The following is a 144,179-nucleotide window of genomic DNA, read 5'->3' as shown; positions in this document are numbered from 1 at the left end:
TCTCACCTCAACCCAATTCAACACTTGTGGGATCAGCTTGGGCGTGCTGTACATGTAATAGTGACCAACACAACCTCGTTGGCTGACCTGCAACGAATCCTGGTTGAGGAATGGAACGCCATCCCACAGCAACGTGTGACCAGGTTCTTGGGCGCTCCCCACATAATCAGCTGTGCTGCTCATCCCACAAATGCATGATCCTTACAAGTTGGACATCATTGCGAAGGTAAATAAACAGGCTTTCCAACGATGTAAAATACAATGCCAATTTCCCTTTTTTTCGTGATGCTCAGCACGACTTTCAACAACGTATTTTTTGTGTGTTTTCCTACAACATGTGACGCACGTGTCAATTTCCACTCCAGTCTTTTCAAACTAAAACTACTTAAGTTTAGGAATAGATCGACTTGGTTAGGCTTAGGCAACAAACTACTTAGTTAGGTTTAGGAAAAGATCGCGGTTTGAGTTGAAATAACACCGGAAGTGCTGTAACTTAAGTAAGGAAGTTATGTGACAAATAAATCAACGTTAATTTGTGGTTTCACATGGGACATGGACAGTGGTCTCCTGGGCGAAAGTCCTGGGATTTTTGACCCACCCATCCAGCCAGATATCCTCATACGCAGTGTTCGCTGCTCTCTATACTCCCCGGTACTTACCGATATATTCAATTTTGTGACTATTTCATTAACTGCTGTGCGACTGGGCTGGAGGATCAGTGCAGGAAGATTTATGTTAGTTTGAGCCATTTTAATGTGGGACCCACAGTAATGTTATGCATAGTAATGGACACTGGACACCCCCCATTCTCATTCTCGTGTATCTTATGTATTGTTTTTATTTTAATTTGACATATGTTTACGTGCACTAGCAGTTAATACTTTGGTAGGTTAATGTGTGGTTATAAGGAGTTACAGCCCGGACACACCAGGAACGTACCTGTTGTTTTTTATTTCGGTGTCCGTGTTAACAGGTTAGAGCAGCCACACTGCCTGCGCGACTCACGCGTGTCTCAGCTGACTCACACGCGTCTTCTAGAGAATAGAGGTCCCGCCTATTTTTTCACGCGTGCTGCGTGTCTCACAGCAGCAACAGATAGTGAAAGTGATCTATTGACTGTATATTAACATCATATCAGCAAGATTACTACAGTTTCGATGTCTATCTGTAGAATATGTTACGGAGATGAAAAAAAAGTAAAGACTTATTTTTAAATCAACACTTCCTGCTTTCATTTCAAGATAAAAGCCCTCAAGTGTTTTTTTCTGTGGACAGAATTCCTTCATTTGTTAACACAAGGCTTTTATTCTGAAATATGTGCCGGACAGTGTTCTAGAACATGCAGTGACTTGGAGAGCTCCATGAATGAATACAGTACGGAGTTTTAATTGTGGATTATTAATAGTATTTACAAATTACCACACACTTCTTAAGCTTTCTCGGTCTAATATAAATGTAAATGATATTTATAATGAAATGGTATATTGTGATTATTTTGTGATTATTTCTTGTGAAATGTAATTATTCATTAATATGTAATTTCACTTTGGCAATAATGTAACATGAACATTCATGCCAATAAAGCTTATTAGGGCCCGAGCACGAAAGTGCCAGGACCCCAACGGTGTCCTGGCACGAAGTGCAAGGAACCTATTGTTTTTCTGGGGATTATTATTATTATTATTAGGGCCCGAGCACGAAAGTGCCAGGACCCAACGGTGTCCTGGCACGAAGTGCAAGGAACCTATTGTTTTTGTCAGTATTATTCTTTTTCTGCTGCAAGAACACGTTTTTGACGACCTTAGCCATCCCTAAAACTCACCAGAATTGGAATATGCGTCAGAAGTGGCGAAAATTGCAATATTCTGTAGTGATTGGGCTCGGGTGCACCAGCGGGCTCGATAGCGCCCCCTATAGAAAGCAGGTTGCCAGAAAAAGTTACTTCGATCTTCACGAAATTTAAGTATGTCATTGCTCACATCTTCAATGGCACATTAAATATTTTTGAGATTTTTTCGGCCAACAGGAAGTCAGCCATGTTGGATTTCCTGCGTGATTTTAAAATTTACGAACACATTTTTGAGGACTTTAGGATGCACCAAATCTCATGAAACTTTACACGCACATTCAAACAGGTAATCCCTTTGATTCAGTGGTGAAATTTTGCTTGGGCGTGGCATGTTGGCTCTCTAGCGCCCCCTTATGTCCTTTTTGCCTTTGAACATCCATTTGTATACCTTGGCATACTCGTAGACGCATGAAATTTGGCAACATGATAGACACCTGTGAACTTTATGTAACTGTATAGCCATTAGGCTCAGTGTGTTTAGCCGGCTCTATAGCGCCCCCTAACGCGTTGAAATTTTAACTTTGTCAAAGTTGATCCGATATTCATGAAATTTGGTATGCATATCCCACTCATCATTTGAAACATATTCCTCATTGGGTTTCATTAGCCCCGCCCACCCAGAAGTCGGCCATATTGGATTTCATGTAATTTTTAGCGTTTTATAGGACGCGTACTTTAACGAACTCCTCCTACAGATTTAATCAGATCGAGTTGATATTTGGTCAGGACCATCTTAAGACCTTGAGGATGAAAAGTTATTAAAATCGTGAGTTTTCACTTAACGACCTGACCGTGGCGTGGCGGCCATTTTGAGCCATTCGCCATGAAATGGAAAAATTGATATCCGCGCTCCGGTTTCACCTACAAGTACAAAATTTGGTAGACAGATGTAAGATGTGGAGAGAAACAAAAAAGCCTCTTGGAGGTATGCCCAAAACTCAACAGGAAGTCAGCCATATTGAATTTTATGTGCGATTTTGCACATTTTTCGCCCATTTCTGGGGGTTTTTGTAGGCCGCGTACTTTAACGAACTCCTCCTACAGATTTGATCAGATCGACTTCAAATTTGGTCAGGACCATCTTAAGACCTTGAGGATGAAAAGTTATTAAAATGGTGAGTGTTCACTTAACGACCTGACCGTGGCGTGGCGGCCATTTTGAGCCATTCGCCATGAAATGGAAAAATTGATATCCGCGCTCCGGTTTCACCTACAAGTACAAAATTTGGTAGACAGATGAAAGATGTGGAGAGAAACAAAAAAGCCTCTTGGAGGTATGCCCAAAACTCAACAGGAAGTCAGCCATATTGAATTTTATGTGCGATTTTGCCCATTTTTCGCCCATTTCTGGGGGGTTTTGTAGGCCGCGTACTTTAACGAACTCCTCCCACAGATTTAATAAGATCGATTTGAAATTTGGTCAGGACCATCTTAAGACCTTGAGGATGAAAAGTTATCAAAATGGTGAGTTTTCACTTAACGACCTGACCGTGGCGTGGCGGCCAGTTTGAGCCATTCGCCATTAAACAGTAGGCTGTTGTAACTTGACTTTACCTAGTCCCATCTGCCCCAGATTTCTCAGGTATGATGGTGGTACAGTCTTGAGGACATGTACATGAAAAAATATACTCATAGCCCCGCCCCAAGATGTTAGCCCCGCCCCCTTTCATATCTCATGAACCGTTTATAGTAGAGTCTTGTGGGATGTGTCATATCACTCAGCAGAGAGTGGGTTAACCCTAACTCAACTGTACATAGTTCGATCTGCCCCAAATTTCTCAGGTATGATAAGGGTCCAGTCCTGATTATATGTAAATGCAAAAATATAGCCATAGCCACGCCCCCTACACATTAGCCCCGCCCCCTTTCATAACTCATGAACTGTTTGTCGTAGAGTCTTGTGGGAGGTGTCATATCACTCAGCAGAGAGTGCCTGTTTCATTGGTGAAGGTTATGCCCGCCCCCTACACATTAGCCACGCCCCCTTCATAACTCGTGAACTGCTTGTCGTAGAGCCTTGCGGCAGGCGTCGTGGCGCTCGTCAGAGTTTCGGCTTCACCGTGCCCGGCCGCGTCGGTCCGCGTCCCGCCAGCATCCCCGACGCGCAAGTAGGGGCGAGGGCCCGTTCATCGCTGCTTGCAGCTTTAATTAGGGCCCGAGCACGAAAGTGCCAGGACCCAATGGTGTCCTGGCACGAAGTGCAAGGAACCTATTGTTTTTGTCAGTATTATTCTTTTTCTGCTGCAAGAACGCGTTTTTGACGACCTTAGCCATCCCCAAAACTCACCAGAATTGGAATATGCGTCAGAAGTGGCGAAAATTGCAATATTCTGTAGTGATTGGGCTCGGGTGCACCAGCGGGCTCGATAGCGCCCCCTATAGAAAGCAGGTTGCCAGAAAAAGTTACTTCGATCTTCACGAAATTTAAGTATGTCATTGCTCACATCTTCAATGGCACATTAAATATTTTTGAGATTTTTTCGGCCAACAGGAAGTCAGCCATGTTGGATTTCCTGCGTGATTTTAAAATTTACGAACACATTTTTGAGGACTTTAGGATGCACCAAATCTCATGAAACTTTACACGCACATCCAAACAGGTAATCCCTTTGATTCAGTGGTGAAATTTTGCTTGGGCGTGGCATGTTGGCTCTCTAGCGCCCCCTTATGTCTTTCAGATTTTGAACATACCTTTAGGTACTCGAAAACTCATGAAATTTGGCAAAATGATAGACACCTGTGAACTTTATTTAAATGTATAGCCATTAGGCTCAGTGTGTTTAGCCGGCTCTATAGCGCCCCCTAACGTGTTGAAATTTGAACTTTGTCAAAGTTGATCCGATATTCATGAAATTTGGTATGCATATCCCACTCATCATTTGAAACATATTCCTCATTGGGTTTCATTAGCTCCGCCCACCCAGAAGTCGGCCATATTGGATTCCATGTCATTTTTAGCGTTTTATAGGCCGCGTACTTTAACGAACTCCTCCTACAGATTTAATCAGATCGAGTTGAGAGTTGACCTTGAGGATGAAAAGTTATTAAAATTGTGAGTTTTCACTTAACGACATGACCGTGGCGTGGCGGCCATTTTGAGCCATTCGCCATGAAACAGACAGTTATTGTAACTCAACTGTACACAGTCCGATCTGCCCCAAATCTCTCAGGTATGATGGCGGACCAGTACTGATGACATGTATATGAAAAACTATACTCATAGCCCCGCCCCAAGACGTTAGCCCCGCCCCCTTTCATATCTCATGAACCGTTTATAGTAGAGTATTGCGGGATGTGTCATATCACTCAGCAGAGAGTGGGTTAACCCTAACTCAACTGTACATAGTTCGATCTGCCCCAAATTTCTCAGGTATGATAAGGGTCCAGTCCTGATTATATGTAAATGCAAAAATATAGTCATAGCCACGGCCCCTACACATTAGCCCCGCCCCCTTTCATAACTCATGAACCGTTTGTCGTAGTCTTGTGGGAGGTGTCATATCACTCAGCAGAGAGTGCCTGTTTCATTGGTGAAGGTTATGCCCGCCCCCTACACATTAGCCCCGCCCCCTTTCATAACTCATGATCCGTTTGTCGTAGAGTCTTGTGGGAGGTGTTATATCATTCAGCAGAGAGTGCCTGTTAAGTTGGTGTTGTTATCCCCGCCCCCTACACATTAGCCACGCCCCCCTTCATAACTCGTGAACCGCTTGTCGTAGAGCCTTGCGGCAGGCGTCGTTGCGCTCGTCAGAGTTTCGGTTTCACGGTGCCCGGCCGCGTCGGTCGGCGTCCCGCCAGCATCCCCGACGCGCAAGGGGCGAGGGCCCGTTCATCGCTGCTTGCAGCTTTAATTAGGGCCCGAGCACGAAAGTGCCAGGACCCCAACGGTGTCCTGGCACGAAAGTGCGAGGAAACCTATTGTTTTTCTACAGATTATTAGGGCCCGAGCACGAAAGTGCCAGGACCCAACGGTGTCCTGGCACGAAGTGCAAGGAACCTATTGTTTTTGTCGGTATTATTAGGGCCCGAGCACGAAAGTGCCAGGACCCAATGGTGTCCTGGCACGAAGTGCAAGGAACCTATTGTTTTTGTCGGTATTATTATTCTTTTTCTGCTGGAATATCGCGTTTTTGGGACCTTAGCCATCCCCAAAAACTCACCAAAAGTGGAGTATGCGTCAGAACTGGTGGGAAATTCAATGTTCTGGAGTGACTGGGCTCGGGTTTCTCCAGGGGGCTCCATAGCGCCCCCTAACGTACGCAGTTTTTCCGAGAAAGTTTCTTCGATCTTCACGAAATTCAAGTATGTCATTGCTCATGCCCTCATACCTGGATTAAATGATTTTGAGATTTCTTCGGCCAACAGGAAGTCAGCCATGTTGGACTTCCTGCGTGATTTTAAAATTTACGAACGCATATTTGAAGACTTTAGGATGCACAAAAAATAATGAAACTTTACACGCACATCCAAACGAGTAATTACTTTATTTTAGTGGTGAAATTTTGCTTGGGCGTGGCATGTTGGCTCTCTAGCGCCCCCTTATGTCTTTCAGATTTTGAACATACCTTTAGGTACTCGAAAACTCATGAAATTTGGCAAAATGATAGACACCTGTGAACTTTATTTAAATGTATAGCCATTAGGCTCAGTGTGTTTAGCCGGCTCTATAGCGCCCCCTAACGCGTTGAAATTTGAACTTTGTCAAAGTTGATCCGATATTCATGAAATTTGGTATGCATATCCCACTCATCATTTGAAACATATTCCTCATTGGGTTTCATTAGCTCCGCCCACCCAGAAGTCGGCCATATTGGATTTTATGTACGATTTTCCCAATTTTCGCGTTTTATAGGCCATGTACTTTAACGAACTCCTCCTACAGATTTGATCAGATCGACTTGAAATTTGGTCAGGACCATCTGAAGACCTTGAGGATGAAAAGTTATTAAAATGGTGAGTGTTCACTTAACGAGCGGACCGTGGCGTGGCGGCCATTTTGAGCCATTCGCCATGAAACAGGCAGTTATTGTAACTCAACTGTACATAGTCCGATCTGCCCCAAATCTCTCAGGTATGATGGTGGTCCAGTACTGATGACATGTATATGAAAAAATATACTCATAGCCCCGCCCCAAGACGTTAGCCCTGCCCCCTTTCATATCTCATGAACCGTTTATAGTAGAGTCTTGTGGAATGTGTCATATCACTCAGCAGAGACTGGGTTAACCCTAACTCAACTGTACATAGTTCGATCTGCCCCAAATTTCTCAGGTATGATAAGGGTCCAGTCCTGATTATATGTAAATGCAAAAATATAGTCATAGCCACGCCCCCTACACAACTCATGAACCGTTTGTCGTAGAGTCTTGTGGGAGGTGTCATATCACTCAGCAGAGAGTGCCTGTTTCATTGGTGAAGGTTATCCCCGCCCCCTACACATTAACCCCGCCCCCTTTCATAACTCATGATCCGTTTGTTGTAGAGTCTTGTGGGAGGTGTTATATCACTCAGCAGAGAGTGCCTGTTTCATTGGTGAAGGTTATCCCCGCCCCCTACACATTAGCCCCGCCCCCTTTCATAACTCATGAACCGTTTATAGTAGAGCCTTGTGGGATGTGTCATATCACTCAGCAGAGAGTGCCTGTTTCATTGGTGAAGGTTATGCCCGCCCCCTACACATTAGCCACGCCCCCCTTCATAACTCGTGAACCGCTTGTCGTAGAGCCTTGCGGTAGGCGTCGTCGCGCTCGTCAGAGTTTCGGCTTCACGGTGCCCGGCCGCGTCGGTCGGCGTCCCGCCAGCATTCCCGATGTGCAAGTAGGGGCGAGGGCCCATTCATCGCTGCTTGCAGCTTTAATTTGAATTTGAATTTGAAATGAAATGGCCATTAAAAGGCAAACTCTATGTAGAAAGAAAGGGCTGACAGCAGCAGCTGCAGCAGCAGAAACGCAGCAGACACACAGCTGAAATGCAGCTGGTGTGAACATCCAACGCGTGAATCACGCAGCCACCACGCCACGCAGCCGCAACTGAGTTCAGCAGACATATGGGCAGTATGTAGCCATAGCAATGCTAACGTGCTGTGTTTCTGTGTTTCTGTGTTTCCAGAAAAGAAGTAAAGGATTCTATTTTTAAACTTATGCACTCCTGGAAGTCACTTTGTGTCCAAGTGTGCAACATTAACACAAAAATATAGACCTTTCTATAATAAAAGTTTCTTTTTAAATTCAGATGATGAGGCGACACCACACCACACCACAGTATGTCAGCCAGCATTTATGATTTTATTACATAAGTGTTTGGAAAATAAGTCGACCTTTTCTGCAATGACATATAAGTATTTCACATATTTTCCTCCAGCTTGCAAGTGAACCTGGGTTTCTGGGCTAGCGATGACGTCTGGAGTCATTTATTCACATACTGGAGGAGGTTTTTGAGGACAAAATTATTTATGTTTTTCAAATACTGCCAGAATAAATTCACAAATCTACACATTTCTAAAACTGCTTCTAAATGTGAAACAGTGAAATTAAGAAACATTCCCTCTTTCCCTCGTTTAGTCTGAGGAGAAAAGTACAGCAGGGGACACAGGGACATGTCAGATCAAATAAAAGCAGCATCAGAGCACAACATTGATTTGACAAACAAGACAGAGCCGGAGCCATTGATTAGAAAATCCACTATTAATGATTTTGCTCGGCACAGTACACAGTGTTATTGCTGCAGAATCACAAGACGAATCAAATCAGGCAAAAGCAAACACTGTTTGGTTTGAATGACTTTCGACGTCAATAAATGCATTAAAATATATATAAAATGATGAAATATCAGACTGATAGTTTGGTCGCAGCATCACTTACATGTTTGTGAGTGAAATAGGTGCAACGCTTCATACTGGGCGCTGTATGTAAATAGTGTAAATGCAGATAGTGCCGGTTTCCTGGTGTGTGATGTTGTGATGGGGGATGGAGAGAGGGCCAAGTGTGAAGGGGGGAGGAGGTGTGAAGGTGGTATCGGGGGTGGGGGTAAGAGGGCCGGTTGGAGAAGCTCATTCATCAAGTCATTACGGGAGGTGGCTCCTGTGGTATTTCAACCTGTCCATCAGTGGAGGAGGAGGATGGGGAGAGATTCCCAGAGGAGGACCGGAGCTCGGCCGTCCTTCCTCCATCTTTCTCCCTTTCCTTCGCTCCCTCCTCCCCCCTCTCTACATCTCTGCCCTGCTTCTCCTCTGACAGCTCACCTTCTGACTGCTATTACTCCCCCTTCTTCCTCTCCTCCATCACAGTCTTCCACTTTATCTGCCCCCTCTATTACATCTTCCATCTCTCTCGCTCACCGTCCTCCTTCCACATTCAGTACTTCCCTCACTCTCTTCCTTTTTACATTTCTCCCGGGAGGCCGCCCTTGACTCTCAGATGTCCCTCGCATGCCAAAAATTACTATTGACATTTCAATTCAGTATTTTTTTTCCCCTCTCGCTGCTCTCTGCTGATGCCTTATAGCAGGAGGACATTTACATGTCAATGGGCCAGACAAAAGAGAGGCAGAGTGTGCCCGCTCCCGTGTCCTTAACACAGTGGCTGTAACACTGTATTTGTGGCTTCTGCGCTGACGGAGAGGCCTTGTGTGCTGCATATCTTGATTACTAAATGGGTTATTAATATCTAAAGAGTTGAATTGGCCTACAAAGCCACATCACTTTGCCAAGGATGAAGCATTGTCAGCATTTTCTTGATGAATATTCATTTGTAGCACTGCAAAAATGTGTCATAATGTCACAATTAGCAAAACATCAATCATGTCATACCATTTGTGTAACTTTCCGAAACTGACCATTCAACATTCACACCCACTTCATGCAGAAATCGACCTGCTGTAGCAGGGTTTGAACACTCATAGCCCTCTTCAATGTTATCCCCATATTGAATGATTATTGCGTCTCCTCCGTCTTTATGGCGGCCGGCTTTTCACTTCACCTTCAAGTGGCCGTCCTGTACAGCTATAAACAAACCAGAGAAAAGTGCTAACAGTTCTTTCCTAGTAACCCATAACCTGGCCCTTAGCAGTGCCTAAGAGGGAACTGGGCAAATCAAAATTGTGAGAAAACAGTGTCAAAAATCTGCACCATAAAATAAAAAAAAGGTTCTGTATTTGTATCAATGTCTCGATTAATTATTGAGTCAAAATAAAAGATGTACCTTTGGGTGTTGGGGTCGTGGAGAAGGCCGAAAAGGTTTTCCTACTTCTTGGTTTGATTCTACATTGTGTGGCCCACACACAGAACAATTGCTTTCTTTTACAAATCTAAAATCTTCATCGAATAAAAATGCATCATACAAAGGGTAATAATTGACCTTCTTTGCAGTGTAATGGTGACTTATTGGGAAAAAGATTTTTGAAGCAGTACCGTGGTCGGACACTGGTGCTAAAATGGCATCAAGGACTGTCTCGCTGTAACTTATCCAGCAACCTGTTCTTTTCAACTCAGCAAATTTAGATGCTTGGTCAGTGCCCCTTGGTGTGGGAGGTTGGATGGGTCAAACAAACGCAGGTGTTTGGCCCAGGAGACGGCTGTTCATGTCCCGTGTGTAACCAAATCAACGTTGACTTATTTGACGGGAGTTTTGTTATGTAACTTCCATACTTTACTAACGGCAGTTATGTAACAAGTGTACTTATTTTACATAACAAACAAACTGATTTTAATCCCGATCTCGGAACCCGTCGGCTATCGGTCTGAAGACAGATAAACCTCTGGGGTCAAGGGACTATATTTCTGGGGTTCCGGTATAGCCGGCGGATATCGTATCTGGACATGTCTTCCTTCTCCATGCGCTGCTCAGTATTTACAGTCCGATTAGCAACTTGAGATGTGAGACTGGAGTTGAGGGTTGAGAGACGACGTGTACGACCGGATTGTTTCACAAGTAGCCAGATAGCTGAGACTGGTTCCCAGATTGCATTTCAGTTCCGCCTCTTTTGCTCTCCACACAGATGGTTTACATGCATTCAACCAAAACCTGCTCGAACATAATTGGCCAAACCACGATCATTTCCTAAACCTTACCAAGTGCTTTTGTTCCTTAATTAAACCTAAAAACGAAGGAAACATACACTGGAAGTTTATTTTGAGTGGAAACTGACCCACTGTTCCCGACACGTCCAAAACTGACGCTGGAGGGGAACCTAGAGTGCCATAGTTTGAATCGTAGGGCCACTGACAAAGCATTGGGATTTGATGGGTTGGTAGTGAGAATCTGTTGTATCCAGCTTTCTTATCACATTTATGCTTCGGCTGCGATTTCCTACAGGGATACCTCCGTCTCGGTCGTGGATTTGAGTGGACAGGTGGGATGTCAGAGAGGGATCATGATCAACCGTGTCGTAACACTGGTGATTTTTACTGGTTGGTCTTGGCATTTGCGGCCCTCCACAGGGACAGGGATCACGGTGTGGAGGGATTAAAACCTTCCAAATTGGAGAGAAGAAAGAAGTACATTTAGTTACATTTACAGCACGTACAATAAAAGACAAGAAATAAAAAACATAAAGCTGAATAAATCACGTCCAAATCCATCTTACGTGGGGGCACCATATGGGTTAAGACGGGGATTAAAGGTATTGATTTCTTGTTGAAGATGATGTTGGGGGTGGTGAGCCTTTAACAGGAGAGGGGTTGTTTTTCTTCTGGCCTCATGATGTGGGACTTCAATTGGTTCCATAGTGTCTTTAGCCTGAAATGGGTTGTGTTCATGTATGCAAGAATGTGTGTTTGCATGTTTCTGAGTATGCACGCACGCCTAATATTTCCCTCACAAGAAGGTTTTTCAGACATGCATCTTCATTTTTAAAGCCCTGTAATGTATCACCACCTGACTCCCGTGGCGCCGGTGCTCTTGCCTTCCTGTGATTATCTTAAAGGAGATGCATTGCATATGTAAATGTCCTGTTTTGGAGAGAGCTGGCTGCTGCTCAAGTGAAGAGAAAAAAAAAGCCCCTCAGCATTGATCTGCCCTTCTGCATTTAGTCTGGGTTAAGTGTTCAACTTCCATTTGGACCAAATTCATGCAGGGGTTTGTATAATTATGCCAGAGTCAATCCCCATTACTCCTTAGCACTATCGAGCAGCTGCTTACTTTAATAAAAACACATGTCAAATTCAGAGAGAAGAGCGTCTGCGTGTGTCTTTGTGTGTCTGTGTTTGCCAGCATGCGTGCATATTCTTGTGTTTTTGCACATAATTTGAATCAATACACACAGGAAGGAGGCATTAAATCAACTAACCAGTTGCAGGCAACAGAAGCAGCAAGCAGACCTCGTGCACCAAATGTTCTGTCAACTCCACAATCCTTTCAATCAGTGCAACAAACAACTCTTTCAACATTTGTCTCTTTCTCCCCCAGGACACGATTCCTCTTTTCTGTCTGCTTACTGGAGACCATCAATCTGTAGCCTCTCCCTGTTGCCCTTCTTTCATCATTTCAGTTTTTTTTCCTACCAATGAGAGCTTTCAAGCCTGACCTTTGTGCCCTTGGAAAGGACCGCTGCGGGTAACAAAGACCGCCAACCAATCAGAGAGGGGGGGGGGCCCGAGCGCTGGGCTTTCAAGTGAATTTTACATAGCGGCCAAACGGTGATACTACAACTTCCGTGTCCGTCTCGTGATGCCATTGGGCCCAAAAAGACTTTATCCCATAGACTTACATTGGGAAAGAGACGTATGTAACTCAGAGAAGGATTTTTTTTAGGTTAATCAACTTCCCAGTATGAACCCTAGAGTACCCCTTATTTAAATCATTCGGTCCTAAAAGTTGTAAAACGCACTAATAGCTGAATCCAGAGTTATTTCCCTTCCTCCGTTCATGTGAGTGAGACCCAGACCGAGGCTGGAGTGAGGACTGGGAGGAGGAGTTAAAGGAAACACTGCTACTACTCTTTGGACCCAATGGATGAGGAAGATCGTCAGATGATCCGGGCACCTTATCTCTCGGCAGTCGAGCCATTTTGGCTTCATGCTCCACTGAGCAGCTCTCATAGGAATGAACAGGAGCCTCCAACGCTGTATCCAGCTCTCTTAATACATCCATTAAATAAACCCTCCTAACTCTTACTGTGAAATCCATTTTATTTTGTAAACCATGCCATCTTCACCTTCTAGTAGATGTTACAATTGGCATACATTTGTTTGGACCTGCTGTCTCTTTGCTCTGGGTAGCAGCTTGCTAAATGTTGTTGTTTCAGCATACCAATACCATACCAATAAGTAGGCTATGTTCAAACAAAAGCCGTCACACATGGTTTCCATTTTGTAGTGTCCTGCATGTAAGTCAACAGCAAAACCTGAGTAGAGGATTGAAGGAATAGTTTGACATTTTGGAATAAAACATGTTTTCTTCCTGAGAGTTAGATGCCAAGATTGATATCTCTCTCATGTCTGCGCGGTCAATATGAAGTTACTGTCAGCAGCAGGTTTGGTTGCCTTTGGACAGAGCCAGGCTAGCTGCTTCCCCCTGTTTCCAGTCTTTGTGCTAAGCTAAGCTATTTGGCCGCTGGCTGTAGCTGTATTAGAGTGATGTTCATCTTCTCATTTAACTCTCGGAGAGAAAGGGAATAAACTGTGTGGGTGCAAAGCAGCAGGGGAATTGGACCTAAATGCAGATAGTCCAGGCAGACTGGAACAGTTGAGGGATTTATCTATAAACTGAAGGTGCATAAGCTGATAGGCAGGTACAGGTACAGTAAGGGTTCAGGTACAGATTGCTGGAAAGCCAAGCATGACACTACATTGACAATCTGGCAGACATTGAGTGGAAATGGGCTGGTTTCATACGGCATGGCTGATGAGGGGAAGTGGAAACGGGTGAGCATGTGGGACAGGTGGGACAGGTGGGAGAGTCTGAGGGCACCTGGTGGAAGGATGGAGAATGCAGGGACCTGGGGAGGTGTGAATGTGGCTGGAGACAGGGACTGACGGGCAGACTGAGGGAAATAAAACCAGGCAGACATTGTGACTCACTTGCAATGACTGAAATAAGGCTTTGAGACAATATTCTGTAGGAAACCCTGTAAGCAGCACAGTGCATACGCACGCAAAACGGCGTTTATGCTCAACGCGCTGTTCGTTGCAGTATTCTCCGAAACGCCAGAGGGCGTACAAACAGAATATTCTGTTGAGAAGCAAGAAGTCAACAATTGTTACGGACAAAATGCCATAAACCAAACTCCTCAAAGGGAATTGTAATATGTATATATATATATGTATTATAAAGAAACAAAGGATGGAAGGTTTAATATCCTGTAAACAATTTAATTTGGCTGGCTATATTTACTCAAATATAGATTTCAGATCTCCTGCTGTTAAATCATTTCCAAACTAATTGTCCGTCTTTCTAATTAATTATTTTACTTCTTAATTTAAGGTATTTTCTTTTATCTTATTGTGGTGGGCGCCTATTTACAAAAATTCAGAGGTGCACAGCCGAGCGCTGCGACAACTTGCGGAGGTTTTGCACTTTTTCAAGCTTGTATTATCTGACAACAAATGTCACACAAGATTTTTCTGTAATTATTTAATTAATTATTCAATCTTTTTCAAATGATCAAGAGATCTGTCATACTGTTTTATAAAACAACATCTATCTATCTAGTAATATAATGTCACCTGACATTCACAGTTTTACATTCAGTGAGTGGCAAAGGCTTTCGAGCAGTTATATAACCTTTCTTCTCTCTTGAAGGTGAAGAAGATTGTGATAACATCTAATGCGTAAAATAATAATTTGTCATTTTCATACTGTATATCATGTCATCTTGCAGCTGCCTACGGAACTGATTGAACAGCTGGTAAGCTGGCCTTTAGTTATTCACAAAGTAGTCAAGCAGCATTTGTCTGCACTCGTTCTTTAAAGGGACTGTTTGTAACTTCTTACACGTATAAATCAATCCTGGTCGGTGTCCCATGCGCGCTCGCGTGTGGCTACGCTGTTCAGACAAGACTCCAACACAAACTACAGTGAAGCACCAAAACCTCTTGGTTGTATCTAGTGAAGCCCGTCTGTTAAACAGTGTTGGCCGCGGTCGGAGGACGCGGGGGAGACCGTAGCTTTGGTCTCCAGGGCCGGAGTCTCTGCTGTACTCTGCTCCTCTGCTTGCCTTCACTCACACACCGCGCTCGTTCTCGCTCTTTCGCTCCACTCTCACATGCATGCGCACACACTCCACACTGCAGAAGAGTTAGTTTAGCTCTGAGAATATCTAGTGAATGTACAGTGGACGTTTGTGCAGAAATAACTGCTGCAGCTCCTCCAGACCAACAGAGGTTTCCCGTGTCTTGTGAAGTGACGGGGCTCCGCAGAGAGAAACGTTATCGTCTCCGACCAAAACTCCGTTGTCTCCCCTGTTCCCTCCGGCCGCGGTCGGGAGGCTGAGGCAGGAAAAGCCAACACTAGGATCAGCAGTGATTCATGGAGAGACCTTCGTCTGGTCAGCTAACATTACTGCCAAGCAGCTGAAATATAGAGTGATATTGTGCTTTTAGCTGACATGTGTCGCCTCACTGTGTTAAGCGATGCTCATTCATGTCTATGTAGAGCAAGCGCAAGCGCGAACGCTGACTTTCGTTGACTTAGCGGCCACAGGTGTCGCTGTTAACAAGACATTTCTGATTCTTACAAACAGTCCCTTTAAATATGTACACTGTGAATGAGGTAGAAAAGGTTTCTGATGAATATACCTGCTCTTCTAAAGGATTATGAAGTCCAGATCCGCTCTCTGGGTTTATGAGTTGTCGTATAAAGATGAGGAATTCTGATAAGGGACAGAAATTTTATGTGTTCATATTTCGGAGATTCTCTGGTGTAATATATGTGGCTGTCTGTGTGAGTGTCTCTGTGATTCTACTGATCCAGTGGAACAGAGAGTGAACACTACTGCTGACGATTTGGATGTTTTATACGTAGGCCAGGGAGTGTGCAGAGAGGCTGCTAGGTGCAGTAAATGCAGATGTCAGTGTCAGGGAGATCTTTGTGGACCCGTCCTTCCTCCCCGTCTGCCACTGGAGACACAACCAGTCACACTGAAGGTAAAGTGCAGAGCTGTCTGTCAAAGGTGTTCATCCTACTGCTCCTCCCCTGATCCCTCACTACGCTTTTGTTCATCAGAGGTTTGATGTCACTTTAAGAGGTTTAAACTGCAGATTAAGTCAAATGAAGATAAATAGGGCCCGTGTCCTACAGGAGAACAGTATTTGTCATTGTGTACTCGATAAATCAATCCCATCTGTCATCTTTTGGACTTTCTCGCCAGGAGACTTTAACTCTCTGAAGTCAGATTTCTGCAGCAAAAAAACAGACAAATTATTGGTTGTACACATTAATATGAGGGGTTCCTTCCCTTCCTTTTACAGGATTGATTTGAACGTGGAAGTTAGTAGACCAAGTAGAAAGAACAATTATCTCAGGGATGTGTAAAATATTGTGTCAGAACGGCAAACTTTTACATTTTGTTTGACATCAAAAGAATCGGACACTTCAAACAGAGATACCAAGAAAGTCCGCTGACAGAAAAATCATCATCTAGACAGAGAAACAGAAAACACAACTCACATTTTCAGGAGGTCAAATTCAATGCAGATGTAACCTTGAACTCTTCCTCTGGGGTCAGGAGGAGCTCCTACATCAGGAGAAAGAAGAGCAATTACTTTCCTTCCTCTTATCCATTTTTATTCTTCATAACCCAATCCCTTTTGTTTCATCAGGTTAGCTAGCTAAGGCTAATTAGTGAGTTGCATAGCAACAAGAACAATGATGAACACTCCTTCAGCCCTTTGAGTTCCTGCTCTCTCTGTTGCTATTGAATGAGCTCTGTCTCCCCATAACCCCGTGGCTCTATGAAATATGTGATGAATGTTGTCTGCATTCATATAGATCTACTGAATCTCTCTTCATCTATTTTATTCCTGACATCCTCTGCAGCGCCATAATTACTGGAGATTTAATTAGTCAAAGAACAAAGGCGACTTGACCTTCTCTGCCGGTTCAGGATACATCATACGGACAGTAAGCAGATGCTTGATATTTGCCACCAGCTTCCCTCAAATAAACTAACTAGCTTAAAGGAGCAGTGTGAAAGAGCTAGTGGCATCTAGTGGTGAGGTTGTAGATTGCAACCAACTGAAGACCCTCCACTCACTCACTTTCCGTGCACGTCAAAGAGCATACGGTGGCCTTCAGGTAACGTAAAAACCAACACGTTCTCACTCCCAACTCCGCAAATACCGACGCTTGGTCAGTGCCACTCGGCGTCAGACTATGACGCTCAGGGTTACCCTCTAGCGGCAGTTTTGGACGTGTCAGGGACGACATGTCAATATACGCTTGTTACATGAATAATGTCTTTTCAAAATAAAGTTCTATCTTCACAGGAAGTTTAGGGGCACTGACCAGTATTTGTTGCGAGTGAGAAGAGTCAGTGTTTGGTTTGTCTGTTCTAGGCTACTGTAGAAACCTGCCTGGTCTCACTAAATGGCGTATGAATGACACAGTAATTTGTAAATCATTTTGCATGCAATAACAACGCCTTTGTTGCTTTTGCCGTGTCATGTGTCATGTGTCATGTGTCATGTGTCATGTATACCCCATGTAGTTTGTGCTGACTACTATGCAAATGCATCCATGTGAACGTACTACGCTCAGAGCTAGTCACGTAGAATAAATAATGAGATTGCTTATGGTGGATGGGTCCAACAAACACAGGACTTTCAACCAGGAGACAGGTGTTCGTGTTCCAAAGTGTTGTTGAGTTATTTTAAATGTGTTTTCCATACTGTTATGTTGTTTATGTATGTATTTTTATTTATTTATTTTCTAAACATTATGTTTTGGCCGTTTTTCAGAGGACCTGCTCCCTATGTAGATATGAAGGGCTCATTTTAAGCTAAAAAAACACAACCATTCTTATTTTCAGGTGATTATACACTAATGAAAACATAGTTATTAATATTATATTCTCTTTCTGCTAATAGATCCCCCGAAATCCTTCACACTGGATTCTAGACCAAATACACAGATCAGATACCTGAACGCAAACTCACATCGGAGTTATTTATGCATGTTTACACCAGGAAAAGCAAGTTTCTTGCTCACCTCCGTTTGAGAGGAGACAGGGGATATCCTTGCTATCTCCCTCGCGCTCACAAAGACAGTAATTACCCAGAAGGCCATTCAATTAAAGGAGGCCGTGCACCTACATGGCTTGTCACAAAAAAAGAAAAGAAAAAAGAATCGTGGCTAATTAAATGATTCAAACGTGGACTCGAGGCCACAGCATGGAGACACAGAGGAGGGGAGACGCTCCGGGTGAACGCCAACCTTCAGCTGAATACTCTGATCAGCACCTGAGAGACACAACACACACAAAAAAACATTTAATAGACTTTTCAGACTTCTGCTCAGAAAACTGTGCTGTAAGTTTGATACCACCAACTTCGTGTGGCATATTCAAAAGGGCCAACAGTCCTGTGTGGGCTGCTGGTGGATGAATATGATCATGATAATAGTATAACATACACTACCTTTCAAAAGTTCTGAATCTCTTGCCACAGAAGCTTGATACAGTCCAATGGCTGAGAGGACTACTCTATATGTTCAGCCTGTTCCGATGTCCAGGGCGTTAAATACCAACACTTTGTCAAGCCCCTCGGCATCTGATACCAACACGAGGCACCCTTTGGCGTCGGTACATAGTGAACCCATCCGCGGCAGTATTAAACGCTAATAGAAAATGCTCCGGAAGTGTGGTGACGTGGTATAAAGACCTCAAGAACCCACACAGGACAGTGGGAGGGCTGGTGGATGGGTCAAACAAACACAGGGCTGTCATCCAGAAGACCGCTGTTCATGTCCCGTGTTGTGTTCACAACATTAAGTTTCACTTTCACTTTCAAAACAGCCGTGTGTCCCGTAGTCGGCAACTAACTGTCTGAGAAGTGAAGCCAATGCTGAAGTACCTGAAACCTGCATTCTTTCTACCAGCCAGCAGGGGACGACTCCTCTGGTTCTATAGAAGTCTGATTGTATAGATTCATTGTAAACATGAGTTTATGGTCTCAATCGCTAGCGGTGTACAAATGACATGAATGATTTTTCCTCCTGCTTGTATAGGTCTGTATCTAATGGTCATTCATTACAGTCAAGGTGAATTCCAGTTTGGACATCTTTGGCTTCTTTTATGAGCTCACACAGACAGGGAGAGGCGATATTTCATCTAGCTCCAACTCCAAACTAGATGAGCATAAAACAATGACTGCTGTGTCATTAGAACATTTTATCTAATTTGTTGCTGCTTTGTCGTTGAATTTGATTTCTCAAAATCAAAAATGTGTGCATGAGACAAGGTTTCTACTAAGCGTTTGGTTTTAACGTCTGTTAATGCTGTTGCATGCATCTTTCAAGTCCTGGTTTGCAGCATTTACGCTGTAAAGAGCTACTCAAGAAAAAACACTTCATTCACCTCATGGAGACTTCAAACACTTTCACACTCTGTGGTCAAACGTATTGAAATTCAGTGTGCGTGGTGGAGAATGGAGAGCGGCTGGATAAACAACTGTGACACAGAGGTTATCATACTCAATTAAGCCTCCATCGCCGAGATAGAAACAGATCTTTTGTCATGTGAAGGCAGAGGGGCCGAGGGCGAGGCGGCGTCTCATGTCGAGTGGCTGCTGTTAACTCCCAGGGCAAACACAATTGACACCGTGTGCCAACTATAACAGCTGTAGTGCGTCTGAGTGAGCCCGAGTGTGTGTGTGTCTGTGTGTGTGTGTGTGTGTGTGTGTGTGTGTGTGTGTGTGTGTGTGTGTGTGCCAGGGGTTTGCGTCATCGGGGTAAAGAAGAAACACTGGCGCCAACAGACTGTTTCACAGGACAGAAGGAGAAATTCCTCAGGATTAAAGGAAAAATCCTCTTCAGATACTCTGTCGCTGTTAGATCTCATCAATTTTTCATTTTGTTTGCTGCAAAGAAACGCTGTGGTGCCAGAAATGAGGTTGTGTTTACCTCGTTTGTGTGTGACTGAACTGCTGCTGTGTTACTCCAGATTCAATAAGAGCATTTTTCTGATAACGCCAAGATTACTGGTTAAAGAGTATATTGGGTTTGTTAAAATGCCTTGGAAGTCCTTGGAAGTTAGTCACTTTTGTTGTGTTTTGTTTTCCTTGTTTGGCCCTGAAATTCAGAAATAACTCAATATACAAGGAGAAATCTTATTGAACTCACCTTATTGAAACCAAAAACTCACAAATTACATTTTCATTTCTACTTTTTTGGTGTTGTCACTTTGCTTCTTTTCCCTTTTTTACTTCTAGTGCTTTCCTACATTTTCCAAAATGTCTTTAAGGAACCCTCAAAGACAGAAAGTGAAAATGTAGCTGTGGTGGAAGAAGTACTTCCTTAAGTACAATACTCCATAACAAGCATGTCTTGCATTTAAAATCTGACTTAAGTGAAAGTACAGAAGTAGACCAGTTGTACATAAAGCTAAGTAAAAAATAGTGCTGTCAATCAATTACAATTTTTAATCACTATTAATCGCATGATTGTCCATAATTAATCAGGATTAATCGCAAATCAATCACATTTTGTATCTGTTCTAAATTAACAGATATTGATCCAGAAACCCTCACAGGTACTGCATTTAGCATAAAAAATATGCTCCAATCATAACATGGCAAACTGCAGCCCAACAGGCAACAACAGCTGTCAGTGTGTCAGTGTGCTGACTTGACTATGACTTGCCCCAAACTGCATGTGATTATCATAAAGTGGGTATGTCTGTAAAGGGGAGACTCGTTGGTACCCATAGAACCCATTTACATTCACTGACCTGGAGGTCAGAGGTCAAGGGACACCTTTGAAAATGGACATGACAGTTTTTCCTCAACAAAATTTAGTGTAAGTTTTAAGCGTTATTTAACCTCCTTCATGACCAGCTAGTATGACATGGTTGGTACCGAGGGATTCATCAGGTTTTATAGTTTCATATGATGCCAGTAGTGTTAAAGAAAGTAGTGGCGTTAAAACAAATTTGCGTTAACGTGTTATTATCGCGTTAACTTTGACACCCCTAGAAAAAATTAAGAAATAAGAAGCATAAAATGGAAATACTTAGTACTGTATCTCAAAATTGTATTTAAAGGTACAGTGTGTAGGATTTAGTGGCATCTAATGGTGTGGTTGCAGATTGCAACCAACTGAGTACCCCTCCGCTCATTCTTCCCTTTCCAAGACTGACATAACCTCAGCCGTCGAGTGAAAACTGTGGTTACGCGGTTCTCCTCGCTCAGAGGACATCCATACCATAATAACACTACTTTAGGAGCGACAGAAGTCAGACGGCGGCTGGCGGTACCATGGTTTTGTACTCTGCGGCTCACGCTACCACACTTCTCATGTTGGAGAACTACGGTGGCCTTCAGGTAACAAAAACTCTAAAGCCTCTCTCTAGAGCCAGAGTTTGGTTTGTCCTTTCTGGGCTACTGTAGAAACATGGAGCAGCAACATGGAGGACTCTGTGAAGAGGACCCGCTCCCTATGTAGATATGAAGGACTCATTCTAAGATAATGAAAACACAACCATTCTTAGTTTCAGGTGATTATACACTAATGAAAACATAGTTATGAATATTATATTCCATTTCCACACTTGGCACATAATTGGGAGAAGTTTCAATTGGCAATCTGCAGCTTCACCTCTAGTTTTAGCCAAATTCTACACACTAAACCTTTAAGTACAGTATAGTACATGAGTAAGTGACGAGAATTTTTTCATTAAAGAAATAAAAGTCTGGGAATTCAGCAGTATTTATTTTCAGTTTTAAACATTTGGATGAAAAATAACTCCAATAAAAAAGTACTGGGAAGTCTTACAGTTTGTTTTGTGACTTTGAAGGAATTTTTGTACAATCTCTTCCCATGTTTCTCTGATTTTACCATAAGATTATCCCAAACACATGGCGAGCAGAACCAAAACCAGAACTGATTACCTTTAGCTGCACTAGACCGGACAGAAAAAACTGAATGTACCTCCGGCTCCATGGTTTATTCAGGCTGAGCTGCCTCAGCTGCATCAGGCTGGGGAACACTTGCTTTTCTTGAATCAACTTTTTTCCAACCCTCTCCCGGCACTGCAGCCCGGTTGACCCTCCCGGTGCTGCTGTTGGCATCCTGGGCTGTGGCTGCACGCTCCCAGCCAACGCTGCCATAATGCTCCCCCATATGGCAGCCAGCGTCTCCTGCTGAGAGACTCCTTCACTCCTATTAATACACACAGTGTAATAAAGGGCTCAATTGAATTAATCAGCTTGAAGACATTAATCAGACATTAATGAAGTATTGACCTCTGCACCGCACTGCTGTTCACGGTGTCTGCCTGCCTGTTTACGTCTAGCGTGGTATCGACCTGCTGCTCCACTTCCTGGAAGCTTTTTCCTCCACTGTTGAGAATCACCTGATTTTCACTAAATGGACATGAAAGCTGAAGCTGTTGCTGAGTTTTCTGTACGATGACCCACAAACAAAGAAACTCAGAAGAAAAAGACATTTTCAATGCAAATGTATGGATTCATTGTGAAACATGGTGTTCAGCATGAATTGTTGACCTTGGGCATAGTGGTTTGACAAAACGTTCTTAGCTCAAGGTCCACTTATTACTGTGGATTTTTACTAACATGAGATGCAGTTTAAAGCTCTAGTAAAAGCTGGTTAGTGGACCTTGAATTAAGATGAATCTTTGTTGAATGTGGAGCACCTGTTTCTGTGCAGCTTCCTCCAGTCACTAGTTTGTTATTTGTGCTTTTGATTAACCAGGATTCCTCATATATGTTGTCAGGTAGCCAACAAGTTTAGCTTTGTGATATTGTTTCAAAATGTTTTTAATTCAATTCAATTTATTTTTATATAGCGTCAAATCATAACAGAAGTTTTCTCGAGATGCTTTTTATATAGAGCAGGTCTACACCGTACTCTATAGTTTAGAGATCCAACAAGAGATCAGGCGAGAGCATTGCATTGGAATGCTCTGTGGCCAAGAAAAACTCCTCATTTAGCGGGTAGAAACCTAGAGCAGAACCGGCTCTGGGTGGGAGGCCATCTGCCACGACACGTTGGGTTGAGAGAGAGAGAGAGACAGAGAGAGAGACAGAGAGAGAGAGAGAGAGACAGGGACAGAGAGAGAGAGAGAGAGAGAGAGAGAGAGAGAGAGAGAGATAACCCAAGTGGTCAGAGCATTAACTGCAATTTTTAAGTCAGCAACTCTACTTTTCCTTTCACCACTAAATTTATAAGTACAACTCCATGTTTGTAACTCTAATCACCACCAACTCTGTTTCCAACAAAATGGCATTCCCATACAACTAAACTGCATTCTCAATTAAGTTTTGAGGGAAACGTATTTTCTCAGTTTTAAACACGTGGTTAATGTTGTAAATTAAAAAAAAAAACAAAAAAACACAACGAAACAAAAAAACACAACAAAATGAGTTGGTTAGGGTTGGTAAAAAAACATTTTTTGTCTTAAAATGACTGCGTTCGTCACGATATTAAGCTATGAACGTAAATTAAAATAAGTAACCGTTGACTTTTAGTTCCACATGGGACACGAACAGCATTCTCCTTGGGGAAAGTCCTGTGTTTGTTTGACCCATCCACCTCCTCAACCTCCTCCCTACACAGACTTTTGGATTATGATTAGAAACGGATTACGTCAAAATCAATAACTATCCTAACTAATCTGGGACTAAATACGTGTCCCTTGAAACATAATTCACAATGCAGCTTGGTTGTATGGGAACGTCATTTAGTGGTGAGGAGCCTCCTACACAGAGCACAACGTCTTGTCAATGAGGTGGAGGATGGAGAGAAGGGAGTGAACTCTGGATCAGCGGGGGTGTAAAGAGCGAATGAAGAGAATCCTAAGTCAATTTAAGACCAGGACAGACGCTGCTCAATCAATGGCGATCACCAGGAGCGGATTCTCCTCTGTAAAGTTTTGTCATTTCAAAAACTTTTAAAAAAGGTTTACTTTTTTTGATTGTTCTTTTCAACTCACAAATTCAGAGAGAAAATTGTGAAAAAAAGTGTCAAGTATTCAAAAAATCATAATCAACCTATTTGACAGTCAATTGGTCGTTTTTTGATCTGAGTCAAGTCAAAAAATCTAATTGCTCAAATTAGATGGGTAAAAATCAGGATGAAACCAAAATTTTGGATGAAAAAGTTGAACAGCAGTCAGTCCAACACGTTCTCATCCCAACTCGTCACATACTGTCGCTCTGTCAGACCCCTCGGTGTCACTCTTTTGGTCGCAGTCAACACATGCTTAATGTTGTGACTTAAACAAAAACACTTGCTTAGGTTTAGGCAACAAAGCCACTTAGTTAGGTTTAGGAAAAAAAACGACATGTTCGGGCTTAAAATGACTACAGTACGTTTTTACAGTGAAAATGTGACTGGACGTTGTGAACACGGGACTCGAACGATCAGCTGATTGCAAAGTGAAAGTGAAACGTATCACACGGGACACTAACAGCGGTCTCCTGGATGAAAGCCTCGTCTTTGTTGGACCCATCCACCTCCCCTCCATCCCGCCCCGTGTGTCTCTTTTGCTCTTTAAACTACGCCACTACAGCACTGTCTCTGAGCGTTGACTGTTGCCGTGGATGGGTTTACATTGTAGTTAATGGAAAACCCGGTGCATCTCCGACCGCTGCGAAAAGGTGCAAAGCGTCGGTATTTGACGCCGTGGGAATGAGGATGGGTTGGACAGTCAAACATCTGTTCTATCAGGTTACGTCAGTCATATGATCCAAGAAAGAGCAGTTCAGATGCGCGACTAACAACACCAGACACTCACATAGTAACGTACACTAACTCTGTACACTAACCGTGTTCCGTACTGATGACCTTTTTCACCGATCGCTGAATAAATACTTCCAGGTTGTGCATACAATTTATACGGGTGTCATCTTCAGTTCCCCCTCTTTCATTCAAGCAAGAGACCTCCACTCCATTTGTTAATGTGAGTGCGCACCGTGCGCCCATAGCACCCACAGCACCCACAGCACCCGGAGGGGAACCTCCAGTCCTGACTGCAGCTAGAGAGAAGAGATGACTAGAGCAGTGAAAATGTACTTTTAGACTTAATTTATGCTTCTCACAGTACTGTAGTCTGTATGAAATGATTGTTATGCTATCACAAGTTGTTACATATATTACCTTTTGTTGAATAAATGCTTTGAAATGGGCATTTTTAACATCAGTGGTGCGCACTGACTGCTTGGCACTGCAGCAGCAACTCTGTCAACACGGACGCTGTGTTATTTAATAAAAGGTCAATGAAGTTAACGTTTATTACATCAATTGAATATTTTGACATTTAAAATGTTAATTAATCCCAGTTTAAATCATGTTATGCGCTCTGTACGGAACACCGTTAAGCTTAATTATCTTCCGTACACAGACGGAGGCGTAACTTTTCCCCACTTTTTCTCAAAAATGATTGGTCCAAAAGACATCAGTCAAAGTTTATACTGTGTGATGGATATTCCCCCGGAGAATGAGCACACAAACAAGCTTGTCTGGCTCTTAACAACAGAGGAATGCTGGCGTGGCACTGAAGGGCGAAAAGTGTACGGAACACCGCTAGTCTACGCTAGATGGTGAATTTATAGATAGTGTAGATGCTTTTTAAAGTAAAATATTTGAATGATGTCGCAGAGGTGAATGTGAGGCAGCAGGGAAAGGAGCCACATGCAGATAGTCCAGGCAGACAATGAAAACATAAAGGCTTACTGGTATGGGCAGCAACAAGGCAGGGGTCCATGACAAACAGGGATGGAGCAGGGGAAGGATGCAGGCAAGTAGACAGGCAGCTACAGTTTCCAGGGTATCAGAGACTCAAAAGCAATGACAGGGCTTACGAGGAGAACGGAGAATAGGTGAGCAGGTGGACGGGGTGGGGGGGAATCAGGGGCATGTTCAATCTGAAATGGTGTGCACTGTTTTGCTACAGTTTCTGAGTAGAACGTCATGTTAAACGGTGTGAAACAGGCTTTGAGGTACGTTTTCTCTCGTTTAATATTTCCACCAATGGGCAGCGAGGTGTACATAAACCCCGCCGCGATAAAAAGGCCTAATACTCATAATCAAATAATTAGCTCATATAGTCTCCAAGGTAAGAAGTGGATTATCCTTCACCTGAAATGTTTGCCTTGTCATCCTGAAATGCAAGGCAAATGTTGGATCACTATAATTAGGAATGACAGTTTCCACATACACCTTCGATCGATTGGGATGTCCTCTGCTACTCTGCACAGCGAGGACAGTGTCTGTCACATCCAGTGTGTTTTGTAGCATTAAACATGTATTTAAACAGATTTCATCAGGCTCCGAAAATTCTTTGAAAAGAACGCAGAGTGGCCCTCTCAGGTGGCCCTCTCAGTTGAAAATAACTCATGACACATGACACACCAAAAGCAACAAAGGTGTACACCAGGTGTACACCAGATGACTTAGAAATTGCTGTGTCATTCATACGCCATTTGGTGAGACCGGGCAGGCAGTCAGGTGACTTGGACAGGTGGGAAAGTCTGAGTACACCTGGTGGAGAGGTAGAGAAATGGCAATGAACGGGGCTGGAGTGGAAACGTAGCGGGACTCTGGAGGGAGAGCTGGAGAGGAAGAATGTGACGAATGCTCTAAATTCAGTGGTATATAGATTTCAGTATTAATGATTCAGTAGTGATTAGATTTCACAAATCTAAAATGTCACGGCCTTTCTTCGCTTCTATATTCACGACATCACCTGCAACAGATTCACTGCGATGTGGCTGACAGCTCAGAGAAAACCAGTACGTTGTCCTTTGAGTTGAAGTAATTTGGTCACACTTACTAAAACTACTTCTGCATTACTTTCCTACCTCCAGTACTAAATTCACATGTTTATTATTGAACAATTTCTGTAGAATCTGGAACAATAAAAGCTGCATGTTTCCATCTAATTATGTCAGAACTAATTGACATATTAATGGTGCCCAGTATTTTATAATTTGTTTCCAATTAGAGGAGAAGCTACACTGACGTGTTCGATTGTGAAGGACTTTGATTGTCCGTTGAGCAACGTTCTTGATTGGTGAATAATGGAACAATGGTGGCCAACACCTGTAATCACGGTAATTTTCTAAACTCCACACAAACTAATCAATGAGGCGCTTACAAGAAAAGAGAGAGACAGGAGAGCGAAAATCAGGAAGGAGGTAAATTATATACCATTAGACAAACGTAGCTTTTGTCTGTTGTGGAGATGTAAAGAAACGGCGGAGGCACTAATCATCTCCCGTCATTCAGTCGATCCACTTGTGATAATCACGTATTGTTGCCGGGGTCGGAGGGTCACCTCTCTTCCAGTTCAATCAGCTCCTTTAAAGCTCTGGATGTAAAGAGAAACGACGGCATCAACCCACTCTGCAGGGGAAATAATTAACTTGAAAAATAATTAGGAAAGTTCAACAATTAGCCAATGAACTTTCAATTTAATTTGATCAAGTTTTACATTTGGAACTGACTAAATTAATGCCTGCCTGATTTGCATACGAACGGCGTATATTCACATTTCTGTCAGGAAATACTCAGTGTTTCTATTTTGATTTTATAAAAGTGCTCAGGAGCTTATTTATCTCCATTTCCAAATCTTGTCCTCAAGCAACCCCCAAATAATAAAAAATGTCACGTTGAAACATTGAGTGTAAAAAGATGTTAAATAAGGCCACATGGGGAAGATGAGCGCATGGAAAGCATGAGGCTGCATGACTCCCATTTAGAGAATTATTTCATACCAACTGCACTCGTGCCAAATGAGCTCCAGATTACAATAATACCACTGGCGGGCAATTAAGTCCATATAAACACTGCATGCAGAGAGCTGGCACCAGAGTAAGCCACACACACACACACACACACACACACACACACACACACACACACACACACACACACACACACGCTGATGTGGTGCTCAGACTCCATCAGCCTTCACCGTGTCTTGCCCCGTATCCATCAGCAGCAGACGAAGGCTAGCCTGACAAACACCCAACAGCAGCGGGATAATAAGCAGGATAATGTACAGCTAGCGGCTCATTGATGTGAAATAAACCCCTTCAGAGCGATGCAGGACCCTGTCTGGGCTTATTTCACAACAATGACCGACTTGCTGTACATTATTGCTTACTTGGCGGGGTTTTACAAATATTGTGAAAACAATATTACCAAACAAGCTGTCATTTTATGGTAAAAAACACAAATACAAATTTCAGTAAACTTCGATGTGTTCACTCACTCATACAGTATTATTTAATTTGAGAAATATTTGACTGATGTGAGTTGTATTCAATCTTTTGGGATAAGGGAGGACCTGCTGACCTTCATCATCATTGACATGGGAAGTTGTGTATTTAGTTGTCTGACTGCACTCTTTGTGGGTTGCTATAGCCTATGTATCTAACATTTTATGTAAGGGATAACGTACAGCGAGTCGGTCATTGTTGTGAAATAAACCCCGAGGGGTAATGCACTGCCCTGAAGGGGTTTAAATCACAACAATGACCCGCTAGCTGTACATTATCCCGCTTATTACACAGCTACTTACTGAAGAAATCAATAATTTGACACAAAAACGGTCCTCCAGAGTCCGACATCTGAACTGCAACCATAGCAACGGTCTGTTATACGTAGAAACGGTCTGTTATACATAGCAACAGTCTGTTATACATAGCAGCGGTCTGTTATACATATCAACGGTCTGTTATACATAGCAAAGAAATAACAGACCGTAGAATGCTGGGATTGACCAATCAGAATCGAGTATTCAACAAAGCCGTGTAATAACTGTGGTTATTTAATGTAGATATGAAGCTTTGTATTTTTCTGATGTGTTTTCTATTGTGCATGTGTGGTTTTACACAGGTTTCTGCAAGGTCACGATTGGGCTGTTTTTTATTGAATTGGGCTGGAAGCTGTCAATCTGATCTGGCAACACTGCAAACATTTAGCATTTAACGTTTACCTTGTTAGCATTCTAATTTTACTATGTAATATTTAAAATACAGTATTAGTATTCCAGTATGTTAAAGGAATTGATATACAAATGGTCCTTTTGTTGGTGAATTATGCCTTTCAGGTTAGTTTAGGTTACGTAACTAACATGCTAATCTGAACCAGGCAAGTTACATGAAAAAAATTTGATCAATTAGTCATTAAAGCTCATTATTCACTCATTGAAATAGTAGTTATACTCAGGGAATGAAATTAGCACCTGCCACCTGCCAAATACAGGGTAAATGTTGGCTGTGGCAGGTGAACATTTCTGGTCACCTGCCACCATGGCAGAGAGGTTTTCTTTATATTTATTTTTAAAAAGCAATTCTAAAGTTTAAATTAAATATATGGTAAGACTTTATTTTACAGGTCCACAAATGTCATGGTAATTAGGTAATAATTAGCAAGTGACCTATTTGACATTTCTTTGGAATTACTGCCAAATTACCCAAATATTTGCCTATAAATTGATTGAAAATTACTTTATTATAAACATTATTTAATAATTATATTCTGCTATTTCTCAACAGCTGGTAATTTACTTAATACATTTCCAGGAAAATAATACAAAATGAATTGATATGCTTTATTTCCATATCTGCTGGTAAATAGATAATAATTAGCAAATAACTTCTTTCATCTTCTATCATGACATTAATGACATCAGCTACCAGGTTACATTTGTGTTGACAATAAGTCACAATTGTGATCAGAAGTGTTTTCTGTTAGTTTTAGTTTTCCAGCTCCGATGAAGAGCAGCGCCTCAGGGCCCTATTTTAACGATTATATACTATTTTAGCATGCTGTGAGCTCAGAGCAGACAGCTGTTGATCAGAGGAGAAATGAACTCTCTGTAACGTTACTACCCGACCTCGTAGAGCGATTAAAAGACATTACAACGGGAATACTGGCAGCTACTTTGTTTTCTTGGGCTAAATAATACGTAAAAGTCTACTAAAGTCTAAGCTGCTAGGTCTAGCTTTTAATACAGACAACACAAGTTACACTCCAAGTCCAAAGTTCTGTGTAATCCATTTCTTCCTCCATACTTGATACAAATGATTTATCATTTTACTCTGTTTGTAGCTGTTGCCATAACTACATGATACTGTTATACACCTTGATATTATTAAATGACAGTATATGCTAACAGTGAATCTGTCATGTTTTACAGGTCATCTGAGTGACCTGATGCTCGGCCCTGAATCCACCAGACTCTCCTCAGTCTCTGTATCCATGGAGACCAGGATGACCACTGTGACCTGAGAACTCTTATTACCAGCTGACACAACTTCACTCTACAAGAAACCCTTTACACTGAAGGAGGACATGATCTGGACAGTTTACATACAAGTCATGGCTTTGCTACTTTTGGAATTATGTGTACCCAATTTATAATTCAGTGTTATTATTGTGAATAAAGATGTGTATTTTTAAGGAGGGTTTTGTCATTTTTAAATTTAAAATTTTGTGGTGTTAGATAAATATAACATGTTCTTTCACAAAGGCTTTATGTAATTACACTGTTTAAACAGGTGATATGAAAAATGTATTTGATGTTATGCATGTAGAAGAGTACAGGTAGTAAATAGTGACTGTAAGCAACACAACACATTTCTGTTTCACAGTCAAACTTTATTTGAGTAGACAGATGACAATGTTAATTATACACAGCATTTTGAATGTGAACAGATAACCTGCAGCTTTGACAAACATTTCACAGCAGAAATATGGCAATAGCTGTCTGACAGGTAAAATGGTTACTCTGAAACATAACATAATGTAAGTCCTCCCAGTAGCTGCTGATACTGTGGTTACTAAGTAGTTTTTATATAAGATCAGTAATTCCACCTTCAGTTATGTAGACAGAGACAGGATAAAGTCTATTTCAGCACGGTAAGCTCCGGTAAGTGTAACGTTAACCGGCCTGTAGTCATGGTAACACAGAGACAGCTCCTACAGTAAACAATATACCATTACTCTGATTACTTCACTACGTTTATCAGGTGTCTTTTACCAGAAATAATGAACTGACTACTGTTTCACATCTTCTATTTTCCACCCTGATGTTCACTGTGTTTACACACCATCTCATAGCGGTAGCATGTAGCTACATGCTAACGGGTTAGCTCTGTATCCCCCATCTGCTCACTGCTAATGTTTTCTCCTCCTCTGGGATGATTCTGTCGGTCATTTCTCACAGATGGATCTGTAAAGACAAACGTAAAACAGAGTGTGTGTTTACGGTTTACAGAGTTGATGCAGAACGTAAACACTGAGCTAACTAGCAGAGCTATAAATAGCATTATTTACCAGAGAGAAACCGTCAGGAAAACCTGGAGTCTGGACCGCAGATGTTGTTCATTTGTCGCTGATTTCGGATCAGATTCCTCCGGTAACGTGAGCAGGGTGAATTTTCTGGTTTATAAACTTTTAGGTAATTTATACGTGAAACTCTTCCTGGCTGCTTCTCTCTCTGTAGCTCACGGAGAGCTCTGGGGAGAAAGTGATGCTGTGTTGAGGACGTTTGATTGACAGCAGAGACCAGGAAACACTGACCAATCAGAGCAGACTGGGAGGAGACAGGCTCTGAATCAGAGTTTTTCAGACAGAGGGTGAAAGAGACTTCATGCAGGCAGACCGAGGCAGACAGTATGAGAAGAATAAAGGGTTTTTTGAACATTACAGCATGTAAACATGTTCTAGTACAATATTAAAATACATCTATGAACCTGGAAATGAGCATAATATGAGACCTTTAAGTAAAAGTACGAAAGTATTAGCATCAAAATTAATTTAAAGTACCAAAAGCAAAAGTACTCATTATGCAGAATGGCCCATATCAGAATGAAATATTACTGGATTATAATTATTGATGCATTAATATGTTTGTCACTTTAATGATGCGGCTGGTAAAGGTGGAGCTCATTTTCGTAGTTTAATCTCTCCTGCGTAGCTTAATCCATAATAATCCATAATCTGAATCTGCAAAGGAACTAAAGTTATCAAATATATGTAGTGGAGTAAAAAGTACGATATTTACTTCAAAAATAGAAAAAAAGGGAAAAAAGGTAAATACTGCAATATTTAGCATGCAATACAGAACAAGATTGTGACATATAGTTCAGGATGTAACATTTGGAATATTAGCTTGTTAGCTTATCAGTTAGCACGTAATGTTGACATCTAGCATGTTAACGTGCGCTGGTGGTGTGTTCAGAGGAAGATGTTTAGCATGTAGCATGTGATGGAGCACAGGGCTATAATAAAGGACTACAGTACATTAGTGTATGCTATATATTTTAAAAGGACTGCAGAGATATAACATGTGCAGCATTAAAGAGCCCGTATGCATTCACACCCACTCTAAGAGGTTGAAGGAACAGAGCGGAGCCGGAGCAGCCGTGTCTCCTCCTGCTCATCTGTGGCCTATGTTAATATGATTAGACTGGATTATGGTAATGTGCAGGGGGATCTGGTGGGTGTGGGGCGATGCTTTGCTGCTCTCGTTTCGGGGAATAGTTAATTGGTTGGGTTGCTTTGATGTTGTGGCGATGAGAGAGGGGGGTTGGTGGGAAAGGCTGGCAAAGGCGCCCCGCAACTCAAGCCCATTTTATTTTTGGCCTAAGAAGGATCTGTGCTGGCCAGTGTTGAAAAGGAATGAAACCTGATGAAAGCAGTGAGAAATGATGCAGATCTGGAGGCGAAACATTGTGAATATTCAGATGATAACAAGTAGAAGGAGAAACACAAGCCCCGTTCTTATTCTCTCCTGCTGAGTGAAGCATGTTGAGTCATCTGTTGATTGGAGTTTGGGATCTGTTAAAGCTTCTTTAAATTGTAGGGTGACTTCAGATAAATCGGGACAGCAGAAGAAAGCAGTGTTGTTCTCGGCCCTGAAAAGTGGGGGGGATGATGTGGTCAGGGGGATGATGTGGTCAGCATCGAACATGTAAGAGAAATGGCATAAGCTTCAGCTTGATTTTAATATATGGTTATAAAATTTGAATAACTAATATATTATAGATATAAATGATATGCAAACATGTATGATGTAATAGTGTTCCAAAATAAACATATTGTTTTGAAATTATGTTTAGATTTTTTTAAATTAGGACATTTTGGTTAGTCATGCTTTGTAAAAACGTACACCCTTAATTTCTTCCCATAAAGAAAGAGACCTTGAGAAATTCAGAAATGTATCATACGTTGGGTTATTTTTATAATTGACGACAAGAACGTGATCACAAGATAGAATTACAAAAACGGTCCCAATATAGCTGAATTCACCCTCCTGATAATGTTCAATTAATAATCGATTGACACATTTACTGCTGTTGAAAACGTCCTTCATATCTGCTCTTTAAGAAATGTTGATCCCCTTGTCAGGTGTGTTCTTGTTGACAGTACCAATGAAGTGAAAAGATGAGTTTCATACCATATTTATCTACTGTTAACGTCACTAGCTGATGCAGATTTAGTTTTGCAGTAGTTGATACAAACAAACAGCAGACTTCCACCACTAAGCCACCATTTCAGCTGCTCTTCTAACATCGTCAAATCATTTCAAATAAATCTCACAGCTGGAGAGGTCAACAGTGTGCAAAAAGTTTTACATGTTTTTTCCACAGTCACAGCGGGGAAAAGCTGCTGCTGTCTTTATCTTCATCTGTGGGTCAAGACTTTAAAGCATGTTGCTCTTCTGGCCTCGGCACAATCAGGACCAGCAGGTGTTCCGCCTGTAGAGGTAAAACACCTGCTGGGACATCGGGCTGTGCAGATGAGTATACATTTATTTACTTTAGACATAAGCATACAAATGGCTCTCATAAGTAGGCCAAGCGTGCTTACAGCGAGGTCCACTGCTCAGTCCAAACCATCAACATCAATATTTACATGACGTGCAAATGTTGCTAACGTCAAAAGAGTATCATGTAAATGTAGCGGTTATTTGAAGTCAAACTAATAATTTATTATTAAGAATTCATTATTTCTGTAGATTTACTGTTAATTCAGTTTAAAAAATAAAAATGGGATTAGATTTGGTGGAGGACATAATGACTTGCGTAGTACTTAACTCTGGACTCCATAGCCAAGACTTGAGACTGAAAACCAATTAACAAAACAGAAAACTGTTTCCTGTTTTGTTAATTGTTTTCCATCCTGTTCTGTGTGTTGCACCTCGGGGCCACCGTACAGGCAATACGACAGCATTTAAAAAGAAATCGTCTTTGGAGATCTTTAATACGCTCCGTTTTCCGTGATGAAAATAGAGTTAGTGTGAACTTGACTGAGACTCAAAGTTAGATTAATACATTCAGGACTAAATGGACTTGGAAGACTGGTCACATTTAAAGATTAAAAACCGACAGACAGAACTTGATAAGTAAAAATCTTGCAATTTTATTTGCATATAAAGGCAGCTAAATATATCACAGTAAACTGAAAGAGAGAACTAACATTTCCATGAAGAGGGATACAATCAGAGAAAGAGCGAGAGCGGAACAGAGCACGGAAAGAGCATTTACAGCGGCAAAGTTGAGACAACTATTGGCAACGTTTTTTTTGTGCTAGCAAGATTGCATTTACACTCAGTGCAAAATTAGAAAAAAAGAAAGCAATAAAACACAAATACTATCAGATTTACACTTTAAAGGACAACTTTACCAGGTTTAGGCAGGCGTGTTGTTGGGAACAACCAGCACCTGTTGGATTGTGACTCTGACACATTTTCCTCTCTCATCCAATATTAACGTCTACCCTACCGGGAGAGTCGATAGAAAAAACATGAAACAAACGTCTGATGGGAACATTAAAGAAACGGGTCAATTAAACCGGCGCATACAGAAAAAAATGCACCAGATTTTCTTTTTTTCGTCAAACACAACTTTTAGTACAGATGTTTTACAACATGAATATATAATATATATATATATATATTTTATACATACATTTTCCAAATTAGATCAGAAATCCATAGCGGGATGTTACAAAGTAAATTTTTGGGGCTGTAATTTGATAGCTTTCTGTCCCGGCGTTAGTCAGGTGTTGTTTTGCGTGGTAAATAAATAAGGACTTTTCTCTGAGCTTGCAGAGAGTGGGGCTCTAGCTGAGAACATTAAAGCTAGTTTAAGGCAGCGTCCCTGTCAGCCAATAAGAAAAGAGCAACTGACGAGAAAAAAAAAAGACCTAAACACAAAATATCAGATGATACAACATAAAACAATGGCATTCATTGTCCGGCCAATGCAAACCAAACATAAAGAAATTGTACAAATTCACAAAGCATTATTTATCTTACAGATCTGACCAATATTTATCAAGAGCAAGATTGTTTAACCACAAAATCCCTCTGAAAAAGGAGAATACCGGCACTCATAGCTCAGTTTTACATTCCCCACAAATTCATTTTGCATTGCATACTTATGTATAATTTAACACTTATTTTTCTTAATACAAACTTTCCAAATTAACGAAGACATGCAGATGTGACGGTACCACGTTACGGAAGGCCAACGAGGACAAGAGTGTAAATATTCCCCATGTTTGTTTTCCTGTGATCATGAAATTGTGATTTTTGTGATAAAAAAAAAAAATTAATAGCTTATGTCAGAAATGCCAAATAATATAAAGTATTTTCCTGTAACAAAACAAAAATATTGTTTGGCGACCTCAAGAAAATGAGCTTGCTATGATGAAAATAACTTAATGACGTCATGATCCAGAAAAGAAATGGTCTTAAATCATCGCCGAATAGTATAGAAGCAAAGAGACCAAACAGCTGCTGCCGCCATTTTGGACTTATATTTATAATATTTAATGTTCGACACAAGCCATTTCGGTAGAATATGACAACAGAATAGAAATAATATTGTTTGACTTTTGTATGGCACTTTTTAAGCGGACGTTTTACTGGCGTCTGGTCGTCGCTTTCAGTCCAAAATGGCGGAAGCGTAGCTCTGCTGCTGGGGGCTGATGTCGCAATGGAACGAATAATTGACTTTCCCTTCGTGGTGATATACGTTCTTTGTCACCGCTCTCCCTCTCTTCTATTTTGCACTAATGCAACGTATTTTGGAGGGATTATATCCCGGTTAGCATCTCTTCCCGTGGCTGTCAGGCGATTAACAGGAAGTGGAGCGCAACACTGAGTACCGCTGATATAAAAATGCTGAAATCAGGACGAAGTTTCTTCATGGATTATCTCACTTTGTGGAAGTTTATTTTCAGAGATTGAAAAAAAGGAGGAAAACGAGCCCTGATATCTGCAACTACGCTGACTGTGTGTAGAAAAACTGAAATCCGAGCAGGAAACCAGCATCGTTGGCACAATTAGAAAAAAACTAAAACACCGGTATTCTCCTTTAACCCTCCCAGACAACCCCCCCCACCCCCCCACCCCACGTCTCCAAATCTTCTCAAACTCAACAACAGCTTGGAGAAGACAAAAAGTTTGCAAAGAAACACAAAGATTTTTTTTTTTTTTTTTAACTTGACATATTTATAGAAAAAAAAGTAGTTTATCGTGGTCCCCCCCCCCCCCCCTCCCCCCCCCCCCGTCCTCGCCCCCCACCCCTCCCCGTCCTCTGGTCTCAGGAGCTGGAGGGGTTGGGCAGGTCAAACACGATGGGGGGGTTGGTGGGCTGAAAGCTGACGGTGCAGGTCGACGCGTTGATGAACGTCGTGTAGCCGTCTGTCATGATCCCGTAGCCTGAGGAGGAGGAGGAAACATTCAATCACCTCACAAAGTGAACCAGCAGAGAGGAACTTCCTCATAAACTATTCCACCAAATCTCTCATTTCTGCGCTCAATAGACCCGATTCCTTTCACTCACTTTAGCAATTTATACTCTCTACTTTAAAGTATCTTCCATGAATTTTAAAGTGTTCATTTATCACCTTTATTCCACTTTCTCGTCTCAACACATTCGCTTGGATTAAATACAATTACATTATTATTTAGGGGTGAATTATGTGCATATAATTTGGGTTTTGGCAATTAAACACAATGTCTTATTTTCTTTGACTTCCCTTAAAAGTGTTTTAAGGGATGAGAGATTTTTTGGATGTAATGACTTTAATGATTATGGGGAGTCAGATCTTAATCTGAAGCTCTTTATAGCTGAAGTCGGAGACACAATAATGCTATTAATGTTAAGAAATAAAGTAATTTGAATGTAGTAGGATTACTATAATAAGGGGAAAGAAATATGTTTATGCAACGCATGAATTAGTTATTTCAGGAACGCTAATTTTAGGTTATAATTTCTTTGAAGGAAGAACTCAGCAAAACTATTTTTTTTAGCCCAAAAAGACAGCAGGCTGTATGTTGTTCCTTTGTTGTTGAAAGATCCTTTTTCTACATGTGTACTCTCCAGACACCATTCCTCTATCGTACACTGATTTTCCACCGGGTCACCAGAATAAAGGAGGATATACAGTCAGTCAGTACAAAGCTAGACATAACGGTGGCCGGTGTCTGATATGGAGGACGGAACATGTTAAAATATAAAATAAATGAATAAATAAATAAATGACTCGATAAATGAATAAATATGTCATTAAATATATCAAAAATAATATCAAAAATAAATGTAGCCATTAATTAATTGATAAAATCTGACATAAATTATCTTTGTATTAATTCCCTTAATTATTTACTCTTCTGTTTCATTTTCCCTTTATTTATTTATTTTTAATCGTTTTTATTTTTATATTAATTTTTTATTCATTTATTTATTTTTGAATTTATCTTTTATTTATTTATATTTTTGCATTTATTTTGTATTCATTTATATATTTTTGCATTTATTATTTATTTATTTATATTTTTTGCATTTATGTTTTATTCATTTATATATATTTTTGCATTTATTATTTATTTATTTAGAATTTTGCATTTATTTTGTATTCATTTATATTTTTTTGCATTTATTTTTTATTTAATTTCTATTAACAATTAACTGTATGTATTTATTAATTTATTTCTTTATGCACGATTTTCCATTTGCATTTTGCACCCCTTATTTATTCCCCCAAATGTATTTATTTCTGTAATCATTTCTTTATGCATTTCTGCCTCATAATGCAAATGAGGGGGCTTCATTTATTTTGGATTTTGGCAGGTTTCGTCCTTCATAGTCTGACAACGCTACTCGCTGACCTAAAATAAAAACCTAAAGTCAGCAGAGGTCTGACTCCTCTGGATGTCAATATGAAGCCCAGACCCTCGTGACCTCTGACCCTGGTTTTTTACTGTCCTCATGTACCTTCATGTATGCCTCCGAAGGCATGAAGTTTGGGTCGCACCCTCTTCTGGACTGTGTTCAGCAGCTCCACACAGCCGACCCGCTGCAGCTCCTTAGGAACCCAGTCTCGGAAACCTACACAGATACAAACGTCACTTGTTTTAATATTCTCAGTTTCCTGGACAGTTCTGGGGAGGTTTATCAGTTTTATCAAGTGCCTCCATTACGCCTGACCGCTCATCAGCAGTGGATATACAGAGCTGAAACACATGGCCTTTACTACTTTAAATGAGGCTGCAGCAGAGAAAGCTCACTGAGCATCAATGAAGTCAAACAACACTCTTAACATAAGATAAGATATTCCATTATTAGTTGTAGTGACTTTAGTAACATGTTTTATTTCCTACAAAGAGTCATGTAGGTACAATGAAGTAAACTAACTGCAATAAGGTGTAGGGATGTCATGATACCAGAGATTGAGTAGTCAAAACAATACCAGTGAAATTCCATGATTCTCGATACCCAATCGATAACACGGTAAAAAACAAAACAAAAACAAAACACTTTGAGCTAGTGTTAGGAAGTTTTTCAGATTTTTTTGAAGATTAAATTAAATGACATTTGAACTTATCATGATAATGTTAGAATTTACCTTTGTTCAATACTCATTTTTACTGAATAGAGTTTGTCCTGCTGATTGCATCACAGATTAGTTGTTCACAATGTCGCTTTATCAGAGAAGAAATAGGGTGAGTCCCCTAGATGTGACTTCACTGCATGCTTTTTACATGCTGTTAGTATCAAGCCCCCGAACAACCAGTACCGTCACGTTTTCACAATTTTGGCATTGACTCGTTACCGAAGTATGGTTCTCGTGGCATCTGTATTAAAAGTGTCTTCATTACATTTTCACATGCACACAGACTGCACGCTCTGTTAACTATCACTTACAGTAAGTCCAGCGATTCCAATTTTGCTCATTGGATCTAGTTGTTATAAAATCCTGGCTCTGATTCTTATCATATGGTTTGAGTCAAAATATAAATATGACGTCACCCGTTGGTTTGTGGACTACGGTTTTGAATCCTCGAGTTCGGCATATTAGCGGTCGGCATCTTGGTTTTTGGCCGTCACCATGTTGTTTTTTTGCAACCAGAAGTGAAACAAGAGGACGGAGCTACAATTAACTTTCATGAAGTGAAAACACACTGTGAAAACCTGTCAATCACAAGGTAGTCCCGCCCTGAAGCATCCCCTGCTTTATGGTCTATCTGACTCTAAATGGGACCATCATTTACTAAATGAACATCATGCTGTATTGAAGAAGACTTGAAACTAGAGATTGAGACCATAAACTCATGTTTACAATGTTTACTGAGGTAATAAATCAAGAGAGAAGTAGACTCATTTTCTCATAGACCTCATACAACCAGAGGAGTCGCCCCCTGCTGGCTATTAGAAATAATGCAGGTTTAAGGCTCTTCAGCATTGGCTTCACTTCTCAGAACTAGGGATGTCACGAGAACCGATACTTCGGTACCAAGTCGATGCCAAAATTCTAAAAAGTGACGGTACTCCTTTTTCTACGGTACCAAAGGTACCGTACGATGCCTGTAATGGTCGTTGGTAGGGATGTGACAGTGAGGAAAAGTTTCCCACCGGTTAATAAACTTGTGACAACACCGGTGTTACCGATTACACCGGACATTTTACAAGAAAAGATGACGGTCAACATGTGCAGAGCGCTGACTCTGATCTCTACTGTTGGGTGGCGGTGTGTCTGGCCTCTCCGGTAGAGCTTTTGCTGCGGGGCTCCGCTGCGGGGGTCTACATGGAGCCGCTGCTCCGTGCACACCGGCTGTGACGGCTCCATCCACCTCGCAGCGATTACCTCATTAACGTTATGGTTCCCTTTATAGCATAGAGATTAAACATGAAATATGGCCAAATAGGTGCGTTTACTTTTCGCTTTGACAATAAATCTTCTGCCTCCTGCTCCTACTCCTGCTACTCTGAGTTGACGGACCAGATGCATTCAAGGTCAGTATGTAGCGTCCGTCATCTGACTATCGATTGACAACATGCCGCTGTTACACCAAAATGAACCAAATGGGTCAATTATTTTTATTTATTAATTAAAGGCTACATGCCTCTGTTTTCTGTAATGTTCAAATGTTTTTAATAAAAGAGTACGTGTTGAATTACAGAACAGGGGATTTATTGTTGTTTTTTTTTTTTTTTACATTGGTATCGAATTTGATATCGAGAATCATGGAAATTCACTTGTATTGGTATCGACTACTAGATTTCTGGTACCGTGACATCCCTAGTTCGAACCAGAGGTTGCCGCCTGGCTGCCACATGCTGTCATTTGTCCTAAATGCCGAAGTAGTTTGTGATTCTTTTTGTTAAAAATGTAAAGTTGAGAAACCGATACTCTCTCATATCTTGCTACGCACAAGTTTAAAGTCTGCAGTTTGCTGCTGCAAGAAATGCTTCATTATATATATATATATTGGACTTCCTCCCCTGCATGAAACTACATCCCGGCAATGATTCTATTGTGCTGCTTCACTACTGACTTACTGTACAGGAAGCTTATCTGAACTCCTGACACCACACGGCGACCGTACTGAAAGTTCATTTTCAGAATCTAAAAGTACATTTTTGAACCAAATTGCCTGTTGTGATATATTGGCAGCCTTTTCTAGCTCAGATCCACCTCTTGATACTCGACTCAACTGTTCATTTACTGCCTTTTCATCGCAATTTAACAGCAATCCAAACACATTCTGGCAGATGAAAACCATTCTTCATATTTATGCCACAGTCGTACAACCCTGATTTTGGTTTTCATTTTGTGTTTTCCAGTTGTGGAGAGCCACCCTACATCTACAACCCCCCCCCACAAGCTCTGCTCTCCTCTCCCATGGTCTCTCTCCAATCGTTTGCAGCGTCTGTCACACTGCTGCAAAATCGAGTTTCCATGCAATCAAACGGCCACAGCGGCTGCCGCAGCAGCACCAGCAGCAGCAGCAACTCTCCGCGAGGGAAGGAAATCACTCAATAAAGCCAGATGGAGAGCGCGAAAGAAAAAAAATCAACTGGGGCCCAAACAACTAGAAGGAAAACTGAATCAGTCTGTAGTGAAAACCAAACAATATGTATTTTCTTTTTCATAAAGTCAAACACAAATATTGAATCAGACCATGTTCGGGGTGGATTTAGATGAAAACAGCGTACAAACGCACACATCTACACACACCGCCTGCTGCGACGCCTCCAGTGACTCCATAGAGATTTTGAATAATGAGGCACAATCTCATTAGATATGGCAATGAGAGGGCTGTGATTGGTTAATTGGACTCACCGAGCGGAGGTCCGTGGGTCATCAGGATGTCGATGCCTTCGGGGACGAGGTTCCATTTATCCAGCAGAGACTGACCCCGAGGCAGGTTGAACCCCCAGCCGTTAAACCACGGAGTCCTGCGGAGACACAGGGAGAGAGATCACATTCACATTAACTCAGGAGACTAACTCTACTATGATTAGAGCATAAAGCTAAATAGATATCTGTAAGAAAAACATATATTACTGGATTTATGCACATACTCTTCAGCATACCATTTCTTAAAAGCTGCAGCAGCAGCAAGAAAGTCTTGTTTTAAAGGGCTCCTTTTATGTTTGTTCCCTTTCCATTAGTGTGTTATATAGATTCTGTTTTGTGCTTGTTAAACATCTGTAAAGTTACAAAGCCCAAAGTCCACACCAAAGGGAGTTCCTCCCCCCCACAGAAACACTACTCCTGAACTGCTTGAAAAGCACCGCTTGAAGTCCTGCCTTTTCTTCTGTAACGTGGTGATGTCACCAAGTAACACAATTGCATAACGCGCAGCCGGTATGCGAAAAGTAAAGCGTTTTTTTTAACATTAAAGCATGTAAACATGTTTTAGTATAAAACCCAAAATATAAGTATGCACCTGAAAATAAGCAGAATAGCTCCTCTTTAATCGTTATCTTGCTCCTGTGTCCATATTTACTAAACTCACTTCATTAACGTTTTTTACAGCTTCATCCAGGAACTGTTTTGAAGACGCTGATGGATGTTGTCTGAGTGTTTGTGTCCCTGACCTATGCTGGATGAAATATTCATTAAAATAGGTTCAATTATTACATTAATAGTGAATAGTGAATAGTGAATAGTGAATAGTGAATAGGCTGTGTACGCATCACAAAGACAAAGGGCTGCAAGTTGTCAGAAAGAAGGTTCATAAAATGTTAATGCTGCTGCTTCACTGTAAAAGGAACTGGTTATGGCTTTTATTGTGAAGCAGCAGCAGGAAGTCTGAAGTTGGCTTGTGTAGTAGATCACAGAGAAAAACTATCACAATATAGAAATACTGTATTTCTACTAGAGATGTTCCTTCCCGATACCGATTCCAGCCGATACCAGCGTGATCAAAACATATATAATTGAGTTATTATTATTTAACAGCTGTTTACTACTGACCATGTATACAGTACATTTGATAGGATTACTATCTTTGTTGTATAGTCTGGCTCAGGTTAAACCAAATATTACCAAATGGCTGACATTTTCCTCGCCCTGACTACCGTTACCGTTACACTCTCCACCAGCAACGCACTGTTGTTGTTTGTTATCATCACATGACAAACTACCTGTAATCACTTCTTCTTCGCTGCTCTAAAACAGTAGTTGCCAGTGGCAGCCATGATACCTCCAGGGCGACAGCACGGTGAAGGTTGCTGTTTTGGAGCGGAGAAGAAGAAGAACTGATTTGCGGTTAAACAAGTTGATTTTTTTTCTGGGTTAATAAATGTTGGTATTGGATCGGTGCATTGACTGGTGTACGAGCCAATACCCCATCTAGAATTTTGGGCAGTGTCGGACGCATTTCCGATACTGGTATCAGTATCAGAACAACTACAATTAATTCTACAATTACTAATTCTATAATTCTATTCTATTACTAATTGTAATTTATAAAATTAATTGTGCTGAAATGATAATCATCACTATTGTGTCCTGTTGCAGTGGAAACATTTGAAATTGAGCAGAACTAAATTCAAATGCACAAATTTTTAAATCAAAACAAGTTTTTTATACATGGAACCTGAAATAATGACGACTCCACGGCAGGATCAGGGCTGCAACTAACCATTATTTTCATTGATGATTAATCTGTTGATTATTTTCTGGATTAATGGATTAGTTGTTTGATTTATAAAATGTCAGGAAATAGTGAAAAATGTGATCATTGTTTCCCAAAGCCCAAGATGACGTCCTCAAATGTCTTATTTTGTCCACAACTCAAAGATATTCAGTTTACTGTCGTAGAGGAGGAAAGAAACCAGAAAATATTCACATTTAACAAGCTGGAATCAGAATTTAGACTTTTTTTTCTTCTTAAAAAAAAGACTCAAACTGATTAATCTATTACCAAAATAGTTGGCGATTAATTTAATAGATGACAACTAATTGATTAATCGTTGCAGCTCTAAACAGGATGCATGAGAAAAAGGACATGCATTTGCAGTATATCACTGTACACTTGCAGGTTATACCCACAGCATGTAGTGAACATGCATGAGCTGGTTAAACCTGAAAGAGTCAGACTGTTTACCCGTGACCAGGGAGAGCGTTTGGTTTGATGCACCAGAGCAGGAGCTTTAAATTCAAAGAGTCACAAGCAAGTTGAATTAATTTTAGAAGCCAAAACTATATAGGACAGGAACGTATTATGACTTTTATTGTGAAGCAGCTGCAGAAAGTCTGAAATGGGCTTCTGTAGTAGATCACAGAGAAATATAGGATATATAAATACTGTCTTTTTACAATTAGTTGTTGTCTTTTTATTGTTATTTATTGTTTATCTTTTCATTTGTATTTATTTATTTGATGTGTTTTTTGAATGTTTTTATCTATTGTACTTTCTTATCCGTGTTTAAATTTGACCTTTTGTCTTGCTTTTGTTTGGCTTTCTGCTGTTATATAACCTCGTATCCTGCTTTTGCTTTGTCTGTCAAAACACTTTATAAACTCGGTTTTTAAAGGTGCTATATAAATAAAGTTATTATTATTATTATTATTATTATTATTATTATTATTATTATAACTGTGCAGCAAACGGCTACATGCTAAAATCATAATCACAAATGTGTTGTGGGAACATTTTAAATTGAGAGAAACTGAATTCAAATGCACAAATTTGAAATCAAAACTAGTTATTTTTTTGTACCTGAAATAATGAAGGTGCCACCACAGGATGCATGAGAAAAAGGACATCCAACTGCAGTATATCACTGTACACTTGCAGGTTATACCCACAGCATGCAGTGAAAATGCAAAACTCAAATGGTTAACCCTGAAACAAACAGCTGCGATCGGTCAGACTGTTTACCTGTGAACAGGGAGAGCGTTTGGTTTGATGCACCAGAGCAGGAGCTTTAATATCTACTTTAATTAATTTTAGAAGCCAAAACTATACGACTGACTGCCTTCTTAAGAAAAAAAAAATTTCTAAGCAGCAGGGAGCCACATCATGTGTCAACCCCCATCCCCTCTGCTACACAGGCTTCAGATTGATTGACAGCAGCTGGGCCACCTCCAGCAGCCTGGATGGGAGTCTGCAGCTCCGGGGTGACAGGCAGCATCTCAGCCTTCCCCAGCAGACACAAAGAGAGCCTCGATCTGGCTGAGTGGGAATGAGGGAAGGATAGATGGATGGATGGACGGATGGACGGATGGATGGATGCATGGGGGTGAAAACAGATGAAGAAATAAAGCCAGCCATGCAGAGAGGTTAGATATAAGAGCGGGGGTGGGGAGAGAAAAAGAAATGGAGTAGAGGCTGGTTGATAAATTGAGCCTTCATTTATCACAATAGTTGTAATGGCAGAAGAAGGCTGACAACAGAGGAAAGGAAGATAGATTATCACCACATAATACCTCAGTATATAAGCTGACCTATACTGCAACAAGCCCAGAAAATAAGTCTTTTAATTTTCATTTTGCAGCACAGAGCAGCAGAAGAGTCACTGATGAAAAGATGATTTTGGCTCTGTTATTTACTTTGGGACTGACCGCTGAGTTCAGGGCGGCTTCCAGTCACTTAGTGATGGTGCTGCGTATGGTATTTGACCGAGGGGAAATCAGGGCTCCACAAACATCAATAGGCTTTGTTACAGTGAGGGATGGATGCTCCGGCGCTAATCAATACTTCCTGTTCCACAGGAGGGCCGAGTGGGGCTAACCAGAGCCCGAGCACACTCCAGATGTGTAAAACATGAGATCTCAATCCCTCCTGGTTCATTTCAAAACCTGAAGCATCTCCGTTCAAAATAAGACGCCAAAAAAATTCAGCGTGGCAAGAGAAAAGAGCATTATAACACAGTCTAGTTTGGGTCTGGTGCTTGAGCAGCATCGAGTGTTTGTGCGCGGCGGCGGCGGCAGACCTGAAGCTCGCTCTTTGATTTGCTTGCTCAGTCGTTGCCTCGTTCTCTCGCTCGGTGGAGAGCTGAGAAATGAGGTTAAAAATGAAATGTGAGGAGCGCACAGGGGAGTGAAGGCCACAGACTGAACTGATTAATTAGAACTAATCACACAAATCGGAGCTAATGGAAGTCTAATGGATTACTGGGAAGACTCGCCATTTCATGGATGGAAATAGCGCTGCTGCTGCTGCTGTGGAGAAACTTAGAAAGCAGTGAATCAGAGCCGAGCCGGCGTGGTCGGCCGGCTGCACACAGAAAAGCAGGGGCAGGGTATTTGTCTGGCTCTAGTTTTGACTAATGGCAACCAGGCCAAACTTTGAAAAATAGCCCAACGCATTTATTTTCCCCCATTCAGAAAAATAAATTGTGGTTTCAGGCGGCGAAAACAAATAAATAGCTGCAGCGTGGATTTGGTGTTTCACATGTTTTCTCTCGCATAAACACATTCATCTGGGAGATGAAACATAACCCCTGACATGAGCCGTGGATCCGCAGCCAACCAAAAGGTCCTGACTGAATGCAGAGCGCGGCGCTGCAGCCCGACGCCACAATGGCCCCATTGTCGGCTGTCTGCCTATGAAATATACCTTCCATGCAAGTGCATTTGTTAACCTCCGCCAAGATTAATGACATCCCGGTCACATAAAGGAGAGATTGTTTCCTGTGTGGCTGTGACACAAGTTTTATTATACAGTACTGCTGAGTGTGTGAGTGTGTGTGTGTGTGTGTGTGTGTGTGTGTGTGTGTCGAGAGTGGGCAGAGTGCATATGGCAAGCCGTTTTTACATTTAATAGCTAGACAGGATATTCATTAGAGATATCTGCATCGTCATTTTTCCTAGTCCAAACTCTAAATCAAGATATCCCTCATTCTATTTGGACTAGTCCAAACTCTAATTTTAGATATCTGTAATTACATGTTGACTAGTCCAGGGGTCAGCAACCTTTACTAACAAAAGAGACATTTTAGGCAACAAAAAAAAAATCTGTCTGGAGCCACAAAACATTTGAGCATTGTGATGAAGGTATCACAGTTTATAGTCTAAGTATATACTATATCAGTCTAATGCAGTGAGGGCCAAAGTGCAAATGTACGACGGAGTATTAGGGCCACATTGAGGGGAAAAACATCTGAGATTTTCAGAATAAAGTATAATAACTTTATGGAAAAAAGTCATAATATTACGATAATAAAGTCATAACTTTACGGGAAAAAAAAGTCTCGGAATATTACGAGAATAAAGTCATAACTTTACAGAAGAAAATGCCATAATATTATGGGAATAAAGTCATAACTTTACGGAAGAAAAAGTCATAATATTACGGGAATAAAGTCATAACTTTACGGAAGAAAAAGTCATAATATTACGAGAATTAAGTCATAACTTTACGGGAAAAGAGTCGTAACATTACGATAATAAAGTCATAACTTTACGGGAAAAAAAGTCGTAATATTACGAGAATAAAGTCGCAATATTACGAGAATAAATTCATAACTTTACGAGGAAAAAAGAAAATAACACGTAAAATAACTACTTTATATTATGACTTTATTCTCGAAATCTCAGATTTCTTTTTTTCCCCTCAATGTGGCCCTAATACTCCGTACCATAGACCTACAACAATGATAAATAAAAATGAAAATGTAATTAAAAAAACAAATATTAATTTCCATTTTTATAAGTCCACAGGGAGCAACTGGAGAGGAGCTGAAGAGCCACTTGTGGCTCTGGAGCCGCAGGTTGCTGACCCCTAGACTAGTACGATTCAAACTACTTTTGCCATTCATGTGAATGAGGTTTGTCATTACAGATATCTACAACGTCCTTTTTAGATATCTTGAACTGGAATTGTGACTAGTCAGAATGACGTTGTAGATATCTCTAACTGGAGTTAGGGATAGTCTAAATGTAATATAGATATCTAGAATAGATTTGTGACTAGGTGAAATGACGTTGCAGATGTCTGTTATTACGTCAGCAACTACGGCAAGCGGGAGGCGGGAGCTATTCAAACATACTACGGCGCTGCAGCCGTATGGGTTTATAAAGCGAAGACAATAAAACTACAACAGGCTGTATATTTCTAGCACAACTCTCTAGCGAACAAAGCTCTCGTTGGCCACAGTCTCCTGATGATGAGCTCTTTCTATTTCATGTCATTTTCTATCTGATCCACAGCGGTCCCCAACCACTCGTCTCACAGTCGGCTGCACATAGAGACCGATGTTATGTGTCCAGCTCGGAGGACTAAAGGCTGGTTGTGATTAAGATGAGCTTGTAGCTCGTTGTCTACCTCACTACAGTTAGAAAGAGCTCTCGTTGGTGTTTGAACTATGTTTCTCTGATGAGTTATTGATCCGGGAAGAATCTGTGAATATCTTTCACACTTTACCGAACTATCCAAGTTAGCAAAAGCTTCTGCTGACACGGTTCAGATGCTTTGTTGGGCCGATATCCAATGGGAAGCCTTGATGAGCAACGTCATGACAACAACTCTGACTAGTCATAATGAGGTTATAGATATGTGGAGTAAGAACTCTGACTAATCATAATGAGGTTTGAGATATCTGGAACTGTTATTTAGGATAGTCAGAACTGAATTACAGATAACTCCAATGACCAATGTAATTACGACTAGTCAAAATGTCGTTGTAGATATCTCTAATGTTCATTCTGGATAGTCGAGCTGAGCTATTAAATGTTAGAACTTGCCATAGAGTGCACGTCCACCAGCGTCTGAGTAGGATGTGAGTGTTGAACAGAATGTACGCTGCCAGTGTCTCAGTCTGTTCTCAGAGTGTGTATATGTAGACCAGTGTGTGTGTGTGTGTGTGTGTGTTGTGATCAGACTACATTCGGAGCCCAGTCTTGCCTTGACACTTGCCATCTGGAGCGCGTCGCCGTGGCAACAAAGGAGAAGCGTCTGGAGGCAGGCACAGTGGGAAGTAAAAATACTGTGGCGGAAATAGAAGCAGAAGTAAGAGAAAGAAAAGGATGAAGGAGGTGACGATCAGAGAGAAGAAAGAAAAGAGGAGGAACAACAACAAGGGAAGACGTGGAAAGACGTCGTCGTCATGTGTTTGGATGTCAGAAGAGGAGGCGTTTAAGAACGCCATCAAGAAAACCTACTGTTAGAAAGCATTTATTTAAAAAGACTCTTTAACTTGACACCCGAAACAAAACGCTGCATCAAAAGGATGAAAAGCCAGAAACCATGGTAACAGGGACAGTTAACGATCACCCCCACCCCCAACCCGGGACTCAAACTGTGGAAACAGGTTAAAAACCCTCAGCCTGGGCCGCCGGCGGAGGTGAAGCAGACAGAAGCCATTTAGCCCTCGTGTGCAGAACGTCAATATTCAATTAGGCCGGTGGACATCATTAGGACGGCGGCGCAGCGTCTCTCTGGGTGTGACACCGCTCTTAACCCCTCTGCTCCCCCGGACTACTCTCTCTGGGTCCCCAGACACTCAGCTATGATACCCCCTAATCACACACACACACACACACACACACACACACACACACACACACACACACACACACACACACACACACACACACACACACACACACACACACACACACACACACACACACACACAATTATTGTTATTGTTTTACCAAATTCTGTTGTTCAAATTTATGTTTCCAAATAAATTGTAGTTAAAAATAGTCCAGCTGTTTTTCTTCCACAAGGCCATCAACAGAAAAATAACTGGCAGCTATTCTCACAATTAATCGTTAAAAGTAATATTTGGTAGGGCGGCTCAATTATGGCAAAAATCCTAATCACGATTATGATGGTCAATATTGAGATCACGATTATTTGACACAATTAAACATGAACTTTGGAAACATCATGCATTTAGAAAGAACATTTTGTAGCCTACATTTTCAAGTTCAATGCATCAATGTGGTGAACGTGTAGAGAAAAAGAGGCTAGATCTATGAAGAATGTGTTGCTCTTTTAAACCATTTAATCATAAACACATTGGTTGTATAGATATGAATGGTGATGAGTCAAAGTCGTGGTAAACGTGACTCGGTGGGTGTCTAAAGGGTCAGGTGGGTCGCCAACATCGCTGCATTAAGGACAGTCCGCCTCACAGCGAGCAGTAAGCGGCGAGGTCCAGGTGAGCGGTGCTGTAAAGTGCCACCTTCACCCACCCGGGCCTTTCCAAGCTGACCTACAGCTGGCCGCGGTGCATCACCACGGAGGTAATACGCCCCACTTAGCAAGGCAAAAGTGCACCGCTGTAAAGGAAAAGGGTGCGCTGGATTAATAACACAAGACAAAACGAGAGTTATTGAGGAACGGAATGCTGCAAATTAATAATACAAATATTATATATTATAAAAATATTGTTTTATGTCAATAATCTTGTTTTCATAATCTTTGGAAGCCAAAATCGTAATTGCAATTGAAATTTGATTAATAGCACAGCCCTAATTTTTAGTTTACCCTGTTCAAGCTTCTCAAACGTGAGGAATTGTTACTTTTCTCAGTTTTAAATATTGTAAACTGATTTTCTGTCATTTTATAGACCAAACAATTCATCAATAAATTAAAACAAAAAATAATCTGCAGTTTAATTGATAATTAACATAATCGTAGCCCCTATTTAGGAGCCTCATACGGCTGATGAACATGGTTTAGTGACTTACAGTTGAACCGTATCATATTGATCATACTGTATGGTCATTTATAAAAACGCTGGTTTATGATTAAAGCACGAAATTCTTCACAGATCTAGCTTCTTCATTTTGCTCCAGATTGATGCATTTAACTTTAAAATGTACAACATTTTCTGGACCAAAAACAAGTAAGCCTACTTAGTCATGAGCTGGTGAAAACTCCTTAATCTTTTCATATCGCAGAAAAAATAAATCTCTATGTCAGCTTTTTCCAATACGGTGCAGCCCTAGATGATATTGTATGGTTATATCATATTGTAGCTAAACTCTCATGTTCATTGAATGATTATTCAGATGCAAACTGTCATTTCAAACTAAACTGAGCTGTTCAAGTTTTGGTTTGAATGTCAGTTTGATCATTTTATGTGTGATTGTGCCAAAATGTACTATATTGTGATACATATTGGTATCAGAAAAAACATTCTTATTAATATTAACTTCAGCCATATAACCACATAATAATTGTGCCATTTTGAAGCGGCACACTGGCAGATTAGTTTCAGCCAAACACAGGTCAGCATTCTGCATTGTGCTGAACACGGTCTCGTCTTCCACCTGGCACTTACATAATCCCCTTTTACTAAATTAATCTTCTTCTTTGGCATCCATGAACTGTTTAACTCATCTACTCTTGGACATATTCTAGTCAAGGTACTTTCTGATAAATAAAAAAATACAGTAATGATCATTTTACTGCGAGCCTCTGAAGTTACAGATTCTACATCCTTTTCTTTTTCCTCCTTCTAACCGGCTGCTTATTTACTGGCTGGACCTACACATCTGGCTTTTGCTTTTTTCTCCCCTCTTTCTGTTCAACAAGCTCAGGTCAACCTCTCTCTTATCCTGAACCGCACGCACGCACGCACGCACGCACGCACGCACGCACAGGTACCTCCATGTACCCGGTGCAGACTGTTTACCAAACACAGTGCAGACTCTCAGCCACCTCTCGTCATGTCTCATTCAACATACACCTGAGACCCAGCAGTACACACCTCACAACAAACACCAGTCTACTGTCTGTCTGTATCACTACACCTTCAAGTCTAATAATGTCTTACAAAGGTCCCAAAATAGAGACTGCATTGTCCATGTTAAAGACAGACTGAACGATATACTAGGGGTGTATCGATCCATCGATCCGGATTGATGGATCGATTCAATGATCATCGATGCAAAGTGAAAACATCGATACATATCATCATCTTTAAGATACACATTTTTTTTTTATTCCCACGGCACGTCTGTGTCACCATTTCCGTCCAAGTGCACGTCATTCCTAAACATCCAAACAGTGCTAGCGCCGCTTCGGTTATGCTTTCTGCAAGGATGGCTGCACGGACATGAGCTGACGTGGAATCATGACGAGGAAATGAGCGGCGTTCGTTAGCGGTTCATGAGCGGTTCACGAGCGGCGTGACTCGCTGCCTCTGGAATCTCCCGAGAAATTTTTAAACTAACCGTTGTCGGTCCAGAATACAAAAAGATTCAGCAGCTGCACGGCTTATTTCTCACATTAAATGTTTTCAGAAACACATTTCGGTGAACTATTTTTATGAGTTTCCAAACGAGCCGCCATGTTGGTTCTGGTTTGAAAGCTCAGCGCAGCAGCCGAGAGGGAAAGCATTCGTTGAATCAGGAGCCTTGTGTCTAGTGGCAGCTCATCAAGCGTCCAATGCTGGGAAGCGAGGCGATCCCTCGTGATAAAAAACGCCCCTGTAGACGTGTACCATTAGCGAGTGGCGTCGGTGAATAAATGATCCAGCTCTTCCAGACCCGAGCCAAGTTCCTGTGTCTTGCTCGCTACCTGCTGGTTAAAGTGAAGACGGGGTTTGCCCCGAAGTTAGCAACAACTTCAGCTCAGGCTCACTTAAGGTGAACTGTTAAGGTGGACCAGCTGTCCTCATTTTACTGACAAGCCGCTCACCAGCACTGACCAGCACCCAGACCTCCAACAACGGTCTGGTTTTATTCTTTTTATTAAAAACAATACTTTGTTTTTCATTTAGATATCTGGAAGAGCCCAGTCATAAAATTGTCAAATCATATTTGAATTGCTTTTTGTGAGTTACTGATAGAGATATAAATGTTACTGACTGTGTTAAATGAGCATATGATATAGTCTCATTGAATTGAATAGAAATCATATAATGGCAGACTTTGTGATATCTGCAAATACCGCATCGTTGTCTTAAGTATACTTTATATCTACTGCTACAGGAATGAGTCCTAACACCCAGGAATGAGCTAGCATTTTAGCACTTCTGATTCCTTCGTCTGGAAGTCAATGGGTTACAAATAAAAATTATAAAATACATCAAAACATATCCCACTGGTGAATTTGTAAGCCTTTATGTGTCTTGCTAAGTGGCTAAATGAGAAGACTAAACGTCATCACACTAACTCGTCCTCCTTTACAGCCTCATTGTGTTTACTCGCGCTCATGCGACCGTGGTGAAGTTTGTTTATAGCCCAACGTTAGCTTTTTACTTCTGGAGATTGCATTCACACTTCAAAAATCATGAAGGTGGTGTTCATTAGTGGAGATTATCTTGGTGAACAAAACGTGTATCATAAAGTTTGTTTACCACAGAGCTGATTTTCTGCAATAATCCAAAAGCCAATGGTAAAAATCCCGTTGGCTTTTTGTCGAGGGAACCAGGGAGCGCTCAATGCTGATGATTCATTGACTTAATGTTCACCAAGGTCAAGATCCATCGATTCGTTGGGAATGATGTCAAAATCTATGAAATTAAGTGTTAAAGGGACTTATTACACGTATAAATCAGGTCGGTGTCCCATGCACGCTCGAGTGTGGCTACGCTGTTCCAACACAAACTACATGGAAGCACCAAAACCACAAAGTTCTATCTAGTGAAGCCCGTCTGTTAAACAGTGTTAATTCTTCCTGCTCCAGCCCCCCCTGACCGCAGCCAGAAGACACAGGGGAGACCGTAGCTTTGGTCTCCAGGGCCGGAGTCTCTGCTGTACTCTGCTCCTCTGCCTGCCTTCACTCACACACCGCGCTCGTTCTCACTCGCTCCACCTCTCACGTGCATGCGCGCACACTACACACTGCAGAAGACGGGAGTCTGAAGCAGGACAACACAGTATCAGCAGTGATTCATGGAGAGACCTTCGTCTGGTCAGCTAACATTACTGCCAAGCAGCTGAAATATAGAGTGATATTGTGCTTTTAGCTGACGTGTGTCGTCTCACTGTTTTGAGCGATGCTCGTTCATGTCTATGTAGAGCGAGCACAAGCGCGAGCAACAGGACGCTGACTTTCGTTGACTTAACGGCCACAGGTGTCGCTGTTAACAAGACATTTCTGATTCTTACATAGAGTCCCTTTAAATAAATAGAAAAAAAGGGGAAACGTTCAAAAACTAGACCCTTAAAAAAATGTGAGAAATGGCAACTTCTCTCATGAGAGGAACTCTCTGGTCTGTATGAACACATTTGGTCTGCAGAAGAATTGTACACGCGTGCACGCACGCACGCACGCACGCACGCACGCACGCACGCACGCACACACACACACACACACACACACACACCCCTGCAGGGCAAGACAGAGCACTGTGTATGTGTTTTGGTCGTGTTGAGAGCAGAGATAAGATCGAAACATGTCTCAGGTAAAGTATGATCCTCCACCTAAAAGCCAGAGAACAGCTGCGCCCTGGGATATCAGCCCGGCGCTGCTCAACACATGACGGGACGAACAAGCTGCACCGTGACCAGCGCGGAGATAACAGCAGAGAGAGAGAGAGAGACAGAGACAGCAGAGAGAGAGAGAGAGAGAGACTACAGCAGAGAGAGAGAGAGAGAGAGAGAGAGAGAGAGAGAGAGGGAGAGTTGAGTGTGTGTGCAGGTCCAGCGATCCATCGTGTCTGACCTCTGAGTCAGAGCGGCCCCAGGGTCAGCGGGGGGAGGGGTCTAATTGATCAACCTGTCAGAACCAATGAGGAGGGCCATGTTAATGGGACTTTTATAAGCCCCACGGGACGCACCACCTGACACTCAGAGCTGTATGAGTATGTGCAAAGCAGAGTGCATGCCCTGTGTGTGTGTGTGTGTGTAATCCCAGAGCCCAGGTAGCCTTATTAAAAGGAGCCAAGTGGAGACTCTGGCTGGGTTTTGACAAATGGCCTCTCAACACCAAGGCCACCTTTGCAAACTTTGGGGACGAGGTAGAAGGTGAAGTCACAAGGGTGAAGGGGCCGTGTATGTATGAGTGTGTGTGTGTGTGCTCTGCTCTGCCCCAGCACTAATAACCTGTGCCTGATGACTGATGGAGTGTGGAATGGATTAATCTCGCTGCAGTCATGCTGCCAAACGCAGAGGCGCTAAGGGTTAGCCACCAGACTTAGCCCGCTTAGGAAAGGCTACAACCATGGGGACGGGTTGGCTCACACATACAGTATATATACACACACACACACGTGCACACACTCTCTCCCAAGGGTTTGTCTCCCACCGAGATGCAGCCAGCTGCAGTTTGACCTGCAGGCCGCTAATGTAACACAACCGCTGCATCAGCCAGCAGACGCTCCGCAGCAAACACAGCTGCTCCCGACGACCCGGCAGCTTCCAGCCATCCACTACATGCAGGTCTGAGTGCATGTGAACAGAGAGAGAGAGAGAGAGAGAGAGAGAGAGAGAGAGAGAGAAGAAAAGAAGAGAAAAGGGCAAGTGCCCAACATTGTAGCAGGAAATCAAATGAGAGCAGAGATGTTCAGAGTGAATCCCCTGCCATCATTACATCTAAGAGACTCTCTCTCTCTCTCTCTCTCTCTCTCTCTCTCTCTCCGGATATACGCTGGATTAGCACCACAGACATCAAAGACTACAGTAACTGAGCCTGGCTGTCTGGAAGGGTGACTCAGTGCGTATGCATCTGTCCCGCCACGCAGTGAGGGCAATTCATATTAATATTGACAAAGTGTAAAAAGGAATTTAAAACACAATAAAGTGTCTGCAGCAGAGTGAGTGAGCACACCGTGGCATTGAGTGAAGAACACGATTTTACATTTAGACCACAGCAAAATGTCAACAGACAGTTAACGGGGTGAACTGAAAAAAAGTATTTACAATAAATATATTTGCACATTTAATAATAACAATACATTTTATTTGTAATGCACTTTTCTAGACCCAAAGCTCCATTACCCCCTCATAACCACCGTGGGACTTTGTCACTAGATTTAGCAACTTTTCAGACCCTCTTAGCGATTTTATTTTTAAAAAGCAATATGCAAATGAGGATATGACGTCATTTGGTGCCTTTTAGCAATTTTGCAGCTAGTACTAGCTATTTTATTGGAAAAGCATTGGCAACATTGGTTACTAGACTCCCACAGGCAAGATGCCTTAGCATCTGACAGGTGAAGGTTAATTTACAGGGTTCCAGTCAGACACCATTTAGTCACATTTTGACACCATTGATTGTAACAATTTTTTCCAAAAGAATTATCCAAAATATGAAAATAAATCCTTTTCCACTAGGAGCACCACTCCTAGTTGTGCTCTGTCATATGTGACCGTGTGACATTGAGCTGAATTGGCCAGAAAGTATCACATAGGTTGCACCATGTTTCATCAAGTTTGTTCAATCTTTCTACCTGCATGCTATCAGAAGAACTGGAAAGTTCACATCCAAGGATCAAATAAATCTCTCAAGCTAGTCATTTAAACTGAAATTGGTTCATTAGAAAGGCTTTGTTACAGAACAAAACCCACTTCAAAAAAAAATTACCTTAACGAATTAGCAAGAACCACAGGTGGTGGAGAAGAGCTCACAGTACCTGAAGCTGGGCCAGGTTTCTTTTTTCAGATTAGTCAGAAACTGCTTTGAAATAAACACCAGTAGAGATGATTTGTATTTCCTGATCAATAACTGTTAACCAACAAGATGAGTGCCTTGCATGCAGTGGTGCTGTGGTTGAAGTACCGCCCAGCTGCAACAAAAACCTGATGCACAAAAAGGTTAAGTCCATCACTTCACCGCCAGCTGCAGTGTATGAACAAAACAGGCAGTTTCACCCGTCCGGGAGAGTTAGCAGCCACAATGTCGCATGCATTGTCGTGGACACATGCAGCCACTTTCCCAGTACGTCTCCTAGTTTAGCTGCGGGGTTACCAGCTGTGTGTCTGCCTGGTGTACTCTGTCAGGGTTTCTGTCAGTGTATTGCAAGCCCAGCGGCCCGCCGTGTTTGCGACGGTGAGCATGAAGTTAGCAGTAACGTTCTAGCTGTGAACGCAGCAGTGCAGTGCACAGTGTATGTACAGTTTATTTGTTGGGGAATAAATGCTAAAACTCCTCAGGACCCAAGCTAAGTTCCTGTGTCTTGGTTGCTACCTGCTGATTAAAGTGAAGGGGGTTAGCCAAATTCACACCGGCAGTGGCGAAGTGCGTCTCGCCGCAATAATTACATTTTTCTGCGGCTGGAAGGCGTGTTCATGTGTTTCAGGCCGGAAGAAATCCTTTGTAAAATAGGTAACATGTCACCGGAGTCACAGGACAGGCTGCGGGTCCTCTCTGGCTGCAATTCGCCGCTAAAAGTTAAACTGACATCACAGACATTGCATGGCAGCTTGCCGCAGGCCGCACTTCGCCGCTGCTCTGGTGTGAAAGTTAGCGACAACTTCAGCCTAGGCTCACTTAAAGGCCCTGACACACCAAGCCGACGGTCGGTCGTCGGACAGACAGGCAAACCGGGACACGTCGGGGCCGTCGGTGAGCGTCTGTCTGTCTAGTTTCTGCGGTGTGTCCCTGACCGTCGGCTCTAGTCTGCCCGTGTCTGAGTTTTTTTGGCTGATTCAGCATGTTGAATTGGCGGCGGAGCTTGTTGGTGAGAGCAATCACTCTTGCTGTTCAGCTTAAACGAATCAGTGCACGAGAAGAGAAACGGAAGTGAGGAAAGCAAGTCAACGAGTAAAGTCAAGAGGATACACACAGAAGGCTCTTCTCATTTTTCAGATCATTCCAACAAACGGATATTTCACAACGTGAGGCAACTCAGCGGACGGCCTTCGGCGCCGCTAGTTCTTGGATGTCAGGTTGGTGTGTCTGGGGCTTAAGGTGACGAGCTATTCTCATTTTCTGTGACAAGCCTTCTCTCCGAATTTTGCTCAGCTTTTAAAATTTGTTTTAATATATTATTTGAAATCGTTTAACTGATAGCATTAATCGGTCAACATTTGTATTAACCGTTAAACGGTTGGTTATTAACATCCCCAAACACCAGTGCTACTACAACAAATACTAGAAGTACTTCACACAGACACTGAAGACATGCAGGTGCAGAGCTGCCTGTGGATGTGGTGGCAGGGGGTGTTTAGGAGGAGCAGCGAGGTGTTGTAGGAATACAGATGTGTCAACATGTGAACATGGAATCTAAACACTTTGAAATATGGATATGGATCGCCAGGAAGCCGGGCAGGTCTGAAGAAACTGGAGACCAGACTAATAACGAGAGGGGCTCTATTCAGAGAGCCTGTATGGGGGCTGGGGGCAAGGGCCGAGACCCATTCAGCCTGCCCTGAGACACAGGGACAAGGGTCCCATTACCCTCCTCCAGCCCGACCTCCGTGAACTTGATCCTGGGGAACAATGTGAGACGGGGGAGTGAAGGGAGGCAGGTGGGAGGATAATATCTCTGGGAAATAAGTGAGCTTTCCTCAGTGACAATAACTGACAGGCAAGGTTTCGTTTCCCAGCTCTGCTCCAAGGACCTGGGCTGAAACCTTTTTTCTACGGATTTCAAACAGGACAAGGTGATCTGAAAATGGAATGAACGCACAGGTGTGTCTTTCAGGCCGTTTCAAAGCTGTGCCCTCTTACTGCTTTTCTTCCTCAGCACAAAGACTACAGCTCCAGGTCTGCAAGTTAATTGAAAAAAAAAAAAAACGAAAAAGCTTTTTGAACATCTCAAACTTTCATTTATGACATACAAAAGTGAGAGCAGAAAAAAGATTAAAGAAAATTATGAAAAAGGAGCATTGTGTGTTTTGGCCTCTGCTAGTCATTGTGCCTGAACGCTGAAGGTCTGCTGCTCTTCAGACACAAACAGCATTTCAAGAAGAAGGGAAATAGCTGATATTTGAGGTGCTTTGACATGAATTAACCGGAGAGATGACATTAGAAGTTGGGGCATTCAGCCTTCAAATCTTTATGCTTTTAATAAAAAGACAGACTGTGTCCAAAATCATTCACTATTCAATACATTGTCCAGTATTTCTCTATCTTACTGTGCATTCTTGTTCTTGGCTGCAGGACCTTGTTGGCTTTGTCCTTCCCTGGATTTAAAAGAGCACTCCGCCAATTTAGCATTGCACTGCTATAACATCGTCGGACAGTTAAAAAAAAAATGATCATAATCGATTCAGCAGAACCAGAAATATTGTCTTTTATTATTCCACACATTCTTCTTCCTTGTCGAAACCTGGTGCCTACATTACCCACAATTCAACTCCAGCACCAACAGTTCAGTCGGAGATTCAGGTGTGTTATGCTAGTAGTGGCTAACGTAGCCTCAAGCTGCACTTTTAGGCCATAAAATGTATATGGGAAGTGGACGTAGTCACCGTGACGTCACCTATTGGTTTGTGGACTGCTGTTTTGAAGCCTTGAGTTCGGCATTTTGGCTGTCGCCATCTTAGTTTTTTGCAACCAGAAGTGACACGAGAGGGTGGAGCTAAGTACAACTGAACGCTGAATAAGACATTTTTAGGCGACTAAAATGTTAATATTAACTTTCATGAAGAGAAAACACACTGTGAAAGGGTTAAAGTTGTAAGACGAAAACACGGACGACTCCCAGACTGGACAACGATGTGGTAGCGACCTGTCAATCACAGGTAACCCCGCCCTAAAGCATCTCCTGCTTTATGGTCTGTCTGACTCTAAATGGGACCATCATTTACTAAATGAACATCATGCTGTGTTGAAGAAGACTTGAAACTAGAGATTGAGACCATAAACTCATGTTTACAATGTTTACTGAGGTAATAAATCAAGAGAGAAGTAGGCTCATTTTCTCATAGACTTCTATACAACCAGAGGAGTCGCCCCCTGCTGGCTGGTAGACAGAATACAACTTTTAGGTACTTACACATTGGCTTCAATTTTCCCCACTTGCCCACTGATTTAAGCACCAGTGTCCATATACTGTACGTGCCTTGTTACATGCACAACTGCTGATGTAGATGAAAACACAACATCTTAACAAATCTTAATTGCTATAAATTCACAACCTGCATGCAGCTCAGAACTAGTTGTTGATATCCAAACCTATAAAAGGGGTAGGGAGGACCATCATCTATTTCCAAGCGAACCAAAAAACAGGCTACAGGTGTGGGCATTTGTTGAGATGGACACAGGTAAATGACAGGTTAACATGAATAATCTCTTCACAGCTTTCACACTTGTGGGCTTTCCTTGTCACGGTCGGACGACGAGGAAACTAACATCATTAACACTATGCAGGCTGTTAAATGACATTGCTGCTTTAATTCTATTGGTATTTGTCGGCGTTGATTTACTCTCCCCCTGAGGAGCAGGAGAAAGAAGGCAGCAGGTTCTCACAGACTCCTGTCAAAAGGCCGGGAGCACACCCTGCCCTGTCCTGACATGACGGGCCAACCACTCTTTGCTGGAGAGGTCAAAGGTCAAGGGGGGAGAACGAGGTGGTGCTGTTAAAGGCAACAGGAAGGGCCACGGGGTCAAGTCAGTGCAGATACACGGCACTCTGTTCGCGGTTATTGTCTCGACCTTACGAGTGGATGCTAGCCGGGGCACAGAGACGCAGTGGCAACAATAGACACAGGAAAGCACACAAACTGGCATTGTTAGTCTTGTGGGTTTGTATACAAAGAGCCGGAACACAGACAAAACAAGACACACACAAGGCTGACCAGGGCAGTCTGCACAAAGTGGCTCAGAAGTTGTACAGACGCACCCATCAAATAGATTTCTTTAGGGGAAAATGCTCGACAGATTACTCGATACTGGAAAAGATTTGTTAGTTGCAGCCCTACAGCTATTGAACTGGGCAAGAAGTCATTCCATTTCCACATTAATTTGGCATATTCCTTTAAATACATATCCTAAATATAACTTTCTATTGTTGGTTGACACTGATCACTGAATGGAGGTCACAGTTTGCCCACCTTTTTTTTTTTTATTTACGACCCTCCATCCCTGCAGACACCTGGGTGTTCCTACCACCCACATCGGGTGTCTAAATCCAGCGAGTGGCGATAAGCAGAGTCTCGTCCTTGCCACTGAAGCTGTGCGGAGGTCAGCAGGAAGGAAGGGAAATGCAGCAGGACGATGTGAATGCTATCACCGCCGAGCAGAAACCAGTAGGTAGGCTGCCCTTCTGTTTATGGAGCTGTCGCTACCGCCGTGATTGATGGGTCGCTACAGACAATTCACATGTCCCTAACGGGGCCACATAGTGTGGCGGGAGACGAAGAAGTGTGTGAGAGTGTGTGGGGGGAAAACAGTTCCAGCTGTGGTGAATGTTAAGCCCATTTTCTATCATTCTCTAGATGTCCTACACAGTGACATTTCATGATCACTTTAAGTAGATCAGCTCATCTTTCATCATTAGCTCCCTGTCGTTGGAGAAGTTTGCCTGTTTCAAGTCAGAACCATTTCATATTAATAACTAAATTTAACCAAATGTAATAACCTATAGAGTACTAGTTTAGTTAACGCAACATTTTTAAGTAACCCATAGATTGGATCCCAAACTTTTGGACCCACTTTTTAAAAATGACAAACCATCGCGACCCAATTCCCAACAGGCCTCATCTATAAACTCTTGCTTTAGCAGCAGAAAGCTCAGACGTCTGTCTGTTGTGTCATCATGTTGTACACTCATGATGTCGTCATTACGTTAAGTTACATTCGGTACAAAACGTGGTGAGAACTCGCGGTGATGCCGGAGTACTGCCCTGTAATGGCGGCGGGAAATCATTGTTTCTATGATCCTGTTTAAATCAATGGAAAATAAAAACCATACTAGCGAGAGCATTCATTGTTTTTGCAGCAGAAAGCGAAGGCTTCTGTCTGTTGGGTAATCACACTCGGGATGATGTCGTTGCGTTACGTGCGGAATGTAATGAAACCATTAAAACGCCTTTGCACTTGATCTGCTCATAAAAATGTGAGTTAAAATAACTCATGGAGTGTTAAGAAATATTTTGTTCATGCTTCTACATTATGAAATCTTTCTGATCAATATGTTCAATGTGTTGATTTTGTAACATTTTATGAAAAAACGTTGGATTTTTGCATTTGTTTTTCATTTATGACACAATACAATACTTTTGTCAATTCTTATGGTTTATGAATTTACATAACCTCATAGCTTAGGTTGTAGAGATTTTTGAGATATGAAGTGGAGCTGTAACTAACTATTTTGATCGTTGATTAATCTGTTCTCAATTAATCGATTAGTGGTTTGGTCTTGGCCAGAAAATGGTGAAAAATGTGGATCAGTGTTTCTCAAAGCCCAAGATGACGTCCTCAAATGTCTTGATTTGTCCACAACTCAAAGACATTCAGTTTACTGTCATAGAGGAGGAAAGAAAACAGAAAATATTCACATTTAGGAAGCTGCAATCAGAGAATTTAGACACTCACAGATTCATTGATTATCAAAATTGTTGGTGATTCATTTAATGATGACAATAATGACAATTAATTGATTAATCGTTGCAGCTCTAATATGAAGCATTTGAAGACCCTAAGAAATGAATCACAATAAGTTAAAATACCAATGTAGGCACTGGCTGGCCCATTCTATCGCAGAGTTTAAAGGGTTAACAGGAACTACGGGGCCTAAACCATGAAACATTGTCCAAGAGTACACACATGTATTTAGAGGGTTGAATTCTCTTTAGTAAGAATACAACAGAGTAATCCTCATGTGCTGTGCTATACTGTATAATGCTGCATCCAGAGGACCGAGCTTGAAGTGTGGGCTGCTTTTAGAGGAAGAAGAACACCTTGAACAGTCCGATTGAGCCTTTGCCTCTTTGTCTTTTTCCATTTCACTCCATCTTAAATCATTCATGTTTTCATCCTTCTAAAACTTACAAGAAAACTCAGTGGAGCTTGCACCTCTTTTCTCTCTATCAAAAACCTTCCAGCACTTAGCATCTCCACCGTTACATCCAGACTTGTTGTCATCGATGGTATGACTTATTCATCTGAGCTTCAGCTGTACCAGCACTTAGGTTGGTGACCTTTCACACCAAACTCTGCAGAGAATAATGGCAGGACAGCAAGGCACACGGAGCTGAATGTTTAGGTAGAAGAGAAAAGCCACCGTGGTAAAAGGTGCAGCTAATGCAGGGCTGCCACACCTCAGGCCACAGCAGCTGGGGACACTGGGCTTCCTCTGCTTTTCAAATATTTATCTCCTCATAGCGTGAGACACAGCATGGGACGGAAAACAAGATGGAGTCCTGCTGAGTCCAGGATCTGCCAGTGTACACACACACATACACACCAGGACAAACAGAGCAAAGCAAAAACAAACAGATGGGAAGATTCAGATGTCAGAGACATACACGCGCCCCCTTTGTAACCATGACCGCAGTGTTGAGAATGATGGAAACCCATTGCCGCGTGCCTGCTGAGGTTTGAGCATCTTGTCTGGTGAATGAGCAGGTAGCCTGAGGTCGGGTTCAGGGGGGAGCAGGGGACCGTCTGCTGACAGATCGCCTTCACTCCCCGGCTGGTTGCTGAGCCATCTTGGGCACCCTTCCAGGGGATTGTGATTGCATTTTATAGCCTCGAGCAGCCTCCTCATGTCATGTATCGCTCCTCATGTCGCAGACATCTGGTTAGCTCTGGGCTCTTCTGGTCTCCCCTGCGCTCCCTGCTGTGCTGGATGGTTTGATTAAGCCTGCATCGCTCCTAATCATACTCAGAGTTCCTTCTTTCCCCCCATACCTGCAGACTTGCTCCCTAACGGCCTCAAAGTCCCATGACAACTGCATACCGAGTCTTGCTTCTCTAATTTGACACATTATTAGATTAAACAGGAAGTTTGGGCGAGACATGAGGCAACTGGAAACAGCCACAAGGAACAACCATCAGGGCTCCAGACTGAGACCAAAATGTGTTTTGTGCGTGTGCAAGTTAAAAATTTCACGTGGTCGCATTTATGCGAGTGCATGACAATCATTATTATTGCTTCCCCCACTGGAGTGGAGACATCGGCCACTGTCTGCTCCATCACCGCCTCCAAAGGCTCAAAAGTCAACTTGAGGAGCGAGCGTTGAGCAGGTGCGAACGAGTAGGGAGGGATGAGCTCTCGCTCGTCACAATCCCACGCTCGTGGGACCGTATTTGTGCACACGGAGCAGAAATGCTCCCTCGCTAGGATGCTTTTCCACTCGTGGATAATGTTCTGTGCACTGGTATCACGTGCATATGCCTGGTTTTTATGTGAGTGGGTCTTGAGACTAATTTAACAGCATACATGTGTACGCAGCAGTGCACAGCGCGTGGTGGGTGTGTACGTAGTGGCGTAGAACTTTACAAACCAATCCCTTTAGCTGTTATTGTGTTCCAAAGATGAAGCGGTCCATAGCTGATTAAATGAGAAGAGAACGAAGGAGGCTGGTGGAGGGAGAGTAGGGATGTCACCAGTCGAGAACCGATATCAATTCCATGCCAAAATTCTGAAAATGTGAAGGTACTTGTTTTAACCAGGGATCAGGGCTCAAGACTAACAGCCTCACGTCGTCCAGGGGACCATAAAACAATAGTTAACGTTGCAGCCGGGGAGCAGCCCAATCCTGCTTTGCTAAATAACGGAGCTAACAGCTAACGTTAACGAGGCTTGAATATGTTACATTATGGTGCGTTAAGGCTCTATTAAGAACAAATGTTATTGGGCGAAGGTAAATTATAACGTTATCATGATCTGTTCATATGTAATCTTTTGTAAAATTATTTTTTTGGTGTGAAGCTTAAGGCGGATCATTAGGAGTTAATAACACATTTGCAAAAAACAGTAAGCAATAAAGGAGTGGATGTCGAAGTACATGGGATTTATTGTTTTCTACCGCGGTATCAAATTGGGTATCGAGAATTGTGGAATTTCATTGGTATTGGTATGGAGTATTACATTTGTGGTATCATGACATCCCTAATGGAGAGACAATGAGGTTCCGACTCACTCACCACTGATGATGAACGTGCAGGCATGGAGAGACCTGAGTCACTGATTAATACCATGCCGTACCAAAAAGGAGTGCAACCAAAGTATGTACTGGTGCAACCAACCGAGAAAGTCTGTAGCACCAGTACTACCAGTTGAAAAGTTTGGAAATCTGACCATGGACGGTTGGGAAAAGGAAACAAGGTTCTCAGGGGTTAATCCAATTTGTGACAGTGTTTTTCAAATATGTATTTTTATTTAAGATAGTATGAATATATCATTAGTATTAAGGTAAAGGTAATGAATCCACTCTCCCTGCACCATATTTGCCATGTTATGTCTTTCTTTGTTTGGTTTCAACTTGTACAAATACATTTCGGTTTAAAACAAACTTTCATAAATTGCCCGCCGGTACAATCACTATTCTTTTAACACATCGTGCACAAATTGATGACATGTCACCAAACAGCGTAGGATGAACTCTAATATTCATTCGCACTCGCTTGCCTGTTAAATTGTGAGCAGCATGGAACCTATTTATTACCACTTGCTCACCTGCCCCATCACTAAGCTATTCCTTATCAAGGTGACTAACCTGCACAGCCATTAGCTGCAACGCTACTCATTTCTTGTTAGTTAGCGCCGGTATGCTGTTAACGGGCGACGTGCCATTAATTCTGCAGGTACAAAAGGAAAACGTGACCCCGTTTCAGAGAGCTGCGGTGAGCCGGTGCACCGCCAACACACGGCTGCCGTGTGTTTAACGGGCCTCGTAGGGGAAAGAGACTCTCAGTGTGTTTACACAGTGGCATCTCTGAGCTGGTATTAATAATAGAGCCACTTAGCATTCAGAGGCACCGGTCTCAGCCACGCTGTTTGTTTCACAGGTCATTAAATTTATGCCGCAGCCCTAATGTTCATTACAGCAGCAAACTGGCCAGGGGTCTGTAACACTCGCTCACTGTCTTTAATCCCCCGCTGTATTCCGAACACCGGCTTTCTTTTCATCCCTTGCTCATTCTCCCTCTCTCACATCTCAGTCCATTTGCTTGACAACAATCTTTTCCTGTTTTAATTAAAAGGATTGCACCGGTGTTTCCAGGTTTCTTGTGTCGTTTTTTTTCCCCCGTTGTGACTAAATTATTCAACCAGCACAAACAAATGCCTGGACAAATATTGTAGTGCAGAAGAAGTGTTTGTTTTAGAGAACCTACACCCTTCACAAAGTGTCGTTCTTCCTCCTGTGAAAGCTGTCGCTGCTGCTGTGAGGCCAGCTCGGCCAGTTTCACCTTCGTAGGCGATGCTGGCAAGAGGAAGCTGATCCCCTGCTCTGGCTTAACGGCTGGTAATTCCACTTCCACTGTGAACAAACCAAAGTCACCGTGCTGCCAGCTAACAGAGGCTGGAGGTCAGAATGATAGACAAAAGGCACACACGATGTGAAAACTCATCAAGGGCTTTTACAATGATTTTACCAAAATGATGAGAACAGAAAAAAAGCAGGGATTTAAATCAGCTAACAGGGAAACATTAAAAAAGACCTTATGATTCCTTTCTTTTTCCCTTTTGTCATTATTTTCTTAAAAATTAGGGCTGTCAACGTTAGCGAGATAACGCGTTAACGCAAATCAGTTTTAACGCCACTAATTTCATTAACGCATTAACGCAACTTGTGATTTTTAGGTTGTAGCTGGCTCAGTTTTAAAGCTAGAGTGAAGATACTGGCATCATATGATACTATAAAACCTGATGAATCCATCTGTACCAACCATGTCATACTAGCTGGTCATGAAGGAGGTTACACTCCAAACTTGTGCGAAATTTTGGCAAAGAAAAACTGTCATGTTCATTTTCGAAGGGGTCCCTTGACCTCTGACCTCCAGATCAGTGAATGTAAATGGGTTCTATGGGTACCCACAAGACTCCCCTTTACAGACATGCCCACTTTATGATAATCACATGCAGTTTGGGGCAAGTCATAGTCAAGTCAGCACACTGACACACTGACAGCTTTTGTTGCCTGTTGGGCTGCAGTTTGCCATGTTATGATTTAAGCATATTGTTTTAAGCTAAATGCAGTACCTGTGAGGGTTCTGGACAATATCTGTCATTGTTTTGTGTTGTTAATTGATTTCCAATAATAGATATATACACATCTTTGCATAAAGCAGCATATTAATCTACTCCCATGTTGATAAGAGTATTAAATACTTGACAAATCTCGCTTTAAGGTACATTTTGAACAGATAAAAAATGCAATTAATTTGCGATAAATCGCGATTTACTATGGACCATCATGCAAATATATTAATCGATTGACAGTCGTACTAAAACACCATTAACCTTCCCTGTCTTGTACCTCTATACTCTTCTATTTTAGCAGCTACTCTTTGCCTCTCATCAGGTGCTTCAGCAGAAAAACATCAATCTTAACCATCACACATCTCAAAAACAAACACACTGCCGTTGGGCAAAAGCAGCAAAACACAGCAGTCCTGACGGGGGGGCAGGTATGGGGGGCACATTTAACACACACACGCACGCACGCACGCACGCACGCACGCACGCACGCACTGTAAATCGACACTGCGTGAATTCACGTTGCAGTCACAAACAGCAGCCTGGTCCCACAGGCTCCAACCGCCGACCAATCACTTCATTATTCCTTAATGCCACTGATTATTGTCTTTAGAAAACAAAAACACACACACACTACCCCACAGTCCTGCAGTAGGAAACACTAACACTTTAAGGAGAAAGCAAACACTCAGTTTAATCGAATTAATCCTCTTGGAAATGTAGTGCACTTTAAAGGCCGACTGTACAGCCACTGGAGGAAAGCAGCAGCAGTTGAGCCGCAGAGGAATGTTTCCTTATAGGAAGAAGCTTTATGGGTCAGACACTGACTGTTCATGCTGACAGTCCTCTCCACCACTGAGACCCACAGGAGCTACAATCCCAAACTAACTTCACATCAAGAATCCAAGGATGAAAAAGATGAACATTAAAGCTCAGGCTTCCATTTGATGTACAAAAAAAATTCTATAAATTAAGAAAACACGCTGGGGGGAAGACTCTGAATGAATATTTCAACATTCGTTCATCACAAAACAAAAAACATGAAACCATTGGACTATCTAATAATGCAACCTCCTATTAATCCCATGTGCCTATGTCGTGATTGTACATGTGTTGTGAGGCCCGTACAGCTGCCAAAACCTTTGACAAGAACCCAAACCAAACCTGGCCCAAAGCTAATGTCTCTGCTCTGATCTGCAGAGGTAGACTGGACAATAGGGATGCTCATTTTGAAAAATGTTCTTAACCGATAACCGAACCTCGTTAACCGATTATTAACCGTTAACCAACAAGATTTGTGCCTCGCGCCAGCTGCAGGAGCACAACAGACAACTGAGTCTCCAGTTCAGCGTCCGGGAGCGTTAACTTAGCAGCTACGATGCTGCGTGTAGTGTCGCGGACATGCAGCCACTTTCCCAGTAAAAGTCTCCACCACACATTTAGTTTAGTTTAGCAGGTTGTCAGCTGTGTGTCTGCCCGGCGTTACTTTAGCGAGCAGCCAACAAACAGTGTGTGTATTTGTGCTACGTTAGCAGCTCTAGCATTGCCGGAGGCTTCTTGCTCGCCGCCGCACACGTTCAGTCTGTCAGCGCAACGTAACTTTAACGAGTATCCGTGTGTGTGTTGGTGGTGAGTGTGAGGTTGTTGGTGGCGTTCTAGTTGTGAACGTAGGTGTAGCAGTGTGTGTACAGTTTATTTGTCGCTAAATAAATGCTACTAAACTACAACTCCTCCACTCCACTCAAGAGAGCCAGAGACCGGAGCCGACTTCCTGTATCCTGCAACTCCGGCTCCGCCTCTTAAGGTGGGCTGTTAAGGTGGACCAGCTTTTCTCCTTAAAGTGACGAGCCGCTCAGCTTTTTAATCATTAATCGGTTAAAATGCTTAATGTCGGTTAACGGTTAAACGGTTAATTATGGACATCCCTACTGGACACAGTCTAAAATCCATTCAGTGCAACACAACAATAAAGACGTGGTCTGCTCTACTGGTGCAGGAATCATCCCATCCATCATGATCTGGTAAAGAGTGAAGTATATTCAGATCTGAAGACAACATGTTACAGTCCAAGGCACTCTTCTGGTACAAAAATAAAAAGCCTTTATTCAAATGGCTATTTCATGATGAAATGCTAAAAACAATGCTGGTACATGTTCAGATTGGGTAACAACCCACATGTAGCAGCACAAACAGCCTTCTTGAAGAAGTAATTGTTTTAGCATTTCATCATGAAATCGCCATTTGAATAAAGACTTTTTATTTTTTGCCAGAAGAGTGCCTTGGGTTAGGGAAAAAAATGGGAATGGTCCTCTCTAGAGCAGTTGTTGTAAGAGTAGAGCGCTTAGAGTGAGTGTGTATGTGGGAAGTGAGTGGTGAAGCAAGAGAGAGAGACCGGCAGCGACAGGAGAGAGTAACATTATCGGCTCATATATATATATATATATATACGGCTGAATATACACTAAAGAAAACATACGTATGAATATTAGATCCTATTTCTGCCAATAGATCCCACTAATTGTTACACATCTTCCTTTAAAATGCTAAGGTAAATTTAAGAAATTTCCATTGAGTTTTCTTTCATTGAGAATCGTTTTTGAATCGAATCGTGAGATACGGAAAGATTCACACCCCTAATTATCAGCTAATGTTAGCATAGCTCGTATGAAGCTTCCTAGTAGCGTACCATGCCATTTATTCTCCATGACCCCCGCTTTTTAGTTTTTATTTAATCTTTATTTAGTCAGGATTAAAACAGACTTGAAAACAAAACAGACTCTGGACATCTGGACGTCATCCCCCGTCCCCTCAACGATTCCTGCCCGTCTCCCCCATTTGCTGTCAATAAAGGCTAAAAATACCCAAAAATTATATGAAAAACCAAAAAGGTAAGTACATAAAGGTTTCACGCACACTTTATCGTTTATGAAAAATGTTTCTCGTGTTTGTTGTTCAACATTAATTTGTTCCTTGACAAGAACCAGTGTTCAAACCAGAATTGAAAAGTAGAATTAGAGCCAATATTGATCAAATTTAAATCATACTCTCTTTGGGAACTGGATGATCTCACCCTCTGTGCGTGTGTGTGTGTGTGTGTGTGTGTGTGTGTGTGAGTGAGTGTGTCATTACATGCATCTGTCGTCACTTCTGCGCGGTCCATCCTGAATCGGAGCGTTTGCAGTGGAGGATCAGAGGCTCTGCAGAGCGTCGGGTCCTGTGGCTCTCTAATTAAAGCTGACGCTGCCACTGAAGCCCGCCAGCTCCTGGGTCAAAGGTCACCACGCAACCACTGACACAAGCAGGTAGCCAGCCACTGTGAAACGGGCTGTAAGGCAAGCAACCGCCACCACCCCCACCAGCTTCCCCTCCTCCACCTCCTTAACCTGTCCTCCTCCCCCACTAGTCGTTTTCTTCCTCCAATTCCCTCCACCTCTCCTCTCCAAGAAAAAAAACACCCGCCTCCACACATTTATCCATTCAATGACATGGGAGAGAAAGAATAGCAACAGAATAGAAAAGGAGGAAAGAGGGAGGGGAGGAAGAGGAAAGGCTTTTGAGCAGAACATCTATAGGAAACTCGCACTTCAGAGCCCTTTCAGCGCCATGAAAGAGCAGAGACGTCGCTACGAAGGTGCAAGGCCATCATCCGAGGGCCAAACATGTCACTGGAAAAATAAATAGTGTAAGGTGGAGAAGGGAACTTCCCTGTCTACCTCTCATATGAATGATCCTATCTGTTCATCAGAACAAAGGCACGCTGTTGACCTTTGCGTGTCCTTTTTTTTTTTTTAAAACAAAGTGGAACCGGACTTTGGTGTGTTTTCTTGGAGATACAGTCAATAAAAACAGGTATTGGAGGATGCTGGTGTTGAGGTATAGAGGGCGCACATGTGCCGAAGAAAGCCATTCATCATGCTCGGGGGGAAAAAAAGGTCTCAACCAGTGTGTGTAAAAGAGTCCCTTGTTGTACTTGGTCAAGTTCAAGTGAACCAGAGCTTGTAAACAGAAGTCACATAGACTCAGAGGTCTCTAGCTGTCGCAGCACATCGACCCCCGAGGTCAGACACCGCCGGCTGCAGAGGAGGCGAGTCAACAGCGTCAGGTGGTCACTGCAGCTTCATCTGCAGCTTTTTCAGACTTTATTTTGTGCTGCTCGGCTTTCCCGACATGAGGAACTGCTGGCTGTCAGATGTCGACATCCACCTCCTCCTCCTCCTCCTCCTCCTGCTGCTGCCCAGAAACACTCTTTGAGCTTGTTTCTGGGAGTTGATTGCGTTTACATGCTCACTACTAACAAACGGCACCGCTGCTCTTTTTCTTGAGATTTATTTGATATGGACAAACACAAACTGACAAACTGAATACACAAGTACGACGTATTGTATAAAACACCCATCCCTAGTAGAGCTTTTGTGTCTGCATAAATACAGAAAATACAGTCAAATGAAGCAGTATAAACCTGGCATTGACAGGTGTTGGTCATCAGGGCTTCTATTAATTCACGGCATTTTTTTTCTCGAACTGTTGCTTTTGTCATGAATAATTTCATACAAAAATGTGAATATTACTGAACAAGGTTGATTTTCAGAGCTTTTGCACCACGCATAAAGGCATCAACCAATCACGTTGTTTGGAACGGTTGAGTTGCGTTTGTATTCATGAAACAACAATACAACAAAACTCCTTTCAGCCAAAGACAAAGACAGCGCAAACCAAATCCACTCCTTCTCTTCTTACCTTTCACAATATTTGCAGGCGAGTATTTGGTGTTGTTTATTGGTCACAGCCCCCGCGACCTTTACTCTGCAAAACCCTTTTTTAAATTTCTACAAAACAAGCCAAAGGTCTCAAATATTATATACTGTGTAAACAAAAGATCTTTGCCGAATAAAATACAGTAAACAAATGGCAAAATTTGAATATAAATCAGGAATCATCTGATAAAAGAATAAATAAACAAGACCATGAATCTGACCAGGCATTCAACTTTCAGTACTCAGCAGCTTTCAATACTCTCAGTCGGTATGAAACAAATGAATACGCAGCCCTTAGTCAGTATTTTGCAGAATACCTTATTTCTGTGAAAGATCAGGAGAAAGAAAGCTGATAATGTGAGAACTCATAGCAAGAAACACGTCAGCACGTCTCTGTTCACACTGGAACCGGAATTAGCTGAAGGTGAGATGCATTTCCTTTTAGCCCGGCGTTAAGTGTCTCGCTGCCTCAGACGGATGTGTGTTCCTCTCACTCGGGAAGAAAATCAAGGGCTTCCAGATAAAAGATGGAAACAGTAATAGGCGAAAAGAGCCAGGCGACTCATATGGTGGCCGGTATATAATATTAGGTAAAAAAACCCATCCTGTTTCTTAACATGTCTTATGTGTTTTATCATGCACATCTTATATCCATTAAGTTTGGTCATACAAGTACAAGAAGTCTGCTTCAAATAGACGAGGTGGTCCACATCTCATTCAACGATAAACACACACACGCACGCACGCACGCACGCACGCACGCACGCACGCACGCACGCACGCACGCACGCACGCACGCACGCACGCACGCACGCACGGCGCACAAGCAGAGACATACAAACCGACAGGAACGATTACCTTCCAGCCGGAGGCTCTGTGTGTATTGTAACCCGTCTGTCCACACCGCCAGGGACAAACAGCGATCTGATCTCAGAGCAGCGCCGACAGTCTGCCACACAACTAGAGAGCAGGAACACACCGGTGGCTGAAACACAGCTGTCTCCCTCCATTATTCACAGAGCACTCAGTTTTATATACTAAATGTGGGAAAACCTCATGCAGGACTTAGTTGCTGCTTCAAATTATTCTTCATCATTTGATGAAGCTCAGAAAGTCAAATTAACCACGAAGGAGATTTTTGCTTTTTCATTCATTCATTCATTCAAAAAAAATGTCTAATATAACGCTGCAATAAAAAAAGACAAATGGCTCCAACCGAAGATATACTGCACTCTTCCAATGCAAAATAACAATCAATACAGTCCAAAAACCTGACGTCTAGAGATGATTCCAAATCAATACCCAACTAAATGACTAATCCTTCTTTTATTGGATCCACCACAAGCGTCAAGAAAACGTCAACCCAATTGTCAAAGTGCATTGATTTACAACGAGGACTAAAGGGTTGGAAATGGAGTGGAAGCAGGACTTTTCACTGCTGTTGGACAAGAAGCAGAAGCAGAGAAGCAGTTTTAAAGGAGACATATCAGTTTCTCAGTGCTTGTGCTCAACCATCTGGGTATCTGGAGCTCCTACCAACCCACAAGCTGGGAAATAAGACAACCCAGTCAGTTTCTGTGGGCTGTCTAGAACAGAAAACATGTGATTCAACAAGCCATTCAGATGTGGCTCCCCTTCCTATGTCACATGCACCCCCCCCCCCCGGGCTTGAGAACTACCTTTGCACCATATTTTTCTCTCCAGCCAATCAGAGCAGACTGGGCTTTTTCAGGAGGAAGTCTTAAGCTTTACAGACAGAGGGTGAATACAGGTATATTCAGACAGACAGGAGGAGATAAATACCGTGGTTTTTGAACATTAAAGCATGTAAACATGTTCTAGTAGAAAACCAAAATACAAGTCTCAACCTGGAAATGAGCACGATACATGCCCCTTACATCTACATCTTCATCGGAACAAAACCTTGACTTCTACTGCATTAAAAACAAGAACTTGTTAAGAGTGAACACCAGACTAAATGTGTTTTGTGTGATGGCCTGGATCCAGAGCAGGATTGTGGCTGCGTCAGCTCTTTTCCAGGCACGACAGTGTTTGATGGAGCTGCTGGCGGTCGTGTGGCAGACCTCTGCCTGCCCGGCCGGTGACTGATGCACACAAGACCACGGCGGAGAGCTTTATTAAACGACGGCGAGGACCCATCACTCTCCCTTTGACATATTGGGGGCTCACCTTGGGGTGGGGGGTGTTGGTGGGGTGCACCAGGAGGAGTCAGGGAGATGTGAAATATCCACTATGTAAGTCTGTATTAACACTTTTGATGACGTACAGTGTAGTGTGTCTGTTGGTTTCCAGTATGTTGCACTTTTTTTTTTTTTGACCGTATGTGTGTTTGTGCATATGTGTGTGTGTATGTGCGTGTGTGTGTGCAGGGTGAGTCATTTAACAGTGAACACTGTGAGCCGGCATGCTGCAGAGAGCGAGGTCACGATGACAAATCCATCACTTAACCCTCTCATTCTCACACGCACGCAGACACGCACGCAGGCACGCACGCAGGCACGCACGCAGGCACGCACGCACGCACGCACGCACCTCCTCCTCCTCCTCCTCCTCCTCCTAGCCTTCATCACCAGCTGCAGGAGGCTCCATACAGTCTGAACCTCCCCGCATCTGTAACCTGACGACCACCTGCAGCTGCACCAGCACCCATGGGTGCACCAAGCACGGCCAACAACAACAGCAGCATGCAATACACACACTGATACACTCACACAGCAGGAGCGTCCAGCTCCGGTAACAGATGCTGGACGATTTCTATTATACGCTCCATTAAGTAAAGGTGTCACATTTTAATATCAATAAATCATTATCTCATTAATTCTGAAACATTACTGTAATTAATGTGACACGGCTGTCGACTGAAGACGTTTAATTTCCAACAAAGTTTTTTAGGGAAAACTGAAAAGAAAAAACAGATTTTATTGTTGCTTGACAACATTTTTATAATTTGTTTTAAGAAGAAGACTTTTGGAAGAAAAGGTGGTAAAACTTTCAACGTGTAATCCTCCACAAAGGATAAGGAAAAATATGGATTCAGTTACAAATCTGCATTTTATTATCTCTTAATCTCTTTGTTATTTCTTATCTACATAACTCCTGAATCAATATTTCTAGTTGGCATATTTAAGACCTACAATTACTGTTTGCCTGAATTTCAGAGAGAATTAGTAATAATAATAATAATTTTATCAGCAGGGTTGGACTGTTTAAATATAATTTAAATAAACGTTTTATTAATAAACTGTATAATTGTATAATAAACTGTATTCAGATGACCTGTTTTAACCGACCATCAGCCAAATGCCACTAGCATTTTCACTTTACTATCATATATGAGGAAGAGAAGCAGCTCATGCTCATATTTGAGAAGGGGATGATGCTTGGCATTTTTGCTGGAAAAATGACAAATAATTGCAGATCAATTTTCTGTTGATCGAGTAATTGACTGATTGTTTCAGTCATCATTTGTTTCAGTCACATTTCATGATTTTTCTAGACATAAATATACTATAATGCAATATTCTAAAACACCAACTGACAGTTACAGAAAACGGACATGTTTACATTGAGAGGCGGAGAGCCGAAAAACTTTGTAAAAAAAGTGGACAGATATTATCCAGGTAGTCTTGGATTGTCAGTGACACTACAATTAGGGCTACAACTAACAATTACTTTCATTGTTGATTAATCTGTTCATTATTTTCTCAAAAATGTCTACCTGGAGAGACGATGGGATCCTGGGACTTCTGTCTGGAAGGGCCGAAATTGTCCGACAAATTCAGGGAACGGCAAGAGACTCGTTGTTTATGACCAAATTACGAAACGGCTCCATGATGGTGGTGTAATCCGCTCGTGTGAAAGGGAAACTCTGGAAATGTCCGAATCTGATTCTCCGGACGTTGTCCGGCTTAGGGCTGCAACTAATGATTATTTTCATTGTTGATTAATCCGTTGATCATTTTCTGGATTAATGGATTACTTGTTTGGTCTATAAAATGTCAGAAAATGGTGAAAAAATATCCATCAGTGTTTCCCAAAACCCAAGATGACGTCCTCATATGTCTTGTTTTGTCCACAACTCAAAGATATTGAGTTTACTGTCATAGAGGAGGAAAGAAACCAGAAAATATTCACATTTAACAAGCTGGAATCAGAGAAGTTTGAGTTATGTTTTTCTTAAAAAATTACTCAAACCAATTTAAATAATTTCATTAATTTAATAGTTGACAACTATCATATATCAATTAATCGTTGCAGCTCCAACTGAAATGGAAATGCTCTTAATTTTCTAATTGAATAAGTCACAATTTTCTTGTAAAACTGAGGTGGCGAATGCGTAGTTAGAAAAAAGAAGAACTTTTCATTTACTACATGTTGTTCATCATAATGTGACGGTTCGGAAGTTGAAAGAGACGAGGGCAGAGCGACCACCAAGCCCTCCACTTGTTGACGGACATTTGTCAGGGCCCATTGCCTCATCGGAGGCAACGCTGCCATGTGCTCACACTCAGACAGAGAAAACACTGTGTGTATGTGTGTGTGTGTGTGTGTGTGTGTGTGTGTGTGTGTGGCAGGCAGACTGCCAACACAAACTGACAGAGGCTGGCGCTGGCAAAGAGGTGACTTAGGGGTGATTAAGCTAAAAGCAGCCGACACAAATGTCAGATCTCAGCGACACAGACGAATGAAAACAACACAAAGTTAAACATGTTTGTTTTCACTCTCTCTCGGCCATCATGGAGACGCTGCTCCGTCGAAATATACTCACGTTTGGAAAATATTGATAAAAAAACTTTTGCCACATATGTTTAAGACTAATTTCTGGACACATCATGCAGGAAGATTTCACTTAACAGGTGGCATAAGTACAGGGTTTTACACGTATTTACATGTATATATGTATATATACATATATACATACAGATCCACTCAAGATTGTTCAGCTCCATAAATGTTTCATAAGTAACCCTGTTTTTCTTTGCAAAACTTGGCAAACTTAAGAATTTAGTTTGTGCAGTAATAGTTAGTAGTTTTAGTAGTTTTTGTGGGCTTATTAAAATTGTGTTAAATAGTTTATCTGTTTAATCCTGTTAATAAAGATACTGCTTATTATTATTATTATTATTATCTACAGGGCTTTAGAAACTATGTCAACATAGAAAACAAGAAAAACATTGAACATATTTTTAAGACCTGCAAAGATCCTAAGCTCATGAGGAGACCATACAAACTAGAGATGTCACGAGAACCGATACTTCGTTACCAAGTTGATGCCAAAACTCTAAAAACGTGACAGTACTCTTTTTCTACAGTACCGAAGGTACCGTACGATGCCTGCAGTCAGGTTCCCAAATTAACACCCGCCAAGCGCCAAATGCGGGTGGATTTTCCGTTTGGCGAGTAACTCTCTGAAGGTTGCCGTCCTCTGCTCTCTGTGTGTCGGAGTTTGACACTGACGCGCGCGCGCGCACACATACACACACACACACACACACACACACACACACACACACACACACACACACACACACACACACACACACACACACACACACACACACACACACACACACACACACACACACACACACACACACACACACACACACACACACACACACACACACACACACACACACACACACACACACACACACACCAGCGCCGTCGAGATGTTGGGTTTGTATACTTTTTCAGAGATCCTTTATTAATTTGTTGGAGAAGATGATTCACTCGTGGGGGGAAAAACAGAACTGAATTTCTATCTTTTGTTGTTTATTGCTAAATCTCTGAAAAGTGGTGCTTTTTTATTGTCATTAAAATATAACATTAGCATTTTAAATAAATATTTAATGGTCTAATGGCCTGTCACCATGTCAATGAATTTAAACTACCGCTTTCAATCTGAGGATTTACTGTATATAGAGAGTGTGTGTGTGTGTGTGTGTGTACAGCCTCTGCTGTTCTCTTACAGTCATTGAGCTATACCTGAGGAATAAAGTCTCAGCATTTCCCTTTATTTATTTTTTTTTTAACGTGGTGTCGAATTGGGTATCGAGAATCGTGGAAATTCACTGGTATTGGCATCGACTACTAGATTTCTGATATCGTGACATCCCTAATACTAACAGAAGTTCTGTCAAAAGGAAAGGTATCTGTTTGAATGGAAGCCTCCATCAGACTGGAAGGTCATAATACACGGTGGTAGATGTGAGGGCTGTCAAATCAAAAGGAAAATAACGTGAAGACATTAAAACGATTTGGTTTTAGGTTATTTAGTTTCCGTCTAATTTGTTCTGCAGTTTTGATGTGTAGTTTATAATGAGGACACCACTTGTTCTTGTCAGATGAGAGATCAGAGTGTTTATACATCTATAGCAAATATTTTAATAAACTGTTGATTAAAAGAATATTTTCAAACTGCATTTTCCCAAAAGGTAAATAAATCTATGTGTGTGTGTGTGTGTGTGTGTGTGTTGAGGGTCAGGGGTGTTTTATAACAACACCAGGATGTTCATTCAACAAAAGACCACTGAAAGAAAAAGAGAGAGAGAGACTGAGGGGGGTAAAAGATTTGTTTTCCTTTTACTATATGGCCAGAAGTATATGGACATATACACATATGTAAAAACCATGGGCATTAATCTGCTGCTAGAACAGCCTCCACTTTTCTGGTTTCAGTCTTTCCACCAGATGTTAGAACCTGGCTGCAGGAATTTGCATCATTGAGGTAATCAGGTCTGGCTCATTTCAGTTCATCCCCAAGGTGTTGGATGGGGTTGAGGTCAGGGCTCTCTGCAGATCGGTCAAGTTCTTCGGCACCAAAGTGACCTAACTTTGTGCACGGGGGCATTATAGGGCTGGGCGATAAAATGATCTAAAAAAATTTCACAATAAAATCTTCCACTATAACAATGATAAATTGATGAGATTTATTTTTGATAAAGTATTTCGATATAGAACAGCCGACACGTCGTAGCTGACTCCGTCGCTGCTGTTGTGGCTGTAAAACGGTGGATGAATTGTTTTGAGCGTCACAAACTCCCACGAAATGACTCCTTTTACTATCACAATATGATCAGTTCTGTCCGCTAACATTTGGAAAGTCTAGAAGAGCCTCAAGATTGAGGTGAAGTTAGTTAGTTTGGGACATTGAAGTTAGCCTACTACTCAGCTAGAGGAAGTCTCTAATGTGCATGCTCTAAAGTGCAGCAGTGAGACAGCCAGTATATACGTAATGGACCCTCATCGTCCCGTTCTGTTCAGAACTAACCTCCTGCTTTCTTTAGGGTTTTGTCCTGAGGAGAATACTCTTAAAATGTAAACCACATCAATTATTTCTATATTTCATCCCATGTCACTATGTAAATGTAAAATGATTATAATTACCTTTTTGAGTAGATGTTCATATTCATTCACTCTAGTTGTAAAACTGAGCCCGCTACAACCTAAAAACTGCAAGTTGCGTTAAAAAAAAGAAATAAGTGACCTTAAAACGAATTTGCGCTAACACGTTATTATCGCGTTAACTTTGACAACCCTAATATTGTGATCATTATCGATATCGATTAATGTAAAAAGCATATTGTGATATCATTTTTGGCGATATAGTCCAGCCCTATGACCCTCGCACCATGTTGAAACAGGGAAAGCATCTTCCTCAAAATGATATGATACTATTATCTAAAATGATTTAGATGCTTAAGAATGAACATTTTCCTGAACTACAGTAAAAAAACCTGGAGCAAAATGACATAATGTAGAAGGGGGTGTCCATATACCTTTGGCCACATAGTGTAGACAGAGAGACAGATTATGGGGAGAGGAGGGTCAACCTCACAGATCTCTGACCTACTCATAATGAACACACGCACCCCAAACACACACACACACACACACACACACCCGCACCCGCACCCGCACCCGCACCCGCACACGCACACACGGCTGACCTTTACAGTGAGAAATGAATACATGAATAAAACTAAAATCTGCAAATGACAAATCTGCATTTGGCCCTCCAGGTTTCCCCCGAGGTGAGTTTCAGAGAGTCAAATGAGGGCAGTTAGATTTAATCTGCCGCCTCTGGAAGGCACACAAGCGCGCACGCACGCACAAGCCAGCAGACTGATTTGCTATTGAATAAACCAACCAAACATTGATTGCAGTTTCATTTGCTAACAGGAACCAAAGTAAGTACTGTGAAGAAAGGAGAAAAATAATATGACAGAAAGGGAGAGGAAGAGACGAGGCAGAGGAGGAGAGAGGAGAGCTTCGGCTGGGAGGATCAGGGAGGCAACAGTTTGACCTTCGACCAGGGAGTTAAGTTGCGGTCAAGTCTAGAATCACAGAACAGTTTAATCCCTACAGACTGTCTCTCTTCTCTGCTCGCACGTCTCTGTTCGGAATCAGTCAGCAGAGCTTATCGCAGTCGGCGAAACCGGCAGGATTCCTCACATATCTATGACCAGGCTGACCGGTCACTCCTCCTATTATTGATGTCCGAGCCAAGTCTCTGCATGTGTGAGATATTATTTTCAGGATTTCTTTTAATTGATTCATAAATTGATTGCTAAATTGGAAGTAATTCCTCCTTTGGTTTGAAAAGTACGACGGCACGGTTTGCATATCGGCTTTTGTGAATCTATTATTACTCCTCGATGATCCGCCTCGAACGCAAAGTACCTCCATACCTGACTCTTGCTACGTGTCTTCTCAACGAGTCGAGGCGGAGCTGGCGCTGCGGCAGCACTTGTTGCTGTCTTTCACATGTACTTGTTTTTTTCCGTGCTGTTGGCGTTCTTCTTCTTCCTTCGTTTCACGGCAGATGAGAACACTTGTAAGCGTTTATGCCCCCATATATGAGCTGCGCCCATCAGATCCGGAAGGGTCGTATCTCCAGTAACTCCGGTACCAATGACCGTTACAGGCATCGTATAGTACCTTCGGTACTGTAGTAAGAGTACGTCACGTTTTTTAATTTTAGCATCGACTTTGTACCAAAGTATCGGTTCTCGTGACATCCCTAGTCAACACTAGTGGCATGAAAGGACAATTAAAACTTAATTGAAACAAATTCCTGAAGATCTCTCTCCATTTTTCTCTCCTAGATGGTTAGTGTACACTATGTATTTACTTGAATTACTTTGATATTTATATGGCCAAGCCAACTTGTTTTGTTTCCGGTTCACAACCTCTTCTTCTTCTACTCTGTTTACTGGCCGATTACAGCCATGCTAGCCTATAGCGCCAACTTCTGGCCAAACTACACTTTGCATAACCGAGTTTGCAAACTTCCAGTTGATGGGAATGCAGCTAAACAACATTTCTTCTTTTGAGACATTTCAAAAGTTCCTTTAAAATGTGCTTGACAATTGACTGGGTTAGTGCTGACCTCTGAGGGAACGGAGAGTCAGAGTCTCCAAAATGGAGGAAGCTATCGTTGCTTGCTAGCTGTGTTGCACAGACTACAGTTATGAGACAGGAGACCACGGTACACACACATCCTTTGAATCAACTATAAAATCATTGTCCCGTTAACAACCTAGACATTTCTTTGCCCTCTCTTCCATATCAAATGAAAAGTAAGGGGAAGTAAACAGAACACTGCGAGAAGACACCTTTTGGGACTGACTAGTGCTAACCTGGCTGGCTAGCTGTTAGCTCTCCTGCTGTAGTACTTTACAAACTACCCCTGCGAGTAGTCACTACGTCACGGAACTACTAGACTTACAGATTTCTCAAAAACGTGTGAATGAATAAAGTGCATGTTAAAGTAAAGCTGTGGATTAACATTTCCCTCTACTTAATCTAAAGAAGCTGTGTGCTCCTTTCCAGAGCAAAAATTAAGTCATCAATTTGTTTATTTTGTCTCTCCTGCTTCCATATACTGTACAGGGATACCAAAACCTCTTCATGTTTCAGAGGCTGTGACCACAAAATAGTTCAGATTTTTAGTTGATAAATGACTCAGTTTACAGTTTTATCACTCTTAGGGGTATAATCATGTAACAATTCAGCTCAGATCTGAAGTGTTTTAAGTTATAAAGCTGTCAAGACTGGAAAGGCACTCAACTTTTTACCATTTACAAAGGGCAAAAAACTGAATTTCATATCCTGCATTAAAGCAGTAGATTAAAGACTGAAGGTTAAAAAGCAGATTAATAAATACATTAAAAGGGTTTAAAGTTCAGAGAAGAGTTTTACTTTGCCCAAAAATCTTGTTGCCTGAAGCAGAAAGAGTTGACGATGTGAATAAAATCATAAACTGTCCAGCGAGAGAGACCTTCAGCTCCTCCTAAAAGAGGCTGAATTGACAAGCTGCAGAAGCCTGCTCGTCTTTCCACAGTGTGTGTGTGTGTGTGTGTGTGTGCGTGTGTGTGTGTGTGTGTGTGTGTGTGTGTGCGTGTGTGTGTGTAGGAGTGTGTGAGTGCGAGAAGAGGAGGTTTAGGTATTCGGTCTGTTAAGCATCTGTCATTAAACGGTGTGTGTTGTATGTCTTTCATGCTACACTGCTTTCACTCCAAGCAGGAGTGAAAAGGGTCAGAAGAGAGCTTTACTCCAAATGTTTATAATTCTCCTGATACTGTGTGTAAAGGTAGAAAAAATGTCTTATAAAGTCAAATTTGTTCAATAAATACAGAGAGTAGAAATGAACATCTGGACATCTCTCAACAGCATTTTGTCCTTGAGGTCATAGAGTCATACAGGAATGCATTTCTAAAGCAAAAAATTCTAAATATTGTTGCTGGTTTCAGCCTCTCAGATGTGATGATTTGCTGCTTTTCTGTATTTGATATCATTGTAAATCCAATCTCTTTGGGTTTTAATTAGGACTGTCAAATGATTCAAATATTCAATCACAATTAATCGCATGATTGTCCATAGTTAATTGTGATTAATTGCAATGAATCACATTTTTTTATCTGTTCTAAATGAACCTTAAAGGGAGATTGGTCAATTTAATTTAATACTATAATATTTAATACTCTTATCAACATGGGAGTGGACAAATATGCTGCTTTATGCAAACATATGTATACTGTATATTTATTATTGGAAATCAATGAATAACACAAAACGATGCCAGATATTGTCCAGAAACCCTCACAGGTACTGCATTTAGCATAAAACAATATGCTCAGATCATAACATGGCAAACTGCAGCCCAACAGGCAACAACAGCTGTCAGTGTGTCAGTGTGCTGACTTGACTATGACTTGCCCCAAACTGCATGTGATTATCATAAAGTGGGCATGTCTGTAAAGGGGAGACTCGTATCTGGAGGTCAGGAGGAGGAGCTAAAATGAATTTATGTCAACGCGTTATCGCGTCAACTCTGACAGGCATAGTTTTAAAGTTTTAGTCGGACAAGACGAGCAACAAGAAGATGTCCCCTTTGAGAAATAGTGAGAATTGTCATTTCAAACATGATTAATCGAAAAACTAAAAGGCATTTTAGTTGAAAATGAAAATAATTTGTAGTTTTAGCCCTGGAAAAGTGTAATCCTCCCTGTTTGCTAATCATTCATATCACCCATTTAATCTGATAAGGAAAGTTCAAGGATATTTTCAAAGGAATTCATTTATTCAAGACGTTTCTTGTTTCAGTAGCTGAATTTGGGTCAGTTGAAAAGTTATCTGTTGCCACTTTAAGGAATTAAGGAAAGTCTCCTGCTTTTAAATGAATCTAATCTCTGATATATATTTTTTTTTATCGGCAATAAACCCACAGCCAGAGGACTACTCCCATTTACAACATCTGGGGCAATTTTCCCCTCAACACTGAAGATGTTTTTATAGATACTCTTGTGAGATTAATTAACTGAGGCAACATGTTGGACACATATTTAAGTAACCAAAAAGCTATGAGTGTGTGTGAGAGAAAGCTTGACCTTGTTCAAATCCACCTCGATCCCTAAAGAGTGGAGTTCAGACGAGCTTTACTTCCTCACTTTTAGGAGATAAAAAGTTGAAACAATCGGCGTGGGAAAGTGCAGACTTTTACTGATAGGATGTGAAAGCATGTTTGCGTGTGCTGCTTTTATGTCTAATGTGAGTACGGCAGACATGGATGTGTCCACAACACATACATATCGTACTGAATGAACTGTTTCTCAGCGCTATATCCAAATCTTTCCACTATAAATGACCACATACTGAACTGACAACCTGCTGCAGATAATTATAAGAGATTATGTTTGAAAAGCGCTGCAGCAGAATGTCATTTTGATCCATTAGACCTTTAAAAACGACATTTAAATGATGAATTGATAAAAAGAAATGGTGGGAGCAGCGATGGAAAGTAGGTTGTTATTTTGCTAATCAGAGCAGAGTGTTTGCTTCCATCTTGTACAGATGAAAACCTGCAGTCATTATGTGTAAACCTGCTGCTTCTCCACCACGTCACAGTCCTGCTTGATCTTGTGGAAGTGTTCTTGTGTTTTTCGAGACACAAATCATTCATTATTTTAGTGGATTTGATGAAACATAACAGAGGAGCTGTGAAGTGAATATTAAAGAGTGGCTGATGGATTAAAAGAAAAAGCAAACTGCTTTTTAGAACAGCAACAAGCAAAGTGGATTTCTCTACAAAGTGAAAGGAAACACGGAAACATCCTTTGGATGGCATTTTTTCTTTGTCGTTGACATTTGTCAGTTTGAGTTGGACGGCGGTGGGACATAATACAATCTGTGGCATTTGAGGTTAAAAAAAAGCCAACAAATGTTGGTAAACTCGGAAATACCCAATTTCCTATGAAAAATTTAATTTTGTCATAAAACTGAAAGTCTCTAAAACTTCAAACTAGGGATGCACGATATATATCGGGCCCGAAAAATGACTGGCAGATAATAGGAAAGTTATATTATTATGAAGGCTGTCAAAGTTAATGTGATAATAACGTGTTAACGCAAATTCATTTTTAACGCCACTAATTTCTTTAATGGATTAATACAAGTTGGGATTTTTTGGTTGTTGCTCAAAGGAGGTTAAATAAAGCTCCAAACTTAGACTAAAGTTTGTAGAGGAAAAACTGTCCTGTCCATTTTCAAAGAGGTCCCTTGACCTCTGACCTCCAGATCAGTGAATGAAAATGAGTTCTCTGGGTACCCACGAGTCTCCCCTTTACAGACATGCCCACTTTATGATAATCACATGCAGTTAGGGGCAAGTCATAGTCAAGTCAGCACACTGACAGCTGTTGTTGCCTGTTGGGCTGCAGTTTGCCATGTTATGATTGGAGCATATTGTTTTATGCTAAATGCAGTACCTGTGAGGGTTTCTAGACAATATCTGTCATTGTTTTGTGTTGTTAATTGATTTCCCATTATAGATATATACACATCTTTGCATAAAGCAGCATATTTGTTCACTCCCATGTTGATAAGAGTATTAAATATTTGACAAATCTCGCTTTAAGGTACATTCTGAACAGATGAAAAATGCGATTAATTTGCGATAAATCGCGATATACTATGGACAATCATGCAATTAATCACAAGTAAATATTTTAATCGATTGACAGTCCTACTAAAACACCATTAACCTTCCCTGTCTTGTACCTCTATACTCTTCTATTTTAGCAGCTACTCTTTGCCTCTCATCAGGTGCTTCAGCAGAAAAACATCAATCTTAACCATCACACATCTCCCCCTTTAAGATACAGTTTGAACAGATAGAAAAAAAACTGTTTTTAATTATTTTTTTAATTAATTATTCCGATAATTAAATTATAGCCCATAGATTATTGGCTGACAATCCAAATTGCTTCATTAACTCAACAAGTGCAGCATGTACACAAGGGCTCTAGACTGCGACCAAAATGATCGCATATGCGACCTTTTTGGGAGTGTGCGAGTAAAATTTTTACCTAGTGGCATTTTGCAAGTGCATGATCATTACTATTTTGGTAACAAGGTAAGAGCGTTGGATATTGCAGATGAAAGCAGTGGTTTTTGTTCCTCACTGGCGCAGCCTCTCTCTCCTCTCCTGCACCTCCTCTGTTCTGTGGAAACCTTCTATGATGAAAATGACTGCAGGTTTTGTGTAGCGCACCGTTATTATTAAACCTCCGTGACAACATAAACCCACACACGTATACACACTGTATGCGATCCGTCCCGCACGTACACACCCCCCGCACGCGCGCGCGCGCGCACACACACACACACACACACCGCCGGCCTCTGATCTCCGGAGCTGCAGCGTCAACGGAGAATAACTCTCAAGTCAGTGAGTTAAACTCTTTAGTAGTTACCAGTAACGTTACAGTTAGCTAACGTTAGACTGTTGGATGTTAACGGTAACATTACAGTTAACGCTCACTAACGAGCCGGCAGCCGACGTTTGCAATCACAGTGAGTGAGATGACGATAACGTTACATTAACGAGGAGTCAAAACTCCGCCACAGCTCAAATCATGTTACTGATGTTAACCACTTATTTACTTACTGACTCCTCTCTTTGTCTCCTTTGGGTAACAAGGCTGCAATGAATGAATTTAGTCCGTACCAACATGATCGCCTCATGACAGCAGCATCTCCAGCAGCTCCTCTAACTTTAGAGAGCAGCTAGCAGGGCCGGTCATAACTTTTTGGGGGCCCAATGCAAAATCTTGTTTTTCGACCAAATGCTATTTTTTTTTCACAGCAATATAAAATAGATAATAGAAAGGGAATTATTATTGTACATATTATATTTAAATAATCACAATTAATAATTATGTTTTTATGCAATAATCACTACAGATGGCAATAACAAACCACAGTTAATGGAAAAAAGTTAATTTCAGACCCTGCTCACGCGCATCACACACTGCAGGGCGCCAAAGTTTCGCTGTTCACCAAAATGAAGCGGTCTATCGCTGATTATTTAAAAAAAAAAATGAGGAGAGAACGGAGGAAGCTGGTGGTGAGGGAGAGTCTAACAGAGATGCCGACTCAGACACCACCGATGATGAATGTGCAACAGGCACGGAGAGACTGGCTGACAGACAGGTGAAGAAACAGAAGTATCACTTTCAGCCACAATGGCTAACACAGTACCCGTGGTTACGGTACGAGGGGAACACTGTGCTATGTTTTTATTGTAGGCAATGTGGTCCGTCCGTTGCAGGCAACTCTAAACTTGTTAGTTAAAATATTTTGCAAATATCAAGCTTGGAGGCATTGTCAATGTTTCACTGGGATATGTAAATTAAGACAACTATTTATTAGCATGCAAGGTCATTGATTAATACCATGCTGTAACCCAAAAAAAAGGGTGGGACCAAATCATGTGCTTGTGCGACCAACTGAGAAAGTTGGTAGCACCAGTGCTACCAGTGGAAAAGTTAGTCTAGAGCCCTGTACACCCTCAGTAGGTGGTATGCACCATGAAAATTGGTTTGCAATCCACCAATAAACACGGAGGAGTAGAAGAAGAAGAAGAAGAAGAATAAGTAGAAGAAAAAAAAAAGAAAAAGCTCCATATCGTGCATCCCTACTTCAGCCCACTGAAAGCAGATGTGGGATTAGATGAACTGAATATAATATTTAATTGTGTTTTTAAAGCAGCAGCAGCAGAGCAGACCACTGCAGCGTTTATCAGGTGGTAGTTACACGCTACATTTCCTGAGTGATGCTGTCGCGTCCTGGCCTGCAGCAGCAGGCCGCCGAGGGACTCGGAGGAGCTCGGCCACCCAGGCGGCGAGCTGGTGAGCTGTTGATGAAGTGAGGGGTCACTGCGGGGCTAAGTGAGACCTCACACCGGACAAGCAGGCCAGACCTCGGGCCACGATGGCATATGGGTGTGAAGGAGGTGAGGAAGCTGAGGAGGGGTGTGGGTGGCCAAGCTGTCCACTCCGCCTCTCACGAGACCCCCAGCTGTCACAACAGACACTTACCAGCCCTCACACTAAACACCCACCAGGGAGGGGGGGCAGCATCCTTCCTCTGTCAAACAGAGGGATGGAAAGGAGGAAGGATGGAGGGGAAAAGAGAGGGTAACCTCTTCTTCCTGCTGCTGTGATGTCGGAGGAATGCTGGGATCTGCCCCCGCCACTGTCCCTCTGAAGCCAGCCTGAAAAGCTGCTAATTATAGACACTGAAAGGATGAAGGTGTGACCTAAATAGTTATTTAAGTCTGGAGCAGACTTGTGAGGACTACTGAACATACACACACAGAGAGAGAGAGACAGAGAGAGAGAGAGAGAGAGAGACAGAGAGAGAGAGAAGAGGAGAGAGAGAGAGAGAAGAGAGGAGAGAGAGAGAGAGAGAGAGAAGAGGAGAGAGAGAGAGAGAGAGAGAGAGAGAGAGAGAGACCCAGCAGGACAGAGGAAGACATTTCAGCCTCGACCGTCACACAACAAAACATACAGGTCAGATGGTTCAAATACTGTGAGACGGCAGGACTCTTTCTATTGGACGATTGCATTGAGCAAAGAGAGGGCACCACCGAGATGACAATAAAGGATTATTAGAAACACACTACTGAACTGGCAAACTATCAGCATCAGTCTATGAATATTTCTACTGCAGGGAAATAATGCTGAAATCATCATCAACCATTGTTTACTGAGCATTGAGCTCTTCTACAGCAATACTCTGAATCCACATTCATACGGGCTAGGAGGATATACAACATAGAAGATGGACAGATACAGTATACAACAGCAATACAATCTAGAAAATGTAGAAATTAGGGGTGTCACGGAAATTTTCCCACCGATTCCTAAACTGGTGACAACACCGCTGTTACCGATTACACCGGACATTTTACAAGAAAAGAGACTTTGATCTGTAACGTTGGATGGCTGCGTGTCTGGCCTCTCCGGTGCGGGGTCGCAGGTTTCCACCAGCACACCGGCTGTGACGGCTCCGTCCTTCTCCAATTGTCTCATTAACATTATGGTTTCCTTTAAGGATGTTCATAATCAACCGTTTAACCGTTGACCGACATTACGCATTTTAACCGATTAACACTATCGGTTAAAAGAAACATTAATAATTAATTAAAAAGCTGAGCGGCTCAGAGGAACGGCTCGTCACTTTAAGGAGAAAAGCTGGTCCACCTTAACAGCCCACCTTAAGAGGCGGAGCTGGAGTTGCAGGATACAGGAAGTCGGCTCTGGTCTCTGGCTCGCTTGAGCGGAGTGGAGGAGTTGTAGTTTAGTAGCATTTACTCAACGACAAATAAACTGTACACACACTGCTACACCTACGATCACAGCTAGAATGCCACCAACAACCTCACACTCACCACCAACACACACACGGACACTAGTTAAAGTTAAGTCGCGCTGACAGACTGAATGTGTGTGGCGGCGGCGGCGAGCAAGAAGCCTCCAGCAATGCTAGAGCTGCTAACGTAGCACAAACACACACTGTTTGTTGGCCGCTCGCTAAAGTTATGCCAGGCAGACACACAGCTGACAACCTGCTAAACTAAACTAAATGTGTGGTGGAGACTTTTACCGGGAAAGTGGCTGCATGTCCGCGACACTACACGCAGCATCGTAGCTGCTAAGTTAACGCTCCCGGACGGTGAACTGGAGACTCCGTTGTCGTTGTGCTCCTGTTGCTGGCGCGACGCACAAATGTTGTCGGTTAATAATCGGTTAACGAGGGTCAGTTATTGGTTAAGAAAATCTTTCAAAATGAGCATCCCTAGTTCCCTTACAGTATTGGGTTTAAATCTGAAAACATTGGCAAATAGTTGGGGTGTAAATCACAAGTTTCATCATGATACAATACTATATTGATTCTTTGGACAACAATACGATATTTGCTGATATCACAAAGTCTGCCACGATATTATTACGATTTGATTTAATTCAGGGGCCTGCAATCAATATGACATGATATCATATGTCCATTTAACACAATCACTTACATTTATATCAACTCACAAAATGCAATTAAAATATGATTTGACAATTTTATGACTGGGCTCTGTAGGAATAAGGTGCACTTGGATGGAAATGACACAGATGTGCCATGGGAACTTCAAAATAAAGGTGTACTTTAAAGGTGATGATACTGCATGTATCGATGTTTTCATTTTGCATCGATGATATTGGATCGTTGATCACTGAATCGACATATCGATCCATATTGATGTATCGTTACACCCCTACCAAATAGGCGCTTTTGCTGTCTGCTTTGACACCGAATCCTCCGCCATCGTCGCGTCTGTCAACTCTCAAATATACTGGATATTGGTGTTGCTTTCATAACAAACAAATAATACCATTTCTGAGAAACACTTTCTCCCAAATAGTTCTTTTAAAAAAACAGCTACAAAACTATTGTTACGTGCATCAAGCTACAGAACCTACCGGTTAACCCAGGAATCTATTTTGAAATGACACTAATTCAAGAACACGTTATCATTTCTAACATTATAGTGGATGAAATTTCAGCTGCATGAGTCAAAGTTTTACTTCCATGAATGCAGCAGTGGTCTCAGGAGACTTTTCCTCCATCAGGACTACAAGTACTTTATCTGCACAAACACTTCTCAGTCCCCCTGTTGAATACATGCTGCTTACACCGTTCCTCCACCATACACATCCTCTCTTTCTCTGCGTTCTTTCCACACCTGAGAGCCTATTGACAGGAGAATCCCGGTACCACGCGTATCACTTAACCCCGTGTCAAAACACAGGTGTAACGTAAGCCCGGGGAGCAGGTGAAGGTCCTGAGCTCATAAAGAAATGTGCGAGCTGGGAATAGCACCCTGCGTGTAAGAGAGGCACCTCACTGAGAGTACAGAGTTACTGCAGGGAGCGGAGCTGGAAAACAGCCAGACACTGACAGAGGGGAAGGCACACCTTCACCTCAGGGATCCACAACACAACCACACACAATTGCGACTCAGCGATAAAGAAAGACAGAAAGTGATGAGGGTTGTTTTGGATGGAGGACAAAAGGGAGCTTGGTGCTCTTACCATGGCGCTCCGTATATCCGGAATCCCTTTATGGTGACGTCCGAGTCCTGCAGGTACACACAGTTTGAGAGGAGCGTCTGGACATTGTCAAAGTCCTCCGGTTTGAGTTTGGACACTGAGGGGAATCGGTAGTAATCCTGCTTGACCAGCTCGGCCATAAAGTCCTTATCAAAGGTCAGCTCGTGGTTGCCGGCAATCACCACCTTAAACTCGTACGGGAGGCCACCTAGAGGAGACAAAAGAGGGAGAGGGTGGTGAGCTGAATATCTAGTCTGTATCACGTTCTTCTCATACTCAGTGAGGCAACAATGTCCTCCTATCTAAAATGTTCTAAAACCTCTGACCTGAAATAAACCATCTCCTGTTCATGTGGATATGAATGTATAGCACATCAGGAACAGTCGCTCCACCAATATGTGTGATGATGACATTTTTGTGCACAAGCTGACTGAAGTGACGGCCGGCATAGAACTGAACTGAGGACATTGTAGTTACTGTATATATAGATGGACGACACTTCTCCACCTCCTCCCACTGTACAAAACTGAAGCCAAAATATCCCGGATACGGCACCACCACCTTGTGCTGGTGACGTCATTAGTGATCGTGGGGGTGGAGATGCAGTATTGAGGGCCCACCCATACACCCGTCCAATAGCAAGAAGCACGGCCGGAGCTTGTTAGCGTGAGCCACCTAGCTGCTATGTTAGCACCATGGTGGCTATTTGGCTAGAAAGACACAACAACTAATCATAATATCTCCATAACTACCTTTACTATCAAATTGATGCATGCTCTATTACATAGTTTAACAATTTTTGAGCAACAAATTTACAAATATTTGACAATCCCCCCCCCAAAATTGATTTTTTTCAGAGTTTGTCAGCTGCTGAAACAATTTAGAAGCACTAAAACTCTCCATTCAAGTCAAAGTTCTTACATTGAAGCTACATTTTTATAAACCAGATGACATATCAAAGTTGCACAAACCAACGTAGGTGCCGACAAATGAGCGGTTTTTCTGTAGCTGCAAATAAAGAACGTTTTGTACATCAGAGGTGGACAGCACTGATGAGCCAGGTCGCTGTTTGAACAGATCCAAAGGTTTTAATATCTGGTCTCCTTTACTTCAGTTACAGCTCCCTGTTAGGGCTGCATCAGGTTTTGCCTTTTTATTATTATTGCGATATGAAATTATTGGAAATATAAGCATCAACTCAATTCATACGGAGAAAAGTTTCTGTTTATCAAAAAATAAACAAAAAGATTTAGACCAACTCTTAACTCACTTGTAACCCTGAAATATTCAGGCTTTTACTTTGAAGCAGTTGCAGAAATGTGGCACATGTGTACACAAATATTTGACTTAGCCCGGAATACTAATTTGTTGCTTGATAAAAGTATTTCTGAATCCATCATATTTTACTGCATGTTGTCAGCAAATCAGTAAAGGATATTATTGAGAATTGAATCAGCAGAATATTTGTTTCTAAGGTTGTTAAATTAAATTAACAACAAATTCTTACGATTTCATGACACTGCTAATAATTCTTAACAGCCAACAGATTCTTCACACGCGGTCATGATCGTGCAGCGCCGCTCTCCTTTCATGGCAGATCAGCGTTTTATAAAGTCACAAAGGGGCTGTACGTTTCCACCTGGTCGGTCTGCTTTTACACAAACAGCAGGTTGTTGTAATATTTTGTACACGGAGCGTATACGCTCTCCTCAGCAGCTCCCTGTATACCTAACCCAGAGCACAGATCAGGACTGGAAAGAAAACTCAGATAAGTGGAGGGGAAAAATACCCTCAATTCAGACAGTCAGAGAGGTTACAACCAGCTGACTGCTCTGCTTGACCCCAGCACACCACCGTCCATCTCTGCAGACGCCGGGCGGCTGGAGAAAGCATGAACCTGAACTAAATAGAGAAGAACATCTATTACAATTCTCATCCCCTCATCTTTCAACTTCTGCTGTGCCCTTTTCGTCTCCTCTGTCGGGGTGATTTGTCCCCGGGTCCCCTTCGCCATCAAGAAACTGACTTACTACTTTATTCCAGCAGATTGAGCACTCAGCAAAAGGCTCTGGCCTTCATCACCCCTCCGTCCTTTCTCTAGTTCTCCTTTTCCCCTCCTTCATTCGGGGTTTTTAGGCTTCCTGTTGATTTAGTTCCTTTCTGTCTCTTTTCACCTGCTCTGTAGGTTCTCTATAGACTAATCTGCAGGCTAATAGAGTTAACCAGCAGCACCCCCAACCCAGGCTATATCATTTATAATAGCACTGCTGCAACTAACAATGATCTTCATTAATGATGCTTATCTTGATCAAACTATTAATTGTTTGGTCTATAAAATGTCAGAGTGAAACTACAATTACTGTCTCACGGTCATATGCCTCCGCCAACCAGCCAAGTTACAGTTACATCTAGGGATGTCACGAGAACCGACACTTCGGTACCAACTCGGTACCAAAATTCTAAAAATGTGACGGTACTTGTTTTCTTTGGTACCGACGGTATATACCGAACGATGCCTGTAATGGTCATTTGGATCCGGAGCGGAGGTACTGGAGATGCGATTCTTCCGGATCTAATGGGGGCAGTAAACGCCTACAAGTGTTCTCATCTGCCGTGAAATGAAAGAAGAAGAAGAACGCCGTAACGGCACGGAAAAAAACAACAACACGAGACGTGAAAGATGTCAGCAGCTGCAGCGCTACCTCCGCCTCAACTCGCTGAGAAAACAAATAGAAGAGTCGGGTATGGAAGTACTTTGCGTTCGAGGCGGATTTACAAGGAGTAATAATAGATCCGTTAAAACCAGTATGCGGTGCAGTAACGGTGCCGTCGTACTTTTCTTCCAATTTAGCGGAGCACCTCAGAGACAGACATCCAGACGATATGGTTTGTTTTAAATACTTGAAGGCTTCATGCCACTATTCTGTTTTACAATGTTAATAGACGTTTCTTTTTATTTATTACTTAAAGGCTACATGCCTCTGTTTTTTGTAATGTTCAAATGTTTTAATAAAGGAGTGCGTGTTGAATAACATGGGATTTATTGTTTTTTTTACCGTGGTATCGAATTGGTATCGAGAATCGTGTAAATTCACTGGTATTGGTATTGACTACTAGATCTCTGGTACCGTGACATCCCTAGTTACATCCATGTCTGTCCAAAATGTCATCACTTCATCATTTTATCCTGTTAGACATTAGGGGGTGAAAAAGAATATTGAAAATATCAAATGTCGCAATAGTATGTTTTGTGATACTGTATAGATTCTCAAATACGGTATTTATTTTTAATTAATAGTTAACATGCAAAGATGAACACAGTCAATCAATACTTTATTTCATTTGCAAAGAGATGCGTCCTCTCAGTGTATGAGATAGGATGCTGGATGTTAGAGGGACTGTGATAACTGACAGTTCAGATCCCACTGTTCTGATTGCATAAAAAAAGTAAACTTTTTTTGTCAGATTTTATGCATATGGTGGTGTGTTCTTTATACTTTCCCTAAATTTCGCCTCGCGTACAGTATCACAATATATTGAATCATAACCCCTGTATCAAGATACGTATCATGTTGCCGATAAACAGCCGTTCTGTGAAATTGTCATAATTAACATATGAATTCTTGAGTTATGGCCAAAAACATGTTTTGTGAGGTCACAGTGACCTTTGACCACCAACATCTAATCAGTTTGTCCACGAGTCCAGGTGGACGTTTGTGCCAAATTTGAAGAAATTCGCTCTAGGAATCCTGAGATATCATGTTCACGAGAATGGGACGTTCGGACATATGGACGTTCGGACAAAACAAAAACGTAACGCCTCAGGCCACGGCTGTCACAGAGGCATAAAAACACAGTTTCCTATGACCTAAAGTGTTTTGTCCAACCAACCAAAATATTTTTTGTTCACTATCAAATAATAACAAGAAAAGCAGAACATCATCACAAGTGAGAAGCTGGAATTGGGAATTATTGCCTTCATTTATTAATCTGTTGTGGCAGGAGGGTTTGGACAGAATTTGAAGTTCAACTTCTGTTTTCAACCAGCAGCAGCACTTACTGTATGAAGCGTGGCATTGACATGAGTGATGACTCCATGCTATGCTAATGAATTCATCCTGATTAAAAAAGTACATATTGTCATATTGTTTGGCTGACGTAAGGTCATGTGGTGCTGTCAAGAGGTGTCAAGTCGTGTTTTTGATTTATGAACTGAACGCAAATTTGAAAGCTCTGATGTTGGCTTGATCATATTCAGAAATCATCACTTCCAACAGATAAAGGCAACCTGTATGAATGTGGATGTTCCTCAGTCTCTAAACACAAGTAGGAAATTGGTTCTCGACCTTGGGCAAAAAAAAAATCAACTTGAAACGCACCACTGTCTGACCTCCTTAGGATAAATGTGTAGCACTGAGAAGCCAACATTACTTTGGTAGCTGTTTTATGAATTGTATTCAGGTGAAATATATCAATTTAAAAGATCCAGCCCAGTTGCATTGTACGTTTCTGCAAACCGTTAAATGTGGAGGTTTCCGCATTCTGGCAGAGCAAGTGAAGTAGTATATGGAGCGGCTGTTATTATTAATAATGAGTATAACAAGCGAGAAAGTCCACTAAGGGTGGATGGTCAAACAAACAGGACTATCACCCAGGAGCTCGCTGTTCGTGTACCGTGTGAAACTAAAAGTCAACGTTGACTTTACAGTTGTTATGTAAAGTCGTCATGCTTGTTATGTAAGAAAGTCCACGAAGGGAAGTTGTCATTTATTTATTTATTATAACACAAACCATGATGTTTTTTCTTACCTGAACCAAGTAGTTTTGTTGCCTAAACTAGGGATGTTCAAAATTAACCGTTTAACCGTTATGCGACATTAAGCATTTTAACTGATTAACACTATCGGTTGAAGGGTTAAAAGAAATATTTATAATTAATTAAAAAGCTGAGCGGCTCAGAGGAGCGGCTCGTCACTTTAAGGGAAAAAGCTGGTCCACCTTAACAGCCCACCTTAAGAGGCGGAGCCTGCGTTGCAGGATACAGGAAGTCGGCTCCGGTCTCCGGCTCGCCTGAGTGGAGCGGAGGAGTTGTAGTTTAGTAGCATTTATTCACCGACAAATAAACTGTACACACACTGCTACACCTACGATCACAGCTAGAACGCCACCAACAACCTCACACTCACCGCCAACACACACACATGGACACTCATTAAAGTTACGTTGCTCTGACAGACTGTATGTGTGTGGCGTCGGCGAGCAAGAAGCCTCCGACAATGCTAGAGCTGCTAACGTAGCACAAATACACACACAGTTTATCGGACAATCGCTATCGTTAATCCAGGCAGACAGAGTATCGTTATGCCGGGCAGACACACAGCTGACAACCTGCTAAACTAAACTAAATGTGCGGTGGAGACTTTTACTGTGAAAGTGGCTGCATGTCCGCGACACTACACGCAGCATCGTAGCTGCTAAGTTAACGCTCCCGGACGCTGAACTGGAGACTCAGTTGTCTGTTGTGCTCATACACTGCAGCTGGCGCGACGCACAAATCTTGTCGGTTAACGGTTAATAATTGGTTAACGAGGGTCGGTTATCGGTTAAGAAAAGTTTTCAAAATGAGCATCCCTAGCCTAAACCTAACAAAGCATTTCACAACATTTACCACGCGGCATTGTGCGTTTCTGCAAGCCGGATACGAGGCTGATATGAAACATATTTATGACACATATTTGTGGTATCCGTAGTTTGCAGAAACGCACAATGCCAACAATTTTTCTGGTGAATGGAGTTGAAAAAAATGTCTCTCTTTACGGCCAGTGACTTCATGTAACAGTTTTATGAATTCTGCTAGTTAGTAATTTGTTTATTGTCTGAGCAGCTGATGAGCACAGCTCAGTCAGCTGGTTTTAGTGATTTGCAGATGGAACATCTGGGGTTGATTAAACAGAGCTGAATTTCGTTGAAAAGTTCAAATGTATAGGTCTAGATTGCATATATCCTTTACAACTGCATTTCAGTAGCTATATTTAAACGTTAAGCAGATTTTACCGGATATACTACACAAATCTATTGACAAAAACTGTACAAAAGTCAAATCCTTCACATACATTACAGGATTATTGCACAGATTTACAGGCAAGAGGGCTACATCCACCTACAACAGGCAGTCCGGCTGACAGGAAAGTATTCGTTAGATAGCCCTTTTACCCATGTGTTCCTCTGACTCGGTGCTGCTCTGGCCAGTAATAGCAGAAGGTTATGATGCATGCCAAGAGGGCAAATTGAATAAAGAAACCAATAAAACTTATTTGTTGAATAAAAATGCTTTTGACTCGTGACAGTAAGTGAAAGAAAAGATGTAAAGGTACTGCTCCATGCGGTCAAGTTCACAATTGGAAATAAAGATAATAGAAACTGAATAGAATATAAATTCAATCAGGATACACTGGCTCAGAGCAGATAGATACAAAATTCCACCGCATCTGTCTAAAGTGTGAGTGTGTGAGAGAGAGAGAGAGAGAGAGAGAGAGAGAGAGAGAGTGAGAGAGAGAGAGAGAGAGAGAGAGTGTTCTCTAATCCTGAAAATAAAAGAATCATGGTTCCCCGGTCTACGGGTTTCATTCCCGCTACTCTAAATTAGCTGTTGTCGCGTCTGAGGATCATAAATTCCAGTCTAACCTTATATGAGAGCGCCGTCTTGCAGTCCCCCAGCACTATAACTGGATCACACACACACTCATCCTCTCCTCCACCTCCATGCAGGGAAAAGGTGGGGGAAAACATAATTACCATCAAACAACTCCATCTCCATTACTCTACTGGGAGTTTCTACTGCTTTTTATTGCCACCGTGATACATCTCACAGAGGGCTGGTGGAGTGATCCACCTAGATTTATTATTTATTCTTCGCCCACAAATGGGCGTGAAAGACAAAATCAAAATAAAACTCTGCAGAACTACGTGTGCAGAGGGTTGTTTTCAAGAAGGAAGACTTCCATTTGTATAAAGATGTAAGAAGGTAAAAACATTTCAATTAGATTGTTTTTCACACTGTAATACTAAAAATACACTCTTTAAAAAAAAAACACAGATTCTATATGACATCCCTTAAATTAAAGAGGTGAATACCTAAGAAAATTAAATTGTCTCGTCTCCTCAAATGAATGCTTAAAGAAATATGATGGAACCAAATCAACACGTATTCCAAGTGCATATTAAATAAGTAGAGATTAAGCATTTTAACCGATTAACGCTATCGGTTAAAACGGTTAAAATGGTTAAAAGAAATGTTAATAATTAACTCAAAAGCTGAGCGGCTCAGAGGAGCAGCTCGTCACATTAAGGAGAACAGCTGGTCCACCTTAACAGCCCACCTTAAGAGGCGGAGCCGGAGTTGCAGGATACAGGAAGTCAGCTCCGGTCTCTCTGGCTCGCTTGAGTGGAGCGGAGGATCGTAGCATTTATTCACCGACAAAGAAACTGTACACACACTGCTACACCTACGATCACAGCTAGAACGCCACCAACAACCTCACACTCACCACCAACACACACACACGGTCTGTTGGAAACTCACTAAAGTTAAACAGACTACATGTGGTGGCGGCGGCAAGCACGAAGCCTCCGGCAACGCTAGAGCTGCTAACGTAGCACAAATACACTGTTGGACACTCGCTAAAGTTATGCCGGCCAGACAAAATATTGTTACGCTGCGCAGACACACAGCTGACAACCTGCTAAACTAAACTAAATGTGCGGTGGAGACTTTTACTGGGAAAGTGGCTGCATGTCCGTGACACTACACGCAGCATCGTAGCTGCTAAGTTAACGCTCTCAGATGGTGAACTGGAGACTCCCGTCAACCAATATCTGTTGTGCTCCTGCAGCTGGTACACCACTGCATGCGAGGCACAAATATTGTCGGTTAACGATTAATAATCGGTTAACGAGGGTCGGTTAAGAAAATGTTTAAAAATGAGCATCCCTAGTCGTCGCTGTGGAAGTTCCTCAGCGTGAGTGACAAAAACAACCGTGTAAATTGTTACCACTATAATAAAGACATGAATGTATATAATTGGGATTTGTTTGTAGTTTGTGATTAGCTGGATTGTGATATTTGCACAATGTTTATTTCAAATGATTTACTCTTTAATCAAACTAATGAAGACTGAATGAAGAAGAATACGCTCTCAAACCACACACGCACAGGAAGAGAACAAAACCTTCATTCGTTAGTTCTCACTGTTTAACACATATAATCAACTCCTGTATTAACACACATTACACATCTGAGGACAGACAGACACACACACACACATACACAGAGCAGCTACAGAGGCCTCTGGGAGCAGCTCAAAGCAGCAGATCAGAGCCGGTGCTCTACCATTAGACAGGCTGGGTCAGGGGAAGCTCGTTCCTCTGCATCGATCTCCAATGATCTACTTCAGCTGGCCAAGCTGCAGTCGATGGCCGAACAAACAGCTGCTTCCTTCAGAGCATTCTGAGAGGAGCAGACGAAGGAGGCCGAGAGGGAGGAGAGGCAGTGGAGCAGCACTAACACACCTCACAGTTTACAGAAGTTCTACATCTATAACAACAACAACCCCATCCAGCCCAAATACTCTGACTGCAATAGAGCGCTGCAGGGATGGCGTATTTTTGTAGGCCAACCAGGAAGTTAGCATCGCACTGGTTCCCTCCACAAAAAGCCAATGGGATTGTTCCATTGGGTTTTGGATTATTGCAGAAAATAAACTCTGTAGCAAACAAATGTTTATGATACTTACATGTTTTGTTCAGCAAGATAATCTCCACACATGAACACCACTTTTAGGATTTTTGAAACATGAATGCAATCTCCAGAAGTACAAAGCTAACGTTAGGCTACAAACGAAATACACCACGGTCACATGAGTGCTAGTATACACAACGAGATTGTAAAGGAGGACGGGGCGGCGGGATGACGTTTAGTGGTCTCATTTAGCCACTTGTTAGCAACCGCCTTTTTTAAGACAAAAGCTTCAATATTCACCAGTGGGATGTTTACTGCCCTATTTTATATTGTAGAGCAAAACGTTAAAATCCCTTCAGCCTGTGTTAACCACAGACCTGCAAACCTTATAAATATACATCGCTGCATGCTTAACGGGTGAACAGGCTCCATATTTTGCTTTCTTGAAATGCTAAACAAAAACTACAGTTGTTTCTTAAAAAAATAAAATCCCTGATTCTTATAAATCTGGAACTGGTTCTTGTCACTTAACCTGATCCAGAGTCACAGTGGGATATATAACCACCAATTCTCTATATCCTCACAATATTTAATGCCCAAACAACTCAAATGCTGTACTTTTACATGGAAATCCACTGACTGTTATCAACAGGAAACTATTTTTCAAAGTATACTTCAAGTCAGACCAGAGGGCGACAAAACTTTGAGTAGAATCAAGCTACGACTGCAAAAAGCCTTTTTGCTTTTCCTGTAACGCCACGTTTTCGTCTCACACCCTGCATGTTTAAGTTTTGAGCGTGTCAGAGCAGTCAGTCAGTCTGTGCATTGCAACCCTGGACTTTCATCTAGAAATCAGTCAATCAATCTATTGAACTAATGTGCCTAAAAACTGCTATTTCTCTTCTCGACATTCATCACGCTGCCGTCTTTGGACTCCGTTCTCTTCCTCTCTCACACTCTCTCTGCCTCCGTCAACGAGGACAAAAGCCAGCCTTAGAGGGAATATCGAACCTTTCACATGCACTTGCGCACTTTCTTTATTGGAGCCCATTCTGTATGTGAAGCTCACAGCAGCGCAGTAAAAGCCACAACATAAATAGGCCACATTTTCTGAGAGCCGTCTGTCCTTCAAACGGCAGAAACAAAAGATACCGACTGAAACATCATCAAAATGTTTTCACTCACTTAAAAGCTTCTAAACTTCATCTGAAACAAAAACTAACTTTGACAGATTGAAGATGGCACTTTGTATGATAAAATGGCAGACAGAAGATGGAGGAATTACATCTCTTGTTAGGATTTGACCAATACGGGTAATTGAAGACGCGATGGAGCAGTATTTGTGAAGGTAATGATGAAGTCCATTTAACCTCTAGATTCTGATAATGTTGTGACTTTTCTTTCATTTCCCTGTTCTCATGTACAGTCTCAAATGTATAACTTAAATCTCATAACAGTTTGACTAGTGTTACTTTTTCTTCTGAAATTCCAGCTGTATTCTCATAATAGTAGACTTTTTTCTGTAAATATTACAACTATCTGAGAATATATTTTTCATTTTCAACAAGTGGCTGTACTTCTTTAGTTTTACTTTTCTGCCCTCCCTTCCAGAGAGTTTGATGAGCAGGTGTACAGCTCCACGCTCACAAACCAGGCAGGGTGCGCCCAAATACACTGAGCCATTAGCCACTCTGCCCTGCATCGATTCCCCATTATGGACCATATCGCTGTTTTCAGCCTGGCTTAACAAAGTACACACACACACACACACACACATATATACACACACTTGACATAGCTGTCCGTGGTGATGGATGGAGGAGTTTGATAGAAAAGCTGACCAAGGTGCCCTCCTGGTGGTGCCAGGTGCTGTATTAGCGGTGACACAGCAGAAAAACAGTGGTGTGTGTGTGTGTGTGTGTGTGTTTCAGGGGAATTAGGACACAGCAATCTGCAGTCAGCCTAGTAAAATAGGTGCTACGTCTGTACCGAAGGCCTTTTTTTTTAACATTCGAAGCTTAGACTGAGGTTTTCGAATGAAGCTTTGAATGTCTGTCGTCATATTTTATGACGTCATCACCCTAAAAAAAATATATAATCCTAGAACAAAATCCTCAAAAGTGATTCATTTGATTAAATGATTTAGTATTTTCTTATTAAATCAACTCTCTTTAATGAATATAACTCGTCAGTCGCTGCAACATAAATACATGTAGGATGTACTGAGGATGCTCACTGTGTGTGTTTGAGAGAGAGAGAGAGAGAGAGTGAGAGAGTGAGAGAGAGAGAGAGAGATGAAGAGAAGGTGGATCATTTCACGCAATGTTTCTGTTAGTTATTGATAATTTATGGGAACACTGCTTTATCACCTGCCCACCCAAACCTGTGATCATTTCTATTAAGCTTACTCGAACACATGCATAACTACTACGCAGCCACCACAGGAGTCTAATTCTACAAATAGTATAATACAAATAGCATTAGTGTAGCCTGATCTTTACCTGACACTGAAAGAAATACTGGGTTTAAACACAACGAATAGACATGCAAAAAAAAAAAAAAAGAAGAAGCTGCACAGCATGTGAATGCTGATTTACGTTTTTTAATGTCAACGTTATGAACGGAGCTTAAACTTAACTTAATCTTTATATTATTAGAGTCATTATATACAGGTACATACATAAAATCTATGCCACCCTTAGGAGCAGGGGGCTGCTGTAGAGCGCCCAGGGAGCAATTTGGGGTTCAGTGTCTTGGAACTTCAGTCCAGCCCTAGTGGGTGCACTACTGGGGCTGTCCAATTACAAATCACACTCACAACTCATAAAACTGACACTTCAGTAGGGGTGTAACTATAATTTTTACAACTATACCATACGATACGATTTCCATGGTTCCGATAGGATTCAGGACGATATTTGGCTCATCTAGAGCGATACGATACGATTCAATGATTTGAAATCGATACAGTAACTTTTTTTGCCAAAAATTCAGTCAGTGTGACTGTGAAATAAATATGTGATACTGGACAGAGCAGGTCAGGATTCCTCAGGTTTTCTTGTAAGGGAATCAGGATAAATTAATTATGGATATAAACAAGTAAACAACCATTAATGGCAAATACATACAGCTTTTATTAGAAAATAATAAAAAGTGCAACTGCAGGACCTGCTGATTCAGTTCTCAAGATACAAGGCAGTGCAATATTTAACAAAAAAATATAATAAACCAACTTCTATTCAAGTTAAATGAACAGTGGTTTAACCTGCTGCTTCTGTCCTCATTTTCAGTATAAACAGTAGAGCAATCATACAGAGATCAACAGCTGATAGTGATCAAACAGCTGATAGTGATCAACAGCTGATAGTGATCAAACAGCTGATAGTGATCAAACAGCTGATAGTGATCAAACAGCTGATAGTGATCAAACAGCTGATAGTGATCAAACAACTGATAGTGATCAAACAGCTGATAGTGATCAAACAGCTTGGGACAGAATCATTCCTATACAAACGCTGTTTAAATAATCTGCTTCTAGTAATCAAGTAGTCCACCTACAGTGTTCATTTGGGGTCTTCTCACACATGAAAACATCTGTAAAAACATTTTAAAGCTATGTCAGACTGACGTTAGTTGAATTTCTGTTTTGTTTTTTACTTTACTCCCATCGTGATAATTCGCCTCGCGGACCGTCTACCTTCCGGCTGGATATGTGAGGCTGATGCTTCGTTCACATACAGTAGATATCATGGCGGGAAAAGGAAAGTCATTTTATCTGAATGAAAAACCGACAGCGCACGGGGAAAGTGCCTGTGGGTGAAGCCGCCCTCGTCTCATGCAGAGTGCTGCTCATCTCCCTCCAGCCGCTACCGGCTGAGAGAGGAGGAGTCCAGAGCTCCGTTCGTCCGCGTGCACGCCATGGATGCGCGCTCGCGCTGCAGAGGGCAGAGCTGGCGCATGTCTGGAGAACCGGAGTTACGTTTAACATTTCTTTACTAATACAAGTGCTTAAAAACACTTTCAAATAATGCTTGTCGTCCTTAAATACGAGGTGCAAATCCTTAGTATCGATACAATCAATTTTTGAGTTTCAAATCGATTTTATATTCATATACGTCTCCCGTGAAGGACAACTTGCCGAGTACCTATCGATGTAGTTGTATCGTAGGAATATAAATCGATACATCGATGTAGGAGATGAATCATTACACCCCTACACTTCAGCTTTAAAGGTTGACAGTATGTTTAAAACTATGTAAAGAGGATTGAAGAGGATTTTAGCTACACACCGTTAGCAACATGTGCAGAGGTTAGCACAACAATCTGATCGCCGTGTGCGTCAGTCACACTATGGCGAGATCAGATGACCTGCAGGTTCCCTGTCAGCTACAACAGCAACGGAGAGAGAGTTGTGTATAAGACGGACAGTGTGTCGGCGTCGCTCCACCGTTGTAGGAGATGTGAATGGAAACACAGCGAACATGCCAACGCACATTTGACAGCATCAACCAGATGTGCTGATCCCCTGGATAATAAATACCTAGAAATATAGCCAAGGTGGAACTAATTGCAACACTCCTCGTAATGCACACGTTTAGCATAAGAGAAGCTTTTCAGTTTTATAGTCTGTTGTGACCTGTTGCCTTTTGGAAAAGTGTTTGTTCAGTGTTCGTAAAGTGTAATACAGAAATGTTTGAAATGTTCCAGTGGGACAAATGCTACCTCAGTCCCCAGCAAAAGGATTGTGTCCGTCTTTGACACTTGCATAAGGACCCGTTTATTTTCATTATCATTTTGAACAGACCGTAGTGCATTTGTTTTTTCCCCGTAGCACCGAACCGTGACTCCTGAACCAATGTATGAACCAAACCATGACTCCTAAACCAAGGTATGAACCGAACCGTGACTCCTAAACCAAGGTATAAACCTGACCATGACTCCTGAACCAAGGTATGAACCTGACCGTGACTCCTGAACCAATGCATGAACCGAACCATGACTCCTAAACCAAGGTATGAACCGAACCGTGACTCCTAAACCAAGGTATGAACCGAACCGTGACTCCTAAACCAAGGTATGAACCGAACCGTGACTCCTGAACCAAGGTATGAACCTGACCATGACTCCTGAACCAAGGTATGAACCAAACTGTGACTCCTAAACCAAGGTATGAACCTAACCGTGACTCCTGAACCAAGGTATTAACCGAACCGTGACTCCTAAACCAAGGTCTGAACCTAACTCTGACCCCTGAACCAAGGTATGAACCGAACCGTGACTCCTGAACCAAGATATGAACCGAACCGTGACTCCTGAACCAAGATATGAACCGAACCGTGACTCCTGAACCAAGGTATGAACCGAATCGTGACTCCTAAACCAAGGTCTGAACCTAACCGTGACCCCTGAACCAAGGTATGCACTGAGCCGTGACTCCTAAACCAAGGTATGAACCGAACCGTGACTCCTGAACCAAGGTATGAACCAAACCGTGACTCCTGAACCAAGGTATGAACCGAACCGTGACTCCTGAACCAAGGTATGAACTGAACGGTGACTTCTGTGTACCGTTACGCCCCTTGTAGCTAATATCCAAATCTTATGACATCATCACGTATTGTGCGTATTATGCTAAGGCTCCGCTGGTTGTTGCAGCGCTTGGCCGTGCCCCTCTGGAGGCACCTGCTGCGCACACTGGGCTTTTCAGACATGACCGCCACAATAAGATAAAATAAAATAAGTTTAATTAAGAAATAAAATAATGAATTAGAAAGATATCCAATTCATTTATAAATGCTTTAAAAGCAGGAGATCTTAGAAATCTACATTTGAGTAAATATTTTGCCAGCCAAATCAAATTGTTTACAGGATATTAAACCTTTCAACCTTCGTTTCATTATAATAGCTGACATTTTGAATACTTGACTCCTTGAGAAGAAGAAATCCATTTCGCAGTGTGGACTGTACAACAAAAACTCCTAATACACTGATGTGAATGGAACCCTGGTTGTCATATGAATGGCGTTTTCAAAAGTATCCTCAAGTTTACCCGCGGTGAAGAAGTGGAAGAGCAGGAGGCGGCAAGTTTGACAAGACTGTGCATGAGGATTGTTCATGTTTCAGGTGAATTCTGTTGAAGATATGACTGGTAGAACATGCTTAGCATAGTGACGGACATTAGAGAAGGGGATTATGCTGCAGGAGTGGTTTGAGAATCCTCTACAGACGCCTGGATTTCTCTCTTTTTTTGCGGTGAAAACTGGGTCAGTGTTGGTATCCACTGGAACTGCTGTGAATCCAGCCTGGCTGTCGTCTTTGGAGAGGCCAAACTTTGACAGCTACCTTTCAACTCTACAGGGGTCTGATACTCTAAACATAGATTTTGAGAGCAGTGGCACTTTAAGCTAAGGGGTTTACTTTTTTTAAGGTAAAAGTTTCTCACTCTGAAACAATAAAAAATACATCAGACTCTGTGTTCTTTTACACTTTTGAACTCTATTGTTGTAATTATTCACCGTCTAATCTAAGAAAGTAACTTCATGGTTAAATAAGAAACATTTTTACAAAAAATTTGTACAGTGGAAACCGCTGACAGTGATCACGGTTACAGTGATCAACCAAAGCGTGGCAGCTCATGCAGCTCATGCAGACCGGCGCCGTGTCCCTCCACACCGCTACCGTGTGAGAGAACGAGGAGCCCCGACGAAGAGGCGCCGTTCTGCATGCAAGCTTGCGCTGCAGAGCCGGCGAAAAACGGCAATGTCTCACCGTCGGTGAGGGAAAAGGCAGAAGAATTGGCAGCGAGCCAGTAAATAGCGAAGCGGTCCGTTTCATTAATTTGTGTTCATGTAATACATATACAAATGTCAATTAGATGGTAATCTGCAAGATAAATGATGCACAACAACAAAGATTCGGTTATAATAATCATCCGCCTATAGTGATCGATATGACCCGGACACACGTGATCACTGTGCTTCGTCAACATCAAACCACTTATGTTTCTTGTTGCATCTCTTTTCCACTTTTGTTGTGCATAGGCCAGACTATTGAGAGAAAAGTGGAGGTGTGTCCACATAGAACACAAAGTCAATGTTCTCCTCGACCATTGGATTTCCTTTCCTTGTTTGATCGCCCCTAACAGCCAATCAGAGACATTAGTTGTAACTAGCTAGCATCATGCACACCAATTTGGTCTGTTTGAGTGTGTGTTTGCATGACAGTTCAGCTTCTGACTCGCAAGGTACTCCAGTTCTTCTGGTAATTTCCTCCAGTGTCTTTTATTTTACTCTCATCTCCCTATGTTCATGAACAAAGTGCCCTAAACCTGCATTCTCCCTACCAGCCAGCAGGGGGCGACTCCTCTGGTTGTATAGAAGTCTATGAGATAATGAGTCTACTTCTCACTTGATTTATTACCTCAAAACATTATAAACATGAGTTTATGGTCTCAATCTCTAGTTTCAAGTCTTCTTCACTACAGCATGATGTTCATTTAGTAAATGATGGTCCCATTTAGTCAGATAGACCATAAAGCAGCTACCTTGTGATTGACAGGTCGCTACCACGGCGTTGTTCAGTTGTAATAAAAGACACGGTTCATGTCCATCAGATCCGGCGGGGACGCGCTGCTCCACTCAACTGGCCGTTCAAGCGGTGAAGTACCCGTCATCGTTGAATGAACATGATTGGTCCCTGGTTTTCTGATTGCCATTTCAAACGGGAAACAACGTGGCGGCCTGCTCGTAAACTTTCTGTTATTCCGTTTAAACAATCCACTAAAATCTACTTCTTCGCAATAAGGGATGCCCCTGTTGAATCTCACTTCAATTTAGAACTAGATCGCCTAGTTTGACGGCTTGGTTCAAGTTTCGGGAGCCGGACGCGTCACGCTGTACGGGCTCATTTTCATAAAGTTGAGAATTTTCAACTTTATGCAAATACAGACCCCCTCCAACTCGCCGCAACACTCCCACCATGCACTTGGCGACTGCTTCTCCTGCTTTCCATAGGAAATGAATGGAAAGCGTTGAGACACCCTCCTCCGTCACCGGATCTGGCGGAAATGCGCTGTAAGGATTCGGCTGGTCACTTTTATTGACAAGTACATTACAAAGAGCAAAATTAGCATCGCAATTAATGTGAATTACGGATGCACCTTCCTTACCAAGCTAGCTAGCTAGTGCTAAATTTAGCTGCTAACAGTACCTGGCCCCACTGGGCCTCGCTCTTCCCCAGCTCCACCCTCTCGCCCAAATATGGCCAATTCTGGTTCCAAGAAACCAAGATGGCAATGACCAAAACGCCAAACTCAAGGCTTCAAAACGGCAGTCCACAAACCAATGGGTGACGTCACGGTGACTACGTCCACTTCTTATATACAGTCTATGATCTAAACACATTTCTTTACCTCAATACATGTCTCCCAGGGAGAATTTGTCCACTTGCGTCTTTCCATTTTCTTTATATTCAATTGCAATGCCTCTAATATTTGCTTTGCATTCAGTCTTTTAGACATTGGGCTCCTACTGTTAAATTTCAGGAGGGTGTTTTGTCTCTGCTGATCAAAAGGCAAATACAAATGAGTGACGCATAGACAAAAGAATCCAAATGTCTTAAAACGTGTGTGGCGGGTGGCACTTATTGATTTATGCACTCAGTGAGAGGGAATGTCAGTCAGTATGTGTGTGAAACATGACTACATTAGAGGGACAAAAATGCTTCAGCTCTCGTCTGGAGGGTCTAAAGATGAAACACTTGCTTCTGGGACAGAAACCACACACACAAACACACACACACAAACACACACAGCCCAGTGCTACCACCCACAGCATGGGGCCAGAGGGAGAGGTCAAAGGTTTACTGAGTCAGGGTGTTAGGTCAGAAGGGTTAAACTGGACACTTTAGCACAGCAGTTGTGGGTCAACAGGGGAGGGTGGGGGAGTCATTGTGTGGTCCAGTTACTGGTTATGCGTGCAACATGTCTCGTGCCCCTGCTCACGAGACAGCTTGTGCATGTCAGCTTTGTGTGAGTGTGAAAAACATGCGTGCATCCGGCAGAGTGTGGATGAATGTGTGTCTTAAGCAGCTTAATACCTAGCCAGTCGTTGAACTTCTTAACCTCGGAGGGCAGGCCCAGCTCGGTGAAGTCACCCATGTGCAGCAGCACGTCGCCGTAGGGCATCTGGATGCCGTCTGTACGCGAGTGTGTGTCGGACACACACACAAACCTGGTGTGTCCTGATGGCTTGGGAGTGTCATAAGGAATGGGGTCCACCCTGAAAAGACAGACACAGAGAGACAGTGAGCCCTAAAGAATATGTAATAATAAAATGTCACATTATTAACCTCCATAATGATACAGTTACCAAAGTAATTCATCAGTGGTGGCTTTTCAATTCGGATAGATTTATTTTGATTTATTAGAAATGTTCGTTCTTTGTTGCATGGCGTCCCCCCCTCTCTCCCCCCACGTTGCTTTCAATAAAGGTTACAAAACACACACTGAAAAGAAAACTGTAATAAAACAGTAAATTATGCATCGCTGGGTCGAGATTTATAATGTCAGTAACTCTGTTTTCTCAATTCAGTTTGTGGTCCAGCCCTTATTCAGATTGTGTGTGTGTGTTGATGGTGTGGGTCGCCCCTCTTCTTTCCTTTCCATGGCTCCCTCCCTCAGAAACACATGTGCTATTGTTCATTCTTTGTACAGTATTTAACAACAGCTTCTTCCACATACCAAAATAATCAATGACTTGCATCTCTTTTATTGTGCTGAACTAGGGCTGCAACTAACGATTATATTAATTATCAATTCATCTGCCAATTATGTTCTATATTAATTGATTAACTGTTTGGTCTGAAAAATGTCAGAAAATAGTCATAAATGTCCATCCCAGTGTCTCAAAGTTCAAGGTGATGTCTTTAAATGTCTTGTTTTGTCAGTCCCAAACCCAAAGATATTCAGTTTAAAAATGATGTAAAACAGAGAAAAGCAGGACATTTCCGTATTTGAGAGGCTGAAAACAGCATTTTTCGGCCATTTTTGCATGACAAATTACTTAAACAATTAGCAAAAAAGTTGGCGATTATTTTTCTGTCCATCGCTTAATTAATTAGTTGACTAATCGTTGCAGCTCTATGTTGAATTAACTATCAGTGCTTCATTTTGTTATGCTCTATAAAAAAAAAAAAAAGAAAAAAAAAAGGTGTGCACGATCCAGAAGCATATTTTTAGGAGATGTATGCTAATTTCATACCAGATAGCAGAAGGGGCACAGCTGAAAACTGGAACCTTAAAAAGATCATTTGTTGTGCAAAATAAATTACACGGTCCACAGAATAATGCACGCAGCGGAGCAAAATGCATCTCAAAGAAAAGAGGAGACATTACAACAGTGAAAAATGTGTGGTTTTGGCTGGAAAACAACCGACGCTCGGGTTGATTTGTGCACACAAGGAGGGCAATGGCTGTTTTGTGGCATCAGATTGGCTAAAGAGACAGTGAATTAAGGCATGCCATGTGCTTTCTATCCATTATCTAAAGAAAAAAACACTTAGACCCAAGTCTGGCTGGAGAAAAAAAAAAGCCTTTTATTCAGCCTTTTTGTTCGATGTAAGCACGTCTGTTAAAAAGGAAGAAAAACCTGTACTTTCTTCTGACTGAAAGGAAAGAGGGGAAAAAATCATCTTGTCTGTAATTGAAGTCTACAATGTGCAATCCTCCAGCACTCTGCCACTAGACCATTATTTCATTAGAAGGGATGTCACTCTGTCGAAAACATCAGACACATAATCAACGCTGCAATCTCCAACCACGCGCGCACGCACCCACCCGCCCGCCCGCCCGCACTCACTCACTCACACACACACACACACACACACACACACACACACACACACACACACACACACACACACACACACACACACACACACACACACACACACACACACACACACACACACACACACACACACACACACACACACACACACACACACACACACACACACACACACACACACACACACACACACACACACACACACACACACACACACACACACACACACACACACACACACACACACACACACACACACACACGGAGCATGAAAACAGAAGCAGATGAAATCAAAAGGTTTCAGACCGGAGAAGACGTCATTAACAGAGATGGAGAAAATGGGCACTTCGGCACAAAAGAAAATCTTATGGGGGGGAAGCAACATTTGTGGAGTCTCATTTAGGAAGCAATTTTCCTGTTTTCCCATTTCTGTGGCATGTTGAGTAGAATATTAGATATGGAAAAGGTTCACAAACAACCTGGAATATGTTGTTGATCTGTTTTTGAGTTGAACAGTCATCTGCAAGGTCGTGTTAACGGTGGAACAACAGTGGACAATCTGGTCACCGTCTGTAATGTGTAGCCACTGTATAGGCTGGCCCACAATGAAAGATTTTTCAAATCTTATCAGATATTGAAAATGTGAGAGAGCCCACACATAACGACTTGTTATGTTAAATTTAACATTTTGGTTCTTGTAGTGTGTGGAGAGCAACGGTTTTGCTAAAACAGCACACCACACACTAACAGATTCATTTATGAACAACAAGAGTCCGGACGGAAATCTCGCTAAATCTCTCTCGATCAAATGTGAACAAACATGGAAGATGACGGGCAGGAATAATTAATGATGTTAGCTTTTGCACTAATTTGTAATGAAAATTCACAAAGAAAAAATATGCATGAAATCATTTTGACATGTTAAATAACACTCGCAAATCAAAGTTGGTCTTCCATTTCCGGGTCCATCATGATGCTACTTTATGTTTCGCATTTTGCATTTCGCATTGACGCTGCTACTTCACCTCTAAAGGGACAAGCTGAGTTGGTTCGGGCATCTGATCAGGATGCCTCCTGGACACCTCCCTTTGGAGTTTTTCCGGGCACGTCCAACTGGTAAGACAACCCGGGGTAGACCCAGAACACGCTGGAGAAGTGATATATCTCTTCTGGCCTGGGAACGCCTCGGGCTCCCCCAGGAAGAGCTGGAAAATGTTGCTGGGGAGAGGGACGTCTGGAATTCCCTGCTTAGCCTGCTGCCCCCGCGACACGGCCCCGGATAAGCGGAAGAAAATGGATGGATGGATGGATGGATGGATGGATGGATACCTCCATGCTAACAGCATAGCAAAGTCAAACTGCTGTTGTCTCACTGTATATGTCATCGTATCGCACAATTCTTTTGTGTTACTTGTCTTTAGTTTAACCACCATTTGTAGTCACCATCTGTGATCAGGAGCAGCAGCTGCATACTTGCTGCATCTCTTGTTCCCCACCAGTGTTTTGTGTATGCCTCTGCAAAACTGGATGAATAAGAAGCTGCAAGGAAGAAGAGGCTGCTGAAAATCTTTACTCTGACATGCTAACAGATAACAGGAGGGCCTGAAAAAATGCAGCACCCTCATTCATTTCAATGAGTTAAAAAAAATGCAGAGTCATCCAGCTAAAAGATTAAATTTAAACTTTTGTCGCAACAAAATGTGACGTCATCCAGCGTTGGCCAATCACATATGTGTAATCGCAAAGTCTTGGTAGATTTGTTGATGTGAACTAGAGCTGCAATGACTAATCGATTTAAATATGAAATTAATCTCTCATTATTTTGATAATCGATTGAGTAATTTCTAAAAAAAAGTCTAAATTCTGATTGCAGCTTCTTAAATGTGAATATTTTAGTTAGTTGCAACCCTAATGTGAACGCTGACATATTTCTACAGTTTATCTTGCAATCATTGCAACGAAACATTAAATAATTGCTGCCATGATAGCTTTCCAGAAAATGTTTTTACATATCATGTTTTGGCGTCTAATAAGCCTCCAAACTCATGGATCTGTAACTCAAACTGGACATACCGAATCGTATCTTATCATTTTACCAGAATCTAGTATTTAGTCTGCTACTTGTATTTTCTCATTTGTAGCCTGCAGTGGGTCGCTCCTTTAAACCTTCACAACTTCAGCTGGAAGAGACACTGGAGCAGAGAGAGCTTCTCAGTGACCCGAGCAGGCCTGGACTCCATATTAAACACACTGGACAAAATGGATCACTATGTACAGAGATAATTCCATTTACTACTGACCGTGTGCAGTAAATAATGCTCCTATATACCCACAAACACTATACATTGCAGTGAAGCTGGTGATTAGATGTGGTGCTCTGTGGTGCCTGGACGTCATGCAGCTTTACAGGATTCGACAGTTCTCGTCATGGAGGAAGGACGAACGCAGAACCACATGGGATGACAAAACACACACATGTATATATGCACACACACAAGCGTGCATATTAAGACAAAGCAAGGAGAAAAACAACCTCCATCTCCTCCCCTTTCCTTTGAGATTTAATCCACCCTGAGAATGTAAGTAAATACCAGCAGCCCCTATCAATTAAGAGCCGGCCCGGGCCAAGAAACCTTCATGATAGTGCTGCATGGCTCTCACACACACACACAAAGAGAGAGGGCCCCTGTCTTTCCTGTTAACGTATGACTGTATAACAATCCAGAGGTTCATTAGTAATGTATACAGGAGTTCAGGAGTTCAGCAGCGCAGCAAAGGCCTCTGATCTATTGTAAACGGAGACAGTGAAAATGAAAAAGTCTAGTTGCGCTCCGGCAGCAGGTAAAAGAATATTCTCCAGTGACAGACTGAACTGTGTTAGCATGAAGGTTCGTGTTAACATGTCTGAGCTGCGGCGTGACATCAGAGGGAAGACTGCGGAGGGAAAAAAGCGGGGGAGAAAGAGAAATGCTAATTCGCTCGAGGAGGGCAGGAGCACACTCTCAAATCCGCCATGACATCCGAGCTGACACAAAACCGAGGTCTGTGGCTGCAGAAATATCTGCTCGATGAAGAAACGTCTGTGATCCTTCAGCAGAGAAACCTCGCTGCATTATGACTTCTCCTCACCTTCAGCTGCAACATTTATCCTTCTCCATTTTAGGAAATAAAACTAGATCATTGCACTTCTGCGCCTTAACATTTTCACTTTAGTGCAGCGTTTCTTGAGCTAACAAGAGCCAGACAATTCTGTTCTTATTCTTACTGTCATACTCGTGTTGTGTTCTTAATTACAACATTCACAGATGACAGTAGATGTTCATCATTTGGGAACTAAAATCAATTTGTTCTTTTTCACTTTGCTTATTCTGTTTATCTCAAAGAAGTCTCTCTGCTGTTTTCACATCTGAAGTTGTGGTTTATTCACATTACATACTGCCTCACATTCAAATGTTACTGGGCAAATTCAACAAGGACTTTCATATGAATTAAAAATTAAATACTTCAATTCGATTAAAAGAGACTGTACGTAAGTTTTTACACGTAGCAACGTTTTGTTTTTTTTAAATGGTCTTTTATTAGACCTTTCATGACTTTCTGGGTTTCCTCGATCAGCCTGTAGACTGCTTTTAATGTGAAGAATGTGGGATGTTTTTTCATGGAAAATCCAACGGATGCGACGACATGCACGCTCGCGAGTGCCTTTACCCTCTTCAGCTCCGCTACAGGGCTAACAGTGTGCAACCATAGCTAACGTTCGGTTAGAAATGGAGTCCACTAACGCCATCAAATGACCAGCCCCACCCCACCACAACTCAGACTCCAACACAAACGCCACAGAAGCAAAAAAAAAACAAGTTATATCTAGTGAAGCCCGTCTAGCAAAACAGGAATGTGACCGACGTTGGGGGGGGGGGAAACTAGGATCAACTTTGATTCAAAATTGACCTGTAAGCTTACATTACTGCCAAGCATGTGAAATACGTATATAGTGATATGGTGGTTTTAGCTGTCAGTCATATTCAGTCTTGTGTGTGGCGCCTCACTGTGTTGACCGATGCTCGTTCGTGTCTTTGTAGTGCAAGCACAAGCGCGAGCAACAGGACGCTGACTGTCGTTGAATTAATAGCCACGGGTGTGACTGTTAACAGGTAATTTCAGATTCTTACATCTAGCCCCTTTAAGTAATCATTAAAAAATAACCTGTAGCCTCCATCAATCACATAAACAGCACATCTACATACAGTATCAATGCTAAAATAAGACAGACAAGCCGATATGCTTGCAGATCAGAAAGTATTCAATCTACATGTGAAACACACACAGTTATTGGTCACATGTGTGATATAGAAGAGAATAACAGTGAGTAAGTAGAAGTATAAATCAACGTGGGAGAGGCAGATGGAGGGAAGCTCTCTGATGTCTGTAGTAGGATATTCAGTTTGACTGAGCACACTTGGCTCCATGGCCTTTTAGAAAAACACACAAGCAAACAGGGTCAAAGTTCAGGCCGAGCTTGCTTCTTCAAACGTGACACTTAACTCGCAGCAGATAAGAAGGTCGCGCTCTGTGTCACTCTCCCGACTCGTCCAGCTCTTTAAGGATGCCACATAATCATTGTGATTGATTGCAACACTTCCTCCCGAGTCGTCGCGCCGTCCAAAAACAGACCGTGGCGGTTTGCTGCGCCGCCAAAAAACTGTCAGAGCTCTTATCATAAATTTTAGTATTAGTTCCATTTAAACCCTGCTATCCATCAGTACAGGAGATAAACTCATGTATACCTTTAATGTAGAAAAGAAAGACCTGACAAAAGGAATCATTGCAGAACAGTAATCTCTCAATGATTTCAACTGTCAAATCCACCATTTGATTAAAGAAGGGAAGACGAGGCTGGACCACTGTCTTTCCTCTCTTAGGGTGGAACACCTCTTTGTCAACCATCATCATCAACTCACTGAGCTCTTAGAATTCAAACTTTTAGCTTTTAAGTGATGTGTTTGGGCATGCTGGGTAGGGATGTGACCGTGAGGACATTTTCCCAGCGGTTAATAAACTTGTGACAACACCGGTGTTACCGATTACACCGGACAATTTACAAGAAAAGATGACGGTCAATATGTGTAGCGCGCTGACTCTGATCTTTACCGCCGGGTGGCGGTCTGTCTGGCCTCTCCGGTCCAGCTTTTGCTGCGGGGCTGCAGGGGTCTAACGTTACCTGGCACCGCTGTGCCGTGCACACCGGCTGTGAATGCTCCGTCGTCCTCGCAGCGATTAACTAATTAACATTATGGTTCCCTTATAGCACTGGGTTTAAATCTGAAATATTGCCAAATAGGCGATTTTGCTTTTCGCTTTGACACCGAATCCTCCGCCATCGTCTCGTCTGTCAACTCTCTCTCGTCCCGTGTGTGAAATCTGACTCCTGCTATTCTGAGCTGAGACTCCGTACGGAGCAGACACTTTCACTGTCAGTTTTGTATTGATCACACGGCGCTGATACGTGAAAATGAACTAAAGGGGTTTTATTTCTGTAAAAAAATGAGGTTGCCATTACTGCAGTGGCATCTCCCTACAATATGCACACTTTTGTATGCAAGTTGTCCTACCGAGTGTACAATTTTCTACTTTTACCTTTACTTTCATTAGGGCTGTAAATATCTGTTTAAAATGAACCTTAAAGGGAGATTTGTCAAGTGTTGAATACTCTTATCAACATGGGAGTGGGCAAATATGCTGCTTTATGCAAACATATGTATACTGTATATTTATTACTGGAAATCAATGAACAACACAAAACAATGACAGATATTGTCCAGAAACCCTCACAGGTACTGCATTTAGCATAAAACAATATGATCCAATCATAACATGGCAAACTGCAGCCCAACAGGCAACAACAGCTGTCAGTGTGTCAGTGTGCTGACTTGACTATGACTTGCCCCAAACTGCATGTGATTATCATAAAGTGGGCATGTCTGTAAAGGGGAGACTCGTGGGTACCCATAAAACCCATTTACATTCACCTATCTGGAGGTCAAAGGTCAAGGGACCCCTTTGAAAATGGACATGACAGTTTTTCCTCGCCAATATTTAATGCAAGTATGGAGCGTTATTTAACCTCCTTCTTGACAAGCTAGTATGACATGGTTGGTACCGATGGATTCATCAGTTTTTTTAGTTTACTATACCAGTATCTTCTCTCTAGCTTTAAAACTGAGCCGCAACAACCTAAAAATCGCAAGTTGCGCTAATGCGTTAAAGAAATTAGTGGCATTAAAACAAATTTACGTTAACGCGTTATTATCGCGTTAACTTTGACAGCCCTAGTTTTTATGTAACTTTTTTTTGACAAAGATGTCTACGAGTCTGGGAAGAACCTGAGCTACTCTTAGCTGCCTAACGATAGCCTGAGATGGTGAAACAAACACGAACAGAACATGTAGGTGTCCTCGTAAAAGCCTTCAATTTGACTTTAATCCATTTTAAATAGTTACTCATCTCAGCTGCTACATCACAGAACACACAAAGCGGTCGCCAGAGTCATCTATAGTTGGGCAAAACGCCAAGCGGACAAAGCTCGTTCTAAAACAAGAGTGAATCAGGGGTTGTCTTTCACCCGCTGTCGAGCACCGTAACCCTCGTTGAGCCGGGGAGGAGGGGCCAACTTTGAATGTTCTGTTTACAAACTGCAGCCAACAAATTCATTGGAACAAAAAGAGCCTTGCCTAAATAATGGAAAACAGTCAAACCGTATTACTTGAAGAGTAACATAGTATATTAAAGGTCCCATATCGTGCTCATTTTCAGGTTCATACTTGTATTTTGTGTTCTACTAGAACATGTTTACATGCTGTAATGTTCAAAAAAAAAAAAAATTCCTCATCCTGTCTGCCTGAATATACCTGCATTTACCCTCTGTCTGACACGCTCCGTTTTAGTGCATTTCAATAGAATTGCAACGGAATTGTGTTGTTAGGCAACAGTTTGGGTCAATGTTTACTTCCTGTCCGTTGATGTTATTTACACACACTGCAAAAGGAAATAAACTGGGACACATTTAGAATGTGTACGTTTAAAACCGTGTAATGGTCTAAATATTGTATATTTGTGACATCACAAATGGACAGAAATCCTAACGGCTTGTTTCAAACGTGTCATTTCTGAATACGTGCTGTGTGTATTTCTCCGTATATTGAGCATTTTGATAGTTTAACAGTATTTATATATCACTTAAACCTGCTTTGTAATGTAAAAGATCTGAAAATCTCACTTTTTACAATATGGGACCTTTAAGTCTGGGTTGAATATTCTGATGCCGTTGGCGTTAACAGCCTCCCCCAGCCCTGGCAGGGTTAATGGGGTCAATGACCTCTGAGCTGCCCACTTGTCTCAGACAGAAACATGTCAATCACAGTCCGGCCCGGGTCTCTGTCCATTTTATACCTGCTGCCGAAGGATTAGCCTCCAACTCCTCCTCTCTTCTTCATTGTTAATGGAGTCATCCTGCTAATGATTTCTCATCAATAAAAAGGCCACCAAAAACCCCCAGAGGTCAAAGGTGAAACGTGGAAATAGACTGCTAATCAACTAAAGCTGACCTGTTCATACACGACAAACAGGATCAAGACTTGTACTCGAGCTCGAATCAACAGGCAGTGATTCTTTTGTGTGTAATTGAATTCACTCATCGTAAATTGACAAATTCACACATCACATGCAGCAGGATTAGTCATCCTCAAAATACCATCATGCATTCCTGTTCACTTTGAAATAAATGCCAGCTGATGACATTGAATATTTGTAAAAAACAAAATATATAAACTGCCCTCTGCACAGGTTTGACTGGATGGGAGCTTCAAATCATGAGCAAACAGAATTTCCAACTTGCTTCCTGAATTTGAAAAACATTTATAACGAAACTTCTGGTAGCATGATGTTACCACTAAAAATATGTTTTTAATGCTTGAAACAATTTGTCAATTAATTAAATTTAATTTTATATAGCGTCAAATCATAACAGAAGTTATCTAAAGACGCCTTTTATAAAGAGCGGGTCTAGACCGTACTCTATACTCATACTAATCTAGAATTAGTTGATTAACAGCAATCGTTGGATTCTTTAAGTCATTCATCCAGTTGCTCAAATGACGATTGTTTGCAGATTTTTTTTGTATTCTTCTTCTTATTATTTATATCAGTAGTTTTTTTTACTTTTTCTGACAAGACAGATGAATCTATAATGCAAAACTAATCTGTTGCAGAAAAACTAATATAACTGTGATATAAAATGGAGAAAATTTGTATTTAAGGTTTAATTTATTGACTTGACTTTATTGATCCATCTTATTAAACTGAGCAGGAAAGACAAAAAGACTATCCCTGGACTTAACACACTTTCTATGTTCCGACTTACAAACACAGCAGCTGATAAATGGAATTAAATAGACCTCAAATTAGGACTGGTTGATATGGACAAAATCAAAAATCACCATATTTTTGACCAAATACCTCAATATTTATATTGTGACAATATTGTAGGGTTGACTGTTGGTGCTTTCATAAAATATTTACACAATGAGATTTCTGATAAATAATCATCAGTCATGTGGATATAATGACTGAGTGTAAAAGACAAATAACAGAACAGCTAGAACAGTCTGGTAAGTTCAGAAAATGACATCACTTTACTGAAATGCAGCTTTTAAAAGCAGGAAAAGACAACACTTATGCCATATTATGATATCCAAAATCTAAAACAATATCTAGTCTCATATCATATCGATATAATAGCCCTATAAAAGCCCTACTCTGTACTTCACCACCTCCTTGTTGAACTTCACAACAAAGACCGTCAGAGAAAATGTGATGTTTGTGTGTCCACTGCGCTACATTTAATAGTAAATTTAAAAAGATAAATCCCAACTGAACTTTAGACCAAACAGTCACTGTTCTTCCACTGAGCTCACACACCGTCTTTATCGCTCTTTCAGGAGAAAACATCAAAACACAATGCTACCCATTTCTTCTGTCTATAACCTCTGCATTGGTTCCCCTCCCCCTCCTGTACACGCACGCACACACACACACACAACGCTCACTCATCCACGGTGCAATACCATTTCGCTGAGAGGAGCAGAGAGAGCGCCTCTCTTATCTTCTGCATTTCAGCTGTCTGCGTTAATTCAATAAACTTCAGAGGAACAAAATGAACACAAGAATAACGGAGAGGGGGGTGGTGGTGCTGGTGGTGCTGGTGGTGGTGGGGGGTGCTCAAGGGAGCGGAGAAATAGGCAAAGGTGGGAGAGAGAAACAAGCAAACAAGAAAACCTAACAGGAAAAAAGGGGCAAAAGCTCAAACAGATGGTAGATGTAGAATGATGGAAATTCACAAGAGAGAGAGGAAAAAATAAGTGCGCTGTGAAAAATATTCAAATGGGAATTGATTTTAAAGAATGGTGAATAATGGCCTTTTGCCTTAATGTCCCCCTCCCTCCCCCTTTACTCCATTTGTTCAGGCAGGGTGCGTCCTCGTCCCTCCCATAATGGCCAACTACGGCACACAAAGCCTGTGTTGGAATATCAGCACCGGAGAAACCTTCCGGCACTGCGCTGGGAAATAAATTGCTTCTGCTAATGCCCCTTTCATTACGGCACAGCCTTTAATTGTGCTGCTGACAGTCCGCCTGGCTGCGGGGCTGATGGGAGGAAGGCTGAGGAGACGGGCTCGACGTGGCCCACGGGGGCCAAACACTAACCAGCAGACTGCTGGGAGAATAAACTAGTGGAGTAGTTTGGACAGACAACACGGCTCACAGCTGAGAGTCGAGGAAGGTAGTACATTTTTGTATAGCCCAAAAAAAAAGGTAGCATTCAAACGCTTTATGTAGCTCTGTTCAGTATCCACGTATACTCAGCTGATATAAAGATCCATTTAGAGACTGCAAAAATTGAAAATAATCAGACTTTCAGAAGATATTTTCACATTAGGATTGGGTATTGAACCTCAATATATATATATATATATATATATATATATATATATATATATATATAAATATAAAAAAAAGTAAAATAATTACTGAAAACTGTGTGCAAGTATGTCAGCTAGCAACTAATGTCTGGTCAGATTCATAATCTTTTTAAATCATGCTATAAATGAAAAAGCGCGATCCTGGACTACTTTATTTAGGCAGAGTTCTTGAGCAGCTGCTTGTGTTCAAAGTCCTTTTTAACGCTTTTAGATCACATCCCTGGTCATATTGTGCATCTATATAACAATATATTCAAAAAATCAATTTCTTTGTATTTTATATCAAAATCCAATCATCTTTTCTTCCTGTAAAACACAATATAACATGTGCTAACATGAGCAAGTACAGTACCAACCGATTTCAACCAATAACATCATGACATCCATCTGTCAATCAATCTGCAACTTTATAGCAACAAGGGAGGCATGTGCGTCTCTGGTCTCTGTAGCTCCGTATACATCAGACCGGCAATACGGCATCCAGAGGAGGCTCTCATGACCACGCCCCCTTTTTGGGGGAAACCAATCCCGTGTCCCTCATCGACGGTAACAGAGTAAACAGAAAAAGTTGAAACATGTCTCCAAACTTCTACTTTAAACAAACTGGTAACAGTAATAACGCTATGCTGAAGAGTTGCTGTTTAGCTGGTTGCACCAACAATAAATCCAAAAACGCTGATCTCCAGTTTGTTCCCCTGCCATGTCCTAAAAAAGATCTAATAGAGGGTCTTTATGGCTCCAAGTTATAGACCAGACCAGCATGGCATCATGGCTTCAAGCTACAGACCAGACCAACATGGCGTCATCGCCGAGGCTGCGCTCCCTTTTGGGGGATAGAAACTCGCTGTCACAGGAGAGAAAATGATGAAAAGCTGTTGTGTAGCAGGTTAATGAGATTTTCACACTGAGATCTGAGGCTCATACGATACGTGAATATTCACTGTCAGTGTGCTAAATGGCTAAATGGTGCTGGTGACAGTGACTAGCATGGCTAGCTAATGTTAGCTTGAGTAATACAGTCATACATCAACATTAAAGCAGCATCAGACTGTCGTCTCCAACTAAATCTCAGCGTATAGATCAAACAGTTGGTTATTAACACGTTGGGTATTTACTGACAACACTTAGCCTAACGGGGTTCAGTCAGATATGTACAGATGTCTGGATCAGCAATATCCGCCCACTGTGTTGGATGGGGGAAGACCGAAGGGACATGGCGCGGACATCCTTCATTTATTAAGGTATCGCGTACGCTCAGGCAAGGTCGCAAAATAATTATTAGACGTGTATAAAACAAACGTTTGTTTAACCAGAGATGAATGCATACCAACTTGTCAAAATCACAATACAAACATACGTCCGATTGCATTGAAGTCTCTGAGATCTTTGGTTTTCTTTCCCTCGTAAAGGGGGCGCGGCCTTCACTTTTTGCAAAGTACCCATATGTGCTGGTCTGATGTATTGCACTACAGTCTAAGCCCGCCCACTTTTTAGCAGCCCAATCAAATGTGAAGGATTTGATTTAAATCCTTCTTGTAACTGTACACCACTGAAATATTGCATTCCACTGGGGAACATGTCACAGTACAGAAACTAAAGATGCTCCAACTTCCGTTTCACTGGCACTTTAAACAACATTTGAGGATTCTTTTGTTAAATGAAAGCCTAAAAGTAGAATTTACACAGCCCATTAACGCAGTACAATAGTCATTAATGATTAAAGAAATGCAAATCGCTGGTGTGTAACACACAAATACCACTTGTGTTGAGCTAGATCCTGCAGGTACCTGACAGTAACGGGTCTCAGCAAAACAGAACAAAGAGTAGAACACCCACCGATTAAAGCATTAAGTGGCTGCTTCTGTTAAAACAGAAGATGAAGAGATCCCATCCCAACAACGACAACAACGTGAACACTGTTCAGCCTCCCTGATCATCCAAAGGACAAATTTAATGTCTTGTCTCTAGTTCTGATGGTAGGATGCATTCGCCGATTTCGGAACACCTTACAGAAAAGAGAAAGAACGTCTAGTGTACAAGCCTCCGTGAGATGAAATGAGTCACGTGTATTATAAACAAAACACTGATTGCCGGTAAAGGCAAACCAAACACACTTTAAACTGCATAAATGGAGGACTTGTCACGTTGAGAAGTTGCAGGCTCGGGCAGCTTTGCCTCCATGTCATGTCAAGAGGAGGGAAGTGACATCATCAGGAGATCGTGCCCTGCGATGCCAGGCTCCGGGGGCTAAGAGGCCCAAATCTCAAAGACATCAAAAGGGCTTCAATCTCAAAAACAGCAGACCTGTCCTATGTCAACTGTCACTTAACCCCCCCCCCCCACCACCAGCAACTCCACCAGCAGCTCCGTCCCGCCGGGCTCCAGCAGCAGGTCAGGGGTGGAGAGGGAACTTAATCAAGGGTTCTCCAGTTACAAAAGCCCCTCCAATCCTGCCGGCGAGCTGCAGCAGGCTGACAGAAACAAAAAAGGCCACAAAATGGGACTGGCTCTTTGTTCTCAGGAGACCTGGAGCCCGACTGCTGCTCCTCCACAAACTGTTCGGGAGGAAAATAGAACAATGGATGGCGAGGTGAGAAGTAAACATAAGGCTGCACCATTAATCGGAAACTTTCGCCTTTTGATTAATAATCATAGATTTCCAGGCCACAGAGGCATTTTCAATTACTGAAAAGTCATATTGTGGTACATCAACAGCCTAATAATAATCAGACTGAATTTGGTTTTCACTTCATTATTCAGTCCGACATTGTGTTCATGTTAGCCGTTTTCTGTTTCGGAAAGGGAAAGTGGGGTTATTCTGCTCTCAGCAGGGTCCTACGTATGCGTCCCAACGTAATTCTTTTGTCCACAGGACTGCGGTTGCTAAGTTAACTTAAAAAGGATGAGTTGGATGTTTTGAAGTGAGTTTATATGAGGTACTTCTCCATAGTTATTACCTACAGTAGATGACGGTCGGCACGCCCCCAGTCTTGAGAAACAGACAGGAGTACCAGCACGGGAGCAAAGCAATGTACTGCTGTGGACGGGGGCAGCGGCAAAACGGATTATATATACATTTATTCAACACCAGTTTAAGTGTACGCTATATCAAGAATATTTAGAATATCTTCACCCCTTTACCCTGCTGTCAGACAGCCTTTCTGACGAGGAACTGAACTGAAAGTGAAACTTATCAATGCTCTCTTCAAAGCCACCAGACTCCATTGACAAAAACAGTAATTTTACCTCTCAGAACACGGAAGATGCTGGTCTACCGCTGCCTCCATCTGTTAGTTTGTTTGTGTTATTGTGCAACTTTGGTGAATCCGAACTAACCCTTTAAACAAGTCACACGATAACACAAACTAACTACAGAACGAGGCAGCGGTGGACCAGCAACTCCCGTGTTCTGCGAGGTCAAATTACGGTTTGTCAATGGAGTCTGGTGGATTTGAAGAGAGCATAAATAACGGCTGCAGATCCCCATCGGAAAGGACTGTCTGACGGCAAGCGGTGAAAATATTGTAAATATAGTGTACACATAAACTGATATTGATTTGACACCTAAAATCCATTTTGCTGCTGGCCCCGTCCACAGCAGTACGTTGCTTTGCTCCCGTGCTGGTACTCCTGTCTGCTTCTCCAACCCACCATCTACTGTAGGTAAGACACTATGGATAAGTAGCTCATAAAACCCCAGTTCAAAACATCTGGACTATCCCTTTAATGTTTGTGTTGAGCAAAGAAACATGTTGATTTAATAGCTATGATTTGTGTAAGTCCATCTACAACAACCTGTATAGCTCGTCTAGCTCATCCACATCCGAGGAGCAGATTCTGGCACTGGTGCAGGAGGATGACGTTGCCTGAATCCCGCCTAAAAAGTTGATTGTCTTGTAACCAGAATAGAAGAACAAGTGCCTCCATTACAAGTGACCGATCAGAACCATGCGACCCAAACAAACCTCACACAAAGTGTGATCTGTGGAAAATCAGAGCCACAAGCAACACAGAAAAAAGCAGCAGCATCATCTGGAGACACTTTTTACCAGACGACCACAGCCAAGAACAGATCATGGATGGAGTTTCCCTTCAGGTTGTAGCTGCACCACAAACTAATAAAAGAACTGGATTGTAACAATTACAGTAAAGCAGTAACACTGAAAACCTTTGGACTTTGAGAAAACACTACAAAACAAAAAGGAAAAACAAATGTTTGGCTTATGTTTCTCAAAACCAAGACAAATAAGTTATTTATAGTTGTGATGACAATGTTTAGCAGAATGAGAACACAAGTGAAAGGAGTGGAGACATCATCATCAAATGACTGCTTCACCCGAAAAAAAAACGTCAAACAGCAAAACGAAGCAAACACTGATCTACTTGAAAGGGAGGAACATTTAGTTTGTCTTTGTTTGTGTTTCTAAGATCTATTAACGCTCTAGGAGAGGGGGAAAAACGGCCACACTTCTGATGTGTTCAATGGTAAATTAGACAACACAGGCAGTTTTGAAATGTCCACATTTCTGTTTGAAAGTCACCCATTTTTCCACAATTAAATTGCCAATTATCTGAATCATCTTCAAAGCATCCACCCCCTTCTGAAGTAAACCAGGTCGAACTTATTTATCCACATCATGATAAAAGGCACAGGGTCCCTTCTTCCGCCGGCAGGCCCGGCCGCTACTCAGTATTTCAGAGGCTATAGCAGGCTCAGTTTTAAAGCTAGTGGAGTTAAAAGGAGATGAGACTATAAAAACCTGATGAATGCATCGGTACCAACCATGTCATTCTAGCTGGTCATGAAGAACGCTAAATAACGCTCCAAAGTTAGGCAAAATTTTGGCGAGGAAAAACTGGCATGGCCATTTTCAAAGGGGTCCCTTGACCTCTGACCTCCAGATATGTGAATGTAAATGGGTTCTATGGGTACCCACGAGTCTCCCCTTTACAGACATGCCCACTTTATGATAATCACATGACGTTTTTTGTATGCAGTATAAATGTGTTATTTTCATCTATTCTAAAATGTTGTATTTGAATATTTCTGCATACTGGGGTCCCTAATCGAGCATTCAGAGGATGGATGATGACGTGCTCACCATCCGATCACCGAAAATTAAATTCTTGCAGAAATCTCCAAATGTTAAAAGTTTTTGATCCCAAATCACAGCATGGCTTTTTCTATGGTGTTCCTCAAGGTCTTGGTGTCTTAATGTGGTATTCTGGAAGGATTATTGAGCATTTTTATCAATTTCGTGGTAAAAATGGTTGAATGTAGCACCAAATCTGTGTAACAAATGGTATCAACTGAGAAATTGCTGCCACAACCTACAGTATGAGACACAATAAAGCATGGGAATGGCCATCATATACATCCATCATAATACTAATTCATGGTCATTCTGATTAATGACTAGAACAACTTGACACACAGTGCTGAGCTGCATCTTAAATTAATCTTCAGGTTCCCATCTTTCAGATGATGTACACCACTTCTATGTGACATCTACTGTTGACTTTTCATTTACCCCTAAACATCCCATCCCCCACCTCTCTAAAAAATTGGGGGGGAATGGTAAGAGGTTAATGCAGACTGCAATAAAAGATGTTGATTTTCATTGTGTGCATATATAAGAGCATCAGCTGTGAAACTGGGCCTGCTCCTCTCACCGTGCAGAAACACATCATATGAAAAGAAAAATCCTAATTCCAAACAATTTCCCCGACTGCATTTACTACACGGCTCCACCATACTGAGAATATTCTCAAGGAGTTCATTAATAAAAACTAGGACGGTGCTGAAATGAATGTGTGAAGGCCGTGTTCTTCTGGTGCCGTTTCCTCACCAGCTCGTGTCAGAATATCACGTGTACGAATGCAGGCGGCGGCGTCATTAAATGATTCATACTTACGAGCTTCTCAATTATTCAGAGGGCTGGAATAATTAACAAGGCATCTGGAGGAGAAGGAGTTGGTTAAATGTGGAATATTTTTGTGAGGAAGTTTAAAGAATTTCCATTTCCCAGCATTAAAATTAATGTATTGAGCCAGGTGTCTTCAGTAAATGATGTCGTATATATAGTAAATAACAGCCTAGAAAAGGAAAAAGGATGCAGCATCTCCTCTGTGTTTACAAGTGATGCTTCTGTGCCACGGAAAATACTCTGATTGTGTGTCCATATTGTTCCAGTCAACAGTTTTTATGTCGTTCTAAATCAGGTAACCACAAAAACTGCTTTGTGCAACATTAGGAGCAGGGTCTGAAATTAGCACCCGTCAGGCACTGCGCCACTCCGGCAGATAGGGAAAACGCTAGGGATGGGAACTCCTGGCATCTCATGCCTCTGTGACTATCGATTCCTCTTATTGATGCTTTCCGACAAGTACGCATGCACAATGATGCGACGGCATTTCAGTTTGTTTGGGACCGGAGCCATGGCGGAAGGAAAAAAAAAAAAAAAAAACGCTCAAAAGCATAGTGCTAATAAACCTGAGATGAACCACAGATGCATATGAGATATTTATCATTATGAGCATTTCTATATTCCTCAAAGTAAGGAATTGTATGAAGGAGAACTAGGGTATTCTATCGACGCTCAGCTCTACTGGAAAAACAGCAAACTGTTTTGATCACTTCATCAGAACAGGATATCTTAGCTCTCTTTTCAACATTCTTTCGACAAAATCTGGAAATTAAATTAATGCCGATTTAAAATCTGAAATGCAAAAAACAAAGCCGGTGGAAAAGCGTGCGGTCTGTGAAACTAAAAGGGACAGAAAAAAAGACACCAGACTCCATATTCACAAATGGTTCCAAGATGCTCTGACAGCTCTTCACTCAGCAGAGTCCCATTGTTAAGTACCATTTAGAAAAACTCTTAGCGAGGAATTGACAACAACTTGGCGGATATGTTGCTCTCTCTTAGGCACTGGAACTGGTCTCAACACACTCCAGAATCACAACAATACCTTCAACGGGGTTTACTGATTACTGAAAAGAAATGGAATGGTATGGAAAGACAAGAGAAATAGTGTTGTTGAATCAGATTAAACCTCCCGTCTTCCATCACTGACCCTGGCAGCACCGGGGAAGACGTCTCTCTCCACTGACACAGTTCTGTTGGCTGCATGGTGTGCACGTCCGGTGGGAATTAAATAAATTAACACTCTAAAGGCGCTAATGGTGTAATGCAGTTAAGTCATCGAGTGATAAATGCCAACACATCTTCCATCAAGATCAACCACAAACAACATCATCCCTGCACATTATAATGTGGTGCACATGATTAACTCCATGTTGTTTAGGGTTTGGATCACTTTCCTCCCTCCACTTACTCAGGACGTAGGGCAGGGCAATATGACAAGATTTATATTGTCAAAACAATATAAAATGTCCATCGTATGTATTTTTCTATATTGTGTCTATCACGATATAGACCAGGCCAGGGGTCTCCAACACGTCGACTCAGAAATGGGTTCAGGACTCAGCTCCAGGTCGCGAGCTCCAGGCCGCGAGCTCCAGGCCGCGAGCTCGGTGCATGCACTGACTGTGATTGAATGTTGTGTTAATGACGTGCGTGCCGTGCCAGTGATGACAGACAAGGATCATTATAGAATTATAAAAAGGCAGAAGTGGTAAAATGAAGAGCCGTTTGATGAATCGGTTGACTCCAGCGATACGGCCCAGCTTTTTCTGACATGAATGTCATGAAATCTAAGTTCAGAACAAGACTGACAGATGAACATTTAAATGAGTCCATAAGAGTGAACCTAAGTGGATCCACTCCAGCATACACCTCTCTTGTTGACTCCATGCAGTGCCAGTCATCTCACTAACTGTTAAAGACTGAATGCATGTACTACATGCATGTGAACTACAGATGATGAAGGGAATGAGAAGGGAAGTGATGTGATGCAGTGATATGTGGACAGACAGTAAAATAAGTAACAACATAGTTTTGTTTTCTATGACATTAATCTGATGTGAATGTAATAGTGTGAGCTTAACACATTGAAAATGTAAAGAAATGCATACAGAAAAAAAACATGCACATGCTGCTGAATTTAAGATGTTTTTATACAAAATGTGAGTGTTGGATATCAACATTTTCTAAATGTTCACAAAAAAGAAGCTTATTCAGCTAGTTTGGGTGGAGCTGAGGGATGTGAATAAATGTTACTAATAATATAAAATATGAGCTCTCAGCCACTTTCACTTTGTCAAAGTAGCTCTCAGAGGAAAAATGGTTGGAGACTCCCAGACTAGGCCTATATTTATTTATTTTTTTCTCTATAATTTCACTTAAAACGGTTATGTTCTTTTGCACTCAAGTTCTTAAAATGAGAAAATACTCCGTACTTTTAATTTAAGTATTTAATTCACACAGGAGTATACAAAAACAGACTTTACCATGTGGTTATTTCATATAGACTATTTATTTATTGAGTTATCAGAAAACATGCTGTATCGTGATCAATATCGTCGTTGAGGTATGAAATGACCTCTATCGGGATAGAGATTTTGGCCACATCAGCCAGCCCTACATGTAGCCATTTTCTTCTGTTTAAGAAACTACGACGGTACGTCCAAGTTCTCCTTCACACTTTGAACAATATTTAATCATCAATATTTAACCTTAGCTGTTGTCTGAACGGCTAAAATGCTTAATAAATAACTTTTATCTTTACTAAGTTTGGTGCTGGAACAATCAGTCAATTTATAATAAATTGCAGATAATTTTGATTATTTATTAATAGTCATTTATCAAGCAAATACGCACAATATTTGCTCTTTCCAGCTTCTCAAATATGCTGCTTTTCGCTGTTTTCTATCATTGTAAATTTTGAATTGTTGGCAGGACAAAACAGACAATTTGAAGACGTCACCTCGGGCTGCGAGAAATTATAATGGACGCATTTTAAAGGATCAATTGAAAAAACAAATTGACAGAGTAATTGATAATAAAATATTAGTTGCAAACACAACTAGGATTTAATTCTTAGGGGAAATTATTTTCTGAAGCTTTGAGAATACAGCCTCAGGAAATTAAATGTTAAGAGCAATTATGTTTAACAGTGACTATGTTTACATACAAAATATTAAGTTTCTTACCCTTATTATGAAAAACAAAATATTCCCACTAAGCTGTTTACATGGCTAACGAAAATGAATATTCCACTAATATTCCCGTTACATGCAGCTGTGCATACTCTGACGTGTTCCACCGTGCAAACACGATCCTTCAACCACCTTCTTGAAAAGATCGTTGTGATATTTGCGCATAACTAAAACCCGTTGATATCCGAGTCTTTCGTAATGTTTAAAAGTAGGTGTGTTTCTCCTTCCAACCAGAAACGTGGGCTTTTCATTTGGGCATGCATCTCTGCAAACTGTCGACTAGTTGGTTTGTGTTCAACGCACAGAGCTGGCCGTAAACAGGCGAGAGGCCGCGTGTCGCAAACTGCCGTAAAAACCCCGACTGAGAAGCATATTCTGAATGTGCTGTATACATGTCCAAAGAATGCTCCCAAAACCTGAAAAGTCATCATATCCCAAATGTCTTAATCTGAAAAATGCTCCATTCAGAATATCCAAACAGAATATACTGTTTACGTGACCCTTATCAAGTTCAGAATATTGTCATATCCAGAGTAATAGTGGAATATCAGTGTGCATGTAATCATAGTCAGTGTAAATCTAAATATTGTAGTAATAATTTGCTGCTAAACTTTTCCTGGAGTCTAATAAAAGGAGATGTTTAAGACTTCTTTAGTCCTTGAATTCAAGAATTTCTCAGACTATTTAAGGGCTCACAACCAGTTTTAGATACCCCCAGATCTCCAGTCTAGAGTCCTTTTAGTTTCAACTCTCTTGTCAGTTGGTCTGTCTGCGTCTGTGTGTCGGGCCTTCCCGCAGTCTGGCCCAGATCCTGCTCAAATTGGATTTGAAGCCATTAGTGTCCCAACTCGAAGCATATGTTCCAAGTTGCTGAGCATTTCATTTCACGAGACGACGACGATGAGGGGGCCGAGGAAAAAAAAGAAAAAAGAAACACAGACGGCGCAGAAAAATAAACCAGACACAAACCGGGCTGGACTGAGTCTGTCGCTCACAGACAGACAGGCAGACAGACAGACAGACAGACAGAGACGTCCCGTGCTCTGAAGAAAGACCACTTTGACTTCAGGGTCACGTTCCTGAGCGTTGGTTTGTGACTGCCACTGTGTGTTTGTCAGTCTGAGTGTGTACATGCATGTTTTCATATGCGGTTCAGAGAGCGATACCTTCCACACTCCACAAAAGGCGCCGCTGTACTCCATCACAGAAATCTAAATATTCTGTCTACGGGGGGAAAAAACATTAGAGCAGGGATTATATTTCAAATGTCGGGCAACCCCCTCACTTTCTCTCTCTCTGTCTCTCTCTCTCTCTCGTTCTCTTTGCTGTCATGGAAGCAACAACTTTATTTATGTCCAAATACTGTGGATGCAGTGAGTGAGAACCCCCAAGCAAGTCGGATCATTATCTCTCAAATCCAAACAAGCCTTTACTTTCCCAGAACAGAGCGCGTATTCTATAAGCACTTAAACATAGCGGGGGGATGGGCTCATAGGAGAGTGTGATCCCGGGGTTCCCAGTCTGAGTTTAAGAAGGGCAGGGTAAAACTCTGCAGGCTCTGTGGAAGCCAGGAAACAGCCTAATGTATTTATCCAAACACATATCTGCTGAGAGGCCCCACGGCTTCAACACATCCCCTTCCTACGGGAGCTTCACCTCCAAAAACTGGAGGAGAGCTGCACAATATGGCCAAAGAAGGAAGATTATACTGATTATTTGGATAAACGTTGGGATTATTTGTTCCAAGTTTCAGGAATTTTAACTGCATTTCTGCACCTCAAACACACCGTCACTGTGTCACTTCTCATTGCCGTGTTTCTCAGAGCAGCAGAAGCTGGAAAATGTCACTCCTGCTGTCTGACTCTTAATACACCTAATAAACAGCTTATTTGAATAATATCATCCACAGTCTGCTCTTGTTTGTCGTCGTGTGGAATAAAACTAAGCTATCTCCGGATGACAAATGATGATACACTTTTAGAAACTGAAGCTTTTTCAGGATTTTCCTCTTAAACATCAGGCATATCTGTTCTTTCCCCACTTTGCTTGTTTCTTTCCTGTTCATTTTGTTAATGAAAACTAGAACGAAATTAGGGCTATCCTGAATACAATTTTTTAGGCTTTGAAGCTTCAGCGAGAAATATTCGAAGGTAGGGGTGTTACGAAATATCGCGCTATAAAAACGTGACATTGTGCATCGTCGAGACGAAAAACTGAATTGCAATATCAGCGCATCATGGGTACATCTAGTCATACAAGCACTGATCTGCATTTCCTCGTCTTTTTCAATGCTTTGTTTGAGCAGACGAGGGCTCTCTGAGTTCAGACCAGTAGGTGAAGCACTGCCCCCCAACGTCGGCTTTTTTTTCCAGAAATAAAACTCATTTAGTTAATTTTGGCATATCGGCAGCATGTTATCAATAGATAGTCGGATAGAAAATGTATAATATAAAATATATACTTAAAGTACCAAAAGTAAAAGTAGCCTACTCATTATGCAGAATGGCCCATTTCACAATATTATATATTATGGTATATCATTGTAATATAATTATTGATGCATTAATGTGTTCATCACTTCAATGTTGCAGCTGATAAAAGGTGCTCATTTTAACTACTTTATATGCTTAATAAAGATATATTACTTAATAAAACACAGTTTATTAGTTGATTTTTATTTAGTATTAAGTATCTGAATCTGCACATAGCTAGAAACTTATATTGTCAAATAAATAGATAATTTAAGTAAAAAGTACAACATTTCCCTCTGAGATGTAGCGGAGTAGAAGTGGGCTATAAAGTTACGTAAAATAGAAATACTCAAGTAAAGTACAAGTACCTCAAAATTGTACTTAATTACAGCACTTGAGTAGCCTACAGTCCACCACTGCTAAAGCACTAAATTGTTTACAAGAGCACAAGATCTAGTCTTTTAATTTTGCTTTCAAAGTGCACCAGATTGATGCATTTAACTTTAAAATGTACAAAATTTAACTTGTGATTTCCCCCTTATTGCATGCAAAATTAAAAATGTTCCAATAGAAACCACTAAAGAATATACAGTGTGCTGCAGGGACCACAAGAACCATCATATTGGTGTGATTGTATGCATCAAAGGGTTAAATCGAGCATTTATGAAGTGCTTGGAGGATATTTGAAAATATCGCCCAGCCCTATCTTCCACCTTCTCTTAAGCCACCCACCCACTGCACGCTGCGACGGCGGGGCTTAGTCCATCCCTTTTCTTCTTCACTGTGCTACCATATAATGCACAAAGTTGGCAGTTTGCGGGTCGGGTTCGGGTTGTTGATTAACACATATTTGCATGTTGGGCGAGCGGATTGGATCAGGTGAGTGCGACTGGACTGACCCATACATCAATAATGAGCGCAGTCAGGAGGACTTGGAGTAACTGCAAAGCTGCATTCTTAATCATTCAACCCGTGTTTTTCATCAGATAATGAGAAGAGAACATCTTTTATGAAATAAGTTTGACTAAAATGACAAATGTATTGGTTTTCGCTGGACTACACTGACTGAAATATTCAATATTCAATCTGATGACTAAAAAAGGACTTTTGACACAGGACTGAGACTAAATAAAAAATATAGCTGAAAACATTTTGTCTAATGACCAAAAGTTGTGAAAACTGGACTAAAACTATGAAGGATAAACATGTCTAAAATGTGACCAAAACTAATGACAATTTTTGTCTTAAGACAAAGACTAAATCTAAAATAGCTGCCAAAATTAGCACTGCTATTTTCCTTTAAAGAGGTTTTTTTTCATGTGAGGTCTCTGCTGCTTCTCCTACTCAACTACGCTTGAGGTCAACTGGAGCAATACTGCACACTTACAACAAAATCTGTCAATCATAAGTAACAAAAACATTAAAAATAAGCAGTGAAATTTCAGCAAAAAATGGAAGTAATTCATCTTTTAGAGCCAGGAAAATATTATTTGCACCATCTATTTATTGCTTTGTTGAAAAATGAAAAATTGAGGGAGCCTCTTCAGACATCAACCTAGAATCTGTCCTGGTGAATCCTGTACTGTCGGCCATGTGTTAACCTTGACTCATATTGAAGCATTTGGCCTGATTTATTGCCGTCTTTTTTGCCAACCATTAAAATGGACTGACGTAACACAAACTGCGAGGCGACCTCGTCTCCTTTTCACATTGAAGGCACCGACGCTCGCCGCGCTGGCAGCCCTGCTCTCACAGCTGAGGAATCCCAGAACAACACAGTGGCACAATAATGTGAACGCTGCCAACACCGGCGGGAGGACGGTAAGAGTCCCACTCTTCTGTTTACATGACCATCTCCCCAAAATAATCCTGTTTACATCAACGTGATTATCCAGACAGAATTGTGGGAATCTGAGTGTTTGAGGTTAACAAAAAAAAACTTGTTTGCCAGACGTTGTTGCTCCCAAAAGAGCAGCTGGTTGACTTTTCAGCTCCTCAATCTGCTGTCCAAATCTTCCTCTAGCTGAAATCTACCTGACGTTTGTCTCCTTTATGATGTTATATATATATATATATATATATATATATATATATATATATATATATATATATATATATATATATATATATATATATATATATATATATACAGTATATACATACATACATATATTTGCATCAGTGCCATGTCTCACTCGTCATGTAACATAAACTCCTGTTCTGAGTGTCAACCTCACCGGCCACCATTGGTTTAACTTCCCTTCCACCTCAACGTAACACGATGATCTGAGCACACGTGCACCCTGACCGCCATCCAGGACAAAGGACCAAGTGAAAGGACTTCACAGTGTCTCCTATCCGATGGCCATTCAATTTAATCAAAATCTAGATTTTTACAAACTGCTGCTGTTTTCTGGAACAGTGTTTCATGCTTGTGGTAAAGAAATGGTTGTTTACCAGTCCGTCCTTTTTAACCTCACGAGACAATCTGTGGCATTTCACCTTTAAGGACAACAATGAAAATAAGCTTTGAGCTTTGTGTTTTTACCCTCAAATTGAATTAGATGTCAGGACTTGGGGACTGCAGCGTTCTATTTAAATTAGGGCTGTCAAAGTTAATGCAATAATAACGCAATAACGCAAATTGTTTAAACACCACTAATTTCTTTAACACAATCGATCTTCGGAGGTGGTAGCGGATCCATATGAAACTAGAAAACCTAAGGAATCCATCGGTACCAACCGTGCCATACTAGCTTGGAAGGAGGCTAAATAACGCTCCAAAGTTACGCTATTTGGCGAGGAAAAACTGTCATGACCATTTTCAAAGAGGTCCTGTGACCTTTTGACAATTAATAGCCCTAATTTAAATAAAAATAAAATCTGTCTATTACAAAGACTACAACGGCACTTATCAAATCAGGGTGTTAGCATGGGCTCTATTTTCTCATATTAATGCCTGTTCGGTGTGTGACTTTCTTAAATTAGAAGTAAAAATCACCACCAACATGCTTCATATTAAACCATTTTGTCCAAATATTTCACCTATTCTTATTTGTTGAACTTCTAATATAGAAAATACCAAAGAGAAATTGAAAACAGCAGAAGGAATGTGTGTCGGCTTTTCTCCAAAAAATAATCATGCATCTAAAACAGCCAAATCAAACCGAAATGACCCAACAAAGAATTTCAATATATATATATACCATATATGAAGTTAAATCAAAGAGCAAAATAAAATGAAGCGACAATGGAATCCACTATGAACACAACCGACCGGCAGCACTCTAGTGCTCTCCTTCAATCACTTCCTGTTCCTGCTGCAGCTTCACTTTCTTTTTACACTCTGGGTGAAAATAAAATATCTCAAGCACACTGTGCCTGTAACCATAACCAACAATCACTCACAACTCTTTTATAAAACTGCTGTAATTGGGAGAAGACACAAAGCATGCAGACACAGATAAAACACACAGCGCTCTGGTGAGTGTGTGCGTGGCGAGGGCTGACGGGTCACAGCACTCTGACCCACTAATGAGAGGCAGAGCGTAACCACATCAGACAAGAGGCACGCTAAGTAACTGGTCCGATAAATAAATAAAAAGAGCGCCCTAATGCGGACAAAGCGTTCATGCACCACAATGACAACATGGCACAAACGCTAACAGTCTCGTAGGGAGCAGCGGTGAGCCGTCCGCAATGAGAAACGCCTGAGTCAGAAAAGCTTTTACTCCGATCTGTGTGAACCGCGTTTAGTTTTCAGGGTGTGATTGTGTTGCATGTTTTTAAAATGGGACTTCACCTGCCACACTCACTGCAAACGTTTATAGTAAAACCAGTAAAATCTATACTCTTAAAATGTTACATAGTACAGTTTGTGCACTTTTTGGTGTTTGCCTGCTCTCAAAGTTTGTCCTCGCTGGCCACCGTACGCTCTCTGAGCTTGAACCAATTAAATCAAAGTATAAACAAAGACTCTGCATCAAACAGGCTCCTGATTGGCTTCCTGTTGCAACTCAAAATGTCTACATTTCTGCTGTTTTTCCCCCAAAGTCTGGATTGTTACATCTTCTGGAATTTGTTTGAAATGTCACACAAAACCAGCCTTAAACCACCAAAAAATGTACATAAGATAAATAAATCAGAGTATGTTTAAAAGTTGTCCATTTAAAATTGAAAACAGACAGGAGGACACATTTTATTAAAATTAATTTATTTTGGATTAATTCTGATTTTAGTTGACATGGCAGGTGATCCACAGTGTGTGTGTGTGTGCGTGAGACACTTACATGTGGACATGTGGAGGTTGGAAGCGGCTCTGGTTGATGTTGTAGTGTGTGAAGGCCTGTGTGGGGTTGGAGCTGTACTCGTCCACCGTGATGGTCACTTTGCCATGAGCCATCCTTCCGCCGTTTGGACATGAGATGCCGTTCGTTCACCGGGATTCTGCAGCGAGCCGTGCAGCGGTCATCCTTCAGAGCCGCTCAAGAAGCCCAGGAAGTCTCCCAGCAACAGCAGCAGCGACCCAGCCGTCCAAATCGACCACGACACACTGCAGTCTGCACCGACGGGAGCAAAGAGAGACACACACACATACACACACACACATCAGCTGCTTTAAACAAGACCACAAGGCATGCATGCACTTCTGAATACACTGGTGGGAAGGTCTTTTAGATAAAGAAGAAAGTAAAAACCTCTGTGAATAAATTTAGACACACATTTACTGTTCAAAAAATAAAATGCACAAGTAAAAACAGGTGGCTTGAAGAGCTATAATGACTGAGCACAAGCAGAGCACACATCAAGTAATCTTTTGCTCATAATTTCCAATCACAATGTTCATTGTGATCAATACTTTACTGCAATTAAAGGTTCTCTTGTTTGGTTTCAGGGAGCACAAATAGAAACAGTTGGTTTTTGTTGTCACAATTTGATTTAATTCCTGAAACCATAACTCGTAAAATCCTAATTAGAAAAATTCAGTGAGGCAACTTAAATATAATTAGCAGATTTATTCTGCCTTTTCAAACAATATGGCATTTTGTTAAGTGAATAGAAAATTATTTCAAAAACTCAACACTGGACGCAACAATTTACAATCTGGAAGGTTTCTAATTGCTGCTCTGCTGCTCATAACCCAGCTGGTTTTAATGCAAACTAATATATTCAAATGTAAAAATGACTACAGGCATGGCCTCTGAGGCATTTGCCTGTTGAACATAAACCAAGCAAATAAAAAAAAGCTGCAAGTTGATCAAATATGTTGCAAAGACTTCAATAAAACAATTGCACAATGCACGCACAAAACAGGTCTGACAATTATCCCCAAAACATGCAAAAATAAGGCAAAGTCCTGCTTTTCTTATTCCAGGCCTGGTGCTCCAATTCTGAAATGAACAATTAATGTTCCAGCTGAACTGCTCTCTGCATAACCGTACAATAGAGACTAAAATTATGCAAAAACACACCTGAAATTCTGGAGGAAAAAGCAGCTAAAAGGCTGCACAACAAGTGTGGTGTGTATGTATCTTCAGAGCTCACTCACCGGGCTTTGCTGTGTGTGTGTGTCTCCTCGCAGCCCTGAGCTTCCCTCCTGCCTGACCTCCCTGACTGATAGTAAAGTGGCCACTGTGGGCTTGACAGGCTTTTTATACCAGACCTCCTGATGCAGCCACGAGCACAGAAGAAGAAGGAAAAAAAGCCCTCAATTTGTCTTTTTTTGGAGTGTAATAATCAGCAGCTCCCGAGTTCATTTGATGGTTAAATCCTGTGATGCAGCGGTGAGCAAAAAAAGAAAAAAACTCCAGTTGTTGAATAAAGCAAACAACCTCCCAATTGAAACTGTCCTATTTTCACAAAAAAAACATTGATTTATGTTTTCTGGGTCAGCTGGGTGCTACTTCCTATGATATGTGCTATGAATTTAAGTCAGAAAGATTTATGCCAGCCTAGAAAAAAGAGGGTATACTATATCCTGCAAATAAAAAAAGCTATTTACCTTGCAAAGTTATTATTCCAACTTAATCCTGCACAAGAAACACGTTGGCAGATCTTCCAGGGCCTTCAAAAAATCACTTCAATTAAAAGCTGCCCTGTCAGATGCCTTGAACACCTCAGCAATCATTTCTCCCATCTGAATCTCAAGTACACAAAAATGTGCTCTTTTTGTGCAAATGCAGGCCGATTTGTGTGCAGCGTGCTTCCTCGCCGTGTGTGTGTGTGTGCGTACGTGTGTGAGTGTGTGTGTGTGTGTGTGTGTGTGTGTGTGTGTGTGTGCTCGCCTGCCTGTCTGTCTCTCTACCTTGTGGCTACAGTAGCAGCAACTAGCTGTGTAGCTTAGCCTGCTAAACCTGCGCTGGATGTGTGGATGTGTTTTATTGTGCAGGCTGTAGCTTCACTGTGAGCTGCTGTTCTAACAGCGGCGGTGCAGCTCAGTCTGTGAATGTCCAGAGAAGCCTCCATAAAGCTAACTTCACCATTACAAACCCCTCTCAGAGGGTAGAAGGCGAATACATTGACCCTTCCTGATACCATGCATATACTGTATATATAAATATATATATATAGAGATATGTAAATATCTATATATATACACGATGTGTGCTACGCGCCTCTTGCTGTTAACCGCCTGCACAAATGTAGACAAAAAGAGAGGAGGTCCGTGCACTGCTGAACTCTGCTCCTGGAATAATGAAGAGCACCTAAAGGTGGTCAGTGTCACGGCACCGCACCGCCGCGCTAACCTCCTGCTCGTCCTCGGAAATGACAAGCCACCTTTAACCGACGGCTTTGTGTCAGGAATCTCTTTTTTTCCTCCCCCTCTCTCCTCTCTCTCCCTCCCTCCCTCCTCGGTGCTCAAAGCAAAGCGGAAAGGTTGCTCTACCTTCGTCCTGGAGCTTTTTTGTGGGGTTTTTTATCTGGCCGGAGAACGAGTGTCGGGTCGGGGTCGCCCTCTACGCGGCGGCAGCGGCGGAGGGACGCGGGTCCATGCGGCAGCAGCAGCAGCAGAAGAGCGGGGAGGTTCGTCCGCGGCCGTCCGGGGGTTGCGGCAGTCTGGGCGGATAGGGCAGAACCTTCGACCCGGCGGGACCTCGGCTGGCTCCTGTGGAAAGAAACCAGACAAGAGAGCGAAGGAGAGAGAGCCGGAGAGGAGGGTGAGAGACACTGGCAGACAACAGGAGAGCGAGAGAGAGAGAGAGAGAGAGAGAGTGCAGTGAGTCGGAGCAGCCACTGGGGTCAGAGAGCAGAGAGAGCACGAGCGAGCACAACCCCCCGCCACCTCCCGTGCGCGCGCCCTCACCGGCGGGCACACGCGCGGCAAGGCGCGAGCGAGAGAGGGAGGAGGAGGAGGAGGGCGCTCGCGCAGTCCCGCTCTACCTCCGTGCTGCATTCGCTTGCTGTCGAATATGACACAATTACTAAATGACTAAATTGAATAACTTAAAGGGGGCGGATATTTTGGGTTAATAAAGCCAAAATGCTAATGTAGCTTACACGTATTTACACTTTTACATAATAGCAATAATACAGTTTGATAATGAGGTTATAAGCTAACTACTGTATGAAGGGTTTATAAATTCTAACTAACTAACTAACTAACTAATATGTTGTAAGAGCTCTATTAATTTATTATTATAAACGATTTATAAAGACTGCATTAAGTTCATTAAGTGGAATTAATTTTATATATATATATATATATATATATATATATATATATATATATATATATATATTTAGTACCACACAACACAACCTGGCAACATAAAGGCTCTCTTACTAATGGCTTATTATTGATCTAGTAAATTTATTAACCATTGATAAAGTCATTAGTTACAACTTATTAATAAAGCTAATTACAACTGTCGGAAATGAAAATTCTATTGAGATAGTGGTTGGAGCTAAACTGATTAACTTTAAGGGGGAGGATGTTTTGGTTAATAAAGCCAAAATTCTTATGTAGCCAACACATATTTTTTTTTAATAATAATAAAAAAATAATAATAGCACCACTTTCTAATAATATACTTTCATAAAGGGGTTTTGTAACTACTAACTAATATGTTGTTTAATAGCTTTAATGGTTAATTTTTTGTTGATGTTGTAACCCCAAGGAATAAGTTTGTTTAAAAGATATATATATTATTTATATTGAATGTATAATTAGTACCACTTACAAATAATGCAGTCTTTATAAAGGGTTTATAATAACTAATATGTTGTAATAGCTTTATTAATGGTTATTCATTTTGTGTTGTTGTAACCCCAAGTTGTCTGGAATGCATGTTATAGCCTATATGCACACTTTGCTATTGTATATAGTATGTTACTGTTATTCTATGTTTATATTTTATATTTTCTAAGCTAGTTGTAGTAGTCTAGTATATTTATAGTGTATTCTAATATATCATTTACATTGTGTGTACTATATATGTACAATGTAATAAATTAATACATGTTAGTTAATAAAGTTTGAAGTTTCTTCATTCATCATATGCACAACAATACAATACAAATACAAATACAAACGAAGCAGTCACTGGCAATGGAAATCTTGGGTCTTGTGTTCCCTTCAACAATGCTCATTAAAAATGTACTGTATATATAAAAAAGGAAAATCACACACAAGGAAAAGCAAAATGAGAATCCAAGGCATAAAATCGTGCAAGTTTAAATATAGGGCTTAAATGTAATCATACATAAATATAAAATAAGTAATGTAATTCAACATATTTCAAATGGATAAACTGAATGTAAAAAGGATGAAGTATGTATATGCATGGTGAGAAGTAATAGATATATGTGTACAACAGTTTGTAAAATAGTAAGATAATAAAGCCACAATGATTATGTACAATTGAGTTGTCACATATTTTATTTTTTAATACATTTAATTAATAACGTATATAGGTTATATAGCTTCATAAATGCTGAATAATGGATGACTTACTAACATTTGCTGCAGGAAGATGAACACTGCCAGCCTAGGGGATTTTTCACAACCTGGCTCTCTATATGAATGACTTATTATTGATCTATAAAGCATTAGTAAATGTATTAACCATTTATATAGCCAGTAGTTATAATTTATAAACCCTTTATAAAGAGTGTCAAATTAGAAAGTGGTAAAACATCTTCAACTAGCCTTATTTGCACTTTCTCTTTGTTTAAAAAAATAGGCGCATATTAATTTTGAGTTCTCAAATCATATAACAACCCCCCCCCCCCCCCCCAAACAAGCTCTTCAACACCGACCCATCTGATTACTTTTATCATGCTGGAGACACTTGAACAGAAACATCCTAAATTGACTGTTTACCCTGAGTGTCTTCTGTCTTTGTGTGTCCTCTGTTGTCCTGGAGAAAGGTTTTACTGTGGTTTACTTCAGGCTGTGAGGCTTCATGACATGGCATAATAAGAAGGTTATTGATCTTCTCCCATGAAATCTTATGCAGTATTCAATATTGTGGTTGCTGCACCTTGAACTCTGCATACACTGCCTCGTTTGTAAACCAGCACACATGCTGAAACTAATTGATTGACGCTAAGGGTGAAATCCTGATACAGTGGATGCATTTTTAAATTGGACTTATTGAAATAATCGGGGCATCTGAACCCCACAGACTTACTGTTTATTGGAGCATCAACTACTGAAACACTGTACATTAATTCAGAGCAAATGTTGACCTGGAATATTTCTTCACAAGATCACAGATGTGTGTGAAAACGGTGCCAGAGTGTAGAAGGTGTTGTAAAATCTATGATAAGAAGACAACACGGCCCCTTTGGGTTCACAAGTAAACAATACTAATGAGTACCTGCGGGAGTCCTTCACACAACCTGAAATGGGGCAGCACAGGAAACTGGGAAAACCCTGAAACCTGGGTGTAAAAACAGCATCCTGGTCACCAGGGTTTAACTCCTTCATTATCAATACACTAAATCATAAAAGAAGTCTGGGAGAAAGTTGGTCTTTATTTTGTCTCAAGTATTGTACCATATTTGCTTAAATAAACTCTTCCATATAATTGTTGATTCTTTTCTAAATGTTACTTTCTCAAAGTGTGCAGCAATAACAGAGGGTCAATTCAAAACAAGGTTTTCTGTATTTAAAGTACAAAGGAACATGTCGTGCTAAGCTTAAAGGGTTGTAGGGCTTCTTTTTTCATTGTCGATTAATCTGTCGAGCATTTTCTCGATTAAGCGATTAGTTGTTTGGTCTATAAAATGTCAGAAAATGGTGAAAAATGTTGATCAGAGTTTCCCAAAGCCCAAGATGACGTCCTCAAATGTCTTGTTTTGTCTACAACTCAAAGATATTCAGTTTACTGTTATAGAGGAGGAAAGAAACCAGAAAGTATTCACATTTAAGAAGCTGGAATCAGAACATTTTGAGAGTGTTTTTTTTCTTTAAAAATGACTCTAACCGATTAATCGATTATCAAAATAGATATTGATTAATTTAATAGTTGACAACTTATCGATTGTTTGATTCATCCTTGCAGCTCTAAAGGGTTGCTTACTCGTTTTCTGACCTTTCAACTGCCTTTCAACCTTTTCGACTTCAGATTTGTTGTCGTGGCAACCGTTCTGTACTATTGAGGTTGCATTTTACAAAGTCAGCAAACAGCCTTTAGGGACGATAATGTCAGTCTGTTGGTCGGTAGGTAACACTGAAATATCACAACAACTGGATAATAATCAATTAAATAACTCAGTTGTAATTCATACTGTGCAATATTTTCAGGTGAAATTTCATTTCATTTCATTCTCACTGTGCAATATAATTTTCCACTTGTGCAATTTTTTAATAGTCTGTTTATTGTCAATACTGTATATACTGCTCCTATTTTATACTTCCTTCTATTTAAATGGTTTATACTTTGTTACACTTTGTTTAGCTCTTCTTTTTTTTTACTGTGTTAGCTGATGCTTCTTGTTTTTTGCATTATCCCCTTTGCTGCTGTACACTGCACATTTCCCCACTGAGGGACTAATAAAGGAGTATCTTATCTTATCTTATCTTATCTTAATGAAAATATTAATAATAATTTTATTCCTATAGCAATTTTCAAGCTTCAGCACAAAGTGTTTCCAGATTAAAATATTTGCAGAATAAAGAATTAAAAAATCTGAAACCCTTGTAAGTTCCCCATCCTGTACGGCATACAAAAATGAGAGCACATAAATCAAGCAGCACTGAGCCCATAAACAGATGGAAATGCAATTGCAGAATAAAAGAAATAAGTTCAAATAAGTAGGCTAAGTAAGATGTGGATAAGAGAAATAAGCTCATATAAAGCAGGCAGAATTTAAGTAAAGGAAATAACCACATATTTCGTTTTAATGCCACTTTTCTTTTAATGCATTAATGCAACTTGTTATTGCACTTTAAAGCTAGAGTGGAGATACTGGCATCACATGAAACTAGAAAACCTGATGAATCCATCGGTACCAACCATGTCATATTAGATAGTTGAGAAGGAGGCTAAATAACGCTCCAAACTTACATTTAATTTTGGCGAGGAAAAACTGTCATGGCCATTTCCAAAGGGGTCACAATAAACAAATAAAGCACCACAAAATAGTAATATAAAGAAGAAATATGAAGTGATGCAATAATGGAAAAAAAGAACAATGTTCATCTTGTAAAAGTGAGTTTTAAGGAGGCACAAGTCTGCCAATCTCACTGTGAGGGGAAGGCTGCTTCAAAGCCGAGGAACAGTAATCGGAACGGCACGGTCACCCTTTATTTTTAGTCTGGTCCGATGGATTGCTGTGAAATTTTGTACAAAAATTCATGGTCCCCTTAGGATGAAGCCTACCAACACATTCTCATCCCAACTCGTCACATACTGAAGCTTTGTCAGGCCTCTCAGCGTTACTTTTCGGTTGCAGTAAACACGCGTTTCATGTTGTGAAAAAACAACATGGTTGGTCTTAAAATTACATTTTTACAGTGAAAATGTGAGTTGATGTTGTGAACGTGGGACACGATCAATCAGCTGATTATAAAGTGAAAGTGAGAAGTAACACACAGGACACAACAAGCGGTCTCCTGGATTAAAGCCTTGTGTTTGTTGGACCCATCCATCAAACTTTTCGTTAGCGCCACAAGGACATTGTCATATTGGGGTTTGGTGAAATGTCTTGACACCTTTTGGATGGACTGCAATGAAATTTGGATCCCAGATGATGAATCGTGTTGACTTTGGTGAATCGCTGACCTTTCATTTAGCGCCATCATCAGGTCAAAATTTGTCCAATACTTTGGTTCATTTATACAACAGTTAAAGGGACTGTTTGTAACTTCTTACACGTATAAATCAATCCGGGTCGGTGTCCCATGCGCCCTCGCGTGTGGCTACGCTGTTCAGACTCAAACTCCAACAAAAAAACCTCTTGGTTGTATCTAGTGAAGCCCTTCTGTTAAACAGTGTTGGCTGCGGTCGGAGGACGCGGGGGAGACCGTAGCTTTGGTCTCCAGGGCCGGAGTCTCTGCTGTACTCTGCTCCTCTGCCTG

At 41.6% G+C, this 144,179-nt stretch overlaps 1 protein-coding gene and 1 long non-coding RNA gene across 4 annotated transcripts; both read right to left on the bottom strand.

The window, feature by feature from the left end:
• Positions 1-34,371: 34,371 nt before the first annotated feature.
• mpped2a (metallophosphoesterase domain containing 2a) lies at positions 34,372-139,089 on the bottom strand. Of its 3 annotated transcripts, XM_037747617.1 has the most exons (8): positions 137,655-138,417; positions 137,202-137,423; positions 135,943-136,212; positions 108,278-108,459; positions 90,427-90,652; positions 41,611-41,726; positions 38,262-38,375; positions 34,372-36,703 (listed from the first exon to the last, which is right to left on the bottom strand). In XM_037747617.1, the coding sequence occupies exons 3-8, from the start codon at positions 136,053-136,055 to the stop codon at positions 36,585-36,587; spliced, it is 870 nt and encodes a 289-aa protein (XP_037603545.1). In that variant the 5' UTR covers positions 136,056-136,212; positions 137,202-137,423; positions 137,655-138,417; the 3' UTR covers positions 34,372-36,584. The 3 variants fall into 3 exon arrangements, with proteins under 3 accessions (XP_037603545.1, XP_037603553.1, XP_037603561.1); XM_037747625.1 differs by lacking the exons at positions 137,202-137,423; positions 137,655-138,417 and adding an exon at positions 138,540-139,089; XM_037747633.1 differs by lacking the exon at positions 137,202-137,423 and having other exon boundaries at positions 137,655-138,420.
• LOC119475180 lies at positions 69,066-82,029 on the bottom strand. The gene is made up of 3 exons (XR_005203731.1): positions 82,019-82,029; positions 78,771-78,776; positions 69,066-69,145 (listed from the first exon to the last, which is right to left on the bottom strand). It is a non-coding gene; the product is annotated as an uncharacterized LOC119475180 (long non-coding RNA).
• Positions 139,090-144,179: the final 5,090 nt, after the last annotated feature.

The sequence above is a fragment of the Sebastes umbrosus genome, chromosome 2 (genome assembly GCF_015220745.1).
Source record: "Sebastes umbrosus isolate fSebUmb1 chromosome 2, fSebUmb1.pri, whole genome shotgun sequence".
NCBI classification, from domain to species: Eukaryota; Metazoa; Chordata; class Actinopteri; order Perciformes; family Sebastidae; genus Sebastes; species Sebastes umbrosus.
This window is presented reverse-complemented; position numbering and strand designations above follow the sequence as displayed.

What these genes read in the sequence shown, in the direction of transcription:
- mpped2a (XM_037747625.1), bottom strand. Translation starts at nt 136,055, where the DNA reads ATGGCTCATGGCAAAGTGACCATCACGGTGGACGAGTACAGCTCCAAC. An exon ending in GACCCACGGACCTCCGCTCG is followed by an intron (nt 38,376 to 41,610) that starts GTGAGTCCAATT and finishes GTATCTGTGTAG; the next exon opens with GTTTCCGAGACTGGGTTCCT. An exon ending in CTTCGGAGGCATACATGAAG is followed by an intron (nt 36,704 to 38,261) that starts GTACATGAGGAC and finishes CCTCCTCCTCAG; the next exon opens with GCTACGGGATCATGACAGAC.